Below are 144,179 nucleotides of genomic sequence, written 5' to 3' on the forward strand. Positions count from 1 at the left end.
CTTGTTTCTGATATGTATTTATCAAATATAATTCTGTTTATTTTTCAGACCCAGATAATTTTAGTTATTAAATGTGCTTATGAGATAGAAAACTGTTGATTTCAATAGAGCATGCATTCTTCTATTTTGATTTTTTTACTTATGATTTATTGAATGACATTCTTGTATAGCTATATTTTAAAAACACAAACAGTTGCAAACATCCAATGATAATATCTGCAAGAAACTGGAAAAAATGTTAAGATACCATTTTATACACCGTGGTCTGTAATAATGATTTTTAGTTCAATTTTGTCCCCATGTCTTATGCCAAGAAAGACTGATTTATAAAGCATGTTCCCCTACCCAGAACCAGATAATACTGGAGATAATTACTATGCCTGGTTAGAGTTTAAGAGCAATTTCCTGAGGCACCACTTGTAAAAGTGAAAGAACATACGTTGGAATGAGTACTGGTTGGCTATATATTAAAAGGAAAATAAGGAATTGGTGCACAGAACCCATTTTTCAATATCAGTTTAAATAATACACCATCCTGAAGATCTCATAGAACCCTTCAATGTGTGATTTTATTATATGGATACATAAACTTTTAAAACTTTTGTTTGTTTTTGGCATATAGAAAAAACAAATCAATTATAGTCCAATTACATACAATTTATTTGCAAATATCAGTGCTTTATCAGCCCAAAGTAAGAGGTAATAAGATCTAAAGCACAATTTGGATTTCTCCTAGAAACCAAACTATATTTTTAACATCAAATAAAGAGAAAATTGTTACCTGTGTTAATAAACATCTTATTATATTTAACATTTTAAAAGAACACTGAAAATGGCAAGAACATCGTTTTATTTTACCTTTGAAAGAAATCCATTAAATTTTAAAAGAAAATTAATTTTGAAGATTTAACACATAATTCAACTTAAAAAAAAAAGAAAGAAAAAGATGCTCTTTTAGCTTAAGGTAGACCAGTAATAGGTTCATTTAATCTTGTTTTAGAAATCTACTGTGAACTATTCTTCACATATTTTTAGGGTCTCTAAATTTATCCATGCCTTAAGAATGATATTTTCTTCTTATGAAGTTGGAAAAACCAAATGAGGGATTGAGCAGACCTTTGGCAAATTAAAATAAAAAATCAATTAACTAGTTTAGGCCATTGTTTGGGTTTTTTAAAAACATCATTTTTTTAACTCATTTATATTTGAATAATTAACTTGGATAAATCTTTAGTTTCAATTACTTGATTTACCAAGGGAAAATTTTAAAAATATAGATATTCTTTAACAACCCTAGATGCTTAGTACAGAGAAGATGATGTTATAGTATGGGAGGATTTAAAAAAACAAAAGGTTTTCTCTCTTTCTAGATTAAAGAAACAAAAGGCAGATAGTTTTTAATCTAAAAATCTATTAGAAAACAAATATATTTAAAGCAATTAGTAACAACAAATCCCATTAAGTATTAAACATTTTAGTTATCAAATATGTTCAAATAAGGGTTCCTAACACTTCTGCACTGCAGAAGTACACTGATTATAGAGCTCAGACTGCTATGTTCTCATGTCAGTTTATTTTTGGCATAAACGTATCTAAAGTCACATCTAAATAAATGTGATAATAGATAAACCATTAGTAACTTACTGTTGATTGATTCCTAAATCTTTCACAAACTATCATTATCTGATTGACATATCCTTAGGGTGAATACTTTTATGAACCCTTGCTTTTACACCAAATACAACACTGAATTAATCTTCTTTAAAGTTAGTAGTACTAGTAAAGTTATTTAAAACTGAATTCAAAACTGTTTCTGTTTCTATTGGCACAATAAAAATTAACATTTTGTAAGTAAACTGTTTTGTATCAAAAGTTAGAAAATGAAATGGCACATATAAAACAGGTTTTGATGAGAATAAGCAATCATTTATAATGGAGTTTTTTCAGTACATGATGTCTGTAAGCACCCTTTCATGGGTAAAGTTTCCCTTTGTAATTGCTAGAAGTTTCCCTTTCCAATGTGTAGAGAACACAGAGAAATACAGTCTTATTGTATTTTCAAAGATATCCTATAGAAAACATTACAGTTTTAAACTTTTTTTTAAAAAAAAGCAAAAAACAAACCCAATATCATTTTTTTCCCCTTGTGTATAGTACACATTCATGAATGTCCATTAGGCACAAGGGAAATTGTTTACACCACACAAGGAACTCTCTAATAGTGAGATTATCAAACATGGTGAAATGACGGATGGGTTCCATTCAGTGAGCAAGAGGAAAACAAATGCAAGAAGATTTGTTTTAATCACTAAACATCGCAGATTTTAATTTTTAAAAACAATGTTTGTAAACTTGCCCACAAAAGCTGGGTAGTATTAGCCAGTAAGGCACTTTGTCAGCAGACGAAGTAGTAAAGGCTGGATGATTGGCAATTTGCTTAACAGGAAACATTCTATACTAAAGACAGCAAAGACTGGAGTGGGTGGTCCTTTTACTTGTTTACTGTCAAACAGGAGTGGGGAAAGCCCTAAAAATGTTTATTTCACTTTGTTTACCAATTTTCCCTGCAGAAGAAGTCTTTTAGTTGTCATCTTAAAAATATATTAGGAGCTATCAATTTAATAGTGTACCCTTTTTTCAATCTAATATCTAAAAGAATATTAACACAGTAGATGTATTTTCAAAACATCCAAGCCACTCTTATTTAAAAATGAATTACAAAACAAAAGATCTTAGTATAAAAATGTTCCATGTTATTAACAATTCCCTTGCAACTTCTGATGGCTTCACATTATTACAATATAAGCTTTGGTATAAAACATGCAAATGCAAGCCAACAAGGTTGTGAATACAGTGTTGCCAAACACAAAGCACTTATGAAACAAGTGTTGCGCAGACAGCAGATTCGGGAAGATAACACGCAGCAGGATGACCAGTTCGTTCTTCTACTGGTTCTTATTTATCGCTCTCCATCAAAATCTTCATCAGAGATTGACTCACGAAATAGGGTCTTATTTTAGAACCTTCATTTCGTTCTAAGTCGTCCACTAGGAGGAAGAATGGCACAGAGTTAAGTATCAGAGAAAAACTGTAAGAGAAGTAACATCGCCATCTGCTGCATACTTGTTTTATAGCAATTCACAATATCACTTTTTTTTAAAACAGTTAATCAACGTTTTTGTAAACATAGGTATGAAAAAACAATCAGCCCTTGTTATCATGATAGCAAAATATTAGCTCATTCTGTCTAACAGGTCAGATTTTGCCAATATGGAATGTCTGTCAGTTGCACGGTCAAGGAAATAACTTTTACTTTCTTTTTCTCCATTTACTTCCTAAATTACCATATTGGTTCAAGATATTGTTGTTTTGACACCAACAACATAGACAGTACAGCTTTGAAAGATAACATTTGTACAATTTTAGTGAACGGTATTTTCAGATCCCTCAAATGAAAGTTTTGAGAAATATTGCTCTGTTTTTACAGTTATTAGTTTACTTGTTCTGTAAGACAATGGCTTCTAAATTTCTTTTCAAAAAAATGCTCATTTTTACTCTAAGCATTTCAGTTACACAAAGAACTAATAGATAATATCTTTCTGACTAGGAATAAGCCAATAATACAGTTAAACAGGCAACTGTTTCTTACAGGTTGACTTAAATTTATTCAAGTGATTTTCCAACTTTTATGTGTGTTGGGATCAACTAGAGAAGTTCATATATTTGAAGGTCCTTGTTCAAGCACAACATATCATAATCACTTGGATAGGGCAAGGGCATCTATCTGTATTTATAACAAGTTCACTGATAGAGGTTACTGTTTTACTAGCTCTTTGTTGTGGCCCTTGTATTATTGAACAACAAAGTAATAGTAAAAATCTAGAAAGATAAGCAATCTTTTTTTGCATTATGCTTCAAGAAGAATGAAAATTAAGATTTTTTTTTTTTTTTTTTTTTTTTTTTTTTGCCAAGAAGTGAGGCCAGGTGACTTTTGACTACAATAAACTTAAGAAAGAAAGCTAAGAACAAGTTGCTGGTCCATAGGATGGATATTTTGAAAATCTTTTCTATTCATTGGCTACATACTATTAAGCTGCCATAATAAGTCTAAATCTAGCTTCCTACACTTCAGTGTAATTAAGTAAGTTAGTATTTATAGTAATGTGTAACACAATAATACATTTATGACTCTCTTCTTGGATATGCAGATCATGTTCCAATCAATATGTCAGGTCAACATGTTCCATTCAGCCAATACTTAGATAATCCTTGTAGGAAAGCTTAGTGTAAAAGCCAAAAGGATGCCAACTGGTTCAGTGATTCTCTTGGGTTACATTTTTACACTGTTAGCCGCATCATATGCATTTGCACAAGGAGGGGCAGGCAGGTATATGAGCATCTGAATCATACTTTGCTCTGTTGTGCAAGATGTAGGCATGGCTTACCAGAAACCTGCTTTTTGCTCTGACCAGCAGCAGTGGAGGGTGACAATAACACTTCTCTTAAGCCCTGGAGAAAGAGATTTCCTAACCTGGAGCATGTCCATTGTAAAGGTACCAGATGAGGTACCTAATGGAGGACCAGTATCATATTTCCTTAGGGTAAATACTGAAGTGTCTTATTTATCTTTTCTCTTTCCTCACTGAAGGTTGAGCTAAATTTTAACCTTTTGTAGAACAAAGCCACATAATCCTTATAATCTAGAAATATAGGTATTATCATGACAAGAAAAATCACTTGTCTAAAGCAAATCCATATTAATTTTATACATGGTTGGAGTAGGAAATTCTGGCTGGAGACGAAAGGCCTGAGTTACGTGGCAATTTCAGTTCAGAATATTCTCCTGGTTATTGGAGGCTCATATTATTGGAAACGACATTCTAGAACTCAGATTTGACTTCAGTATAAATATAATTTCACTAAAACAGAATGGACTGTGAAGGTTCTTCACTACCTTCACCCAGTAATGTTCTGTAGAACTTGTGTGACAATAACATCTAGATGATTGTTATGGACTTGACTCACATACCGAAATATACTTTTTAAGGAACCATTAATACACACTTAATCACAGTTTGGAGAGTTGTCCACCAGCTAGAACAATATAAATAAAAACCTTAGCACCGTATTTACAAATTTAGTACCTTATTCTGGTTAACTATAAACAATATTTTTATGGCTAACTAATTACACATTTATAGTGCTTTCAAAAGTTGCATGAATATCCTTTACAAATATACACTTATAAAAAGAAAGGCTATCAAAGTGCTGTAATGGAAATAGCACACCATTATAAAAGTTATTAAAACACTTTCTGCTATAGATTTTTAAAAATGATTGACATTAACACTTTGCTCTTCGGCTAGGACCACAGTCTATAAAGTAGACTACTTCACAGAGGTCATTGTCCTCAAGAGTCTGACACTTCAGATGGTGCCAAGTGCTGACTTTTTAGAAAGAGCACAGAAATTTCACATTACCCCAAAGCAACATTTGCAAATTACACTTGGCCTAGTTTACAAAACTTCAACTTAAGTGTGGGTGGCACTGCTGGGAGAGTTTCTACTCTGCCTCTGGGGAGCTGGATGCTTCTTGATCAGAATCCCATGCAGGTTAGGGGATATGAAGTAGGGTTTTTCTGCAGATCCATCATTTCTTTCCAGATCTTCACCTGTGAATGCAGCAGCCAAAGCAGGGCAAAAGCAGCAAGCAGCAGAACAATCATACACATTTTTATAAATTGGAGAATCGAACAGGGAAAAATCAGAGAAATCAGAATTAGTCAAATATAAGAGAGATTAACACAGTTAAGTTGCTGATGCTGGACAAGGCGAGAGGCCCCCACTTCTGCCCAGAAGCATTGGCCCTTCACACTAGTCCTCTCCACTCCCCAAAGAAATTTATTCAGATAGTTTCAAAGTTAACAAGGCTATCCATGTCAATGGTTATCTTTAAATGCTATGACTGTTCCTTTTAGAAACTTACAAAGTGCCACATTCCTGGGGATGAAGTTGAATAAGAACTATATTAATTGTGTGATAAATGTAGAATAATAGTTGGATATCGGAATTTAAAGTCACTTTTAATAGCAGTCCATATACTGATGTTGCAGCTTCTTCAAGCTGAGGCCCAGGGGTGTAAAATAGCTGAATGTGATCTGGGAGGCAGTGAGGAAGAGAGGGCAAGGTTCTGGATGTCTAGGCCAACTCTCATCCTACTGAACTATAAAGCTCCCTCCCCTAAGTCCTTGTGGTCTACCTCAGATTACATTTCAAGGCGAATGCCAGGGTTCACTGACTTCTCTCCTATGTGAATTTACCTTCCTCTTCGCTTGCTTAAGCGAATAGGAAAACGATGGCACTGTCACTGACCCACCCACTGGGTGGCTGGGGGGAGCCTCAGAACTATGATCAGCAGCTAGGAGAAATTTGCATGGGACCAAGTTTCCAGTGAATATATATGATTCACAGCACAGATTATCTAGATTCTTTGGGGAACAGCTGGATTATTGACTTAGTAGGTTTTTATATTAGAACTCGAAGTGACCTTCCTGACACACAAAATGAAAAAGCTAGGAAGGAACATGATAGACAATGCACATTTTTGTTGTTGTTGTTTTTCTTGTCCTTAACCTTATTTCTATATAATATCACATGTTATATATCTGTATCATTTTTACCCTTGAGGTAGCAAGCCTGATCTGGATCATGAATAATGATCTACCACTATTATTTTTTCCCAACACTATTATCAGTGCTTTGTAATATTACAAAGATGCTATGTTTCCATTAGTAAAGGGTTTACAAGTGATTGGCATTTTTTTAAAAGCATCAGTTTTCTGGAAACCAGCATAATGGATATGAAAAGATATATAAAAAACAAAAAGTATTCAACACAACCAGAATTTGGCTGAGGGTATCACTTAAGAAGAAACTCTCCAGAGTATGATGCTGCCTCTCATAATAACTGGGAGGGAAGAGGAATGCCACCCGGTTTCCCTTGTTCTCTATTATCAGAGACAATAGTCTTTGAAAAAGAAACTGTGTCAACACACACTGTATTGAATAAAACTGACATTACACTCATCTTCAAGAAGTTGGAAATCTATTAATAAATATAGATGGAAAATACGTTGTTTTAATTTCCTAAGTTAAAAGTACACTGACAAATTTTAAATCAACATTATTAGCCTAAGCTTTCAAAGACTGAGTACTGGTAGGTTCTAGACATTTCCTAAGATAAATTTTAAGAAATATTTTAAGTTACAAGAATAAAGAAGATGATAGATAGATCTCCAAATAGTGCCTATGATGAGCATCTGAGATGACAGAGCCCCTTCTGTATGATGGCTGAGGCACAGCCTAAGGACCTTATGCCTTCTTCCATCCCATGACAAAGCTGGAATTTTCTCATGTTTTCTAAATATGACTTTTCTTTTTTTTAAAAAAAAATACAAACAACAGAGATACTAGTAAAGGATTAAACTTTTCTGTTCCATTTACAGCCAGAGGAAAGGCTAAGTGGTACACAAAGATTCTCTGATTTCTTTGTCCAGTTATTTAAATTATTTCTTAATATGTTCAGAAAGAAAAAAAAGGTCATTATTTTCTAGGAGATTTTTCTTCACATATTTTACCTTATAATCATTAAATCCTCTCATGACCCCAGTGTGAAACTGATGCTGTAGGTTATTCTATAAAAATACTGATAGTTTTATACACATGGATTGCTCAGTAATGCCCTGTACAAAAATAAGTTTTCTCTGCTCTTTTAAGAGCAACATGTCAGAGACATCATCTCTCCAGATATATAACTGTATGCCTAATGGGTTCTGCTATCTCACTGGCTGACCCTGCCTTCTCTAGGTTTGCCACAGAGATGTCACTGAAGGTGAAAGCCAGATCAAAATCCTGATGGGCACCAGGTTTTCTGGGTTATTATTTTACATGAGGTGCTAATATAAAGCATTTGAGGTGCTAATATAAAGCATTTGTTCTGTGTATGTGAATTGCACATGCCACCCAGGGGCTCAGTGGTGAAAGAGGCATTGAAATTCTTAAGGTTCTAAATGGATCCAACCACTTCCCCTATATCTATGTGTTATGCTGTTACATTGTATGAGTTGACAGTATGGATTTTTGAAACTGTTGCCATCTTGGCTTTACAAGTGATCTCCTCAAAGAATTCCCAAAACCCAGTGCACAAAATTCAGTTACATCCTCAGTTCTGTTCACAAAGCATATCAGAAGTCCATCACTGTTGTGAATTTGAAAATATATTAAGAACTGAAAAAATAATTTCATGCTAGTACCCAGCCATGACCCAAAACATTCATTTTAGTAGATGACTTTCTTGTGCTTGGTAAACTGTTCTCTCTACTGTTGAAGTTCTGTTTTGTTTCTCTCTCTTTCTCTCTCTCTTTAATTTTTATTTTTGTGAGTGTGGGTGATTTTGTATTTTCCCCACAGTTTACTAAGGTATAGTTTCCCCAGCTTTATTGAGGTTTGATTGACAAATAACAAATTGTATATATTTAAGGCATGGAGTGTTCTGATACACATACATATTGTGGTGTGGTTATGGAAATCAAGCTAATTAACATATCCATCATCTCACATAGTTATCTTTTTTGTGTGTGTTTGGTGAGGTTGCTTAAGATTTCTCCTAGCCAATTCCAAGTATATAATATAGTTTTCTTAATTATGATGACCATGGTGTACATGAGATTTCCAAACTTGTTATCCTGCAACTGCAATTTTGTTCTCATTGAAAAAAAATTTCCTTGGGTTCCTCACCCCTTGGTTCCTGCTCTGCATTCTTCTCCTTTCTTGAGTTTGCATTCTTAGATTCTATATATAAATGAGATTAAGTAGTATTTGTTTCTCTGTCTCTGGGTTATCTCCCAGCTGTTAAGGTTTAAAGAGTATATACTAAGAAATGTCTCCTTCCAAATAAATACTGCTTTGTGCTTGTAGCTGGGTAATAACAAACCCACAAATCAGCTAGAAATGTGGGTCCTCACCTTCTCACCTGTCAGTTATCCAGGAAGGGGGGAAATACACATACTGAATACTTACAGAAGCAGAGGAAAATTGTTTCAACACACATTGAATAGACACTGAAGCACCCCTTAGCAATTAGATAAGATCCAAAAATGACAGTCTGAAATGGATAGAGAAGAAAATCATTGACTTTGTACAGAACAACAATGCAGGTGAAAATGAAAGTCATGGCAATGAAGCTTTGAAGTAACTCTGTTAGATTTCAAAGTAGAGACCAAAAATATTAATAATGCTTTTGTGTGCTCTGTCCTGAGACTTAAAGAAAATGTACTAGATTGCCTATCTGTCTTTTCTCTGCTGTCCGAATGCCTATCCCAAATATCCCAGTTTTAGGATACAGCATCCCAAGTCAGTAAAGCAAAGGGATTAAAAGCACATACTCCCTGGGTTTGAATCACTGCTCAGGGGCTCAACATAAGGGCCCCTTATATTAAACTGGCAGTAGAGAAGACAAGAATGTGGGTAACAACAGCATTTATTCCACAGGGATGAGTGAGGTAATACATTATAACAGAGACTCCAAACTTCACCCAGATATCCTCCAGTTGCCTCATCATCTATCCAGATGTTGGGATAATTCAGAAGATTTCCTGACCAGGAACTGCTCTGCCCACAGGGAACCACTTCACTGGAGGGCAATACCCCTAAGGGCAGTTCATGGCTGCCAGGTGCCTAGTGAGATTGATGAAGGCCCAGATCCTTTGCCAGAATTTAATTGTAATTATGTCTGTGGTCTCAGCTATGACTGCAGCAGAGGTCAGCTTTTTCTGTTGCCCAGACTTGCCCTCCTGGCTTTCTTATAAATGTACCTTAGCAGAGAACTAATAAAAAACTTTCTACATGAATTTCTTTGTCTCAACAGTTGTTTTCATCTCTAAAGCAGAATGGAGGTTAGCACAAAGTTAGATCAATAATGTTAGCTGTCATTTTGACTGCTCTTTTTTTTTTTTAATTTCCCTATCTCTGATAAATCAGATTCAACAATACTCAGCTGCTATCAGCTGCTATGGACTGAATTGTGCTCCCCTCAACCCCAATTCTCATGTTGAAACCCTAATCCCTGATGTGATGGAATTGGAAGATGAGTCTTGTGGGTAATTAGCTCAGAAGAGTGGTACCCTTATAGAGGGATTAATGCCCTTATAAGAAGTGACATGAAAGACATCTCTCTCTCTCTCTCTCTCTTCCTCTCTCTCTTTCCCCACCACATAAACCAACAGTAAGGTATCCATCTGTGTACTAGGAAGAGGGCCTCCAGAAATGGAATCAAGTAAGAATAAATTTCTATTGTTTAAGTCATCCAGTTTATGGTACCTATAGCAACCTCAGCTGACTAAGACACCAGTTCTTACCAGCAATGGTACCCAGTAGTAATTTAAAGATGTTGGTCCTTGTATAATCGTTGGTATTTTTTGTGTGAAGATCAAGAAGGCCAGGATACCTACATTTAAAAGGCAGAACACATATATTATGCACTTACAAAAGCGGTAGCTTTTTGCAGCAGAGCATTTTCCAAAGCATCTTTTCAACTTTTTATTATTTTTTAGTAGTAGTACTTACCTATAAACCCAGAAATTAGAATTTTTCCCAGGAACAATATAAAGTGTGTAACTTCATCTGTAACTGCAACTCTGAGTATCAGAAAAAAAGAAAGTATAACTTTACGTTTAAAACGCACTTGTTACTTGAAATTTATGAGAGTAAATAATTCATGAGTTCTTTTTAATGTGTCTTTGCTAAAATTTCATTCAACAATCATTAAATAAAGGAAATAAAAGTAGAACCCAGAGACAAAATTCTGACTTATTTTTAAATGAAATAAACAGAAGATGGCATTGTAGGTCTGTCGGGTATCATGCAATCCGAGGTGTCAGCCTCTCCTCTCTCTCTCTCTCTCTCTCTCTCTCCCCCCCCACCCCCTCGTTGAGGTTATAGACACCCTGAATCCTGAAGATGCTGTATTTGTTCTCCAATTTTGTTCACTCAGTCTCCATCAATTTTGGGAGAGGATATGGTCAGTGATAAGATGACAATGTGGTTCATCTGGGGAATTTCTTAAGCAAAAGAGATAATAAAAATGAACAAATGGGGGCTGGGATTGTGACTCAGTGGTAGAGTGCTTGCCTAGCACAAGTGAGGCACTGGGTTTAATCCTCAGCACCACATAAAAATAAATAAATAAAACAAAGATATTGTGTTCACCTACAACTAAATTTAAAAAAAAAAAAACAACAAATGCCAGTGTATATAAAAATCTAGGTGGATGATGAAAAACAATTCTAGGATAGGAAAAGAAATTAGTGATGTGAGAGAGAAGATTTAAATCTATCAAATTAAAGTAACATTCTTGCCTAACAAGGCTACCAATACTTCAAATAACATATGAAGGATATAAATAACATATGAAGAATATAATGCTCAGGTTCATCAAACTGTTGCAAGTTTCAACCTGATTACTTACTTTATAATGTTTCTCATCAGCAGATTGAAAGCATCTCTTGTTGATATGCAGAAGTTTTTTCCGTATATTGCAATCTGAGGAAGACAATTGATACTATTCTTGAGTCAGTAGCATACTCTGACACCACCAACAGACAATCCAATGATAGGAAAACAATTGGATATTTTTTCTGTCATCCATACTGATGCCTCCTCCTTCCAACATATGGGTTTGTGGGAGGCATGAGAACTGTGTGTTCCTCAACTCTGCAGAGCCCTCAGGGTCCCTGACATGATAATGTCCTTCACTTGCCCTAGACCCTGAACTCCAGGGGTTAGACTGCCTCCTACAGATGCACGTCTTTTTATCAAGTTTCAGATAAGGACCACTGTCCTTGGAATGTTTTGGATGGACTCAATATTATAGTCTTTACATCAAATATTGCTCAAATCCAATGCCTTTCCCTGTATTTGATTTGCTGATTAAAAGACTCAACAGAATACACTCACTGGAGGTAAATGAACAATTATTTGAATCTCCATGACTATTTGAATCCCTTCTCCAGACCCCTTTGTCACTGTGATAATAAGCAAGTGTTATATGGTAGTAACTTCTAAAATTTAAGAGGATTAAATTTCTGAATCCCCTCTTAAAAAATATCTTTAGAAGTCGTCATATTCCCATGAGAAATACATAACAAATTCAGTCAAATACTGTAAATATCTACACATTTTAACACAAGATTCACAAAAAATCATGAGGCCCTCCTTTCTTCAAATTATGTAAGTCCCATAATTAGAAACATATTTTCTTCTCAGAGTGAAACATCAACAAAGTTCTCCACCTACTCCTTCAAAGACCACAAAATGGTTTTCAATCTAGCACCATTTTAAGTTCCAGTACTTACACTCTCAAAAAAGATATTGAAGTTAACTGTATCCCTAATAGTACTATATAATTAAGATCCTGTCTCAACTACAGAAGCACAGCCCTGCATCTCAGGTTGGATTCACAAACCCTTTTATCAACATGGAGATTAGTTCAACTGCATTATGTAAAAGTGCTTTAAAGGGAGCAGCATAGATCTGGGGTTGGGTTTGTAAGCAGTAGCTTAGTAATTTTTTTTTAAATATTTATTTATTTACTTATTTTTAGTTCTCGGCGGACACAACATCTTTGTTGGTATGTGGTGCTGAGGATCGAACCCGGGCCACACGCATGCCAGGCGAGCGCGCTACCGCTTGAGCCACATCCCCAGCCCCTAGCTTAGTAAATTTTAAAAAAGAAACCTACTTACCATAATATAGGCATTTCTGTTTAAAAACTTTACCATTTTTTCCAAACACCAGAAACAGCATGTCAGGCAGCATTGTAGAAATTTGGAAATGCTGTTTTGGGCTTCTGTGAGAAGGAGATATTTTAATCTATTAATGATTTGTTTCTGAATCCTATGATTCAAAATAAATAATAATATTTAAATAAATAAATAATATGGTAAATAAAAAAATGTTAAAAATGGGCCTTACATTTTTTATTGTGGCAAAATAGACATAAAATTTGCCATTTTAATTATTCTTACATTTACAATTCAGTGGCCTTGAGCACATTTACAATGCTGTGCAACCATCACACAACCCATTTTCAAAACTCTTTATCATCTCAGACAGGAATTCTATAAGCATTCAACAATTACTCCTTGATGCCCACCTCCCACAGCTTCTTGTAATCTCTATTAGACTTTCTGTCCATAAGAATTTGCCTCTTTTGGGTCCTTCATAAGTGGGATCATAAAAAATGTGTCATTTTTGTATCTTACATATTTCACTTAACATCATGTCTTCAAGCTTCATCATTTCATTAGCTTTTAAGGCTGACTACTATTCCATTGAATGTATTCAACAAATTTAACTTTTGCGACATCTGTTAAAGGAAATTTGTATCGTTTCCATCTTTTGACTATTGTTAATAATGCAGCTATGAACACTGTTGTGCAAATATCTTTTGAAGTCCTCATTTTCAATTTTTTGGAAATATATCTAGAAGAGGAACTTCTGGATGAATTGTAAATTCCATTTTTAACTTTTGAAGGAACTGCCATACTGTTTTCAACAGTGGTTGCTCCATTCTCACCAGTGATATACAAAGGTTCAATTTCTCTACATTCTCATCAACACTTTAATTTTCTGTTTTTGTTGTTGTTTTGATAGTCATTCTAAGGAGTGTGAAAATAATTTAATTGTGGTTTTAACTTTGCATTTTACAAATAGTGATATTGAGCATCTTTTCATGTCCCTATTGGCTATTTATGTATCATTTTTGGAGTAATGTCCATTTAAGCTCTTTGCCCATTTGGAACTATTCTTTTCTTTTTTGCTGTTGATTTGTAGTTGCTCTTCATATACTCTGGAGATTAATCCTTTATCTGGCATATTATTTGCAAATATCTTCCATGGTGAGTTGTTGCTTCATTTTCCTATAGTATTTTTTGATGCCCAAATATTTTTAATTCTTTTTATTGATTCATGGTAATTATACATAATAGTGAGATTCATTATGCCACATTCATAGGATTTGATCAATCATTCTCCGGTACCTTCCTTTTCCCTCTCCTTCTTCCCCTCCTGGATCTACCTACACTCTATACTAATCTCCCTTTTATTGTTTTTATTATTATTTTATTTACAGCATTATAATTATATATATTGATATATAAGTGGGATTTATTTATTATGGTATACTTATATATATATATAAACATAGCATAATTTGCTAGATTTTGTTCCAAAACTTTTTGTTTTCCAAATCTTGGTACTTTCCCAGGTCCTTCCTGCCTCCCCACCCCCCCACCCTTTGTACTCGACTATTGCTTGTCCTTAATTTTGAAGTCGTATTTATTTATTTATTTATTTATTTACTTGGCCCATGCTTTTGGCGTGATAGCTAAGAAATCATCACCAAATCTAATGTCATGAAGATTTCTTCCTATGTTTGCTTTCAAGAGTTTTATAGTATTAGCTGTTATGTTTAGCTCTTTGATCCATGTTGAATTAATTGGTGCATGGTGAGGGTCCAACTTCATACTTTCACATGTGGATATCCAGGTTTTCCAGCACTAGTCTAATTTTCACAGCAAATGGTTTTATATGTGAGGGTTTATTTCTGAAATCTCTAGTCTATTGCAGGCCTTCATATCTATCCTTATGCTAATTCTACACTGCTTGAATTACTAGAGCTTTGTATTAAGTTTTGAACTAATTTTGAATAGTCATTCCTTTTCAAGGTTGTTTCAGTTATCGTTTAAGGCAGATTCTAAACACAGTTCCTGTGTTTGAACTCTGTGTATCATATTAAAGGCTCTGTCAGTGATATTCACATTCATATTTTCAATCTAACCTGACCTGATCCCTAGGTTTGGAACTGCGTACCTGACATCACTACGCTTCACATCAGTGACAAGATTAAAATAGATTTCTTAATCTTGCACTCTTTTTAATTTGCTTCTCACGTCTTTATAAATAGGACCACACACTTTCCCCCCTCTTTTCTTCACCAGTGCCCCTCCCTTTCCTGGCATTCGATCCTCTGGTGGCAAGTCCTATTGGGTTGTTCTTCAAAATGTTTTCCAAACGTGACCATTTCCATCTTTACTACCCCAGTCCAAGTTAGTCATCAAGCCTCTCCCTACCCCCTAGCTATTCTTTTCACAACAGTCAGGAAGTCTGAAATAAATTCTGAAATCTTACTTTTAAGTTGGCTGTCCATGTATTCTAGGACCATTTTAAATATTTGAATTAATGAAAGAATTAAAGCTCCAAATGCTAGTGATCCTGTGTGATATCTAGACAAATAAAACAAGAATAAAAGTTTAAAATAAGCTTAAACTCTTAACTATCTGGTTACTATTCAAACAATTTTCACAGGAAAAAGGGATCTGCAGAAGAAAGAGATTTTATTCACATGGAGGGACATCTCCACAGAAGGTTTTAAACCATATACATCTGTCTTGTCCTTCATCTATCAACAGTCTATTCTCAAAAAAATAGACAGTTTAACCTGATCAGTGAAGATACAGAGCCAAGTTAATCTTTAATCTTTCATTCGGTGTTCTCTTTTATCTCTTCCCATCTTTAGGAATTTATGGGATTTAGAAGAATATTGGCCTGGGTAGAGATTGTAAAACCATGGCTATGAAAACAGACAAGCCAATGGCTGTCCATAAATATTAAACCCCACTCTTAACCTCATTTTTACTTTGCCACTTGAAGCAACTAGCCAAGACTGAAATATGAGCATACTAAATATAACTGAGGATATGGGTAAAGGAGCTTAACATTGGAGCTTACCGTAAAGCGTATCCAAATGCAGTAAAAAGTGGAAATGGTGGAATATCATCGGGTTTTTTCATGGCCCAGTAATAAGCAGCAAAGGCACCAGCAAGGGAACACTGACCCAATGCAATGACAAAGTTTACAAGCCAGATAAAGACAAATAGATTGTATATATGGAAGGTATTGATGTACTGATGGTACAGACTCTTTCCACCACCATAGAAAGCAAAGTTACAATGAGCTCCCGGGCAAACTCTGGAAATTTCAGTTGTATTAAAACTCTGTACTCAGGAAAAAACAAAACAAAAGAAAACAAAGCACAAGAATAAATTCCACTTCAAAATAACATCTCCCTGCCTTTTTGTCTTTTGTAGCTCCCAAATAGCATGTCTTGTTTTTTTTTTTTTTTTCTATATTAGTTTTTGCTGTTACTCCACCATTTTCTATTAGATCACTTCATATAATTATTTAATGAGCCCTGGAAAGTTCCTAATTTTCAATCATATGCTCATCACTTTGCAGCTACTATAATTTCACATTTATTAGTGTTTTGTTGGCCATAACAGCCTCTTGAATTTATGATAGAACAAGAAAACTCAGGAAAAAAAAGTGATAGTGCTTTCTCTCCAGTATTCCTACGGTTTTCAGTGCTCTCTTCCTTAACAGCTGACCCACCCTCCAAATAGTTATTGTTGCATTTGTGCATTGAAAACTCCATTTCAGGATGAATACAACTGCAAGATGAAATGCAGTAGAACTCTGTAATGAAGTAAGTACTGAGGAGAGTTTCTTCTACTTACCTCTGGTTCACAGATTTTATTTGAATAGATACATGGCTCATCTGTGGCTGTAACTGTGTACATGGGTATTCCTGATGTAGCCAAAAAACTGAATGGACTCTATTAAGGAAAAAAAAACTTTGCTGGGACATTGAAAATAGACAAGAAAATAACGCAGATAACTCTAAAGTTTATGGGGAGATGAACTTCAATATCTTCTAATATTTTAATAATTCATTACTTATCACACCTAAGTTAATATAACCTGCCCCCCCCCCCCCCCCCCGCCCTGAGTGGCTCCTAAAAACAGTGAAATATAAAGGACTTCTCTTTGGTTATGTGAGGCCAAAAGAAAACAAGTCTACCACATGATTTTTTTTTTAAGGAGAAATTAAAACAATAGACAAAACATTTTAGAGCTTGGAAAAAATATCCAGGTATTTCTTTAGGATGTTCCTTGTTTTCCCAGAGAAAGAAAACACTGAAAATAAATTCCTCTCCCTGAACAGTAAATATGGACCTTTGGATTAAAGAGATCACTCATCAAAGGATACACTGCAGTCACAACCCAGTAGGAAATGCAGATTAAGAGCAGAAAGAAAGTTAAAACTGGATATAGTAATGTACTAGGAATGCATCCAATGGCTCTGAAATAAAACAAATATTTGAAATTCAATCAGAACTGTAATTTCTCAGTGAAATTTTTGTCTGATAGAAATAGAAATAAGCCTTAGACTGAATTAATTCTAAGAACCTGATTCTTTTTTACTGATCATTCTGTTTGATTCTTATTTGGTTTTTATTTGTATTTAATACCTTTTTAAAGTAAGTTGGGATATTCTTCCAAGAACACTGTTATTGTATCTGGTGTATAATGTATGGCTAGGAAAAACCCTGTAAGAATTTGAATAATGAAGTATAATGAGCATGCTTGATTGCTGCCTAAAGTCCCCCAAACTTTCTTCTTTGTAGTTATTTGTGTCTGGACCATAAAGTTCTGATACATTATAATCACGAGACCTATTCCTTTGTTCAGATTGTTAAACTTTTAAAGTTGGAGACCTTGAAGATTTTCTGTTAAACCTTGAAGATCTCCTTCTGAGTTCTTCCCTAATTCAAAAATACCTAGCTGGGTGCAGAGATGAATACCCGTAATCCCAGCAGCTCAGGAGGCTGAGGCAGAAGGGCTGTGGGTTCAAAGCCAGTCTCATCAATTTAGCAAGACCCTGTCTCAAAACAAACAAACAAACAAAGAAAAAAAAAAAACCAACCAAACAACAACAACAACAAAAAACCCAAAACAGGCTGGGGGTGTGAGTCAGTAGGCAAGTGCCCCTGGGTTCAATTCCTGGAACCAAAACCAAAAACAAAAACAAAAACAGTAATAATAACAACAAAAAACCCCTTCTGTTATATTCAAATGAATTCATTTGCAAACATTGAGTGTTGGGAACTTACTTTTACATGATACCATTCATTCCATTTTCCTGACAAAGTATTAGGAAATTCTGCATTTTCTAACTATTTGCAACTTATTTCCAGGAAGAAATGTTCATGGTCAATTACCACCATTTTTTGCCATAGCAACCCTTCAAGTAACTCCATATCCATTTTTTTCTCCTGGATATTCATTTCTTTGATTTCCTCATAGGATATGGTTTGTAAAATGTTCATCATTCTAGCTGTGCTGTTTCTAACTACTATTTACAAATGACCATTTTAGAATATGACAGAATACAGTTTGATGTACCATTTAAAAATATGATGGGAATCTTACTGCTGCAGATGCTTTGACCTGTCTCAGTTCTTTGGCATTTGTTACCTTTCCTTCACTATTTAAGCTATGTTGTTCTCTCTTTTCTTGATACACTGATTTCAAGTGAACTACTATGTATCCTTAATTTTACTTTGAATTTGCATATGCATTCATTCCAGTCTTTATTTTCCCTTGAGCAAGCTATCAACTTGTTACAGTAGTATTATCCCTCTAATATACACACACACACACACACATACACACACACACACACTTAGGGTCATAACAAGTGGGGCATGTTACCATGAACTGCACAGTAACATACTATTTAAGAAATAAACCCAGCAAATCAGTGGTGTTCAGTGGATAATGATAGGGCAACAGTTATTGTGGGAAAAAGAGAGTTTAACAAACTGCTTGTTGACTATTTAAACCACTGGTTTCAGGTGGCACTATTATTATTATAATAATGTGGCAGTTTGGTTACAATAGTCCTTAAAGATGATTAAAAATAATTTTGGTTCTTGGTCCTTAACAACTTAGTTTCCATCGTCCTAAGTAAAGAGTGTGCTATTGGCTTTATAGGAATGTTCTCCTTGTTTCTTCCATGCATTATTCAAAAGTTTAGAGTAAATGTTATCCTCAAGTGACCTTTTGGAATAGTTTATAAACTATAGGTGTTATTACCTCCCAGCATGAATTTTATGAAAGATTTAGTGTTTATTTTATAATATTTAAAAATAAAAATGGCTCTGTGTTCCTGAATCATGAGCCTTACAGAATGAGTAGTCTGGTGCTGCTAGAATTGTTCCATTAGAAAATGTTGTCAATCATATATAAATGATAATAGCATATAATTGAATTATAGAATCATGGTGATTTAAGTTCTATAAAACATCTCAACTATTAATGTTAATATATGACACAGTAAGGATATAATATAACCTGTAATATAGCTCTTATATAGAACTTTGTTGCTCATTTTAACCTTTTATTCTTCTAATATACACTTGGTGCTCAAAAAATATTGATACATGGACAAGACAGATTGTATCCTATTTACCCTGTAATAACTGAGGATTTGTTAGCTGGGTGTGGTGGTGCACACCTATAATCTCAGCTACTAGGAAAACTGAACCAGGAGGATCTTTAGTTTGAGATCAGCCTTGGCAATTTAGAGAAACCCTCACTCAAAATTAAAAAAAAAAAATAACAATGAGCTAGGGGTGTGACTCAGGGGTAAGTGCCCCTCGAGTCAATCTTCAGCACCACAAAAAAATAAAAATAAAAAACAAAAAGGGATTGTTAGTGGTGAATTTTCTAGTAAGAGTCCTCCTGGATGGAAAATAGTTTTCTTTAAGGAGTCTTCTTAGTGGAAAAACTGTGTGGGGAGTGCAACTAGCAGTGGCTGACTTCACTGACTGACTGAGTTTCTATAGTAAGAGCCTTACTTGCTCCCTTCCTTCAGCAGAACAATGGCGACACGGATTCGTCTCCTGAAGGCGATCAGCAAGATGATGACAATCACTTCAACGATGATGAGTATTATCACTTAGAACAGGGGAAAAAAAATCAATACAAAAACAAACTTCCTCCGCAAAAGTTAGACCTGTGCTTTAAGATTATTTCTGTCATTTCTGACACTTTATAATTTAAACGTGCTGCCTTTCCAAAATACCAACCTTCTGAGTCAGTTTTAACACCTGCATGATATACTAAGAAATTCAGACTAACACCTTTAGCTAGAGTTTAAACATATCAATTGAAAAGGCTTCATTTTATCCATGAAAACATTTCACACCTCTTGTAGAAATTGAGAAATAGGCAATTAAGAAGGAAGGGTTTCCTTCCATGGTAAGAAACTATGACAGAAGAATTTTTTAGGCTGTTCACCTTGCTCCAATGTCTCTCAACTATCCTTGCTGTCAGGGCAGTCTCTTGGCTACCACATTTTTATTTTGTGACTCCACCCACCAGAGCTACCACTATTGATGGAACTGGAGTGAAATACAAGCAAACTTGGCCAATAAACATCTTAGAATCAAAACTAAGGGAACTTAGTTTAGTCCTGAAGTTTATAAGCCTCTTGAACTGAGGGTAATACAAATTTAATGAACTGTGTCAAATCTATCTTTATGTGAAGAAAGTGAATCATCAAAGAAAGAATAACATGTATGTGTGTAAAGAAAAAGAATAAAGGGAGGGAAATTTGAGTTCTTTGGGACTTTTTCTTTTCTTGATGCGGTTAAATTTGAACATCCAGCTCCTTTTTTGAGTTTGATGAGCTACTTCTGTATTTTTATAATAAATAGCCTCCTCCTCCACCCCTAGAGCTTGTTTCATTTTTTTCTCTTTAGCTAGCTAAATTAGGTTTGTTAAAACTTAATTCTACATAATCTCAATTATCATGTCCTCAATTCTGAGATGAATATTTAGCAACAAAATTTTAGGGAAAGTAATAATTTTAACATGCATTCTGATTTCAGAAATGTTAAAAGTAGAAAGGTATGGATCATAAAATCAAGAAAATATAGTACTACTAATAATAGACCCGAAAAGTATAAAAAAAACTTTATAGAAACTTAAAATCCTACCCAGGAAGGAATCCCTACTATAATCTCCTTGCTAGGTGTTCTATTCATGCTTGAGCACATTCAGTGATGGACAGCTCATTATTCATTCTATTATGATAACACATTCTGATATCATATCACACATCAGTTAAGATCTCCAAGTAAGTAAAAATGAATTAACTTGGAGCTGCAGGAGTAGCTTATGTAAGTATCATCTTGCTTCAACATCTTTTTTTAGTGAAGCTATGTATTTATACTTTCATGCACATTTTATTCTCTTAAAACACTAATTTCATTCTTAAATTGTGGAATATAGCTACTTTATGCTAAAACTGTTATCTTCTGATAAACCTAAGAAAATGACATATTGAAACTGCATTAAGGAACATTGTATATTAAACTTATAATAAGAAAGTGAATTATCAAAATGGTTACCTTAGAGAAATTTAAATGTCTTTTGAATTTATGTACTATGTTGCCCTCTTATGTCTGAATAAGAGTAAGTAATATAAACATATTTGATATCCTATAGAACTCTGTAATTTAACAGAGGAGAAGATTAGAACCTGGGGCATAAGAAAGCTACCCAGGGTCATGAAGTTAATAGCAGAGAGGAATAGAACTATCTTCCAACATGATCAAGGACTCATAAAATTATAATTTTGTATTTGTAAATGCTTATTTTTAGTGTTTTTCTTAATAATTTCACATGTATGCTTTTTTCTCTGGTACCTAGAATTTTGCCAAACACAGAGAAAGTAATCAATTAATATCTGATCAATTATGAAGCCACAGGCTCATTTAAAAAGAGATTCATATTGTTACACTTGCAAATTTAAGAAAAAGAGAAGCTCTGTATTTTCCTAAAAATATCGCTCTTAATTTTTCCAAATTTGTGACTGAGACCTATCGAAGAGAAGAGCTAAAGGTTTCAATACATAACGAGTGAAATATGTTCCCTTTAGAAAGGACAGATAACAGTAAGGGGGCGGGGAATCAATGAGAAGATATGGAATCACTCAAATTCCAGATAAGGAATGAGGATGCAGTTCATAAGTTGCATGTTTTTCGTAGTGAAAAATAAAATCTGTAAATGAAGCTCTTCTTCTGCAACATATCTGAAAAACAATGAAAGTGAAGGGAAATAGTCTTCATGAGAGTTAGAAATGGGAAGTCGACAAGTAAGAATTTGACATTTTGATAAAATCCTGTCTAAGAAAAATTGAATTTGGAAGACAAAAAGAACCTGGTGGGGACTTGTGTGCTACAGAGCTAGGTCATCAAGGTTGGCATCCTCATGAAGAAACCATCTCCCAAGCCCATCTGAACCCCTGTGCTTCAAAAGCTTTTCTTTGATAATCTTGCTGCCCTTTGCTTTGACACCAGGAGAGTGCTGTTCTAGATGAGATGTGTCTGTTTTCTGGTTGCAGGGAGAGTAGCCTAATGGTATAAACAAATAAAATTCTGGTGATGTGATTTGAACCTGTGTGAATAGACTGTGTATACAAACAGAGATATGAAAAATTGTGTTCTATATGTGTAATAACAATTGTAATGCATTCTGCTGACATATATAAATAAAAAGGCTAAATATTCTTAAATAAAGAGACAAAATCAAATTTTCAAATTTGGGGGAAAGGGACCTATGCCTGGAATCATGGTGTGTCACTGTATGTTTCCCCTTCTGAGGTTCTTTCTGGACTCCTTATCAGACCTCCCTGAACATGGTAAAGAGCAAAATGAGCAATATAAAAAGGAAATTTTTTTGGAGCAACATGTAATTAGAGATAATTAAAATCTTGATTAAAGAACATGAATCTCTGAAGTGCAAGGAATATTATAATAAAACCATTCTATGAATATAAGACTAAAGTCATCTTGGAAATTTTGCTTTAAAAATTAATATTACCCTTAACTAATTCAATAATCTGAACAAACATTTTAAAATGTACATTTGTTTTCAGTTACTTATTGCTCAAATTCCTACAGTAGTTCAAATGTCTTGTTATGAGAAAAAGTTTCTTATTTTTTCTTTTTACTTAAACAAGTTTGAAAGATCAACCTTTTATTTCTTTATGAAATCTTTCTTAGATATCAGGTTACTGTCCATAAACACCCAAAACCCAACCACTTTAAGTTGAAGGCAAATGACTTGAGATCCTTGTAAAGTAATATTTTCTTAGATAATACAATAAATTCTCCTCAATGACTTTTCCATTTGCTATAGCTTGCAGACATTTACCTGTAATTCCATCGGTGGGAAATGTATTTAACAGTTTACACCAACCCACGCTTTCCTTACATGAAGAGATATCTTTTCATTATTATGTTAACAAAATTAGTTTTTAAAATCCACTCACAAAATGAGAACCATGTCTGTTTCAATTTAAAGTACATGCTTATGTTTGTCTCAATCCCGATGTCATATATAGTCAGTGTAGAATTTGGATGGTGCTGAAGATTGTTGTATTCCTCGTAACAGTACCATATTCCTTGAAAAGAAAGAAAAACATATTAATGTAAAATGTTATTTTCTGAATTAGAAGCCATATGCTTATCACACATAACTATGTGAAACTAGTCAGTATGGTCATTTCTACAAAGGTAAGATTCATATTTACATGGTAAATATTTTATTTGGATCTAAAAGTCTAAATTGCTTCTGTATTTCACAGGTTTTCAGTATTTATGTGGATAACTCTGACTTTAAATGTATTTTTGGTTACTAACAACCTTAATGTCTATCAATAGGAACTGGTTATGACATATTTGTTCAGTAAGGAAATGTGCTGAAATCTCTCTGGGAGAGAGATTCAACCCAATTCAACACTCAGTATCAATTTATTATTTATTAACTTATTTATCCTTATAAATTAGGAATTTCAAGACTTTTTTTTATACTGGAGATTGAACCCAGGGGTGCTTAACCACTGAGTCATATCCCAGCCTTGAGGCTATCTTAAGACAAGAATAAAAGTTTAGAATTGATATTATTTTAGTTAATTTAATTCTTTTTCTCCTTAATAAGGTATTTCATTTAAAAGTATCATCTGATACTATTATAGTTTCTAAAGTTTTCTTCTGTTTAATGATTGCTAGTATTTTTTTTTACCCATCTTTACATTTTCAAATATTGTACTTTCTTTTGTGTAACTTTGTAAATAACATAGAGTTCCATCTTATATATCTGTCTTTTCCTCATATTTTTATTGGTGCATGATAATTATACACAATGGTGGCATTTATCATTACATATTCATACATGCACACAGTATAACAATTTGGCCAATATGATTCCCAGGTAATTTCCACTTTCTTTCTCTTCCTTCCATTGCCTGATTGCTTTCCTCTACTGATTTCCTTTCAATTTTCATGAGATTCTCCTGCCTACCTTTCTTTTCCTTTTTCCCAACTTCCACACATAAGAGAAAACATATGACCCTTGTCTTTCTGAACTTGGCTTATTTTGCTTAACATAATGTTCTCAAGTTCTATCCATCTTCCTGCAAAGGCTGAAACTCTATTGTGTCTATATACCACATTTTCTTTATCTAATCATCCGCTGATGGACATCTAGGTTGGTTCCATAATTTGGCTACTGTGAACTGTGCTGCTATAAACATAGGTGCATGCTATAGTATACTGACTTTAATTCTTTAGGATAAATACTGAGGAGTATTTATCCTTAGATAGAGCTAAGTTACATGGAGGTTCCATTCCTAGTCTTTCCAAGAACCTCCATACTGATTTCTGTGGTGGTACTAATTCACAATCCTACTAATAGTATAAAAGTTTTTCTTTTTCTCTTCAGCCTCTCCAGCATCTGTTATTGTTTGTATTCTTGTTGGCTGCCATTCTGACTAGAGTGAGATGAAATCTCAGTGTAGTTTTGACTTGCATTTCTCTAATTGCTAACGATGTTGAACACCTTTACATTTATTTGTTGTCCACCCTCTGGTGGAGGGTTTGGATTTACTCAATATAGGATCATATCATCAGCAATGACCTCTCATTTGACTTTTCCTTTTCCTAGTCATATCCCTTTGATTTCCTTTCCTTGCCTGATCACTCTGATTAATGTTTCAAGGACTATATTGAATAGGAGTGGTGAGAGTGCACAGTCTTGTCTTTTTCCTGATTTTAAAGGAAATGCTTTTCGTTTTTCTCTATTTAGTATGATTTTGGCTTTGGGTTTGTCATGAATAGCCTTTACTATATTTAGGTAAGTTTCTTCAATCCCTGGCTTCTCCATTTTTTTGTAACATGAATGGGTGTTGAATTTTATCAAAGGTCTTTTCTACATCTATTGAAATGATCATATAATTTTTATCCTTCATTTTATTTAAGTAGTGAATTACATCTATTGATTTGGATACGTTGAATGAAACTTGCATCCCTGGAATTAAACCCATTTGATTATGCAGTATTATCTTCTTGATGTTTTTGAATAGTTTACTAACATCTTATTGAGAATTTTTTTATCCATGTTCATTAGGGATATTGGTCTACAGTTTTCTTTCCTTGAGGTGTCTTTGTCTGGTTTTGGTATTAGGTTTATACTGGTTTTATAAAATGTATTTGGGTATATTTCCCCCCTTTTCAATTTCATGGAATGATTTAAGAAAGACTGGTATTAGTTCTTTTAGTTCTTCTGTAAAGGTCTGGTAGAACTCAGCTGAGAATCCAATAGGTCCTGGGCTTTTTTTTTTTTTTTAAAAAAAGACTTTCAATTTCAATCTTTCTATTTGTAACTTGATATTGCTCTGTTTAGGTTTCCTATATCTTCTAAATTCAATTTGGGCAGGTCATATGTTTCTAGAATTTTGTCAACGTCTTCCAGATTTTCTAGTTTATTGGACTATGAATTTTCAAAATAGATTCTGATAATCCTCTGGATTTCAGAAGGGTCTGTGTGATATTTCCTTTTTCATCTTGTTGATATGAGTCTTCTTTTTCTCTTTGTTAGTTTGGCTAAAGATTTTTCAATCTTATTTACCTTTTCAAATACAAAGATCTTTGTTGCATTGATCCTGTGTATTGTTTGCTTATTCTCAATTTCACTGATTTTGGCTCTGATCTTAATTATTTTGGGTTTTTAGTCAATAAACACTTCCTGGTTATTGCTCAATATTTTAGTTCTGTACATTTTAAATTGGACATTACTATTATCTTAAATAGGTAAGGTCTTTGCTGCTTGACCTATATGTTTATCAATTTATTTTCTTTGCTCACTATCCTTTCTTGTATCTCATATCTTTTTGTGGATTCATTTTTCTTCTTCCACTCACTTTTTAAAAATCACAACTGTATTTCAATCAGTCAGGAAAAAGCTTGGTTAACCATTAAGACTACCTCCATTGCTAGCATCTTGGTCTGAGCTTCCCACATAGTACATGGATTGCTGCAAATGCCACCTTACTGGTCTCACTGATCTACTTTTGTCTCACTGTAGTCTATACTGAAACCAAAAGTAGATTTTTAAAAAAGTTATGATCTCTGGACTTCAAGTACTCTTCCCTCAATAACATTTCTGCCTTACAATAACAACAGTGACAACAAGAACAGATAGTCTTTACCGAACAAATTTGCTATATGCTACCAGATTTCTAAGTACTGTATATATATTATTGTATTTTATGTTCACAGTTATTTCTTATATTATTGAAGAAACTATGAATTAGAGAGACTATGTACTAGCAGAGGATCGCACTGTTAATATGACATGCATCTGGGGTTTCTTTCTTCTTCTTCTTCTTCTTCTTTTTTTTTCCCCAAACTCTAAATTAATGTTCATGATACCAGAGTTATGGAGACTCTCCTGTGTTTCCCTTAACTTGTTCTCAGTGAGAATTGTCCCCTTGCTGCACATGGGCCCTGGAACACAAGTTGTCTGCTTTTTTTTCCCCCCTTGCTTGTATGACACATCCACATTGTTTTATGTCCTTGTAAACTGGTTGTTCAGTAGGAAATGGTTGCCCATTATATGTAGAAATCCAGTAGCAGAGGTCACCTGCATTCAGTCTTATTTACTTATAATTTCCAATCTAATTGGACATTTCCTCACCATAAGTAGCTTTAAGCTTAATTGCTACATGATTATTTGCTGTGTAAGCACTATCTAAGGAATCAGTAGAGAATTGAAATTGATTGCTTCATTGGCACTTTGTATATATTGACTGCCTTTCTCTCTTTTTCCATTGTCAAAGTTGTAGCATAGCCAATCTCAGATTTCTTTTGCTGCTTAAGACAAGTCAGTGAAGTCAATAGCAGGCTTTATTGCCCTTTCATTCTTGGTGACAATAACAGAATGCTTGAATCACATGCCTAGATTCTCCTCCAGCAAAGAGCAGGGGTTATTTAGAGCTCCAAGTATCAACAACAACAACAAAAAAACCCAAGACTTTTAAATAGAAGTTACAAAGACAATATATTAAAGGTTAATAATTATTTTAAATGTCACTATTTGTGGGGAGGAAATAATCAAATCAAAAGCAAGTAAATGCTTTCTGGTGATTGACAATGGCAAATGAAAAAAGAAAACATTATTCTGATGTTTGGTAATTTTAAGAGGTTTGATACATACCATATCCTACAATTCCAAGTACACCAAATGCAAATATCCAGAAGAGGAATCCAGCTATGAATTTGAGGAGTATCAGAAATGTCCAACTAAGGATCATGGCAGTACATAGGCCTCTAGAGGGAAAAACCCACAACAAACATGGCAGTCAACGTGCTGCAAATAACATAATAAAAATATCAAGACAAGACCCATTTCTATTCAAAATAATGCTTAGAATATTTTATTTTACCTGACTAAAGAGAAACATTTATAATGATAAAAAGTATAAGCAACCTCGGTTTACCTAGGCACAAAGATGCTCATATAGGAAAATTAGGGACTTTATATATGAGCATCTTTGTATGTCAAGATAAACCAAAGCACTGTATCAATCATCAGTCTAGGAAAAATACAATTCCTCCAACCTACAATTTGACCTGTCCGCCACAGTTGTTATGTCCTATTTTTTTTTGCTTCACAGCTACTTTCCTAGGTGGTAAATTACAAAATATATGCATGGTGGATTGTGCTACTCTCTCTACCTGGTGATTAATGGAAAACTTCTACAACATGGATGTCTAGAATAGACTTGAACTAGAAAGACAAGAAAGATAACTGACTACCTAGTTCCTGAGCTCATAATTTTGTGGTTGTTATCACTATAACATAATTATCTTGAGTAATTTGTTGTGCCTGACATCACCAGACAGCTATCCCAAGTCCCCTGTGAACTGTGGGCCACTGGTAAGTCTTCAGCATCTCCTAGGCCATGTAGCCTTATCATGAAGGACTATTTTCTATTTTAATTTCTTCCTTGAGTTTGACTGAGCTGTTGGAGAAGCTTCTATTAGAATCTGGGTTCAGATTCTAAAGGAGTCCCTGGGGTAATTCCTCAAAGGGAATTCATTAAGATTGTAAGCTGGCTGGCTCTTTCATTTAGAACTGACATCTCTGGTGCTATCTGCAAGTTTTCAATCATAGCAACAGAAAAACCCTGGTACATGGGTCCAATTCATGGTCTCAAATGTTAAATTTAAAAAAATCTTAATAATTACTGTTGCTGAATAGAGCACAGCACAGCATCAAGATTGCCTTTTCAGATAAACACACTGCAGTCTGTGTTTAATTTCAAAAGACATTCCCTCTTAGAATCATAGGTACTTAAATATTCAATACAATTGAAGGATTATTCTATAGCATAGTCCAAGGGGAACAATCAAAAAAAGACCAGGGGGTGGGGAGAAAGCTACTTTTTATGTGTTTTAAATTCTTTCATAAAAATTCTAACAAAATAAACTAAGTCTCAGCCTATTACTACTTTGGCTGTTTATTATTTAAACAGATGAGAGCAGCAGAAAAACTGAAAGTAAAGGCAGGTGCTGATTTCATAGTGGTTAAGAGCGGTACCCAGGTACACAGAGTTTCAGTGTGTGTCTAGGTTAGGTGGACTGAGAGTCTATGGTAATGTACACTTGTTTAGATGAGAGTAGAAAAGCCAAATGAATAAAAAACACAGAAAGTGACAGTAGAGTCTGACAATAGGGAAACCAGTTCAAGTATTGATAGCATAAACTACAACGTCTGCTATGGAGATGTATTGTAACATACTGAAAATTATTATTGGAATTGTTGAAGACAAAGCATTGAAATGAGCAAATCTCACAAAATACTGTAGTTTTATAGCTCTAAAATTACTCAGCAATATTTAATACAATTTTAACTTTATCAAGCCCAATGCACTTAAATATATTGTACCTATCTTGTCCTCCCTCCCCCAAGTACTTTTATAACTGTTTGGCAAACTCACATATTTTGTGAGTCTACCGCATTCCAAGAACTGTTGTCAGGAGATAGAAAACTAAACATAAGTTGGGTATGATTACCATTATAAAGAGTAGACAGTTCATCAGAGGAAAAAAGCCAGGTAGATAAAATACCTAGTGGTAGGTGCTTTGTAGAAGAAAAGTGGATACTTGTATGTCAAGGAATGCATGTGTGCCTGCATGTGCACTCAAAATGGGTGTGAGGAAAATAGAGGGGAACAATTAAAACAATTAATTGACCTAGGGAAGATAAGAAAGGTTTCACAAGTGACACTATAACTGATTTTAAAGAATGACGTGGAGCTATTCAGGACTCAGACAAGAATATGGCAGGAAAGAAACAAAAGGGGAAAAATGTGTTGAATGGTCTGGGGATAGGCACATTATTTTACATATTAAAAATATGTGGTTAATTAAGGAACAAGGATGGAGATGACACTGAGAAACTAAGTGAACCAAATCATAAAGGCCCTTGGAAGTACCTAAAGAAGTTTTAATTTCATTCCTTGATCAGTAGGGAAGCACAGAAGCAACTTTTAACCTCTGGTAACTGACAAAGAGCCCGACAGTCATGACAGTCTTAGAATGTCAATCACATTTACCTACTTCGGGACAGTGGCTACATTTCTTTAATGTTTCTGGAATATAAATCTTAAACTTGAAAATTAAAAATCCCCTCTTCCATATGTTTTTTTCAGCTTCTCATAAATTACAATGCCTCTGATGATGAGGATGATAATTATTATGTGGAAAGGAAATATTAGAAAAAATAAGAATAATACTTTGGAGGTCAAGGTAGGGACAAATGAGAAAAAAAGAACCAGAGAAATAACACCATACACACTATACCATGATGAGAAGCACACAAGTATCATAGACGCAGAAGTCCTACAGGTACTGCTGCAGCTGAGTGCTTGAATGAGCAGTGTAGAATGTAAAATTTATATTTTTATAACTTCCTGCTAAGAGTGGGGATATTTCTTTGCCCCATTTCACCCTACTGGAAAAAACTGGTACTAAAAGATCTGAGTCAACCTTGTAGAATAAGGAATTTGAAGAATCAGTCTATAAAAGAAATCAGAAAGGGGCTGGAGAAGAAGCACCTATGTGTCTACACTTACAGGAGGATCCAATACCACGTCACTGCGTAGTCCTCAAACACTTTTGATCCAATTGACCTTGCATCAAGGATTTTATTGACAGCACTGAATTCAAAGAAGGAAAAATTAATAATTTTTTGGTCAATGTTAAACAGAAATGTTTTTATGATAAAAGGGATTTTTCAAGTTGCTGTTCAAAACATGTTTTTAGAAACCACATATCAGCAGTGACTCTTTTTCTAGCCACATGAAATACCTTTTTAGTAAACCTGCAAAGTTGGGAAAACTTCAAAGGTGGATAAGCTTGCCAAAGAGGCCACAGCTGCACACACAGAGAACATGGCTTTTGAGAACAATGCACAGATTCTTCTCTAGCGTATCCAATATATATATTGAGTATATATGCCCTCAATACTACAGAAACCTCACTGTAAGAAATACATTTAAATAAGGTCAGTTTGTAATTTATAAAATTCATAAAGTCAAGAATGAATATCATCTTTAGTTCTCCTTCGTATCGTCTGACAGCACTGTAGCAGTAAGGCATGATGGGGCACACCCCTAAAAGTACACAAATCCTTAGAGTCCAATCTGGTTAATAATCAAGGTGAATACACTCCTATAATACAACACTGTCGGCCCTTTCCATGTGACCCAATTGTAATACCTCCCTCTTTCCCCAAAGTCACCACTACTCTGACTCTTGTGATAATAATTTTCCAGTTGTTTTTTCATTTAACGCTTTTATTATCAATTAATGGGGGAAATTTAATTTAGTTCTGCTTCTTTTTTCATTTAATATCAATGAAATCATACTTCTATTATTATTTTATGAGTTATTTCACATAACTCTTTCTGAATTCACCTATGTTGCTATTCTAAAAATTCAAGAGCTGTACTATCATGCCTTTATACTACTTGCTAATGTCTTTCAAGAAAGAGAAATAACAATTTTAGAATACCTCAAGTTTTCAGTATTAATTTTACAACTGAGTTATGCAATGATACTCTGTACATGTTATGTTTTACACACATTGAAGTGTGTGAATATGTGCATCTAGGGAAATGTAATTATGTGTGTAGTAAAAAGAAACAGTTAATTTACTGCATTATAGTTAGTGCATAGAAACTTGATATATAGTGCCAATACATTTCCTTATGTCACATTTCTACCCCTATTCACAATGAAAGATTTGACCATTTTGAAAAACATCGTTGTTCTAATTCGTTCTGTTTTCTCCTTTTATCTACATGGTTTTCTTAATGAACACATATCAAGTTCTCCAATCTAAAGTGACATGTATATGTATATTTCATAATAACACATAATTCTTTTCCTAAAACCCCTAACCTTACAGGAGCTTTAATATTGGATACAACAACAGGATGCATCAACATTGAAAATGAAAATGTAATAAACATACTTTGAAGCCTCCCTGAGTTCTAGTACATTTCTTGTTTTTCCACTTCCATCTTCAAACAGCATCTTATTTCCTACAGTTAAAGAGCCATTTTTGGTTGAGAAGTCAGGCAAACACCTCTGGAGAACTGTAAAAGTAAATTAAAATTATGGTAATCATTTTTCTATTTCTGTCATGATGTCCTTCTTTCTTAAACTTTATTATTTATAATCAAATTCTTACTAGGTATTTAAATGGCTCAATATAGATAGCTAATTGCTTTTTACTTGATAATTTGAAGATTTTCTGGTAGTTCTAAAGCTGAAATAGAAAGCAAATATGATCACAATCTGAAGCTATGTTCTAAATCTTTTGGCAATTTTATACATGGTAAATATTATTTTTTACTTAGTATATTCACCAAATTGCCACAAATAAGATACATAACACTGGTACATATCACTTTAATAGAAAAGTTGCATTCATTTGTATGAATAAATGAGAATAGGCTTGCTATTAAAAAAATCTTGGATATTCCTTGAATGAAGTTATGAAAACTGGAGATTAGTGAATAATTCCTTGGGAAATAAGAATTGAATTATAATTATTGTAAAAGAACAGAAATTTTGTTTGTGAATTCTTAATAATATTCCTCCCTTCCAGATTTTTTATTTACACAGTATTTGGAGGGTGTAGAAATGGAAATTCTGAAGCTATCCAAAGAAGTTCACATTTTGTAGACTAGTATAACTTCTGAGTATTAAATTGCTGTTTGATCTCCTATATTCTTAATTTGATTAAATAGAATCCTTTCTTCTTTACATTATCTATTAAACTATTTTAAGACCAGTTTTAAATGAAGAGTTAAGAGGAATCAGAAATGGATTGTTTTCACAATTTTTAAGAAGCATTGCCAATTTGCATACATGGCTTAAAATAAAATATTAAAGCACTCAGTTCAGAGAAAGAAATATGTTACCATAAAGCCTTTCCTGACTTTCCTGGCTCTCTTTTTTCACCCACCTCCAACTTCTTTAGCTCTTATAATATGGCTGATTCTTCCAGTACCATTCCTAATTTTTCTCTTGCTCTTCACTCCCCTTCTGTGGCAAATCTAATGTAGTATTGTCCATCAGCTGCTTCACTTGCTCTCAGTCCAAGCAGATTTCTGCCCTGCCATGGAACTTGTTCTCCCAGAGACCCCCATGACCTCATCCCACTAGACTTGTTACCCAGAGTAGTGCCTGGCACTAGTAGAACTTGGCCAATATTTGAATGAGCTAACTTTTCTGAGCCTTTGACATGGTAGACACCACCACCTTTGTGAAGCTCTTTTCTTGTTTACATGGAGACATCTCTCCTACACTATCCTTCTTTTGGTACATTCTTTCCTTTTCTACTCCCTACGTATGAGTGTTCCCATCCTTGTTTCTTTCTCCTTTAAAAAAATTTTTTAGATGTTGAGGAACCTTTATTTTATTCATTTATTTATATGCAGTGCTGAGAAGCAAACCCAGTGCCTCACACATGCCAGGCAGGTGCTCTGTCACTGAGCCACAACCCCAGCCCTGTTTCTTTCTCTTAATATTATTTATTTCCTTTTATAAAGTCTTTAATGGGTAAACTTTATTAGTAGCATAGTATCCCATTGAGTCCTGTAATGGTTAATTTGAATCATCAACTTCATTGGATTAAGATATTGCAAGGATTAAGAGGCTTATGGGTGTGACAGTGAGGGTGTGTTTAGGAATGATTGGCATGTGGGTCAGCCAACCGAAATGGAGACCCTCTCTAAGCATGGGAAGCACTGTCCAATAGGATGATGGCTTGTATGGAATAAAAATTGGAAGAACAAGGAAGCAGTCCCAAGGGGTTGTTGGATCCTCTTAGGTTACCAGACTCTGGTTTCTTCACTCCTCATATAGAATTCTGCCAGGGATTCTCCAGACTATGGAGAGTCTCAGACTAGGTTAGCACCGGTGATCCCTCTTGTTCTGGGGCTTCAGCATCTTGGACCGTGCAGCTACTGGTTCTTTCAGCTCTCCAGCCTGCAGATGGCCATTGTGGACTATCCAGCTCCTGGTAGAGTTAGCCAATCTAATAAGTTCCCTTTCTATAATTATACTTTCTGTTGATCCTGTTCCTCTAGAGAACCCTAATACAAGTCCTACGATTGATCTGCGGTTAAGAGGAGTTCAAGTTGATTGCAATGTTTCTTTAATCTCTCCCTCACTAGGCTGTGAGAGGCTGTGCCTTATTCATTTTGTATCCCCGATGTACATTTTATATTCTGCAATGTAATCTAATACTACTTGTAAGGGCAGGGATGTGTCTCATATACTGTATCTTACATGACCAATGATTTATTTTCATAACATTTTTAACACTGTTCTTGGCTACAGACAGCTGTTGCTTAGGGCATCTTGGTGAGGCAGGTTGCTTGCAGGACCTTCATCTTTGCTTCAGGGTCTTTAGTGACCCAGAGAAAAGTCACAGAACAATAAAGACATGTGCTTGGTGGAAGCTTCTTCAGAGTACTTGACTTTCTGCATAAGCTGATGACTATTACCTTTTCTTCTGTATTTTATGTTATGTATATTGGATGATTAAATTATAAAAAGAGATATGAAAATTATTTACATGATGAAAGATCTCAGAACTTTAGTGGAATGGGCAGCTTCACATGATACTATTTTGACAGTGATTTAATTCAGTTTACCTGAATTAAATATCTTTCCAGGAATGTCACCATCTCAAATAAGAAATAAACCTCACCATTTAGAAGGACTGCAGTGTATCCCTATTCTAAGAGAAACACTCTATCTCCAACTTTCATGCTAACTGGCTGAATCTCTCCACTTTTCTTTTAGAGCCTGATCCCACAGCTACCACTGTTGCTTGCTTTACAACACCCTTGAGATTCTTCTGGAAGCATCTGCCTCCTTAGGTTAGAGTTTTTGACTGCACTCTTTTCAACCCATGCTTGGTAGAAGAGTGGAAGAAGCTTTGTCCTACTGGACTCCCACCACCACTGTTCTGACTGCTAGTGCACTACCCCTGCAAGGAAATTTTCAGTGTGGTTCTCTGGGTACATGAAAAGTTTCACCTATTTTAAAAGCTATATATACTAATTGTGGAGAAGTGCATAAATCAAAAAAAAAAAAGAAAGAAAAAGAGAAAAATGCCACCCCAAACAACCCTTTAATATTTGGTGTATTTCTTTCTGATCTTTTTCTTTGAACATATTTTTTTTCATTTTTGTTCATGCTTGTCACTAAAGTGTATATAATAATTTGCATTTTCACATCATAACATATATGTTAATGTTATTGTAATATTTATATTTAATAATTTTAACATTTCTTTTAATGAATGCATCATGATTTATTTAAATGTTCTCTTGCACTTGGATATTTTAATGTTTGTGCCCCACTTCTCTCTAATTACTTTGAATAAACACTGTAATAGATATCTGTAAATTCTTTTTTTTTTTTGGTAGCTAGGATTATATCTTTAAGAAAGGAAAATAAGTGGTTCTTTTCCCTAAACAAAGTATCACTTTAAGTAAAGTTTAAAACTTTAAAGAAATAAAATGTAGACTCATTCAGGAGACATAAATATTTCCAATATAAGATCATAAAGACAAGTATCTGCCTTGCTCTCTAGACCCCAAGGCAATTCTGAACAAACTTTCTGGTTGAATCCAGGTATGTGTGTGTATGGGTATACATGCTTGTAGAATTCCAAATAATCAGTCAGACTGGCTTTTAAAATCAACTTTCAATCTTTTCCATGTGTTTATGTAGCAACACCCCACAGCCCAGAGTGCCAATGAAATGTCTCTGGCTAGAGTCAGGAGGATGGGCTTTACCTCAGACTTCTTAATGAACTCTGGGACCTTGGGCCAGACATAGAAACATTCCTGATCTTAATTTCATCAACTGTGAAACATGGAAATTTAATTAAATTACTTCTTGGTAGAATCTGTGTTTCCAAGGTAAAATTATTGATACTTACAAGGTTTGCTTGGAAAAATTGCTGCAGGGCAGTCATCATCCAATAAGACTTCTGAGATGGGCTGAAACAAAGGAAGAGTGAATTAAATTGTCAGAAGTCATGTGAGGACTACTTTTATTCTCCATATAAAAGTTTTATTCCTTCCAAATGTAACTCCATAAATCTCATTGTTCCAAATTACTTCCTCCCAATAATAATAACTATAAGATCATCACACACAAATTATTGTTTGACAAGCTCTTTTAAATGCCCTAACCATGGTTCAATCAAATCAACAGTAATACAACCAGACCCTCTAAAACCAAAGCACACCTGTGAAGGTGTGTGTCTTTGTTTTAGCTATATTCTGGTGTCTAATACATCACACCACCACTCCCACACGCCAGAAAAGAACATCTTCTCTACTGTAAAAATCACTAATATTATTTAACATAATTAGGCTTTAGAAATCCCTTATAAATCTCAAACCTAGATAGGTTTCTTTTGTTGTTGTTTAATGAGTATTTATCAAACTAGTCTTGGAAGTAAAATTTGTATTGTTAAGTTACTATGGGGCTCCATCACACATAATGAAATGGTGATTGCAAATTACATTAAATCCTAACTCTTCACAGCAAAAATTTCCATCCAGGTAGAGAATTTGCTGGTGCCAGAAAAAAGTTGAAGATAACTTACCAGACTTAACAGCCTGTCTTAACACTCCAAGTCTGCACAATAATACTCTATAAATGGGGTGTGTGTTCATGAGAGCACATATGCTTTGTGTTTTAATGGAATGGTGCCTTTAGTAATCATTTCTTAGATGTAGGGGCTTGTCCAGTAACAAATGATCATATTACACTTGAGACTGAGACAAAAGTTAAATGCTTCTCTAGTTGTAACCTTAAACACACATACCTTTTCAGGTTCAGCAGTAGGCTGGCAGAATTGACTGTAGTATAACCAATCACTATTATTTCCTTTGTACGAAATTTGTATTTCCACGTAGGTTAAAAATTTTTCTGGGCACTTGGAGACACAGATCTATGAAGAATAGGAAAATAATGATGGCAACTGAAATGAGAACAAATCAGGAAGTATCCATAAGGTGAGACTTGTGAATTGTCCACCAGAATAAAGAGCAAAGCACTGTTTTCTATCAGAAGGATGTAAACCAATTTCTAGTCTTATTGTAAAAAAATTAAATTCCAAATACAGAGTTATCAAGCTCTACTCCTTCCTTTCCAATGTTGATGCTATGTTAAAACAATCAGGTGCTATACAGTGATGAGCTTATTGTTAGCTTTTGATTTTAAGATAAATATAGATTCATAGGTAGTTTTAATAAATAGATTCCACATCTCTTGTTTCCCCCCCAATGGTAAGAGTTTACATACTTATAACAAAATATTACAATGAAGAAATTTATATTGTTACAGTCCACTAAACTTATTTAGATTGCACTAGTTTTATATTCACTCATTTGTGTGTGTCTGCATGGGGATGTAGTTCTGTAAAATTTATCACATGTGTATATTTATGTGACCATTACCATAGGATGATGATGGCCTTTTTTTTTTTCAATACTAGGATACAACTCAGGGGTGCTCTCCCATGGAGCTACATTCCCAAGCCTTTAAAGAATTTTTTTGAGATAGGATTTTGCTAAATTTCAGAGGTTGGCCTCAAACTTGCAATCCTCCAACTTTAGACTTTTAAATTGCTGGGATTACAGGAATGCACCACTTTATGCCTAGAAATGATGGATTTTTAAATAAAACTTTAAAAATGATTTTATGAATTAGAGCTAAGAGTATAAATCAAGATTAATTTTGCCTGTATACTTTATTCATATGCAGAGTTAGAATCTTGTGTCCTTTTCTAAATATGAATAAGATGGTAGTTTAAAATGTTCTGAATGTTGATAACTTATGCCATTACAATAATTAGTGACAGTGAATTCTCAAAATATGATCAGAGTTTTATCCCATAAGAAATGAACAATTATTTAGGGCTACTTGCCACAATCAATCATTATTATAGTCTTTTCCCAACACCATGTAGACATGGGCAGAGAGGCCGTTCGTGTTATCATTTTATATTAATGAACTTGGGGTACTATCAGTGCCAAACCAAATCACTCATTCATGGAGCCACCAGGAAGTGACTGCAATTCAATTAGTAATTCCACAAAAAGAAAGAATTACTGTTGGTTTTGCTTTTATTTATAATTAAAAAAGAAAGAAAGATCATCGTAAGCCATCTGAGCTACAGTTAACCATTAAACATCTCTACTAATTCAGTTTCTCCTTGTGAACTCCTCCTTTGCCCTGACTTGCACCATCTCCACATTGTACTTGGTAATTATTCTCACGGGCTGACCCCTATAGGCAGTTAGGCAAAAAAAAAAAAAAAAAAAAAAAAGGCAAAAATACTTCTGCTGAGCTGACATCTTTTTTCCTTCTTTTGGGTCGTGTTTCTTCTATACACAAGGGTATTTAGTGCTGACCTCACAGCTGTTACTAGGCTAACTAAGTGGTCTCCTCAAATCTCAAGTGAACATCGTCTTGTTACAGCAGCAATCTAATACCTTGTGGAAGTTTTGACAAGGTAAACAGCCCATTCCTTAACACTCACACCTCCGTATGTATTTTCTCTTTCATAGTCTCTCTCCCCCTCCCCCCCACCTCTGTCACTCACACACACACACACTTATATACCTCTTCTTATAGTTTGGATGTAGAATGTCCTCCAAAGGCTCATGTGTTGGCTTGGTCCCCAGTGCAGTGATATTCAGAGGTGGGGCTTTTGAGAAATAATTGGATCATCAGCACTCTAGTGTCACCAATAGATTAATCCATTGATGGATTCATAACTGAATGGGTTATGGGATGTTGTAGAAATTATAGGAGGTAGAATTCTACTTGAAGGGAGTGGATCATTGGGGGTATGTTCTGGGGGACTCTATCTCTTCCTGACCCCTCACCCACTTTTCTCTCTCTCACCCTTCCTGGCTGCCCTGAGGTGAGCAACTTTGCTATGCTATGCCCTCCCTGCCATGATGGTCTGCCTCACCACAGGCCCAGAATCAACAGAGCCAAGTGTCTATGAACTGAAACCTGTGAAACCATAAGTCAAAATAAACCTCTCCTCCTTTAATTTGTTTTTCTTTTTTTTTTTTTTTTCATAGCAATGGAAAACTGACTAACACACTTCTGGAGAAAATATTAGAGGTGTCACAGGTACCCTTCTAAAAAAGCTGAAGAACTATATAGGGTGTGTTCACACCATCCAACCTGTCCACATTTTTGGAAGATGATTAAGGTTATCATCAATGCAAATATCAAAAGTTCACTCTGATTGCAGTTAATCTGAATAAATTAACATATTAGGAGATATTTCCCAGGCTTGATTATTTACTCAAAAGAGGTTGAAAGATAACTGAACTAGTTCCCCTGTTGGATGCATTTCAGTGGATTTATAAAAGTGAGCATTTAAAAAGCGAATGCTTTCATAGGCTTTAAATGATGGTAGGAACTACTGAGTTGGGATCATGACAATTTCTGCTCTTACAAATACACACACCATGTGTACCACACATAAAAGTGCTGTGAATGCAACACATAAAAGAAAGTAATTAAAATGGTAAAATGTGGTTTGTTAAAGAGAATCACATCAAATTTCATTCCAGACACAAATGAGCTCTTAAAATGAAAACCAACACAGCAACTGCTCTTTACTCTTTCTTCTATCAGACCAATTTGTTCACTTCAAATAGGGTGCTGATTAGTAGCAATCAACATATAATTAGCCAAAAATGAAGGTCACATTGAGGTTGGGTATCCTAATTGATCTCAGTCTGTCCTTTAAATGCCTGTGGCACATGTCTGGACCATGCTGGCAGTTATCAAAAACTTAATGCATAAAAATATGGCTCAGATCAGTACCATGGCCTGGCAAACTAAGTGCAGGGCTGCATTATCAGCATCTAAAACACATCCTGACTCAACTCTGATTCTCTGTATACCACAAAGGGCACTTCAAATGTAGTTCTTTGCCCCTATTTTTATAGCTCTAATTCATATATGCTAAGCACTCTAAATAAATTAGAATGTGGTCATTGGGAGGGTGCATTGCATTGGAGATTCAAACACTATATTTGTTATGAAGAAAAGATGATTTAGTAAATAGTTTATGAAAAATAATAAATAAGCATAATGTGTACTATTGTTTTGTTTTGTCATATTAATGACAGATTTGTATAATATGGTAGAAAAATCTTTAACTGAAGTAGGAAGATATTAATTCACTCATTTATTAATTTATTCATTCCATAAATATTGACTTGTCCCTTATGTTGAGACTGTTCCAGGTATTGGGGAGTCAGAAGTGAACAAAACAAATGAGAACTTTGCTCTCAAGCAGTTTGCCTTCTAGTAGGGAGAGATGTATAACAAATAAAAAATAAGCAAATGTTTGTTATAAGATAGGACTAAATGCTATGGGAAAAAGGATAGAAAAGAGGTTAGATGGGAAGGGATGGCTGGGTGAGATTCCAATCTTAAATAGGTAGGTCTTTCTAAGAAAGTAACATTTGCTTTGCATTTGTAACATTTGACATGAATCAAGCCTTACAGTCTGGAGGAAGAGGATGGGAGGGAATGGAAATGATAAAATCAAAGGCTCAGAGGCAGAAGCTTTCCTGGGTCCTTTAAAGAACAACAGATGTCAGTGTGACCTGAGTGTGGCGAGCAAAAGGAGTATCAGAGATGTGTGCTCAGAGAGTTGGTCAGACCAAAAAGGATACATAGAAGTTATTGGAGCATTTAGGCGAAGAAGAGAAATCATCTTACTTACATTTGAACAGTCCACATTGGCTGCTGGTTTGGAAAGAGACTATAGAAGAGCAGGTCCACACAAGGACAGAGTCAGAAAGACCACTCGGGAGATCACTCAACTGATTTAGAAAAGAGATGATGGTTCCCTGAGAAAGGGAAGCGGTGGTGGCAAGTAGTTTTGTCCAGAGTAGATTCAGAAGGATGACCAAAGGAATTAACAGACAGTTCAAGCATGGGTATGTGAGAGAGGTATCAAGGATGATTCCATGGAATTCGGTACTAATGTTAACTGAAAGAGAAAAGACTTTTGGGGGTAGGGAAGAAATTTAGGGATGAAGTCAGAGATTAGTAATTCAGTTTTAGACACTTAAAATTCTGTCAACTAACTATACCTGTAAAGACACTACACAGGTGGTTGAATATAATTTTTCAGATACAAATTAGAAAGGGAAGCGTAGGTGGTGTTAATTCCATGATACTAGATGAGATCACCAAGAGTAAATGCAAAATTAGAAGAGGAAGTTTGGTAAGGAAAGAAACTCCAATGTTTAGGAGATGTCAGAAAGATGAAGAGAAAACAGTAAAGGAGACTGATAGGAAGCAACCACAGAGCTGAGAGAAAATACAGAAGAATCTGTGCCCCCAAATAAAATGAAGACAGTATTGTACTGAAGAGAGATTAAACACTGCTGCCAGATCAAGTAAATGTGGATTGAGAAATGACTCTTGGTCTAATAATAGGTACATCAGTGGGTATAATTTGCAAATTAGGAATTGAAGTAGGGATAGAACCCTGGATGAGACTGAAAGAAAAGGATTTAGATCCCCGAATATAGATCATCTTTTGGAAAAAAAAAAAAAAGAGGCACAGAGATGTGGAGCAGTAGCTAAGGAGGTATATGTGATCAAAAAGATTCTTTTAAGATGTAAGGAAGAGCAACATGGTTGGATATTGATGGGGAATGATTTAGTGGAGAAGGGAAAATGATAATGAATAAAAACAGGATATTTCTGAAGTGAGATGATCCAGGATGCGAGACAGGATGAGATCTCATGCACAAAAGGAGGGGCTGTCACAAGAAGCACAGGCAGTTCTCCCACAGAGAAGAAAAGGAAGGATGAGTATATGATATGAATGAAGGCACATAGGCAAGTGGAGGTCAGAGCAGAACTCTTTCAAACTGTCTCCTGAATGTTTGTACTTTCTCATCAAAGCAGGAAGCAAAATCAGGCATGGAGGCTGGGAAGGTTTTGAGGTTTGAGGTAAGAGAGAAAGGTATGAAATTGTTTTCTAAGGAAGTAAGCTAATGAACAGACAGGGGTCTAGAGCATGGTTGTGGAACAGCAGTAAGGACCCACTTGAGGTTAGGCCCTAAATTTAAAGGATTGTTGTGATCTTTTCCAAGATCGTGCATAGGAATAGGCAGAAAATCACATTTAACCAGAAATGAGATTTACTACATTGAAGTGAGAGAGGGCAAAGGAATTGAGAGTATGTATAAAGTTGCAACTTTTAATAAGGGGTGGAGGAATCTAAGTCAGGTAGAGAGGGAGATGAAAAATCAGGGAAATGAGGCACACTTTGAAGGGGGGGGTAAGGATCAGTGGTTTGTACTTCCCAGTGAGGAAGAAGAATCACTAAAGTGGGAATATTATAAATTGAGAGGACCAGACAGTAGGATGCTTGAAATTGAGATTGTAAAGAGTGGTGATTATTGTTACTGACAAGGTCAAATATTTGACCTTGACCTTGGGGGCTTAAATAGAGGTGGTCACAGAACTAAGATACCAAAATCCTAAGTGACAGAAATAAAATTTCAAAAATTTTTAAGGGAGATGAGTAAGCAAAGAAAGTGGATCTATAAACTAGCTCTAGTAAAGATCTTTGGGTACTATTACTGGCACATGAAAGCAAGAAAAAGCATGTCTGTCAGAAGTCTACTAAGCTTTGAGATTGATGAAATGCCAAATAAATTAGAGGCTAGCTTAGAAAAGCCTGCATCTGTCGAAATATTTTTTGAGGCACTAAACATACACAACAGAAGTTGAGCTTCAAAGCTATATGACTGTCTGGAGGGCTTTGTCTCCGGTGCTGAGCAATGGTGGGGCATGGAGCTAATGGACAGGAAATAGCCTCCGAGGTGGCTCAGCAAGAGACCATATAAGGAATGGATGAGGAGGAGCCTCTCATGGAGCATAATTCAGGTCAGAGAAAGGACTGCTTTCCATCATCTTGCACCAGAGACTATTGTGTGTTTATCACTTCTCCCTTTCTGAATGGGAGTTTATATTCTGATTTTCCTACACATCCCCCATTGTACATTTAGTGTCAAGATCTGATGGAGAGAACCATCCATCACCCCTAGAACCTGGAATGCCAGGACTTTAAGTAAAGAAAGCACTTGGGACTTCTGATTCTTCTTTCAGAAGAAGAAGGGTATTCTGGGAGCCAGAGGAGTAGACTATAGAAGACACAATCAATTGTCCATTGAGGTTTGTGACTCTTGTTCCATGGAATAGGAGAGGCCATTCATTTCTGAACTACCATTGCTTGATTCCTTCCCTCTTGCATCTAGGGATGACCATACCTAATTTATCTCTATGGCATATGAGTAAAATTGCAATGTGTAACTCTTCTGATCCATGGCTTCTTAAAATGGGGTCGTTAGCGGGGGCATGGTGGCACACATCTGTAATCCCCGCTGCTCAGGAGGCTGAGTCAGGAGGATTGCAAGTTCAAAGCCAGCCTCAACAACTTACAAGGTCCTATGCAACTTACTAGACGTTGTCTCAAAATAATAATAAAAAAAATGGGCTGGGTGTGTGGCTCAGTGTTTAAGCCCCTCTAGGTTTAATCCCTGTTAAAAAAGAAAAAATGAAAAACAAGAGCAGGGGTGCTTTATTCATTCTTACTGTCTCCTTCTGGAAGCTGGATACAGGTGATGAAGAGGACTTAAAGGATGGCAAAGTCATGGGACAGCAGGAGCTTGGAGGAGAGTAGTCCACTGACCACAGACACCTGCCTTGTGCTCTTATGTGGTCAAAGGAGAACATTATGGTGTTAAGTCACTGAAAATCTAGTTAGTTATAGAAGCTAGCTCACTCTTCCTAATATGATAATGGTCATGAGAAAAATACATCCACTTGATTTGTAAAAGTAGGTGGTTGGATAAGATAATCATTAGGATTCCTTAGTGATTCTAAATTTTAAATTTCTGTTTAGTTTTGGTTTTCTATGAACAAACATGAGATCTTACTTATGTTTTCCCACCACACATACACAGAACTCAAATGCAATCTCTGAATTATCTCATCCAAAAATGCTCAGAATTTCTAACACCTCCAGTGAGTCATCTTTTCCCTTACCTGTGTGGTAGGGCACTGTAGGCCGAACAGAATGGAAGGCTTGGCACATTTTAACAGGTTAAAGTAAAACAAAATGGTCTTGTTCCTGTTAAAAAAAGAAAGCAGCGTAATATAATCTTTTTAGTAACCATGGGAATGTTCCATAACATTTCAGATCCCAATACTTTTAACATGTGACCTTTTAAAATTGACTTCATTTTCTCTAGACAATTGAAATGTATATTCAAACTCCCCTTTAAGTTACCTAATAATTGAAGCATTTTTTTGTAATTGTAAAACATTGAAATGATTAAATTGTCCATCAGCAAAGGATTGGTTAGATCTAAAACTGTACCTTCATTAAGAGGAATATTACAATGCCATTGAAATTAATGTTGAAGGACATAATGAATGAAAAAATTCACAATACATTAATTTTAAGAAGCAGCTTACTAAAGAGTATTAAAATATGATTTGATTTCAATTTTGTAAAAAGAGACTTGACAAATTATATTCGGGGAAAAATTATTTTATCTAAATATTGGAACCATATTTCTTGAGTTATTTTTGTGCCTTTATGTGTTTCTTAGTTAAAAGAAACACATATTACTTTGGTAATCCCAACAAAGATAGAGTGCTATTTTTCTCTCTGTTTAAAATTATAGTCAGTGGCAGCTAATTAATCACTATCTTTGTGTGGACTATTACTCTGCCATTCAACAAATCATGGTTCTCTTCTGAATCTCAATTTCCTCATTAGTCAAATGAAGACAATACCAAGCACTACCTACTTCACAGTGGTGTTAGGAGGACTAAGATAATGTGTAGTGGGCAAGACAAGTAGTTATCTAACTTCAGTAAACATAAGTAAAGCTTGGGGTATTTATTGAAAATCCTGATTCCTATTCTCCTTTACAAACTTGAGAGCCCAATGGCTGAACATGAGACCCAGGAAAAAGCAACAGTGCCCTTAAGCTCCCCAGTGGATTCAGATATAGGAGGCTTATAAATCACATCTTAAGAAACATAGCCCTAGGTATGAATGTTAACAACAAATCCCACCATTGTATTCAACTATAATGCAACAATAAAAACATGGCGGGAGGGAAAGGAAATACATTCCTAACTACTCAAGAAAAATATTTCCTAGCATTTTATCATATCCCCTGTGAATCCATGTGACTACATATATAGCATAAACATAATGGGCTGTGGAGCAATATTTTTCCTACTGGCTCAGAATTACTAAGAAGAATCCAAATCCATGGATAAAGAAAGTCCTCCACAAGGAACTGGGGCTAGATTCTTCTATCACTCTATCCTCTTCTTGCCCCTACATAAACAAAAGATGGAGTCAGGCAGGCAGATTGGAGCAAACAGAGTTGGCAAAATGCAATGATCAGAGTTAAGAGGACTTTCCCTCCCCTCCTCACTGAGGAGAGGGTGGGTTGTCTCTTCTCACATCCAAATTACAGAAGGATCTGAGAGAACCTCCCACAGAGACTGAAGGAACCTGAGAGAAGGGCAGACCAGGACCTCATTTTCCAGTTGAACACCTCCTTCTGTGGCAGATCTGCCTCTGTACCTATTTGAGAATGAAGAAATGAGACCCAAAGAGTTGAAAAAAAGTTAATGGAGAAGAAAGAAGGTAAGAGTGAAGCAGCTTGTCATGGTAGATAGGATGTGGAAGTCAAGTAAATGGATCTGAGCCCTCGTGGTGGTACCTTGCTTGACAGTAAAAGAATGTGGATACGAAACACCAGGAATGGAAGAACTAAAGGCATTTGGGGGGCAGCAAAACAGAGCTGATATTTCACATCAGACAACTATACAGCCACCCTGTTCCCATGAATGAGCCATTATTTGGATGCTTGCTATAAAGAGAGTATTGATGACCAATCAGTTATGTCTCAGTTGTAATAACAACCATGTGGGAGTGTGTCGGGGAGTGGTCATCAACGTAACAGACACTCATCTCCTTCCTTATCCTACCATCCCTCACTACACAGCAAAAGAGTTAGAACAAGAAAGAGAAAAATGAAGTGAAAGAGTAGACCAGGCCCCTTCTCCCATTCCAAGTTTCTTTGCAGGGTCAAACTTGCAAACCAGCTGGAGAGGATTGGAAGAAATAAAATTTAAATTTAGCTACCCTAAGATTTTAATGATGTATCTGGAAACTATGCAACAGGCAGGGAGATATGAAAGAGCATGGTTAAAATCAATGATAGAATAAAAATAAACCTATTTTGTGCTTGTAACCCACTGACGTCAAATGGTTAATGCAGCTGGTTACTAATTCATACACAATATGCACAGGGAAACCTTAGAGATCCACAAGTGTCAGCTTGGCTCTCTCATCACTCAAGCAACTATACCATCCACACAACCTCTCCATGCATATGACTCAAATTTGTACCTAAATAAATAAACTACATGTCATGGATCTTGGGATCCCTAAGGAGAAGTTAAAACTGTGAATGGTAAATCAGTAAGTGTCAGGAGTCCACCATAGTTAAATTTAATTTATAAACTGCAAAATGCAACATACATTCAAGTTATTCACCAGATTATGTTATCCTCAAGGGTGCAAGCGATACTTTATTCATCTTTATGTCCCTACCTTGCCAAAATGTAGTCTAGTACTTGGCCCATTATAGCCACTCACAAATGTGGAATGAATGAAACCAATTCCAACATAAGACTTTTCAAAGTCTTAGTTAAAATTCTCTTTAAATTTTCAGTACAAATCTTCTGCCACTTTCTCTCATATATTCAAATTTCAGTGGATCTCACATTCCTTAGAGTACCAATTAGATGATGATGGTTGCAGCTGATCAATTCTGAGGGAGCAATTGAAAAAGTAACTCACTCTTTAGTGGAAATCATGTTCTCATCAAGAAATAAAAAAGAGAAACAATAGCAAACTGTAAGTTCAAGATGATGTACAATCTCTTCCTGAGCCATATTAAAATAAAATAATAAAAGTACAAAAAAAGAATAATCATCACTCTAGCTAAGGTTATGGAGGGTGAATCTGCTCACAAGTAACAAGAGTTCAACAATACTTATGGAAGTGCAGTGAATGATGAATACATCCTACAGGACCATGGAGAGGGGGAGGCATGAATTGCCTGTAAAAAATCATGAAAAATGCCGGACACAGAGTTGACAGTGAGAAATGTAGCCAAAAGCAGGAAGATCAATTGAGAGTTTACATATAGACCTGCACAGTAAATCACCGCCTCTATACTTCTCCTATACTCCTATACTCCTGAAAGTCCTGCATCTAGGAAAAACAAGCAAAAACAGAGATTTCATATTAAATGAACCGTCTGAGGATAACAAAGACTTGTGGATTGGATATTCTGGCCCACGTCCCTTTATATTATAGAATTTTGAAAGTCACTGACTGACATCTACCTGGCTTCCCATCAGCTCATGCTGTAGTAGAATTTGACAGCCAACGGAGACCCAACCCCAGACATAGTGCAGAGAGCTCCTTGGAAACCTGACCTGCAAACACAGCAGCCAAGAAAACCCACACACTCATCCTCAGCCTTTCTTTAGTAAGAATGAATGATCACTAACAAGTGGATGCTAATCCATGGCGGGGGTGGGGGAGGGGTGCATAGGAAAGGAGGAATTTTGAATGGGGCAAAAGGGTAGGAAAGACAGTGGAATGAGATGGACATCGTTACCCTAGGTACATGTATGATTGCACAAATGGTGTGACTCTACTTCATGCACAACCAGAGAAGTGAAAAATTCTGTTCCATTTGTATACAATGAATTGAAGAGCTTTCTACTGTCATGCATCACTGATTAGAACTAATAAATAATAATAAAAAAGAATGAATGATCAACCAGGAATATGAGGCAAATCAGAAAACAAAAGGAAAAGACTAAGGTAAGCAGACAGAATCTGATGCTGATGAAATTAATAAAATAATTTAAGGCACGCAGAGTTCTTTAACACACTTCTACTAGGTGTAATGGCACAAACCTGTAATTCCTGGCTGAAGGGATTCAATTCTCAAAACAATCCAGAGTATGACTAATAATTTTTAAAAAGAGGGCTAATAAAATGCAAGGAAAGGGCTGGGGCTGGGGCTCAGCCATAGAGGGCTTGCCTAGCATGTATGAGGCACTGGGTTCAATTCTCAGCACTGCATTAAATAAATAAGTCCATTGACAGCTAAAAATTATTTTAAAAAAAATGCAAGGAAAAAAGGCAGCAAAGAAATAACAAAAGAAAGTATTCCAGAGCTGACAAGGGTCATAGTTCCAGAGGAAAAAGCCACCAAGTATGTGAATGAAAAGCGTTAGAATTACTGAATGCCAAGAACAGCAGAACAGGCTTCAAATTTCTCAGGGGAATTTGTGTCTCAAGCTACAATTTTAAAGCTAGACTTTCAACTAAATATAAAGAGAAAAAGGACAATAAAATGAGAGAAAAGGGGACATTTCAAGGGACTCATAAAATTTTCCTCCCATTTTTTCTTAGGAAGGTAACAGAATGTTCTTCAAAACAAAGGGTCAGCAAAGAAAGGAACAGCCTTGGGACACAGGAAACTGAATGCAACATAACTTGTACTGAAAGAATTGTTGCTTATTTGAAATTAAAATTTAACTAGGTATTCTATATTTTTATTTGCTTAATCTGACAACTCTAGAGATAGGATCCAATCTTCTGAGGTAGGAAAGCTCCAGAATGAATGCCATGCAACAGGCCTTCCATTTACCAGGTCCTGAGTGGAGCTAAGGGACAGAGCTCTATAGATAGGTCTTCAAAGAAGAGGAAGCCTCTGCAAAGTAACGTGCATTAGCAGTAAACATGTTCCTGACGACCTCTGTTCAGGATAATATTTGGGAACAAGCAAACAAAAAATTATTCAAGAATGTTATTGCTCTATATTGAAGCAAAGTAAAATGTGAAATGATCTTACGATGCTATTACACTTGAAGGTTTTCAAAATTCTAGGAATGGGACCACCAGAGGAACCAGCTATCCCACTCCTCAGTGTATCCAAAAGATCTAAAATCAGCATACTATTGTGATGCGGTCACATCAATGTTTATAGCACAATTCACAATAGCCAAGTTTTGGAAACAGCCTAGATGCCCTTCAATAGATGAATAGATAAAGAAAATGTGGTATATATACACACCATGGAGTTTTACTCAGAAAGAAGAATTAAATTATTCTTTATATTCTGAGTAAAATTATATTCTGCTGGTAAACAGAGAATATTGTACTAAGGGATATAAGCCAGACCCCGCCCCCACACCAAATCCAGGGCCAAATGTTTTTTTCTCATAGTTGGAAATTAAATCAAAATAAGGAAACAATGAAGGAGAAAGAGAAAGAAGGAGAAAAAAGAGGGAGGGAATTCCATGAAACTAGAGTTGAGGAAGGGGATTGAGGAGGGATGGGGAAAGGGAGGAATATGGAATGCATCTGACCAAATTTTCTTACATACATATATGAAGATACTACCGTAAATTTCATCTTTAGGTGTATTCACAATGTAATTAATTTTAAAAATATATAAATAAATAGAAAAAAAGATCAGTCGAGTAGAAATATATAATAGGCAGGAGGGGGAAGAAAGGTGATGTACTAGGAACTGAAATGGAGCAAATTATATTCCATCATTGTGTAATCATGTCAGAATAAACCCCAATATTATGTATAACTATAACTAACTAATAAAATTTGTTTGAGATTTGATTTTTAGATTAGAGACATGATAGAAATGAAAATATAATAGCCTGGCAGTGAATAAAGATTGTACAATTAAGACCAAATCAAAGTCCTTTATCATTGCTCCCAACTTCTGAAATTGACCTACCAACAGAACATGCTGGATTCTGTTGAACTGCAGGACTGACCATAAATGGTGACAAATTCAAGCCTGTAAAAGAGTAAATACAGAAAGGTAGAAGGGCAAAGGAAAAGGGGCAGGAGGGAAATAAAAAGTGCGGACCTAAAGAGGTGTCAAGATGCTGTCAAAATTTAGCAGAAAAGGAAGACGGCATCTGGCATGCTGTTGACCATGGTGCCTTGGTAGCCCACAGCATGTGGACTGCTCTAAAACTCTTGAGAGCTACTGCAGCAAAAACGTCAACAGAGCTGGCCATGGTTTCCAGGCCCTCCCTGGAGGCCAGCATTAGCAGTCCTGGGTCCAGCCATATTTAAAGCACGGGCAAATGATACCAGTGGAAGTAAGGAGAATTCCAGCCTTTTGGATGACATCTTTTGGATAGCAGCTCCTCCAAACAGACACAGCATTGAAGTTAAACAGCATAGGACAAGAAACCCTCAGAAACTTTATTAAATGTGAGAATATAGACATTTGTTCTGAACATGGACATCTGAAACAGAAGTATGTCCTTTGTGGCTATTACAATGAGAAGGTGAGCAAGGAGACCACAGAAATCAGACAGCAGTTAGGGAAACAAGAAGGGGGTCCTTTTAAGGCTTCTACAGTAGGAGCTGTCATGCTGTACAAAGGAGAGACACTACATGAACACAATCAGGGCAAGAGGATCATCAAACAAGGCAGGAAATGGCCACCCTCATTTCCCCAGAATTGACATCAAAGATATTAAAAGGATAACTTTACAGTAAACCATTTTTCCTGGAAACAGAGGAAGAGTCTTGATTTTTATGTTGTGATTGTTTTCTAAAATCATCAATAGAGTTTAAAATATACTTTATAAGAAGTTTGATTTACGTGAAATAATTTAAATAATATACTGTGAGTCAACTCTTAAAACGTTTATGCAAAGGCTCAATGGATAAATATATCTTTTCCTATTACGTTCTGGGTTTTAAGCGAACATTAAATTTTCGGAACAAAAATAAAACAATTTATAGTTCAAAAAATGTTAGAGGGCTGGGGTTGTGGCTCAGTGGTAGAGCACTTGCCTAGCACATGTGAGGCACTGGGTTGGATCCTTAGCACCATATAAAAACAAATAAATAAAATAAAGGTTAAATTCTTAAAAAAATGTTAGTAGAACAAGAAGTAGAGGTCTAGTATACCATCAAATGGGACCATCAGGAAATCTAAAGGTAGCAATTTAACTAACAAAAATGGGAGGAGAAGGAGGAGGAGAAGAAGAAGGAGGAAGAGGAAGTAAGGGAAAGACATAATATAAATGAGCTCAGTCTTTGTTTTCCTGAGCAGATTCAGTAGATATCATCTAAAATTAATAAAGCACAAAATAAAAGGGTAAGCATATCATCTAAAGTCATATACATTTTAAAAATTGCCAGAAGAACTAAAACCAGAGGAAAAGATTATCTCTGTGGAATAAAATCAGGGTGAAGAGTCTTAGGAGAGACGACTATTAGATGGATGATAAGCTCTCCATTACTATTTGATTTGTGTTCACAGGCATATATTATTTTGGCACAAATTTTAAAAATTAAACTAAGTTGGGGGTCTGGGCTTGTATTGGGTTCAAACAGATTTGTGGGACTCTCTTGCAGTTCTGTGAAAGGTCCCGCAGTGAATAAAGACAAAGTTGTTCCTGTTTCATGGAGATGCCAAATTGAACACAAAATCTCTTTATTTATTTATTTATTTATTTATTTATTACATGACAATAGTGGAATGCATTACACTCATTATTACCCATATATAGCACAATTTCTCGTAACTCTGTATATAAAGTATGTTCATGCCAATGTGGTATGTGGTATATATGTGTATTAGGAATTGTAATGCAAAAAAAAAGAGAGAGAGTACATCTACAATGGCATAATTTGAACACAAAATTTAAGTGGAAGAGCTCTCGCCCCTCCATCTTCCATTTTCCTTATCCGAGCCACATCCTGGGGGAAGGGTAGTTCAGTCTGTCTGATTGGGTGACTTCAGACAATGTTCCAAGTTGTTTTAACACAACCTTTATAAGCTGAAGTTTTTGTAGTAGCCAGAAGGTGGCATCAAAATCAATCAAGTTCTTTTTAGTGGAAATCTCAAAGAAAGGTCTGTAACCCCAGTGTCATGAACAACTTCCCTGAGACTGAAAAGGCAGAGAAAGTTACACAGAATAACAAAGCACCCTGTCTTGCTTTGAAGTCTCTCTTTCATGTATCTTGATATTTTAGAAAACTCCCAGAGTTTCACCTCGAGTTCTTTGGTTTGGTATAGATAAAGCACAAAAAGCCAAATTCTACATTTCAAATATGATCACACCCCTCTCTAAACAGTGAATTGAAGTTTGGTTCTAAGGAATGTCTTTCAGAGGTCAGAATCAACGGATTGCTGTAAGGTCATCATGACACTAAAGAGAACAAATATTGTAATGGTTACAGTCTAACAAGCATGTCCCTCTGGTTTGGGGCTCCATCAATTGCTTATCCATTAATACACATGTTTTTCACTGTGGCACAAACACACAAGCTTATGTATTTGTGTACTTATTTTTATTAAATGATAACTTTTACCAGCTTTGTTCAAGATTTTTAGGCCTAGGTTGAACATGTTATAATGGAAAACCAAATTCACTGCAATCTTTATCAATGTGTGGCCTAAGGAGCGCAGAATCTGGAGTTGGAACATGCTATTTAGTAGTCTGTGGGACCTTAACTTTTCTGAATTTCCATTTCCAAATTTTCCAAATGAAAGTAATAATGATAGTCGCTAAGCAGTGTTGTTAGGACTTCCATGGTAGGAGCAAATCACTAATCTGTGTGGCCCCTTTGTTTTCATTCGTTTAGTAATGAATTTTGTGAGTACCTACTACAATGCCAGGGAGTCTCTTCGGTGCTGAAGACACAGCAATGAGAAAGACAGAGAATGTCCCTCACCTCAAAGAACCATGGGCCCAGTAGAGAGAGTTTGGCAAAGTCCGCAAGTTAATAATCACATAAATTCAGGGAGCAAAAAGTACCCATGGTAATAAGTCAGGATCATGTGCCCAAGACCAACTGGTGTGTGTGTGTGTGTGTGTGTGTGTGTGTGTGTGTGGCTGCTTCACAGGGGACAATAGCATCATGCTTCATTTTAAAATTATGTGCTGTGCTGAACACACTGCATTGGAATCTGTGGCTTCACTGACTATCTCTGAAAACCTAGAGGTTCTCGAAGATTAACAATATAAAAGGATCTTATTTACTGGATATCGAAAGCCTAGAATATCGAAATCGGACGACATTAACAAATGATGTGGTATGGAATATAGAAGTGCTTTGCAAACAGGTAAGATGGTGCCAGTTTCTTCTAAATTACTGTCCTCGTTTAACTTTTGCATCATTATAGGGAAATTAAAGCCTGGTAGCATGTGTCCCAGGCCCAAATGTCAATGCTCAAAGGCAAAGTCAGGATTTGACTGCAGGGTATGTATTCTGACAACATTTTCTTTTTGTACTTTATTTTTTACAGAAAGGACTTTAATAGCTAAGTTATTCATTGTCTCAGCTTATATACTTTTTAAAAAAGTCTTGATGTTTAGAAAATTTGAGAGGGGATATAAAAGTAATATATATATTTTTGGTAGAAAATGACAATGCATATAAGCACATAAATAAGGAAATAAAACTTACTCATACCTTTATTTCATAATTATAGAATTATACCTATAATTATATTTCATTAATACATCTCATTTCATTAATTTTTTTTCAAAAAAGAAAAAATGGAAAGCTTATATTTTTCTGCATGCATGCTTATTGTGAACAATTGAAACAGTTCACCATGGGGAAAAAAAAATCAAGAAGAATAGTCTTTTAACAACGTAAAATGGATTCCATTACTCTTGTGCTGAACATTTGTCCATGTCCTTCCCCACATTTATAAATAATCTAAATACTTTGGAGTATTTAGAGTGTGTCAGAACCACAAATCTGGTCCCTCCTGTTTCTCATGTGTCTGCTTAAGTCCTGCCTCTTTGTTTGCTATATTCCAGCTTTCTTGCACTTCTTTCTACTCCTAGAGAATCACATGCCTCAGGACTTTTGCACCTCTTGCCTCTGGCTTGAAAGCTCTTCCCTTTCTAGTCTTCCTATCTCAGTTGAAAAGTACAACCCTCATCAAAGCCCTCCCCCAACCGGGCAGCCATGAGGGACCTCCCTTTCAGGGAACACCAGTCACTCTCCATCAGGCTTCCGGTTTTGTTTCCTTATCACTATTTGAAATTATCTTGTTTGTTTACATCTCTATCTCCAATTATTCTTTCACTGAAATGTAAGTTTCACGAGAACAGATGGTTTGTCCACTGTGTGCAATCTAACCTCCTTTAGAAGACCGTCTGGGACAAAACAGGGGCTCAATGAATATGTGAATAAAAATAAAAAAATAACACCTTTTGCTTAGAAATAATTACTGTAAAGCATATGTGTATCCTTTCAAACTTTTTTCCTTGCACATATAGGTGTTTTTATATCTGTGACTATAAGATGTACCAGTACACAAACATGCCCACAAAACAAAATTATACTTGTACTCTATTTTTTTAATTTAACTTTTAAAAGTTTTTTATTTTGAGGTAGGGTCTCACCGAGTTGCTAAGTACCTCCTTAAGTTGCTGAGGCTGGCCTTTTATTTACGATCCTCCTGCCTCAGCCTCCCAACGCTGGGATTACAGGTATGTATCATTATGCCCTGCTCATGCTCCATTTTAAATAACTTAATTTTTTGAATTAACAATATATCATAGGCACATTTCCATGCCAAAAATATATTTCTATGTGACATTTTCTTAAAGATTAAATGGTATGTTATTATATGACTATATCATAATTTGTTTACTCAATCTCCTATTGGTGAACATTTAAGCTCTTTCCGTTTTCTTTGGTTTCGAGTGCTTCCCCAAGTCTTGTGTTAAAGCGTAGGTCCCTAGTCTGTGGGGCTAATGGGAGCTAGTGGAACCTTTAAGAGGTGGGTTCTAGTTGGAGGAAGGTAGGTCATTGAGGGAGCGCCCTTGAAGGGCATATTGGAACCCTGGCCCTCTTCTTGTCTCTCTCTCTTTCTGCTTCCCTGTTGCCTTGAGGTGAAGACGCCTCCTCTGCCAAGTGTCCCACCATGATGTACTGTGCTACCTCAGGTCCACAGCAACTGGACCAAGTGACTATCAAGTGAAACTTCTGAAAATATCAGCTCAAATAAACCTTTCCATTGTGAGAGCAATGGAAAGCTGAGTAACACAGCACCTATTATAGTAGGAAATGTATTCAAATTTCCATGAGATAAGTTTCTAGGAGAATCAACAACAGCATATATGTTTGATAATATTTGAAAAAAATTGATATCATATCAAATGAGGTGCTTATTTCTCCTCACTCTAGCCAACCCTGGAAATTTTAATCTTTTAAATATCTGGCATTCTAATACTCAAAAAATATTATATCCATTAGTTTGTTTTCTTTTTTAAACTGTACTTCAACAGTTTCTACTGTTATTGTTCGTTACGTTACTTCCCATTTATGGTTTTTGCCTCTTTTTATATTAGATGATCAATCATCTTTTCCTTTTTGATCTTCTAGTAGCAGCTCATATTGTTGTTATTGATTGATTTTTAGTCAGGAATATTTGCTTGAAATATTTAATTTTCTTGGATTGCCTCTTATCTAGATTGTAACTTTGTTTGGCAGTGACTTAAGGTAACTTACTTTGTGTGGTAATATTCCTTAAAATTGCTCATTTGGGGGGGATTTTAGCATTATGTTTAAGAAAGGTTGTTTTACTGCATAATTCTATAAATATACCCTACATTTTCTGTTGTTGCTTTTCTGAATTACATTGTATATACAAAATCTTTAGTGCTTCAGTGTTTGTTTTGAAGGAAATTTAAATATATAAAAGAAAATTATAAAAATATTAGTGAAATATAGGAGAATGTTATTTTGAGGGAGGAGGAAAGCAATTAATACAATCATGATAAACTTCAGGAACTATAAGGAAACATCAATAGAATTGACTATTGAAAATAGAAATATAATCTCCACTGGCTTGATTACATTTTATTAAATAGATGAGCTATCATTTAGTATCCACATGTGGTTGAAGATATGTTCAGTTTTCAGTGTATTATTATAAATAATACTTCAATGAGAATGTCTGTGTATTAAGCAAGGATGGTCTTTGAATAATCTGTATGTCCTGAAATTTGTGATGTCACATTTTCATTCAAACTAAGTGGGTCATTGCTCAGGTCTAGAAAACTTATTGTTACAAAAACCCTTTCAAAAATAGTGTTTTAGAGAACTAAAGATTTAGAGATTTGTTTGTTTTTTTTTCTTTTTACCACCTGGTGCTTTCTTTGTCCTTCATAGTATGAAGGTTTTGTTGGCAAAGTCTAAGATTTTCTAAGTTACTGAGGTTAAAATAAGAATTGCCACCCTGAATCAGAATTTACTCCAGTTGTCCCTAATAAGGAGAAATTCTTTCCTGGGAGTAAACTTGTCCCTGTAAACTCAACCTGACATAATTAAAGATTTGTCTCTGACTCCTCCAAATTTCTGAGTTTTCTTATTGCTCAATAAGAATTTTACTCATAAATTATGCTAATTTCTTAAAAATATGTGTATCTCCTGAAATATTAAGCTCATGGTTAGGGGTGGGCAGCAAGAGAACAAACTCAAGTCTTCTGAAACATGTATTTTGGTGGTGGAAGTGTTGGGGAACCTATTTCTCCCTCTCCCTCTCCCTCTCCCTCTCCCTCTCCTTCTCTTTCTCCATCTCCCTCTCTTTCTCCATCTCCCTCTCTTTCCCCATCTCCTTCTCCTTCTCCTCCACCTCAAATCAGCTTTTATAAGCATGCAATGGAGGAAGGATAGCATCTTCAACAAATGGTGCTGGGAAAACTGGAAATCCATTTGCATCAAAAAGAAGCTGAATCCCTATCTCTCGCCATGCACAAAAGTTAACTCAAAATGGATCAAGGAGCTTGATATTAAATCAGAGACACGGCATCTGATAGAAAAAAAAGTTGGTTATGATCTACATACTGTGGGATCGGCTCCAAATTCCTCAATAGAACACCCATAGCGCAGGAGTTAACAACTAGAATCAACAAATGGGACTTACTCAAACTAAAAAGTTTTTTCTCAGCAAAAGAAACAATAAGAGAGATAAACAGGGAGCCTACATCCTGGGAACAAATCTTTACTCCACACACTTCAGATAGAGCCCTAATAACCAGAATATACAAAGAACTCAAAAAATTAGACAATAAGATAACAAATAACCCAATCAATAAATGGGCCAAGGACCTGAACAGACACTTCTCAGAGGAGGACATGCAATCAATCAATAAGTACATGAAAAAATGCTCACCATCGCTAGCAGTCAGAGAAATGCAAATCAAAACTACCCTAAGATACCATCTCACTCCAGTAAGATTGGCAGCCATTAGGAAGTCAAACAACAATAAGTGCTGGCGAGGTTGTGGGGAAAAGGGCTCTCTTGTTCATTGCTGGTGGGACTGCAAATTGGTGCAGCCAATTTGGAAAGCAGTATGGAGATTTCTTGGAAAGCTGGGAATGGAACCACCATTTGACCCAGCTATTCCCCTTCTCGGTCTATTCCCTAAAGACCTAATAAGAGCATGCTACAGGGACACTGCTACATCGATGTTCATAGCAGCACAATTCACGATAGCAAGATTGTGGAATCAGCCTAGATGCCCTTCAATAGATGAATGGATAAAAAAAATGTGGCATTTATACACAATGGAGTATTACTCTGCATTAAAAAATGACAAAATCATAGAATTTGGAGGGAAATGGATGGCATTAGAGCAGATTATGCTAAGTGAAGCTAGTCAATCTTTAAAAAACAAATACCAAATGACCCCTTTGATATAAGGGGAGTAAACAAGGACAGGGTAGGGACGAAGAGCTTGAGAAGAAGATTTACATTAAACAGGGATGAGAGGTGGGAGGGTAAGGGAGTGAGATGGGAAATCACATGGAAATGGAAGGCGATCCTCAGGGTTATACATAATGACATATAAGAGGAAAGGAGGGGTAAGACAAGATAATACAAATCGAAGAAATGATTTACAGTAGAAGGGGTAGAGAGAGAAAACGGGAGGGGAGGGGAGGGGAGGGGGGATAGTAGAGAATAGGACAGACAGCAGAATACATCAGACACTAGAAAGGCAATTTGTCAATCAATGGAAGGGTAACTGATGTGATTCAGCAATCTGTATACGGGGTAAAATTGGGAGTTCATAACCCACTTGAATCAAATTGTGAAATATGATGTATTAAGAACTATGTAATGTTTTGAACGACCAACAATAAAAAAAAATCAGCTTTTATAGGAACTGAATTGGTTATGAAGACCCAGGAGATTTAGCAACAACCTCAGGCAGTGAAAGCAAAGAAATGGACGCATGATAAATGAGGGAATGTTTTCTAAAAATGTGAAATTTATGGGGTTTTATTTGTTTTTTTTTAGGTGAAGAAATATAAAACTTGTTTTCAGAAGTGAAAATATCTGTTCTGAATCACAATCTAAAGGCAATGTTTTGCTCAGCTACTCTGGGGCAATGTCCACAGAAGCCAAGTTCTCATGAAAAGACCACCAAGCATCCAAGACCTTCTGTGCCCTTACCTTTGAAAGGCAGAATGATTGATTCATCTGTGGGTGTGTGACAAAACTAAACTATGGTAACTTCTAACTTTTAGGCAGTTACTCAGGACTAGGTCTTCCAATAGCCCATCTCATAAAGCATTTAAAATATGGCTACTGAAAAAAATTACTGGTCTTATCCATCTTTAAGAATTGTATTTTCACAAAGCAGAGCCTTCATGCATTCTACTAAAATGCTACATGACAATGACATGGCATCTTAAGTCATTTAGTATTGAACTTCCCAACTGCTTATAGCTGTCTGTAGGAAAAGGGGTGGGAAAAGCCTCCTACATGAATTTCAATCTCCCTAAGCAGTCTAGGAGGATTGGTATAAAAGCAATTTCTAGGTTCCAGCTTAGACAGTGATACCACACAAAGCAAAAGTGACCATACTCACTCATTGGGGGTGCCCTTCTGGCCACAAAAGTGGCCCTTGCTGTCTGTAGGATAGGCCACTCTCCTGGGGTCGCCGTGTACCCAGGCTGCAGGAATAAGAAAGAACAGAAATTCTATCAGCAATAGCTGGGCAACGGCAGTCTGCTTTGAGATATTAGAATGCACCACCGCAACACGCTAACCTTGCCCCTCAGTCACAGAAGATTATTGATTTTCTTCAAAGAGTAATTTCTTAATGAAAAGTAAAATAAAATATGGATGAATCAGTCAGAAAGCACATTTCTCTTATTCTCTCAGGATTTATCTGGGCTGGAGCCAAAACATGAGGTAATGCACTTAGAAAATGACATTTATTAAAATGTGAACTAGAGGGCACAGTACAAAAGCTTACTTGGCTAGAAGACACTTTTTCCAGGGTTCAAAAACTACATGACTTCATCGCAGAGCTAATAATCTAAAGTAAATAATATGATGTAATGCATTTGGGTTGAACATAAGTGAAAACCATTTTAAAATTTAAAGGAATGAAACTACAATGCCCGGTTCAAATTGACTGGTTCCCTGTGATTTTAAGTGACATTTCAAGGCAAACAGAATCAACAACAGAGGCAACACAGAATAAAGATTTACCATGCATTTTTGTCTAATGACTTCAAAGCTTGATATAAATATGAAGTCTTCTCAAACTTCAAAATTGAGGATTTGATTCTAGTTTTTATGTTACTGAATTCTACCCTCATAAAAACTCATCAACATTTTTTTAAAAGAATGATTGACTTGATTTAGCTCTAAAATTTTATCACCACAGAAAGTAATATCCATCAGCTAAATGGGGTAATAGTCCCTAGTTCTAACTAAAATTTTCTAACTTCTCCAGTTTGATTAATACCCTTTTTAATATTCTAGGAAATCCATTGGTCATATAATGCTTGCTTCTGCATTGGAAAACACATCTTTGTCCTTTGCTTCCTTTAACATTTGCCCAGCTATCTCTTTACCCACATTTATTGGATTTGACAGTTCACGTTATAATTCAATCATGCTTTTGTATGTGGCCTGTGTGACTTGGGAAGATAAAAAAAATCAATTCTGAATTTTAATATGGAAGAGGAATTTTTCTCCCTATTTTTTTCTCATCAGTCCAAGGCTTTCTGTTCAGTATCTAAATACTCAAAAAAGTCTCCTTTGTCTAATTCTTTCTCCAATGTCATAGAAGCCAAATCAGTTTCATCTTCTAATACCTTCTTATGAAATCTGACTCATTCGGGTGGCTCTCTGCTGTCATATCTTCCCATCATTATTTCCCAGAATAAAGAAACTGGACTATAAATATGGCATTTAAATGACATCTATGTGTTCAAAGCACAATGTCTCCAGACACTATAGTCTGTTTCTATATTTTACTTTGTCACATTTGGCTAAACCTAAGACAGTGATGTAATTTTAGCTCTCCTTTTTATAATGTGTTTCTTTTAGTTTTATCCTAAAATGTTCTATTCATTCTGAAATAGGCACCTAAAGCAGCATTTAGATGGCTAAGTTTGCGACTTATTATCTATAACCCTGAACAAATCACTTATTTGGAGTCTTGGCTTTCAAATTTATTTGAAAAATGGATATAAAATACCCAAAGCATAAGAATGTTGAGAATATGAAAGAAGAAAATGGAAGTAGAATACCTAACATGGAGCTCAGCATCCCACATAGACTCAGTTAATATCAGTTCTTGTCTTTTGGATTTCCTCATAAGCAAAATCATAAAGAAAAACTTTGATACAGATAGTTTATTTGGGAGGTAATTCCAAGAAGCTTAAAAAGTCACAAAGGAAGGCATTCAGAGAAGGTATTAAGGCCAATAAAGAGCATGCTAATGGGTCACTATAGTGGCCAGCTGTGGCTCTGTGCCTCTGGAAACCGTGGCACTGTATGGAAACTACCTGTGAAGGGACATAGTAAAGCTGTCCACCATAATTGAAGACAAACCTCTAGGTCAAGAGGAAGAGGGTTCTGATATTTGCATCCTCTGCCATAGTTTTCTTTCACTTTTCCATGATCAATCAATTCAAGAATTTTCTAAATGATCATCATGTATACTCTATCAGAAGTCAGTATCTGCATAAGTTTATGTCAGAGTTCATAAGAAAGGCATGGAAAGAGGAGAATAAAGTTTGTAGGTTTCCAGAAGAAGTGGAGCTTGAGAAAGAATGAAAGATGGTTAGGATTTGGACATGTAGCTGGGAGTGGGAAAAAAAGTGAGGAAATCATGGAATAGTGAGAGCTTGAACTTATTCATTATGCATGGTGTGCCAGGGCTATGCCCTGTTTGTTACACTGTCTCCTTGGACTCACATTATGAGTCTCACAACCACCCTAGAGGTGGATATTGTTTTTACCTAAATTTTACAGATAATTGTGATTCAGTTTATTTATCAAAATTCCATGGTTTTTAAGGGATATAAACATGGCATAAACTTTGGTGTTTTATTTTCTAAGGCTCAGAGTTTTAACCATGAGACTACAGTGGTAACTATGCTACCTACTAAAGGACAGTTTGGGTATAAGCTTGTTGATGTAAACCACCAGGATGCCAGCAAAATGCTGGATACATAACATAGGAAAGGAGAGGACACAGGCAGTTTGGGAAACTTTGTCCTTGTGGGAGGAGAGCTTTGTACTTGTAAGGGAGAGAATGATGTTTCAGTAGAGATCTGGGGACAGAGGAGGAGAGGAGATAGAAATGTCAAGGGAAAAATTCTCCTTGACTTTCCGGTTTTGAATTGTGACAGGTGGTCATATTTACTGAGCTGCTTCTACCCCCTCTCCACACAGCCTCTGGCATGGAAGCTGTGCTACAGATGGTGTGTGTTTGATCTGGTACATCAAGACTTTGAGCTGAGAGCTGCAAAAAAGATGAGGAAAAAGAGATGAACCAGCAGCAATTATTTTGCCCTTGTTCACGAAGTAAGGGGCTCCTCGCAGTTTATTCCCTTTCTTGGAATTTCTTTATTCATGGGACATTTAGAATGGTGCTATCCAAGATGGTAGCTACTAGCCCCTAGTCTAAGGAGCAAAATATATTCCATATTTTAAAAGATAGTATGAACAACAACAAAAAGAATATCTAGATATTTTTTATATTGATTTAATTTGAAGTCATATTTATCAAAACATTATTAAATTATTAATAAAATTAATTTCACCTATTTCTTTTATACCCTTCCTTCCTTCTTATTTATTTTCCTTTCTTATGGTGCTGGGATGATTCAATCGAAAACCTTGCACATGCTAGGCAAGGGCTCTACTACTAAATTATAGCCCCAGCTCCCCCCCCCACTTTTTTTTTGTATTGGGGATTGAACTCAGAGACACTCAACCACTGAGCCACATCCCCAGCCCTATTTGGATTTTATTTAGAGACAGGGTCTCACTGATTTGTTTAGCTCCTTGCTGTTGCTGAGGCTAGTTTTGAATCCATGATTCTACTGTCTCAGCCTCCTGAGCCGCTGGGATTATAGGTGTGCATCAGTGCCCGGCAATCCCAGCCCTTTTTATAGTTTATTTTGAGATAGGGTCTAAATTGCCAAGGCTGGTCTTGAACTTGAAACCCTCTTGGCTCAGACTCCTAAGTAGTTGGAATTAAGCATGTATCACCTGGTTTGTCTCACCTGTTTTTTACACCCTTAAATGTGGCCAGTAGAAAATTTAACATTACACATAGTAATCACAGATCTATCCTGTATAGATCTGTTCTAGAACATTCCCCTCAAATGTCAAGAACTTCTTATGTGAGGTGCCATAATATCACTGATCTGTGTAGCTGTCATACTCAAGACCATAATGCCCAACACATCATTTTCATGGCATATTTTACAATGCCCCTTTTACAATATTGAAATAATAGTCCCTGATAATATAATATGCACAGATAATTTTTAAAAATTCAATACAATTCCCTTATTGTAATATAAATGAGAAATAAGAACCAATTTTTTTTATAATTAAACAGTATGCACATCAGTATGTAAAAGCTCCAGTGTGACCAAACTAGAAGACAGTGAAGGTGTCACGTGTTTACACCTACAGGTAGAATCAATGTAAATATAACGGCTACAGTTGCAGGAGGAGGCAGACATATTATAATGAAAAATCAAATAGTACAAATGGTTCTGTAAATGATATGATTTTCCTCAATGTAGTAAATTCTAACAAAAAAGCAGAATCTTCTTTCACATTTCCTTGGTATCTATTAAGATCCTGCAAAAATCTTTTTTAATTTTAAAACAGAAGTTCTATGTTCAAATATTTAAAAACAAATCCTACATCTGTGGGACACAGGAAAGTCAGGCAGGAATTACAGTCAGTCTTGCTTTACAAAACTGTCCCAAATATTGCAAGACATCTATCTTCCCTTGGTGCACCCAATGTCCTGAAAATCAAAGAATCAACTCCAATTTTTCAAGACTCCCTGGGCAGTGCTGAGAGAGCCACTGGATAGATGTATATTCCCACTCTTCAAAATGTCAACAAATACAGATTCCACATTGTCTTTCTTTTCTCCCAGAAAAAAAAAAAGTGATATTATCACGGAGTTCTCTCTTACCATCAATCCTATTTACTTTGATTCAGCTGATCATGTTATGCTTATATATTATTTGACATTTCTCCTACAAAAGGTGATACTTAATTACGCACGCTTTGAATGTGAACCAGATTTGACAACTTTTTTTTCTAGTAAACCGAATGTGGCAGAAGTGATATTGTATGGCTTCTAAGAGTAGGTAATAAAAGACATTGCAGCTTCCTCTCTGCTCTCTCCCTGTCCCACTTCCTCTCTTCTCAGATCACCAGCTCTAGGGGAAGCCCCATGTCATAAGGACACTCAGAGGCAGTAGTACAGAAAAGACCACATGATTGTCAGCCATCAGCAAGAACTGAAGCCTTCTGCCAACATCCGCTCTGAAGACAGACCCTCCACCTTAGCCATGCCTTCAGTCAGTTGCACCTGGGCTGGCAACTTGACTGCTACTTCATGACAAACCACCTCACTAAGCTCTTCAGAATTCCTGACCACAGACACTGTGAGATTGGAAATGTTTGTTAGAGTGCCAAGTTTGAAGGTAATTTACTACATAGCAATAGATAAGTCATTATCATGTTACATTTTAAAATGTCCTCTATTCTTGAAGGATGTAGTTATACCATCTTTTTCTATCCCAAATTATAAATTAGAGCACAAATCCCTTTCCTTTTATTTGTTTTGCTAATTTTACACTTACAGCTACAATTTCTAAGTTTCAGTATTTTCTGGTCCTTTACTATATGAAAATTTCAACTGATTTAAGCTATTTCTTAGAACCTAACAAATTTTATAGTATCTATTTGCCTTCATTCTTAAAAGAAAGTAAACATGAAAAGCATTATCTTAAAATACCAGTCTAGAATATGGTCAAACTCCCATTCTTTTATGCTGAATTGTTATTCATATTCATTTAGTCATTTATTCACAGGGATGTACTTGTGATGGGCACATGTAGACCCAGTATATGGAGATAAACATCTCATATTTAGTATGATGCTACTTATTAACACATTCTTCTTAAGGAAAACAAATCATTCTAACTGGCCAGTGCAGAGCATAGTTTTACTAATAATTCTGTTAATAACATTGCACCAAGTGAATCCAAGTGAACCCATACCAGTCTCTGAGGGACAAGACTGCAGATGTCCAACTGTTCGTGATCTTTCCTTCCATTTATCCCTCTAAACTGTGCCCTTTATTTATTTCCTTAAACTGTTACTAGAACTTGCTGTTTTAAGCTCAACTCAGTGTGGAATGACAGGAGACGGTGAGGGAAAGGAGGGAGAGACAGTATTTAGAGTCTCTGGTCCCTTTCTGTTCCCTTCAGCTTAAGGAATCCTCTTTCTTCCTCTTCATTAAATAAAAGGCTATTGGGGTTAGTGGCCAAGAGCAGATTCTAAAATTAAACTGCCTGAGTTAGGATGTTGAATAAAACCAATCGACAAAGTCACTCAGCAGTTAATGCAAACCTGAGCAATTATCCTATTCTCTTCATTATCCTACTGTTTTAGAAGTACCTTTAAAGACTGCTTTAAGTGAAACTGATGCATACAAGTGTGAACATGCATGAGTGTGTTTGTGTGTGTGTGTGTGTGTGTGTGTGTGTGTGTGAGAGAGAGAGAGAGAGAGAGAGAGAGAGAGAGAGAATAAGAGAGGGGAAAAATTATTGTTAAGTGTAAATTCCGTTGGGCTAATTCCTACAGATAACCAAAGATTGGTAAGAGGTGGGTGAGAACTTTATTCAGGCAAACTTGCTTTCACTTGTGTGAAGGAAATGTATGCTACTGAAGTACCAGGAGCAAGTATGATTATATCTAACATCATCTCCCATTTTCAAACATTTGCAAAGCATGTTCCTGTTGTGCTCTAGGGTTGAGTCAAGAAGTTGCAGCCATTAAAAAGCCCTCTGTCAAGGAGAAAATGTGATTAGACCAACCGCTTGCACTGACACTTAAAAATTAACTGCAAATCTGTTTGGGGCAACTAAGGCATTCCCTAAACACTTGCTGGTTGGGAATGTTGGCTTTCAAATCATTATTTTGTATCCCTTAAAGGTACATTTTAACTGTTTTAATATGTGAGGAACAGGCCTGCCAAATTGTGCTTATGGCTTTTTAACACAAGCAATTTACAAATGCAATGAAGCAGATAATAGGACACATGATACCGAATTTGAAAATCTGTGTTGATGATTCTGCTGCTATAGAAACATTTTGGAAGAGCCCTGTATGTAGTTGCCTGGATAAGGAAAAACATTTTTTATCATTTCACAGGTGGCTTCTTCTACCCAACGATAAGTTAAGGGCCATGTCTTTGAACACAAATCAGTCCTTCTTATACTAACAATGTTCCACTTAAAATAATCTAGAATGCATACATTCAGCAAAATACAACAAACAGTAAAAATTCTCACTCAATACTAAAAAATCTGTTCAAGCTATATTCAAAACTGTGTTTTCTTTTTAAAACACTTTCAAAACAAAAGGAAGTATAAGAATGTGATTCAATTTTTAAATGTTTATTAGTAAGGAATGCAAAAGGACATTTAATATTGACTTAGTTATGTATGTAGAATATATTTTTCATTAAGAAAGTTTACTAGAACAATTTTCAAATAATGAAACTAAATTTTTAAAAAATTTCTCACCTTTGATTGAATTTGCTAAAACAATGTTTTAAACTTTGCTAGTACAATGTTTCTAAATTGTGATCTGACGAGTAAGTTTATTTTAGTTCCAAAATAGACAAAAAGCCCAAGATTTCCTGTTACATATAGTCACTTTCCATCACCGGATTCCCCTTACAATAAATATTGGATTGCACTGCCAAACTCCTAAACTAGAAGAGCAGGAAGCCTGGTGAGGTAGGAATGGCTATTATAACAAAGACAAGGGAGAACATGCGTTGAGGAGGTACTAGAGCAACCTTGTACACTGAAGGTTAGAAGTAAATTGGTCCAGACATCATGCAGAACCATGGGGAGGCTCCCCAAGAAACTACAATTAGAACTGCCAGCAATTCCACTTCTGGGTATACATTTGAAGGAAATGAAACAGTATCTTGAGATATCTGTACTCCCACATTCATTGCACTTTAAAATATCAAAGATATGTAAGAAACTTAAGTGTCAACGGATGAATGGATAAAGAAATTATGATATGTATATACATACTACACATCCACAAAAACACAATGGAATATTACTTGGTCTTTAAAAAGAAGGAAATTATATCATCTGTGACAATAGGGATGAACTTAAGAGACTTTTATTAAATGAATTAGGCCAGACACAAAAAGACAAAGACAAATTACAAAATGATCTTACTTACATACAAAATCTTTAAAAAAAAAAAGAAAAAGAAAGAAAGCCAAACTCATAGAAGCAGAAAATAGAATGATGGTTTCTGAGGTGGGAAAAATTAGATGATATTGGTCAAAGGGTAAAAACTTTCAGGTACTAGATGAATAAATTCTAAAGATCTAATAATTCACGTGGTAAAAAACAGTAATGTACTATATACTTGAAATGCACTAAAAGTAAATCTTAAGTGTTCTTAACCGCCCCGTCCCCCCCAAACACAAAGGTAACTATGTTGGGATGAATATGCTAATTCATGAATGTATGTATAAATATGTATAATTATGCTGATAATTATACAAGATATGCTTTTATCAAATGCCATGCTGTACATCTTAAATACGTACAATATTTTGTCAACAAAGCTAGAAAAAACAAACTGAATAAAATAAAATTTAAAATTATATATATATATATATATATATATATATATATATATATATATATTAGTAAGAGAAATGTGTCACTGCCTTCTCTACAGAGATAATAAAAAAGTCCTCACATTGTCTTTGTTCCAGTTACCGACTTGTGGTTTCTCCCTTCCTCATATTCCTTGGAATGGGGAAAGACCAATTTGCTTTCATGGAGGCAAGGGATAAGACATCAACCCTTTGTCCTTGAAATTACAATTTAGAGAGATTGATCCTTAGTTAGGTTTGTTGACCAAAAAGAATAAAAATGTCTCCCGAAGGAACTTGCCACAAAGGGAGAGACCGTGCTGGCAATCTGGCTCAAGAGAAGGCCTAAGAACGTGGTTCTGATAAAGCAAGATACCAGGAATGTAGCAGCTGTTCTGCAAATGGGGAGCAGTGGACAAGGCTATTCGAAGACTCACAAGTCACAGTCTTGGATCCTAGTGTAGGAAGCCACTGGAGTAGTGGAAAGATTCAGATGAGCAGTGGACTATTTAGTGGTACCAAGAGGCACAACTGAAATGTCAGAGTGGCAGCACTGAGAATCTCTCTCCTCACTAGAAACTGGAAAAAAGACAGTTCTCTCCTGGGTGGTTGGGAACAGTTCAGGTCAGGGAAGAGAATGCTATGTTGGATTTTCTTAAGGAGTGCTGGAAAAATAGACAAGTGACTGCAGGGCTGCTTCATGATAATAAGCATGCACTTCTGCGCCAGAACTGAGAAGGTCAAGTGTGACCACACTTCATTGTGAAGTCCTTTGTTCATTCTCTGTTCCATTCTCTGAAGAATTTAGGCTGGATTACCTGGACCGCTTTCCTTCTCTACTTGGTTCTTTCAGACCTATTGTCTCCAAGTGAGCCGTAATGACATTCTCAGAATCCTTTGTACTGATCTATAAATTACCTGCACATCAAGGCTGTTTACTGGTCTGCTTTGGCTTGCTTCATTTCTCTAAGAGGGCAATAATCAAAAAGCCTGACCAGATTAAAAGGGAGAGCAACACAAATCATACCTCGAGATGGGAGGAATGGCAAAGAATTTACAGCATTGTGTTAAAATATACTCTATCCTCTGGCTGCAATATTTTTTTTTTTTTACATTTTTTTTTCCAAACTAAATATCCTCTTCCAAGATCCCCAGAAGCCTCCTCCAATTACAGCATCAGGCTTGGGCTCAAGATGTGGATCTTATTACTTACGTCTGTCCTAGTGTGGGTGAGGCTCTTCTGGGGTTGGATCCTCTTGTAAGGATGGCCCAGTTAGCTAGATTGCTGAAGAAATTAGGTACTTTTCCTTCTGCCTATATCGCCACTGGCAAGAATCCTGCCAAACATTTCACCATCTCAAAGAAAAGTGCTCTTTCCCCTGCCTCCACTCACATTTTCTTCACTTTCCTTCAAACTTTCACTAACAACCTCCTCAAAATCCAATGGGCTTATGAAGACCTCTGGTCTCTAAATAATGCCTATGTTCTAGGTTTTACTAAGCCAGCACCCACTTCCAGATACCAAGTTTTGTTCTGCTTATCTATTGTTGCACCCACAAACTAACGGGCTTAATATGCTTATATTTTGCTCATATTTTGGAATTTGGGGAAACTTAGCTGTCCCTTGGGGTCTCTTGTGCAGTCAGATGTTGACTGGGATTTCAATCATTTTCCAACTGGGCTGATTACCCCAAGGAACCCAGCTGAGTCTGTTGCCCAGGACCCCTACACGTGGCTTTTCCATGGGCTTGTGCTTGTCACAGCATGATAACCGAGTTCTGGGCTTGTCTGCATTAACACTGTTGTTAACTTCCTATCTTCTCAACTAAGAGGGCTAATTACTCCTGGGAAATAGTGAAAAACAAAATCAGAACAAACTTTCAACTCCAACTTCAAGCAGCTCCTAAGTAAATTTAACAATGAACTAACCTGCTCAACTGGAAATCCATTTGGAAAGAAAATGAAATAAAAACTTATTGAATGTTAAAATCGGGCTATTATAGTACATAACATTGTACATACATAATGTTAGCACAAGGATAGCAAAAGAATAATTTGCATAATAAATATTCCTATTCTCTTTTCCTAGCTAGTACAGTAATTGAATAGCAACCATCAGTGAAGTAGGACAAAAGAGGACTATTATCATAAATGTTAGCTTGATCTTTCAAGGAAATTTGATTACCTTCTACCCAGACTCCATCCACTGAGCAGAGGTTCTGCTTTTCATCAGTTTAATGCTAAGTGCCTTTTCTGTATTCAAATATTACCCTAGCTGACCATATTCCAAAGTACAAAGAACAGTTTCTTCTCACCAGATTTTGTGAGCCACATGGCTCTTCCATGGTAACATTTCTTATGGGGGGGGGGGAAAGATCATGGATAAAAGATAAGTCTATGAAAGTTCTGATCTAATAAAGATGGTAAAAGATGCCAAAATATTTGTGTCAGTGACACTAGCTCAGTATCATCTTTCCTTAAGCGAAGGTATGTATTCTTTGATGTTAAAAATTCTCAGCACTTCTAGTAACATTTGCTAATGGTTTTCCTTCAAGTTTCTTTTAGATCAACATTGAACATAACTGAAGCTCACTTTTGGAATTAAGCCAATAAGGCTATTAGTAGCACACTATGAAGAACTTCCCTTGTGTGGTATGCTAGGAGGAATGAGGAATGGACATTTATTTAGTGACTTTTTTCAGTCACTTGTTTCAAGTAAAGGTATCAGGATTAATTTGGGGAGAGAATCATTAAATCATTATAGTATTAAATATAGATTTTCCTTGAGGGACATTTATCCTCTCATATCCTTATGTGAATTAAGATATTTACAAATTTGATCTAGAGATCTTTAACAAAAAGGTAAATATTTTGTGTTGCTCCAGAGTGAATGATGGCACACCCTCCCCTCTTTGTGTCTGTAGGAGAGTGGCAGTGGCTATTCCAGTTCCATATAAGGACAAAAGGCATTCCTTTGTGAATTACATCCAGCTGGCTTTGAGATACGTAGGAGATACTTATCTGATTATGGAATAAGGTCTCCTAATGGAAAGATTCTGGTCACAGGATGAGGTCTCTGTGAAGTTCTTACGTGCATTCAAACTTAATAACCAAAATTATGGGTTTCAAGAGAAACAATATAGTAAATTATATTTAAAATAAATTTATTAAAATTCAGAATATATTACTTACACATTGGTAGCAAACAAATTACTACCTACTACTATAATACAGCCTTATTAGTGTAGATGGATATTATTTCAGTTTGCTCCTCACAAATTTGCTTTGAAAGGCAGTCAGTGTTTTTATATTCCCAGTGAGAAAACTTAGGTTAGAATAATCAGCCCAAAGCCACCAAATAATATGGGGAAACTCTAGGTCTGCCTGATGCCAAATCTTCCTTCTTCTACAATAAATTTCAACTTTTTTACAAAAAAATAAAAACCTAACAAAGTCATAGACAAGAAAGATGTGCCCCAAAATTAGAGGAGCTAAAATTCTACTTGCTGTAGAAAGGAAATTCACTTTATTACAATATGCAACTTATAGATTACACATTGTTCTATATGTACATTAAAATTTAGATGTTAAAATACTTAAGAAAGAACAAAGGGATGTTCTGAAGGTTATACAGGAGTATATTCTACTCCCTTATCCTATTTTCCTGCCTTAATTGTTTGAATTTTCCAATTCTGTATAGTTTTTTTCTTCATGATAATATGGAGACTATCTTTTATAAGTTATTTTTAATGGCTGTTCTCAAAGTGCTTCTCTTTTTATAATAAAAAAATTGAAGATCAGGGAAAAGAATTTTGACTTGTTCTTGAGGTAGCACACAACTTTCTGCTAATATATTCTATCCATATTAACTTCATGCCATTAATTATTTGTGCTACAATATCTGACTTTCACAGCTCTCATCCTAACAGCCTATTACATTTTCCTAAGTTGACATCTAAATGATAAGACATGTCTCAGAGGAAAAATGTATATATCACACTTACATACAATGGTGAAGCCTTTTTACAGAATATATCCACACTAGTTCACTCGATAGATTTAAAAACAAATCCATGAAAAAAAAACCCTCTGTATTTATCCTCTATATTTTCACTTCCTAGAAAAATATTTAACCTAATAGTAACTAACAAGACATCTCTTTCTGGAGATGAGAACGGACCTCATTCAATGTCAATGAGTTATATGGTGAAATAGTTAATAATTGTACTTCTTTATAATTTTCTCATAAAAAGAGAGGGTTTATATATTAAATAAACTGATCGAGGCCCTGGTTTTTATTAGTAAACAGCAACACTAATATAATCAATTGTTTGATAGAATTTCAAAAGTACAAATATTAAAAAGAAGAATTAGTAGTTTCCTTTTTTCTTTACAACTGTATTTACTAGAGTAACTTTGGTTTGCATTTGACTAGACTGCTTTGTTCATTTTGTACTATGTCTCCTGCTCTGTGAGTCCTGATCAATAACAGAGTTTCTTCCAGAAAACAAAACAGAAGAAAACAAAAGAAGGCTTTTGGGAGAAAAATAACTTAATTTTAAAATGTGAAATTGACTTAGCTTTTCCATTATCAAATGTTAAACATCATCTAAACCTGTATTTACTCACCCACAAGTCCTACAACAATGTAGCCCGTAATAAACAGTAGGAAGATTATGCAGCACAGAACATCTGTAAAATTCCTAAAGACAAAAAAGGAATAAAGAATTAAAAGAAGTCCCAAATGATTTGTTTACTGCACAAAAATATAGATAAAAGGTATAATAATAGTGATATGCCATTTTACATGCAAAAATTCTGTCAGTTAGACAAGATGCATTTTTGTAATCAAAAATATTAGTAACATGGTTCCACAGTTGAAGAAGCTCCCTCAGACTTCTTAGCACTCCTTCTCTTTTAGTTCCTTATTTGTAAAATATTTTTAGAGTTCGAAACACACCAACATCAAGTAGTTCTTCTTCTTAAATTTGAAAACGTAATTTAAGCTTCTTGATTGGATGGTTTTCCTCTTCGTGTCTTTCCAACATGTAGTGTAAATTTATTAGCCATTTTTTTATCCCTACCTTCTTTATCTTCTTTCTATATACAAATTTTAATGGTACTCTTGTTAAAGAAAGTATTGACTGTATTACTAGCTTTAAGGAATAGAGTTATAACTATTCTAACAAAAATGTATATAAAGTATTAAAAATGTTTCCAAACTTTCCATTTTCCAGATCTTCTATAAGCTAGATATTGTGTCAAATTAGGTTCAGAGCAAATTCAACTTAGAGAGACTAAGTGATTTGGTAAAGGTCACATGCCATGCCAGCATCCAGCAGATACTCAAGGTTTTCAACTGAAGTATTTCCTGTCCCAATATTGCACTTCATTTAGAGTTAAGTGTTTTGGAAGGTCAAAGCTATGTCAAAGCTGTGAATGTGAACAATATTGTCATTCTTTATTTGAAACTTAATGACAAACCTGTTAGTAAAGAAAAAGATTGCCCCTTTTGACAGGATTAAAGGTTGCACAAGAAAAATTTCATAGCAAAACACTCTAGTTATCGAGGGCATATGGATACTCTGATCTTTCAGCAAAAGCAGGTGAAGTTCACACCATTTCTAGTGGCAGCAATAGTATAGCATCAGGCAGACCTAGAGTTTTCCCATATTATTTGGTGGCTTTGGCTGATTATCTAACCTAAGTTTTCTCACTGGGAATATAAAAACACTGCCTGCCTTTCAAAGCAAATTTATGAGGAGCAAACTGAAATAATATCCAGCTACACTAATAATGCTGTATTATAGCAATAGTAATGAATGTTAATTGTACAGTAATAGACATGGTACTACTTACACTGATAAAGTCCTGTTATAACTTTTTGCTTTAATATACATAACTTTGTGAGTTTCCTAAGAATGATTTTGGTTACCAGAAGTAATAATTATGAGTTAACATTCTTAAGAAGCATAAGAGGTAGTTATGAAGGCAGGTAAATATATAGGTCTTTAATGCCTAAACTTTTAAATCTACTAGTTATGTCAATATGATTAAAATTTTCTGTTAAGATTCAAAATAGCTATGTCCGAAAATAATTGCACCCATTCCCATAATGCCTTATAGGAAATGGATCTTTCATAAAGTTAACTGTGTCCAGTCCAGAAAACAATTGTCATTTATTTAAATTCAATTTTAACCTAGAGATTTTAAAATTTCATTTGTATTTCAGAATTATGAGAATGATAAAAAGAGAAGAAAACAGGCACTCTATTTTCCTTTAACAACCCTTGAAAGCAAAATCCTGCTTAGGTGTGAGGAGAGATCTGTTTCATGTGCATTCTGACACATCCTTTTCAAGATCAGGGTCTCATCCTACCAGCACCATTGTTAAGTAGCCAACACCTAATAGGAAATACCTGTAGGCAACAGCACAAAGAAGGAGCTGGAGTGCTTTAATTAGAAATCTTGAAGCTGTCAAAGCCCTGGTGTGTGATCATAATTATCAAGAAGAGGAAGATAGGGATGTGATTGGCCACAAAGCCAGATCTACCCACCAACTGGCATTAGGTATCTATAGTGTTTACATCTATATATTTATATCATACATAATACACACTATAATGTATATTTAAATGGCTTAATGTTACTTATTATTGTAATGTGGTATATCGATAATGTTATGCAGTGAGCACAAGGTCAGGTAAACATACTAGAAAAATAAATGAAGAGCTTAGCAATGTCAAAGTATAGGTCAGGATGCAAAGGGAGGAGTTCAAATAGAAATTTTACAACAAGTAAAACCCACATGCCTTCACCACTCGCACTGACAAAAAGGCATCAGTTTAGATTTTGGCTGCAGATGGGGTTTTTTACACATGATTCCTCTTTGTGTGTGTGTGTGTGTGTGTGTGTGTGTGTGTGTGTGTGTGTGTGTGCTGGGGATACACTAGAGCATGGGGGACTAGTCCATGCCCACATAACGTTCCTCTAGCCCGCTCTTCCACAGTAGGATAGCATTTTTAGAGCTTTCTTACTGTAATTTAGGGTAGCTCTATTCCACAGAGAGTAAGGACAACGCCTTCAAGTTAGTTTCTGGCAAACTACTTTAGGAGAAGTAGCAAACCATACCCCATGACCAGACTGTTTAATTTTATTGTTTTTAAACACAGGAGAAGGTTGAACAAACTGGACATCATGAATACAAAATTTAAGAGTCACAAAGAGTAGGAACTCTGATAATTTCTAAACTTTCTCTGGTAGTGATTTGGTTTCTTTCATTGTTTTAGAATTTCTCTTTTTTAAAAAATTGGTGTTTTGCATGTGTGTATGTAATACTTTTAGGTAATTACAATTATCTGGTCCCCCCCCCAATTATTTGCCTGTCTCCCTTTCTTCAGATATATTCTCTTGAGAAGAAAGGCGGCTGGTGTTTAGAGAGTTACTGGAAAATTGTAATTGAACAAAATATAAATATAGATTGAGCATCCCTTTGTAAGTAAAGGAATATATCAGATGCCCAATTGAACTTCTAGAAGTTGTAGCTTCTTATCATTTTTTTTTCTTTCGACTCCAGGACATCTATCATATTCCCAAATGTTCTATAGAAAATGAGTTTGTTTGTTTGTTTTTTTAACCAAGGATTTAATTTGGATAATTCTAAAAACTCTCAGAACAGCTAGTGAGATAACTATATGATGTGAGCTATGGGTAAAAGTCATTCTGAATCATATTCTAGCTAGAGGGCTGTCACAGCTGTATCTTTTCCTCAGGTGGGCTCATTTTTACTTTCACAGCAAGCACTAAGAACCGTTGTACTAAGCTAAAAATGGGCTGCATCCCACTGGGTCCCAGAAAGATGAAAGGAAGAATAGTTACAGAGAAATATCCCAACTGTCTTCCTCACTCTTCCTCCAAGTCAAAACCCCACGTTTACAAAGCGCCCTCATTTATCAAAAAGCCACCCAAAACTTTATCCAGATTGAGCTGCCCCAGCATGAAAGTATTTTCAAAAGTTAAGTTACAGAAGCACTATTACTGCATTATATCTGTTTTCTAAATTCAGGAAGAATTGGAGCCCAGTTATAATATGCATTTGCAGATTTTCTTTTGCCTCCTATCTCTAACCCACAAATATAGTTCAATTACACTCACCTAGACTGAAAATGTTGGGACCTTCCTTTCATTTCCCTTTTTCTTAGTGTATCTTTTATATTCAATTGACAAGTTATCTTCACTCCTTCTCTCTGATGTGTCTTTCATCCACTGCTCCCTTTGTATTCTTGTTGCCTGGACTCAGTCCAAATTCTCTTATTCTGTCTTCAAACTATTGCCATTGTCTCTTAATTGGGCTCCTGCAAGTAGTTTCTGTCTGGTCCAAGTCTCTCTGTACATCAGATATCAATGATATGTGGTACCATCATTTTATTGTTTAAGAACTTTTGGTGCCTCTCCACCACCTACTTAATAATTTCCAAATGTCTTAGCTTCATGTTAAAGATTATAGAAATCCAGTTCTAGTTCAAGCCCCAGGCTATTTTTCTAGTTTACTTCCCATGCCTCTTTTTCCACATGCTTTAACCAACTTGGACTCTATCATTCATTGATAAGCAGTTCATTGTTTCTTGACCATACGAGGGGTCAAGCACTACTCTGCTCGTAGCATCTCTAGACTCTCCTCCTGGGGCAACCATATGTCCCCATTAGCATGGGAAAGCCAGGATTTACACCTGTTGTCCTGGAATACCCATAAAGAATGCTCTCTTTACTCTCACAAGTGCCTAGGTGTGGTCTTTCACTCCATCTGTGAAAATCACATCTTTTAAATCAACTCAAATGTCACCACCTTCATGAGATTTTCAACTAGAAGAGACCAAATCTCATCTTTGTAGACCTGAAGAAATTCTGTTTTTATATCTTCAAGCAATTATATTTTCTTTATTGTAACTTAGACCAGGGGTGGCAAAATTATGGTCCATGGGCCATATCTAGTCTGCTACTTGTTTTTTTTTTTTTTTTATTGTTGGTCGTTCAAAACATTACATAGTTCTTAATACATCATATTTCACAGTTTGATTCAGTGGAAGGGTAACTGATGTGATACAGAAATCTGTATACGGGGTAAAATTGGGAGTTCATAACCCAATTGCTACTTGTTTTTGTATGGCCTATAAACTGGGAATGGTTTTTTTGCATTTTCAAATGGTCTAAAAAACAAAAATAACAATATTTTATGACTCACAAATTTTATACAAAATTCAAATTTTAGTGTCTACAAATAAAAATTTTTGTAAAACAGTAATATTCTTTCATTTGTGTACTATCTGAGGCTACTTTTGTCTTATAATAGCTGTTTAAGATTTGTGTTAGAAATCATCTTGCCTGCAAAGGTCAAAATAATTACTACCTGAAACTTTATTAAAGAAGCTTGCTGACCTCTGGCCTCAGCCATAAAGTCCTATACAGCCCACTTAGCAGAGATACTGGCATACTACGGACATACAGGGGTCTCTGTCCCACCAATGATTAGTGAGACACACCTCTGACAGTCTAATGCACCATAAGCAGGCGCTGGTGAAAATCAAAGTGCTGTGCTTCAAAGTTCAGATCTTTTTTTCCTGACCTAACATAGTAAATGTATTATCTCTAGATTTAATTTTTTAGTCAAGCTTCAGCATGCCATCTGGAAATTGCTATCTCCAATAAAATCAAAATCACTAAAAAACAAAACAACAACAACAAAAACATTATATTTAATTCAGAGATCATTAGAGTTCTGTTTGATCAGTACATATTTCAACCCCACACCAGCTCTTACTCTCTAACAACTGTCATTTAGCTTCCTTTTCAGGGATAGCTTTCTACCCTCGTCCTGAAACAGATTCATTTACTGGTTTTCTTTATTTTTTTGGAGCAGGTGAGATTCCAAAAGATATCAACTATCCTGAAAGGTCATTAATATCAAGCATTAGAGCAAGAATGAAAATCCTAAAAAGTCATTATTCTTTGACAGATCATCATTTGTGCCTAATGAGTTAGTTTAGGGACTGTCCTCTGCCTGTGATTCCAGTTGGAAGCTACCTCTCATCTGAAAGTTCCCGTGTCACCTGGGAACATATGTCTACAACAGACTGCCTTTAAAGCCCAAAGTGTCCTCTGTGGTTCTGCTGGGCTCTGAACAATACCACCAAGTCATCTTTTACCCCTCATATTCTTTACACAGCAGTGTGCTCCAAGAAATAGAATGAATGCTTCACTTCCCAGAGACTTTGATAGAAGACAGTGCACTTTGAGGCCACCTTTCAAGTGTCACCAAGATACGCTTTGCATATACAGAACGTGGCTTGAATTAAACAGGTTATCCACATTGATGTTAATAAGTTACATGACTCAAAATATTTTGGGTTTTTTAGGGGTAGAGGTCTAGGCAGCTTAAAACATAATTCACCTCTATTTTCTTGCCCTTTACTATTAAAAGAAAACATGATAATTTCGTGAGAGGAGTATCCTCTAAGAACTCATGTTTGAAGAAGTTTACAACTTCTCTTCTGCTTCTCAGACACATTGTTTAAAAGTTCTCTATTACTCTGTTCCCAAAAGCACAGCTTTAGGACATGCCTTCCATCACTGTGTGTGTACATGCATGTGTGTGTATATACATGTGCTGAGGTTTTAGTAAGAAGCACATTACACTGGTCATTTCTATAAGTATAATTAGGGGCTTAAGATTATCTTGAAGAATTTCAGTGATGAAAATAAGAAACTTATTGAGAAGGCACTTAATTACATGAACCTGTATTTTCAGATGTTTGATGATAATACAAGTTTCTCAAGTCTTCTAAAAATTTGTAAAAATATCTTTTAGGTAATTCAGGTATCCAACCATTGAGAAAAGAGTTTACTTTGGAGGATTATTATTTAGCACATTTTAAACTATTCATGAGAATTAAAAGATGCCAAATAACTTGATATTCTAAAAAAGTATATAGGATGACATTGATAATACCTTTCAAATTTATTAGATCATATTAATTGATTTAGTTAGTTTCTCTGAACAACCAAGTCTAAAAAATGTCCAAAGCCCATTGTTAAATCTTTTATACTATTCTGCTTGATTTGGGATTCCAGTGCATTGAGAGAATAGCTTTAACTGGTTATGATTTATATTTTTTATTGGTAAAAGGAAAATAAAACATTTTTTTTATTTAAGGGGTTTAAATGATACCTGTATAAATCTGTCTTTTGTCTAAAATGAAGCAAGATTAGACAAAATTGTTGTTACTATTCATTATCTTTGTAAAACTGCATAATATCCAGGAATCTGTCAGTGGGTGGAATCCGTTCTATGAATTGCTCATAAAGTGAAATCCAGATTGTAGTTATTGCTCATGTTATATCTGCCTTTGTAGACCAAAGGTACTCCGAAGGGAAGGTGCACAGAGAGCCAGCTCTGGAACAGCCATGGGACATTAGTTCAAAGTTACCAACAAGGTGGACATCCACCCCAGCTTAGAACAAATACTCTTTAATCTTTTTGGAATAGGATAGAACCTATATAGACACGGAGGATAGGAGCTCAAAAATATTTGTTAAAACAGTAACTAAACTTCTGAAATTTTTCATACTTGCAACAGCTGACATGGATATTGAAATCCAACCATTAAAAAAAAACCTTCATGCCTCCTAATAATTGTATGATAGTTAATTGTTTTTTAATAACCAGAGGCAAGCATACTAAAATAATATCACTATTTATCATCTAAGCTTTTAATAAGGAAATAAAAAATGTTGCCTGGTAATGATGGAAGACTTAGAAAATTGCATGCCCTTTGACCCAGTAATTTCCTTTCTAGTAATCTATATCATGGAAAAAATTATAGATGTAGTCAGGATTTTTAAATAAAGATGCAAAGCACTGAACTGTTTATAGAAAAGATGATATAAAAACATGTTTATAATATTTTACTGAGTAAAAATTGTATGAAACATGCAGTATATGAATAAAATGTACAGCAATAAAATAAAACGTAGTTTATAAGTGTTTATATGTACAATGATGTGTATATGTATAGGATGACAGAAAGTATATAAATATATAAGTGGTCATTTTCTCTGGGTAGTAAGATTTCATGTGATTTTGGTTTTTTTCTTTTTCTTTTTCTGTTATGTTTAAACTTTAACATTGGACATAAATTACTTTTAGACTAAGAGTATTAATCTAAGACACAGATATTTGACAACTATAAATAGATTGATGAATTATCTCATTACACTGATTTCTTTATGAACCTCTCAAATAAAATGTTTACAAATTTTTCTCTTTTTTTGACTTTTTAATTGATCATTGAATAAAATTCAAAACACAGTTTTTATAGTCTTAAGAGAGGGTAAAAGATTGTCTTTAGATTAGTCTTTTTTTTTTTTTTGCCTAGACATTTGTAAATGGGAACTAAATAGAAAAGATGTGTCTATAATTTTGTCATCACAATATCTTATAAATCACACTTTCATCTAGTGATATAAAAATCTCACTATTTTTACAAATATATATCCCTAGTTGTTGTTCCAAGCAAGAAATGACAAACAAGAAAAGAAAAAAAATGAAAAAAAAATTGGCACCTAATCTTTGATTAATTAAATCTTTATGACAAGATATTATATCTCTCTTTTATAGGTCATTTCCTTTATGAGTGTTTAGAGAGTCTAAGTAATAAAACACCTGTTATTTTCCATAAAGTAATATTTATTCATGGTGGCCTCAGAACTTTGTCTCTGCTTTGAATGTTTATTATCTCCATCCTAAGCTTAACATTTTCTTCATATAGCCATCATAGTGCTTTCAAAATGTTAGACAAAAATGTAGTTTTGAACATTTAGTCTTTATATCACTTCAATCTTAAAACATTTTATATGTGTTAATTGTTTCAGTGTCCATTAAATGAAATAAATTTTAAGTAATTTTGGGTAAGATTACATTAAGTATCCAGAATTAGAAGTTGTCTCAGGAAGAGAAACTATGACTTGGGAGCCAAGGGAGACTTTCTGTATATTCTTTGCCACTCTTAAGTTGTGTGCCAATCAAATGCATTACTTAATCAAAATCAATAATTATTTTTTTAAGTCACGTATTGATTTGGCATCTCTTAAACATAATCTAAAAAGCTATGTCAGCTATTAAGTGGAATACAGTGGAGAAAATTTAACTTAATTTTAGAAAAGCTAAACTACAAGCTACAGATATAAAATCATTAAGAATATATTCCAAGTAAAATGCCTTACTTTATTAATCAAGAAGAGCATATATATATATGCTCTTCTTGATTAATAAAGCTGAACTATGACCATTATAATATAATTCACACATATAGAAAACAATGTTTCTGTACAATAAACACTTTTATTTATTTGGTTAGACAATTAGATGATTTTTCAAAGAAAATATGAAAATATGCCATATTTGGCATGAAGAGTATCAAGCGTTGGACCAGTGCGTGCTGTTGGCAAGCCTTCCTTTGGATTGGAGGAGTTTACTAATTAGGGGGAGAAAATGAACAGATTTTGTGAATTGGTATAATAAGGAACAGTGAGCTTTCAGGGTTTGACTATAGCAAAGAAGCTCAAGCATTCAACATGAAATTGTTGAATGAATGAATAAAAGTGTTACCTGAATATTAGACATTGACACCTTTTCAAAAAATCTATAAAAGTGATGTGTCCCTTTGTTCTCAAATTGTTCAGCAAACTGGGAAATTCCAACCATTGCAATGGGAAATTCTAATCACTTGGTTAGAACCCAGCATGGTACATACATTATTTACTTACTTACCAATCTATTTTACCTGCAAGCTGGTTCTACAACAACACAACATTCTTTATAGCAATAGGGTCATTGTTACTTAAATAAAAAAAAAAAAAACCAAGTGAGACAAATTTTGTAGGGGTTTAAAAACTCTTTAGATGCCTATTGATTTGAAATTATTAAATATAGTCTTTATGTGATCTATGTTGAATTTAAACTTACATCTGATAAGAATGTGCTTCACTGAAAAACCCAGAAAATTTAAAAATAGAAATAACAGCTTAAATTCCAAAGAATTTATTTGTTTCCAGCAAGAAGTCCTGCAGTTATCAGTTCTGAGCAGGTGTGGTGCATCATTCAGTGATCCCATTAGGGGCTCAACTCATGTCACCTTTCTGCCACCTCATCCTTAGAAGACAGACACTTTTCTTCAAGCTTAAATCTCATGTCACAAGTTGACAGTCCCACTCAGGACACTTGAATCTCTTCAATAAGGCTTTTTAAAAATTTATTTACAGAAGAAAAGTCTCTCTTTCAGCTCCTTAAAACTGTGTCTCATAATTTTTTAAACTATCTTCCAGGTTTAAAAAAATTAAGTGTTTCTTAACTTTTTAGCTTGTGCAGGAGAGATTGTTTGTAATGAATGTTGAGACAAATTCCCAAATATATAGGCTACTGAGAGTTATTTTGAACAATCATAAAAAATAAGATTGCCCGAATCTAATTAAAGTTCCAGTCAACCCAAGTGGATTATGCAAGATGTGTGATTTTCTCTATTATTATTAAATACTAAAAATCTTACAAGATTAGCATAGGAAAACTGAATATTGCCTATGCACAGAATTAAAGTAAATCAAACTGAGGATTCAGTTTCCAGCAAAAGGTATTCTAGAGCTAATATCAACAACAGCAAAACAGTAACTTGTTAGAGCTTATCACTGAAAATTTTTACATTTCATATTCAATTGTTTATATAATTCCTTGACATTCATGTTCAGTGGAATGGAATTTGAAATTTAAATTCAGCCTTAGTAAATAGCTACAACTGAAATTGTCAAAAGCTGCATATTGAGATAAAAAATATTCATATATTTAAAAATTATTAGACATGAAATGTCTCACAAACTGTACTAGTAAGTCTTTTTCATTTCAACATAAAATACTCAGAATAGCATCTTAATAGTAAGTCTGGGAGTCATTATGCAATTTTATACTTAATTTTGTCCAAGAATGGTCCCGAGTGCTCTTGCCACAAAGCACTATAATTCAGCATGCATAAGGGGTCTCAGTTCCTATTACTGTTCTCTTTCCTGCCATTCTGAGCTATGCTTATGGAGGAACCATATTTTCCAGGGCTTCTGCAGATGTAAGTCCTTCCTCCTCAGGGCTTCATAAAGCCTCCCTAGCAAATTTTTCCAATGGTATTTTGGAAAACATCCAGAGTCTGGAAAGTATCCATGCTACTCTGGTGAGAAGTGTGAATGCATATGTGTGTGCATGGCACATGTGTGTATGTGTACAAAGCAGGATGAGAAGGGAAGTAAGCCTGGACTGCCATGGAGAGAAGCTATAGAGTGGGAGAAGAACACAGTCCAAACCCACAAAGACTCTAATTTCATGATTTTAAAAACAGAAATAATCTCACCAAAAAGATTAACATTAAAAATAAGTAAATTTTAAAAACCAGAGGTAATCTAGATGGTTAGAGTGCAAAAGACAACTTGAATTAGAGCTTTGAGACTCTTTAATTTTATACTTAAGGAAATTGGTTAAAGTCTAGAATTATAGATAAGATTTTGACTGGAGGAGAATAGAGGTTCATTCTAGGCAAAAGAACGTATAAGAATATAGGTGCAAAATTAAGCACAGATGATGGAAATAAAAAAGATGCCCAGTTAGCTAAAAGTCTTATCGGGTAGAAATGATAAAATTGATGACTACTGTAAAACACACACACACACACACACACACACACACACACACATACACACAAATTAATTTGTTCGTTTATCTGCCTAATATGAATTGGGTAACTACCCTGAATCAGGTACTGTGGTAGTCGCTATGAATAGACTGGTGAAGCAGACAGGCAACATGTGCTCAGGGAGTTCACAGTTTAGTGTAAGAAATAGATAATAAATAAAGGTCAATTTTCAGAAAATAACAACAGATTGTGTATTAAAAGTGAGGAAGAAAACAAATCTGATAATATGAACAGGAATATTGAGGATGGCGTGCCTACACAGGGGTTGTAAGAAAGGCCTTCTGAAGGTTGGGATGTAGCTCAGCGGTAGCGCATTTGCCTAGTATTCACCAGGCCCTGTGTTCCATCACCAGTACTGAACAAAGAAAGAAAGGGTCCTCTGAAGAGATGGTGAATCTTGTGTTTCTGAGGGAAGAAATAGCAGGTACAAAGACCCTATGTCTACGCAGGACTAGGGTATTTCCTGGGAGATGACAGAGAGCCAGGGAGAGCAAAACACAGGGAGTGAGGGGCACAAGAGGAAGGCAGTACAAGTGGAGATTGAGTAGCTTCAGTATGGAGGAGCATGACTTGTCTACCACAGAATCCACAGTGAGCCATTTTAGATGTTAAAGAACCTAATGTTCATGACTAGCTTTGACATTCATCTCATTTGGTCAATTACAAGAACCCTGTAAAGTTGATACAAGAATATTATGGTGTAGATATTAGTCGTCCCTCCAAAACTCATGTTAAGATTATGAGAGCCTTAACCCCCTCAGTGAATTAATCCCCTGACAGGGATTCACTGAGTGGGAACTGTGAGCTAGTGGGGTGTGCTGGAGGCTGAGGGTCATTGCGAGTATGTCTTTGGGGTATATATTTGTTGAGCTGAGCTCTTTCTCTGCTTCCTGGTGTGATGTCTTGAGCTGCTTCCTTTCACCACACTCTTGTGTCAGGATGTTCTGCCTCACTTCAACCCCTGAGGAATGGAGCCGGTTGTCTATGGACTGAGACCTCTGAAACCCTGAGTGCCAAGTCAACTTTTTCTTCTCTAAATTTTTCTTGGCAGGTTTTTTAGTCACAGCAGTGAAAGAGCTAAAATAACACACCGTTTCATACATTAAGTCATTCCTATCTACAGTTTCAGTTCATTTTCAACTAGAAGTTCTCGAATAGGGCAATGATAGAATATACACCATGGTTTAGTTAGATCCATTTGGAACCAGGATGCAGAAAGAATTGTGAAGAAGCATGTGGTGGGTACAGAAGGTGAGGATTGGGGGAATGAGGACCGAGTTAGGATGGTGGCAACACAGGAGCGCAGGGACCCTGGGCTAGCTCTGCTTCGCCAGCATCACCAGTCTCCTGATTTCCTGGACCACTGGGACAGTGTGGAGATACATTCCATGGCACAGGGACAGTTTACAGCTCCACAAATATCCCTCACAGACTGAACTAGATGTGAATAGATTTCTCTCCAGTGGTTTTTAACTCAAAGGGAAAAAAGGGATGCTATGTATCATTTGAGCACCAAATCTAATATTTATCTCTCCTATAGTGTTCAAAGCACTCTGTTCTTTCTTTTTATTACATCAACTTGATAAAAGTTTGTTTTCTCTGAGCTTTTGGAGACCAAAGACTTTGTTTTTTAGTTTTCTTCTCTAAATGCAGTTAGCGGGCATGTGTCTTTTCTGCAGTGGACATAAGGGATTGCTCTATTGTTGGTTTTAGTCCCAAAGGGCCACATCAAAAGAGAGCTGGCCCTGAGTGCTCCTGGCTGTAGACTGTCCATTATTAACAAGGCATGTGACAAGTCATTGAATTGTGCTGTTTCTAGCTCTTGTCAACTGTATATAACTTGACAAAGACAGGGTAAAGGACAAAGAGGGAAAGAGAAAAGTGACAACTGAAAGCAAGACAAACACAAGAGAGAAATAAATTGAAAAGGGTTTTAAAGAAGAAAAAAAGAAAGGAGAGTATAGGAAAATCCAATGTATTAAAAATTGAGAAGGAAAAAGGTAAAAGAAAATAAAATCAGAAAAATAAAATCAGGAAAAATACAGAACTATTTATGGTATAAGAAAAGGAAAATAGAGGATATACAATTAAGGAAATTTATCAAAATCAATTTGGATTTGGAAAAATCCAAAAGCAGATACATATCTAATTTATAAAATTATTATTTTATGTGTGAGAAAAGGAGAGAATCAGGTGGGTGATAGTATTAACTTACCTTAAATTTATTTAATTCTTCTATTTTTGCCTTAGATTTTAAAAGGTTCTAACAGTCCAATAATAAAGAATGACCACTAGAGCAGAGTTTTCAGGAATCTGGCCTTTGTATCTATTGTTTCTCTCCCTGAATCATTTAAATAGTTAATTCCTTTCTACTAGAACAATTATTTGTCAGCTACCAAAAACCTGCTCCACAGACCATGTGTCTTTCCATCTCTCCTGTTACTACAATTGGAGAATCCATCTGAACTTTGCATCTATGGTCCCAGAAGCACCATAGTTAGAACAATTTTCAGTCCAGTGCTATTTATCATGGTTAATAGGAAACATTACAGCATCATCTTTTGTATTTTGATGCAAAAATTGTGTGAGTTCAATAGTGGTTTATTATTAAAAGCTTGAAGACTTGTAGAATCTTGCTTCATCTTCCAGTTATTGGATAAATGTGTCCCAAGGATGTGGAATAGCAGCCCATCTTTCAATATTTTAATGAGTCTAGGGTTGCAGTAGTAACAATGATGATGGCTGAGATACCCCTAATGATTTAAGAAGGCATATCGAGATAGGCCAGGCACATTAAGGACTTGAATTTTCCTTAACAAATGCAAGTTTAAGAAAGGTAACTGTGACTCTTAAGGTTCTCAGGGAATCAGCATCAAATAACTCCAAACCATCCCTGACTCTGGAGCATCACTTCTACTGGGCTTAGTGGTAGCTCTCTGGAATTTAAATCTATCATATTTGTTTTTCTTTTTAAATTTTGTTTTAATTAGTTACATATGACAGTACAATGATCTTGACATATCATACATTTGAATCAGATGGGATATAATTTCTCATTTTTCTGAGTGTACAGGTTGCAGAATTACATTGGTCATGCAGTCCTTCCATTTCCCCCTTTCATATTTGTTTTTAAATTTGGATGTCAAATTAATGCAATTGCTTTAGTTTGTGTTCACTAAGAGAACTCTCAGTGGAATAAAATTTTCATTGTAAGTGGTTGAACTGCAGCTTTCAATCATTCTCATCTCATAGTGGTGCAAACAGGAAGATACTCATAATACAGAGTCTGTCTGTCTGTCTCTCTCTCTGTCTCTCTCTCTCTCTCTCTGTCTCTCTCTCTCTCTCTCTCTCTCTCTCTCTCTCTCTCGGTACTGGGGATTGAACTTATACGTGCTTAACCACTGAGCCACATCCTTAGACCTATTTTGTATTTTACTTAGAGGCAGGGTCTCACTGAGTTGCTTAGTGCCTCGCTTTTGCAGAGGCTGGCTTTGTCTCCCCAGCAGCTGGGATTGTAGGCATACACCACCGAGTGCAGCATAATACAGTTTCTTTCTAATTTGGGTTTTATCCTTAAGGTACAGATTCGTTTTGAGAATTATTGTGTAGGGATTTTGTTCTCTCTATAGTCAATTTTCTGGCAATTTTCTTAATACCTCTTTACCTTAGTTTCCAACACAAAGTTATTTTTTCTTTCCACAACAGAGTTGGGAAGAAGATAATTATGCAATATTTCTAAAGCACTTAGAACTCCTCATAGAAAAATGTGGGTGAGGAGTATATGTCCATGTGTGAATGTTTAGAAAAAAGCACACAAAGAAGGGAACTGGAACTTTGACATGGATTGCACTCTAAATTATTAACATAAATTATATATGCATGCATATGCAAAAACTTTAAAGAAGAGAAGCTTTAGGGGCCCAAAGAGTTTAAATCAAATCTATAAAATATTCAGTTTTTCTAACATGTAACAAGGCCTGAAATATCTGAATATTACTTAATATTGGTTTTCATTTTACCAAATGGAGCAATATCTGATCTATTTTCCATTTATTCCAAACATGAATTTTCCAAGAAACCATAATTATTATGCATTTCAACCTTATAACATCTCCTATTTGATCTTCCAAAACAAAACAAAACAACAACAACAAAAAAAATCTATCTCATACACACACACATACCTCTTCTTATCTCTTTGTTCTTACTCAATCTTCTTCATGAGCTGTTCTTTCTCTGTCTGTGTCATGTTGGCCTAATCTCAGGGCTCTATCATGATCTCTCTTATCTCCCAACACTATTGGCTAACCTAAGGTGATCTCATTTATACTATAGTTTTCAAGGCTTCAGCCAGGAACAGCTCTCACTCTCTCCTGAGTTCCAGTTTCTTATTCCTTTTTTTTTTTTTTTTTTATACTAGGGACAAACCCAGTGGTGCTCAACCACTGAACCACATCCCTAGACCTCTTTATTTTTTGTTTTGAGACAGCTTCTCACTAAGTTGCTGAGGTTGACCTCAAACTTCTAATCCTCCTGCTTCAGCCTCCTGAGTCCCTGGGATTACAGGCATGTGCTACCATGCCCAGCTTTCATTCTTAATTCAAATGTCCAAAATTGAATCAACTCTCTATTGTTTCCAGAAGGTCCCCAATCTTTTTCTCTTCTCCTTGTCTATTTCTATCCACACCAATCATTCATTCACACTAAATATTCTGCCATTTTTGACTCTCTGCTCTAGTTAATTGATAAGTCCTACTGATTCCCCATGCTACCATGTTCTGTTTCTTCCTGCCCAGTCTCTCTGCCATTGTGCAGTTGGAAACCTCATCATCTCTTATCTGGACCAATAGTTACCACAGCCTCCAAACAGCTCTTGCTCTCTGATCCATCATCCACATTTTGTCAAATACAGAACTTGATCATATGAACCCATTGGTAAACTCTTTTAAGGCTTTTGATTGCTTACAAAATAAAACCCAAATTTCTCCTTCTAAGTGGCTCAAAATTACTTTCTATTCTCTATCCACTCACACACATAACCTACACATTCTTAAATCTGAGTAGCATTTTATGTTGCTGAACCAAATGAAATTGTTGATATTTAACAGTTTTGATCTAAAAAAATGTCAATTTTATGACTCAAACTGTTATACTTTTCTCTGTGCCTTGAATGATCTATCACCCTTAATCTCTGTTAAAACATAGAGACCCAGGTTAAAGGTTAAAAATAAGTTCCCCCCTCTGGGCTTCCTTTCATCTGCCAGAACACTATCTCTTAACTATTTGTACTTATTTGTCTGTATTACTAGCATGTGAAAAATTTGAAGGTAGAAATACTAAGACTTAATCATCTCTGTATCTTTACTTCTAGTTTTATGTCTAATTAGAAGTTAATAAATATTTGTTGAATGAATAAATGTATGAGTGAGTGTACCACTGTTGGAACTTGTTATACAAAGTAACTAGTAAATATTTTGGTTCAAAGTGGGAGTGGGCTAGTATTCTGAGTTAATATGGTATAGAATGCCTCTTTCCTCTTTTTATATCACCTTCCCCTTTTGGCCCCTTACTCGATGGTGTATCTGTTCTTACCAGAGGGATTTAATGTGGCTCTGAAAGAAATGATGACGCACTATCAAAGCACATTGTCCCAAGGCAATGCCTATATACCCCATATTAAAGCGGATGTAGAAGATTCACCATAAAACTCCAGGAGGCAGCAAGCAGATGCAGGCAGGAGCCAAAAGACAACTAAGTGATCTTAAGACTGTGGCAACATTCAAACCAAACTTGTTTTCATACCCATCATATGCCATGGTGTCACCGACCTGCTCTCTCCAATGCCAAAAACACGCCAGGCACTGCAGAATGTACAGGAGGCCCTTTATTTGCAGACATTTTTACAGAGTCTGTTTTTATTGAAACATCTCCAGCTTTTTACCAATTTACAGAATTAGTGTGTAAGGAAATCTCAGGAGCTAAAGAAATAGAAAAGATGAAATCTGTACTTTAAGGAATAGACTTCTCAGAAAACAAGAATAATAGGTTTTACAAGTTAGAATTTAGAACATTACATATTTTAAAAATATGATTTGAGACCAAGAGACTATTCATCCTTCAACTTTTAATCTCTAATACCAGGAAGATATCTACTTAGTTTGGACTTATGCAGGTACAGACAGGATATGCAGGAACACAGCAGATCTGGCAAGATCCAGGACCAGGGCCACAGCAGGTCTTGGACTTGTAAGTAATCGAAAGTCTTAAAAAAGTTTACCAATGGGTAATATGGGGAACAGAGTATACAATGATTACATACCATGAGAACTTCAATGTAAGACTTCTAATATGTAACAGGCAAAACAAAACTGTATCCCAGAAAGGAAAGAAGATATAGCAGGTCTTGGACTTAGGAAGGCCTTAAACCCGAACTAGGACAGAAATATTGCCAGTTTTCCTACACATTAGTGGGATTGGGTGTCATAATGTTTCGATGCCTATATAATACTGGTTGCTGAAATTCATAACATTGGTTTAAAAATCAAGTGTAACAAATTCCTTGTTGGGTAAGTCACTTATTTTCAATGTTTTTGTGATTTCATAAAAGTCCCTATCCACACACAGTTGAGGAGAGACTATTAAGCAAAGGAAATTTTATTCTTCATTTTAAAATGCAATCATGGTGGGAAGATACATCTATGTGTCTTATTAGTCAATTTGAGTTGCTATTAAAAAATACCATAGGGGCTGGGGTTGTGGCTCAGGGGTAGAGCACTCACCTAGCATGCTTGGGGCACTGAGTTTGATCTTCAGTATCACATAAATGCAAAATAAAGATATTGTGTCTACTTAAAAAAACTAAAAAAATAAATATTAAAAAAATACCATAGACTGGGTGACTTAAAAAAATATATTGCTCACAGTTTTGGAGGCTGGAAAGTTGATGTGTCAGCATGGTCAGCATGGCCAGGCTCTGGTAGGGCCCTGATTCTACATTATAGCTGTCTGTCTTCTTGTCATATCTTCACATGGCAGAGGGAGGGCTAGGTCTCTGGTTTCCTGTAAGGGTGCTAATTCCATCATGAGGATTACACGCTGATGACCTTCTCTAAACATATTTATCACCAAAAGCTCCATATCCCAAATACCACCACATTGGAGTTGAGACTGCAACATTTGAATTTTGGGGTACCCAAACATTCAGTTCTTAATGCCAGGAAAGTAGCATTTCTCATAGTGTAGCACTGGAACAGACCTATTCCTGTTGGAGTATATAAATCCTCTTTCAAAAGTTACTGTGAAGGTCATTTATATCTATCTAAAATAAATGTTTACACATTTCACTTCCATGAGCATATTTAATTTTAAGCAAAATAACTTGGTTAATTTTATCCCAAAGTACAGATCAATAAGTTATGTGAAAAATGCAATTCTATGACATGCACATAAACATTTCTTGTAGTGACTTGAGGTTTTATGTCCTTGAATCTAAGAATAAATAAAATCCAGGAGGGGAAGAAGAATAACACATTGTCTCCTGACTTTCAATGCAGAAGCACCACCCTTGGATCTCTCTTAAATATTCTACACTAAGATTCATTTTCAGTATAGAGCTTGTGGCCAGCATCAGTCTTTATAGCTCCCCTGTTGCGTGGTTTCCTTGGTATTCTTGGCAACAGTTTTAAATGGGAGAAGAGCCCTGGAATAAAGTGGAGAACAAAGCCCTGCTTCCTTTTGTTCAGCAACAACATATAAAGTTAACCTAGCATTCTTCAGCCTAAATATCCAGTTCAAATCTCACTCCCACTGCCACCACGTATCTCCCCATCCCGTATTTTCAAGACCTTTCTGGATCTGCAAATCTTCAGGGGTGTGTGTTTAGTTACCAAAAGCATATCAAGACTATCAAATAAGAAAGCCCCAGCAAAGACCTAGCCAAGCTGACATTTACATGCTAGGCTGATAAACAGTGCATTCTGTTGATTTTTATTTAGCTCCATGTTACTCCGTAGAGACTTCTGTGTGCTTTGAGATACATTAATATTTGTTCAAAAGAGAAATACAATCTTTCCTTTTCCTCCCTACCCACAATCCTTTGGCAAATACGTTCTCTCTGAATATATAAGTAGCAAACAGGAATGATATTCGTCCCAGCAGCCGTATCAATTCAGATGGCAGAAAATTTTATAAACATCCCAGGCTGATAAGGTTCTCAAATTTTGCTACAAAACTTTTTTAGTTTGATTTTATTTACAGTATGGGCCTCAATAATAGCTCTCAATCAACTCCTTAGAGGTGATAATAAAAGGTGGAGAAAATTCTTACTTTCATTAAAATATCTTTATTATAAATGCATTTAAATCATTACCAATTCTTCTAAAATTAGCAAAAAAAAAAAAAAGGCTTATAGACCCTCGACCCAAGCTCTGCCCTTTACTCTCCTGAAATATACTCTCTAGAAGCCCAAAGGAGTAAGCCTACATCAGCATTCTGCCTTCCTGCTATCATTCTCCTAGACTGAGGTGCATGCATAATTCCAAAGGTGGGCTATGAGTTGGGTTGTCTTTGTAGAGAATATAGGGAACAGAGTATACAATGATTACATATCGTGAGAACCTCAGTGTAAGACTTCTAAAATAGAACAGACAAAACAAAACTGTATCCTAGAAAAGAAAGAAGATATACTTGAGTAAAGAAAACAGGATAAGCCCGACTTGGTGGCACGTGGCTGTAATCCCGGCATCTTGGGAGGCTGGGGCAGGAGGATGGCAAGTTCAAAGCCAACCTCAGCAATTTAGTGAGACCCTGTCTAAAAATAAAAATATAAAAAAGGCTTAGTGGTTAAGAGCCCCTGGGTTTAGTCTCTGGTACAAACAAACAAAAAACGACCAAACAAACAACAACAACAACAAAAAAAAAACTGGATAAAATACTTAAATGTCAAAAAACACTTCAAATTTTTTCAGTTTATCATTGTTCTGGTTTGGATGTGAGATATCCCCCCAAAAGCTTATGTGTGAGAAAATGCAGGAATGTTCAGAGGTGGGACAATTAGATTATGAGAACTGTAATCTAGTCAGTGATTTAATTCATTTGATAGGCAAATAATGTGAATGGATTAATGGTAACTGTAGGCAGGTAGGGGACTGCTAGAGGAAGGAGGTCACTAGGTATGTGTGTGCCTTTTTGGGTCGATTTTTTGTCCCCAGCGAGAGGATCTCTGTAGATCTCTGTCTCCGCTCCCTGGCTGTCACACTCTGAGCAGCTTTCCCACCACACCCTTCTGCCATGACGTTCAGCCTCGTCTAGGACCCAGAGTCATGGAGTTGGCTGATCAAGGATTGAATCTCTGAAACCATGAGACAAAAGTAACTTTTCCTCCTCTAAGTTTGTTAATGTTGGGTATATCGTTGACAGTGACACAGAACTGATTAAAACAATCATCCTAGCAAGTTTATTAAATGGTTAGCTTTTGCACCTGAATTGGGAAACTTATTCTCCTCTACTTCCCAAATCCCCTCTGTGCACTATTTCACTCTGCTCCTTTTCTAATGTTATGACCCTTTCTACCCTAAAGAAGAGCTAATTAGTCACAGGCAAAAACAAAACAAAACAAAACAACAAAAAAAGGTTCTTTATATATATATAATCCAAATATACTTTCCAGAATAGATGGCATGGAAGTCTCAGGTGGGATAGAGCTTACAAAGAAGTGTATATTTAAATTTGGTAAGACTACCACTACTCAGCCTCAAAGAGATAGAGATCTTTCAAAAAAATAATAGAAAAAGCTATCAAACTATATCTGACTAGGAAAAAAAATTCATGATCAAAAAACTTCTTAGAAGGAAAAATGAACAATAAAAAGGACAAGGGAATTCCTCATAGAAACCCTAGAAATGAAAGATACTTTAAAAGTGAGATTTTATAATTAATTTGCCCTGTAGCAAATATCAGAATTATGTGATAGGCCTTTAGAGACCAAATACAACATGCCATTAATTTGTATGGAAGAAAACACCACATATTGTGTTCCAAAAGAATTAACCAAAGAACAAATCAAAGATGTGCAAATATTTTTTTTCTTGTAAGTTGAGGGAGGTCAGATCCATTCTGTATGCCTAAGGATATGTTTGTTTTTAAGTTATAATTCAAAGGGTTGAATATTAATAGTTGCTAACTTTCCCTAATGGGAGCAATATTTGAAATGACGGTTACTCATGAAACACTAAGGATCATTAATTATACTTGTGTCTTCCTGACTACTTAACATTAAAGTGGTATGTGACCTAAATAACAGTTTTAGTTAGGTGACCTCATACTTAAGGGTCTCTTTCTGTCCAATTACCAAGCAAGCTTTTCAGATGCACTGAAAGACTTAATTCACAAATCCCTTAAGAACCTTCTAGTAAAAGATTGGAGCAGCATAAATAAGCTAGTGATACATGACCTTGTTTCAGAAAATCACGCTGGGATTCTAAGTAAGTATTCTTATTTATCATTGTTAAATTGCTTTGGTAGAGAAAAAACAGAAATCTATGTATTCTACATATATCTATATATTATCTATATAATATATAGGATAAATATAAATCAGAATTTAGTACCATAATAGTAAGACAATGATAACATTAAGATGCTTATTTATATTTTTCAACACTTGGAAAACATGTATTTCTCGGGAATCATGACTTCCTCTACAAGAGTCCTAAAACACAAGAAGTAAAATCAAGAATCAACAAATGAGACAGTATCAAACTTAAAAGCTTCTTCGGAGCAACGGAAACAATCAAGAAGAGAGGACTACAGGAAGGGCGAAAATTTTTGCCACCTGCACCTCAGATAGCACATTAATCTCCAGGATATATGAAGAACTCAAAAATTAACACCAAAAACAAATAACCCAGTCAATAAATGAACAAAGGAACTGAACAGGCCCTTCACAGAAGAAGAAATATGAACAGCCAACAAATATATGAAAACATGTTTAACATCTCTAGCAATTAGAGATGCAAATCAAAAATACACCAAGATTTCATCTCACTCCAGTCAGATTAGCGACAATCAAGAATACAAGAAACAATAAAGGTTGGCAAGTATGTGGAGAAAAGGTACATTCATACATTGCTTGTGGGACTGCAAATTGGTGCAACCACTCTAGAAAGCCATATAAAGATTCCTCAAAAAACTAGTTATGGAACCACTGAGCCAGGCATACCACTCCTCGGTATATATCTAAAAGCATTAAAATCTGGAATCTGTATCTATATATAATCACAGGTATTGCAATGATTTTGTTTTGTTTTGTTTGGGCTACTGGAGATTGAACCTGGGGTACGCTACCACTGATCTACAATCCCAGTGCCTCTTTTTATTTTTATTATTTTAGAGAAAAGTTTTCATTAATTTCTGAGGTTGTCCTCAAACTTGAGAATCCCTTGCCTCAGTCTCTAGAGCAGTTGAGATTACTGGGTCTCTGCCACCATACCCTGCCTGATAACTTCTTAATGAAGAAAGATTATTGCCTGCCTTTATGTGCATTCTGTCAGTCCCCAAACTTCTTCTATATGTTTAGGTATTTGTCATGGCAGTACTCTACTTCTCAATACCAACTTTGCTTAGCTGCTATACCACATTCCATAGACGGAGTGGCTTAAACAACTGATATATATTTTTTCACAGTTCTAGAGATAGAACTGTGAAAAAATATATATCTCCAGATGCCAGACAACTCCTCAGGAAGGCCCTTTTCATAGCTTTTGAGATGAATGCCTTGTTTTTTCCTCCCGTGGCAGGGAAAGATGGTATCCCTTGCATTTCAGACACAAAACGGTGAACACTAATCTCATCCCTGAATTCTCCCCTTGTGCCCTCCTTAACTTCCAGAAGGCTCTACCCCTAAATGCTGTACCATCACACTGGAAATCAGGACTTCAACATAGGAATTTGGGGGGAGAGAGGCAGAAACACTCGGTCCATAGCAGAGCTACATCAAAATATAATTAAGTGGATGAAATACTCAAAAATCCATTTATAATATCTCATTTATAAGTTTATTTATACATGTACTTTAAAATCATATTATTTTAAAAATTTAGAATTATTGATTTTTTTTTCTTTCAAATATCACCAAAAATTATTTGAATCATCTTGGGTTTTTTGGTTCTGTTTTTTTGTGGTGCTGGTGATTGAATCCCAGGCCTTGCTCATACTAGGCAAGTACCCTCCCACCAAGCTTACATTCTCCGCCCTTTGACTGAATTTAACAACCATGTCTTGGACAGTACTGGATTTCTTAGTTACGTAGTCCAATGTTCCATACTACATCACCTTCACATGTATTTTTTTAAATTCACTGATGATACTTCCACAGGAAATTTAATTTTAAGTTTCCCATTTGCAATGTGCTGCATTGCTTTTATAATTGATACTTTAAAAACATTTAAAAATATTTTAAAAAACAATTTGATATTTCATACAGTCAGGAATAATAAATAAATCTGTATTTTCTTGTCCTCTTACTAAATCCCATTTCATCAGGTGGATTCTATCATGATACCAAATTAGCACTGGAATTGTTACAGGCATGCTGGCATGACTTCCCCCAAATATTACTTAAGTTTTCTAAATAATTGGGAGAACACTTGGTAATTTTGGAGACATTTCAGAAGTACTCAGTAACCAGGGAAAATTAGAAATTTGGAATATTTTTGAGACAAATCTCAATTTAGAATCAGTCTCCATTCTCTTTTTCCTCTTTCTCCATCCAGTGCATAAATATGGATTTACTCTCACCCTGGGCTTGCTACCCTTCTCAGCAAAATCAGAAACAAACAAAATGCTGCACTGAAATAAAAAGTGTCATATTTCAGGAAATGGGTTTGGAGAAATACAGAAGTAAGAACTCCAGATTCATGACATAGAGATCTGGACTCAAAGCCCAATTTTACCTGATTTGACCATACTTCTTCACCTCTCTAGGCCTCTATTTCTGCCCTCTCCAGGAAGAAAAAAAAAAAAAAAAACAGGGGGCTGAGTAAAATAAACTGTTTCTTTGTAAAAAAAATCAGATGATTATTTTGAATCTGTTTCACAAAAAGTATTATGATGATATTAGTTCTTATAAATCATAAGGTTGAATGCAATGAATAATTTATGGGTTCTCTAATCCTTTCTACTCTGCTTCTTTAGATTTGGCTACATGACTCAGGTGTTAATATGTTAACATTTAATTGTACTATAAAGTTTAGTCTAAAATCAACTAAGCTTATTTTGAGTAAAAAAATTAAATAAATAAATAAAAGCATCTATTGAAGTCATTCAGCAAGCTAGTATTTGAGAGCCTCCAGCAGCTGACATTTCCATTACCTATTTTTCATGTTAGGGTAAGAAGAATGAAATTTACTGATATTTTCCTAACTCAAGCTTCCCTACTGTGCAAAATGAATAGTTAAGCAGAACATTAGCAGAACATTTTCATTTCTAACTCTAGCATGAAGATTTCCCACCACCGTGACACAGAAGGATGCACACTCAAAGACAATACATTTATTTAGTGGATATGAACGTCTTTTGACTAGAAAAAGAAATAACAATCATCTGCAGTACTTTAAATAGCAAACATCTGTTTTTCCCAACATATTTCAAACACTTTGAATTTCCTGATTAGTTGTTATATGAGAACTATATTTTTGAAAGACATAATGAGGCAGTTAAAGGATGAGTTTAAATGATCTTCAAAGCAAAGTGAAGAAAAATGCTCATGCTTTGGGTAAGGATGATTAAACTAGATCCACAAGCTCCATAATATGAAGAAATAATAATTCTTTCAACATTTTCATTTACATCAAAAGTTCTATTAAATATTGCAAGCAAAGGAGAATGCTATAAATGAGCAGGCACAAATAAATGAAAATATATCACCGTAGTCTTACATAATGGCAACAAGATCCATGATGCTAGTAAAGAAGTCTTTGCTTGAATAAGCCAAACATGAAAATTTTCAAAGTAATTGACATGAAGCATTTTTGTGAACATCATACAAACACATGCATACATCATAAAATATATCAAGAAGTGTGTATGTATAGGCAAACACATCTATGGGCAATTGCTCCAATTTGGAAGCTGTAGATTTATTTTGCCCATACCAGTCTTTTCTCAGGAATCTGTGACACAAAATGGAAAGAATCATCTTTCCTTCTTATAAAATTTTATAAAGAGAGTATTGCATTAAATATTTCTATATGACTTGTTTTATTTTTCACCCATAATTCTTTTCCTGTTTCATGGTTTAAAATGTTACCATTGAGAAGATAAAATATTTCAGGTCAGATAACAATCACAAGGAAAGAAAATATGAACCTTATGAACAATTAAGGTTAAAGGCCTCTCACTTTTTCAGTTGAGCAAATATTTATTAAACACCAATCATATACCAGACTTACAAAAGCAGATTAGGATTCAGAGAGAAATAAAAGCATTAAGGAAATCACAATCTATCTATGGATAAAAAGAAGCAACCAAAAATACTCAATATGGTCAGAATCAAAAATGGAGTATGTACAATGAGTAAAGTATTTATAAAACTTAGACAAGAAAGCAATTGGTTCTGCTAAGGAGTAAATGGGGTAGACAGAGTAAAAGTGGGCTTTTATATATGAGAAGACAACAAGGTGGCTATTAAAGACACCATTTTTAAAATTGTATGGATAACAGTATTTTTTTTTAAAGAGAGAGAGAGAATTTTTTAATACTTATTTTTTAGTTCTCGGCGGACACAACATCTTTGTTGGTATGTGGTGCTGAGGATCCAACCGGGCCACACGAACGCCAGGCGAGCGCGCTACGGCTTGAGCCACGTCCCCAGCCCCATAACAGTATATTTTTAAGAATAAAAACAATCCTTCAAGGCCTCTCTTCAAACTCCTATGGATATTTTATATGTACTGATGAACTGATTTTCCAGATAGAGTTAGGTTAATAACATGCTATTATTTAAATAAATAAAGAAAAATATTTATGTATACACATATACAAATATATACTCCTAAATGCATATATTTATTTGAATACAGAAGGCATTGAAAAGGTTTACTGTCTCTGAAGTGGGATTCTGAGGAACTAGGGCGTCTATGCCCTTTCTGTACTGTTTGAATGATCTATTCCCATATATTGCCTAATTAAATACATAAATTGATTCCGTAAAATACAATGCCACTTTCTATGGCTATTCCAACTACTGAATAGCATATTTTACCCAAAACATTTCCAGAGATGTAAAAACCATTCAGCATATATCCTATGAACTTCTCATTTTTGAAGGAATTAAGGACTCCTCACATTTTGGCACCCTCAGGCAACAAAAGTTAATTAAGGATATTGACAGAAAATACTGTGTTTCTCCTATAGCATAGTGATACCAGGTGTACTCAATATCAAGACAATTAGTCAATATGATTGATCCAATAAAAAAAACTGGGCCAGTTGTGCTCAGAACAGTATTCTACATTAAGACTTCTTTCTTTTCTTCTTGGTGGTTTCTTTCTTCATTTGGAATAATTTGTCCTTTTCTTGCAAAATAATCATCTTACCCATCTTTCAAATCTCATTTCAAAAACTCTTTCCTATGTTAAATGTGATGTTCAAGCACCCAACTGAGCTCTCTTCTACAACTGAAAAATCCCATTACTCTTACAATCACCACCAAAGCATATTACTTTACCACTTGTATAACCACTTTTATTTGTGTTAATTTAAACTCTCAAGTTGATTTGTAACTGATACAGACGTCATTTAATTTAGGAAAATAGATGTGGTCTGTAAACACAAAATAGATCAGAGAGTCAACAAATAGCACAGTGATATAATAATCTAGCTGGGAAATTAAAAGTGTTAATTAAATAAATTCATGAATTCAGCATTCATATCAGAGCTAGGATTTGGGGGAGGAAGATGATGGAAATGAAAATCAAACATCTAGGAAAAAAGATGGAGTTTCATGTTCAGTTTCATTGAATAAGATAAAATTAAGTGATTGACAAGGCATATGGAGAAAATATTTTTGTGGTTGTAACTTTAGTTACCAAATATGAAAAAAGAGAGAACAGGTTGTGGTATCAAATTCACAACTATAAAAGAAAGAAATCTTCTCCCCTTACTGCAGTAAGAGTTCCTACCACAGTAACTTGCTCTTCTATGCAAGGGCAACCTAAAAAAAATGTTAACACACATTACAATAAAGTGTTTTCAGAAAAGAAACATTAAAACACATCGTATTTTGTAGGACACACTCAGATCTGATGTGGATTGTTTTACTTTGCATTTTAATCACATCTTTATTTTTCTTTGTTTTTCAGCATTGATTCTAAGCTTTGCTTATTTTTACTGTCAGATAGAAAGCATTCTATGAAGATAAAATTAATAAATTACTAAAATCATAAATAATTCTTAGAGGTACATGTTTGCCAATATGGAAGCATTATTTCCTGAAGACACTTATCAAATAAATAAGAGGGAGACTTCCAATTTAAAATAAAGTCCCAGTGATTTTTAATTCAAAAGTCTAGTGCATGTAAGATGGTGCCTATGCTTATAAATCATGAAATACAATGAAATCTTGGATACATTTTTAAAAAATAACTGAAATAAAAATGACAATATAGTATGTGTTGGGAGGTTTCAGTCTAATTTTATCATATCCAGACTTTAAAAATGTACATCTGTGAGGTTTACCCTCACTTTATATATATGGGTTAGGCTGGCCATAGAAGGTTGTATCTTTTCTTCTGGACATGCTATATGGAAATTGGGCAAGCTCATATCAAGTGAAAGGTTATTCTTGAGTGGCGACTTCCTATCCCAAAAAGAAAGGCATCTGAAGTAATACTTAACTGACTAGTGCACACACTAATTACTTATTAAATCAACCAAGCAAGATAATCATTTTAAAAACCAATATCTCACTGCATTTCAGCCTTTGGGCTAAAATTGTGCATAAAAATCTAATACATGAGTTGGAAAAGATTTAAATACCAATACCTAGGTAAAATTTGACATATTTTCCCACTATTTTTCCTCACAGGTCTAGTTAGAAAATAACCTTGGCATCAAAACCCCGCAAAGCCTTTACATTAAGAAAACCAATTTGGTTGAGTGTGGTGGCACATGGCTGTAATCTCAGTGACTTGGGAGGTTGAGACAAGAGGATCATAAAATTAAGGTCATCCTTGTAACTTAATAAGACTCTGTCTCCAAAAAAAAAAAAAAAAAAGTGGAGGTAGAGATGGGAATGTAACTCAGCTCAGAGGTAGAGGGCTTCTGGGTTCAATTCCCAGTACCACAAAAAGGAGATGGAGAACAAGGATGAAGAAAGAAAAAGAAAAAAGAAGGAAGAAAAGAAAAAAAGGAAAAAGAAGGAAGGAAGGAAGGAAGGAAGGAAGGAAGGAAGGAAGGAAGGAAGGAAGGGAGGGAGGAAGAAAATTCAAGTGAGAGGAGAGTTCTTCCAGGTCTTGCCACCTGCCTCCTGATATGCTCTATCTATTCTCAGGTTCTCTTATGCTTCTATTTAGTCTTGGTAGCCTGGTTCCACACTGCTAATTTTTGAATGACTTGAAATCACATTGTGGGATGCTGTTTCTGGGATTGTCACTAGAGTCTTCATTTCATATACTACAGCCCAGTCACAGAGAGACCCTGCCCTGGGGTCTAAGCCCTCACAAACTGCTTGTTGCCTTCCACTTCTGCTCTGCTCATTTCCCAACTGAGCCCACTGTACACAAATGGTCTTTAATTGTTTAATAGAAAACAAGTCTTTGGTCAGGAGTCCCAACACTGCTGCCAGCAACAGGTAAGTGGGAAAGTGCCAGCAAGCCCAATCATAGCAGCAAATCAGCAGTCCTAACTGCAGGGTTATTCCATAGTACTTACAAGCTTTAAAATCAGTTTGCAGAGCTGGTTGGTTTTAAAGCAACTCCCCTGTTCCAAAGAAGGTACTCATGATGGATCTCCCCCTTCCCCCCGGAACTCAAACTACCACAAAAACCAGTGCCAGATGCCATCTTGACTTGAGGAATGACAAATGCATGACCCTGCTAGAAGCCTTGGTCCTGTGCATACCCCTCTGGGTTGAAGGCAGCCCACTTAGCATACTGCAGCTTCAGGACCAGCATTTTCCACAGCCACCAGCCTGAATTCCACTCACACATGTCCCATAGGAATTAGGGAAGGTCTCTGTCTCAGCCCACAATCTTGGGATTGTAGCCACTGTTGCAGAGTCCCAGCTTCATCTGCACCTGTGCACCAGAAGGTGGTAAAACTCCAAGCTGAGCCCTGCAGCTCCAGTAATGAGGCTACCAGTGGTCCCAACTCCCATAATTACCTTCGCTCAGCTAGCAGGATCTAGTTAAGGTCTCCTACCCAGCCCATGGCCTTGGGACCACAGTTGCTGGTCAAAGAAGACTCAGCATCACTCAAGCTTATCCCTGGAAACCACTGAAAGGGCTCATTTGTGTTTTTCCAACAAAAGCTACTTTATAAAAATTGGAAGAATGACATTACACCAGTTTTGCAGACATCAGTGTAAGGATACAAGAAACATGAAAGGAAACTTGACACTCCCAATGGAGAATGATAACTCTCCAGAAATAGATTTGAATTTAACCCAGTCAGGCAGAAAAAAAAATATGAAGAAGGAAGGAACAGAAAATATACAAATAAGCAACATGCATTTAATACAATGACAGAAAGAAATTCTATCTATCAATAATAACCTTGAATGTAATTATATTACATTTATCAATCCAAAGACATAGATTGACTGAACGGATAAAAAAACAAGACCCAAATATATGATGCTTAAAAGAAATTCACTTCACTGGTAAAGATACACGTAGACTAAAAGTGAAGGAATAGAAAAAGGTATGTCATTCAAATGGAAGCCAAAAACACGTATGAGTACATATGTCATATCAGATAAAGCAGACTTTAAATAAAAAACAATGGAAAGAGACAAAAAGTCCTATATATTGGTAAAAGAATTAATTTAGCAAGAAGATACAGCAATTATAAATATATAGGCACCCAACCTGGGACCCCTTAAATACATAAATGAATATTGTTAGATCCAAAGGGGGAGATAGACTGTAATAAAATAATAGTGAAGGACTTTAACACCCCACTTTCACCAATGGATTGATGATTCAGACTTAAAATCAACAAAGAAACATTTGACCTTAAACACACTAGACAACAAATGGACCTAATGGATAATTATTAAACATTTCATCCAATAGTAGCAGAATACACGTTTTTCTCATCAGCACATGGAAAATTTTTCAGAATACTTTATATGCTAGGCCACAAAACAAGTCTCAAGAAATTCTAAAAAATTGAAATTATATCATATATCTTCTCAGACCATAATTGAGTAAATACACACATCAACAAGAAGAATAAAAAGTATACAAATACATGGAAATTAAGTAACATGTTCCCAAATAACAAATGGATAACTGAAGAAATTAAAAAGGAAATAAAAAATTTTCTAAAAGATAATAAAAACTACAGAACAACATACCAAAATCTTTAATAAACCAAAAGTATGTCAAGAGGGAAATTATAGCAATAAATGAAAACAACAAAAATACAGAAACATATGAAATAAACTACATAACAATGCACCTCAAGACTTAGAAAAGTGAGAACAAATCAAGCCCAAACTCAGTGGGAGGAAAGAAAATATAAACATCTGAGCATAAATAAATAAATCAAAACAAAAAAATGCAGAAAAAAATCAATGAAAGAAAGAGTTGGTTTTTTAAAAGGTAAACAAAATGGACAAGCCTTTAGCCAAGATCCAAATAAATAGAATTGGAAAAGAAAAAGGAGACATTACAACTGATATCACAGAAACACAAATGATCATAAGAAACTATTACAAGCAACTATATGCTAAAAAATTGCAAAATCTAGAAGTGAATAAATTTCTGAACACATATGACCTACCAAAGTTGAATCAAGAAGTAAAAGAGAATTTAAACAGGCCAATAATGAGTTATGAGATTGAAGCAGTAATTTAAAATTCCCTCTATAAAAAGTCCAGTATCTGATGGCTTTACTGCTGAATTCTATAAAACATTTAAAGAACTAATTCCAATTCTTCCTGAACTGTTCAAAAAAATTTTAACTAAGAGGAACCCTAATTTTTTTAATGAGACCAGCATTACCCTAATATCAAGATTGAAGATAAAACAATAGCAATAAATAAATAAATAAATAACCATAGACCCATATCCCTAATGAACACAGATGTAAATGTTTCAATAAAATACCAGCAAACTGAATTCAACAGTGCATCAAAAGATCATACACCATGATCAGGTGTTATTTATCTAGGAATGCAAGGATGATTCAACATATGCAAATCAACAAACAAGTACAACATATTCACAGAATGAAGGACAAGTATCATATGAGCATTTGAATAAATGCAGAAAACGCATTTGATAAGATTCAATATCACTTTTTGATAAAAGCTATCAACAATTAGGTACTGAAGGAATATATTTCAAAATACTAGAGGCTATATTTGAAAAACCTTTAGCCAATATCATGCTGAATGAGAAAGATCTAAAAGATCTTCTAAGATTAGGAATAAGACAAGTATGTTTATTTCACTTCGTTTTTAAATACAGTATTGGAATTCTTGGCAAGAGTAATTAGGCAAGAGAAAAAATAAACAGCATACAAATTGGAAAGGAAGAAGATAAATTATTGATATTTATAGATGACATGATTCTATACATGAAAAAAACTAAATACACCACCAAAAAAATTGCTAGCATTTATAAATAAGTTCAATAGAGTTGCAGGATACAAATCAAAATACAAAAAAGTAGTATTTTTATATACCAAAAATGAGCTTCCTGAAAAAGTGATTAAGAAAGTATCCCATTCATAAAAGCCACAAAATTAAATTATTTAGGAATAAACTTAACCAAGGAAGTGAATGATGTCTACAATGAAAATTATAAAACACTGATGAAGAAATTATAGAATACATAAAAAATGGACTAGAAGAATAAATATTGTTAAAATGACCTTAACACTCAAAGCAATTCTAATCAAAATACCAATGCCTTTCTTCTTCTTCATAGAAATAGAAAAAACAGTCCTGAAACTCATTTGGAACCATCAAGTACCCAGGAGAACTACCTCCAAAACAAACAAAATAAAACAAATTTTTTAAAAAAGCCCAAAAGAAACAATGCTGGAATTACCACAATACCTGACCTCAAATTATGCACCAAAGGTATAGTAACTAAAACATAGTAAGGGCATAAAATCAGACACGTAGAACAGTGAAAGAGAATAGAGAACCCAGAAGTTAACACAGCCAACAGATTTTGCAATAGTCATAAGAACAAATAGTGGAGAAGAGACAGTCTATTCAGTACATGTTGTTGTCAAATCTGAATATTCATATGCAGAAGAATGGGACTAGACCCTTTCTTCTTCCCATACACAAAAATCAACTCAAAATAGATTAGTGACCTAAATGTCAATCTGAACCAGGAAACTATTATAAGAAAATATAGGGAAAACACTTCAAGGCATTGGTATATGTGATGATTTTTTAGGTAGGACCCCAAAGGTGGAGGCAACAAAGGCACAGCAAAGGAAATAATCAGCAGAATCAAGAGACCAACTATAAAATGGGAAATTACTTACAAATTATTCATCCAACAAGGAATTGATTGATAGCCAGGATACAAAATAGCTGAAAACATACTCTTTCTTTTCTCCAATTAAAAAATGTGCAATACAACTAAACAGTTACCTCTCAAAAGACATACAAATGGCAAAAAAAAAAAAATTTAGAAGTGAATACATTTCAGAACACATATGACCTACCAAAATTGAATCAAGAAGTAAAAGAGAATTTAAACAGGTCAATAATGAGTTATGAGAAATGAAAAAATGCTCAATCTCACAAATATCACAGAAATACAAATCAAAACTTCAGTGAGATGTCATCTCCCCTTGTTAGAATGGCTATCATAAAAAAGACAATAAATAAATAAATACTGGTAGGGTGCAAAGAAAAGGGAATTCTTATATACCACTGATGGGAATATAAACTAGTATAGCCATTATGGATATGTCTCAAAAAACACTAAAAATAGAGCTATCATATGATCCAGCAATTCCACCACTGGGTATATACCCAAAATATATAAAATCATTGTAACAAAAAGATTCTTGCCCTCCCATGTTTACTGCAGCACTATTCATAGTATTCAAAATAAGAAACCAACCCAGATACCCTTCAATGGATCTATGTATAAAGAAACTATTGGATATTTACACAACAGAGTACTATTTAGTCTGCAAAAAAGTATGGAATCCTGTTGTTTGGAGCAGCAGGGAAGAAACTGAAAGTCATTATGTTAAGTGAAATAGACAGACACAAAAAGAAAATTTGACATGTTTTCACGCATTTGAAGAAATGTCAATCTTGTGGAAAACCAGAAGTCACCAGAGACTGTGAAGGGCCAGGGAGGAGGGTGAAAAGAAGTTGAATAAGAGGCAGCAAAACACAGACTGGAGCAATGACTTCTGGTTCTTCTTTAGCACAGTAGAGTAACTTCAAATTAAAAACATTTGTGATATATTTCAAAATAACTAGAAAAGCACAAAGTTCCCAAGAGAAAAAAATAATTATTGGTTGAAAAGGTGGAAAAACTTATTACCCTGATTTGACTACTACACACCTTTTTATACATGTATTAAATTACCATAATGTAATATAAAGATGTACAAATATGTCTTATTGAAAATTATAATAAATAAAAAGATAATAAAGAACACATAGAATAATTGAGAATGAATCAAACAAATCCATTCAATCACAAAAAACCCCTGGGACAACCAGACTTGAAAGATATATGGTAATACATTCCCCTGATGTTGTCATTTTTTCCTAACACACATATATGGTAATAAAGATGACAAGATCTAATCTAAAAACAGAGGATATGGGTCAGTTACATCTAATCTAAAAACAGAGGATATGGGTCAGTTACAAACACTGTAGTTTAATCATAGTAAAGGTGTCCAAGTGTGAATGAGCCATCAATAATACTGCTATCCAAAAGAAAATAGACACGAGGTATGGTCTACCTCCCCCCACCCCTACCCACCAATTCATTAGGTTGCTGGGTTTCATGGCTACTGTCGTTGCTAAGTGGTTCCGGTGCTGAACCTGGGGTTATCATCTCCCAAAAGCAGGATATGAAATGATCATCTATCTCTACTTTGGCTTCATTCCCAAATGTCTTTCATCCTAGTGTCTGTTCCAGCTCCTCTGGAGATCAACAGGATGTGCCAGGTACTCAGATTCTGGGAACTCATCACCCAGGATCTCCTTCCAGAAAGGACCTGCTCTCCAGCAGTGGGCAGTGCAGTCTGCAGATAGCACCTAGCTTCTAGCTTCTAGCTTCCTCAGTGTCTTGCCTCAGTCTCACCTAGCCTCTTGCCCCAGGCTCCTCAGTGTCTTGCCTTCACCCCAAGCCTTGCAGAATAGTAGACAAGCCACAGACTGAGCTGGAGGCTCATGAAGGTGAGGTGATTTCAGAGTTACTGGAAGGGCAGTCCCCTGGAAGGGCAGCACTCCAGCCCTCTGTGGGCAGGGCTAAGGCTTGGCTGGGCCTGCGGAGCAGTTTGATACCTCCTTCTGTGCAGTCCTGCTTCCTTCCCCTTCTTTTTAATGGTGTTGAGCCCTGATAAACTATCTGCAAACCAATCCCAAATTCAGCATCTCCTTCCAGGAAACCCAATCAATAACATGTACCCCTGTGAACCTGGTTCTCAATTTCATTCTCTCATCTAACCAAATCTTCTCCTTCGGGGTCCAGCTTGAATGATTCTTCTGAGAAACATTTCCTGATCTTTTCATTCAGGAATAATACCCATGTTTAGTAAATGATTCATTTTTTAATATTAAATTTGGGGTTTAAATTGAAAGCGTATTGAGAGCATAACCTGAGCCTTATTCAATGCTGTCTGCCCTACAGTGCACAATAGACAAGAGTTATGAATGAAGCAATAATCTAATGCATGATCTGGAATCCACCCAACCACTTTATTTTTCCTTCTTCCTAAAATGAAATCCAGCCAATATTTTATCTACAGGGTTTTGTACACATGGCTAGTCCCCTCCATTTTCCATTGTATGTCACATATAGCCTCTACTTTCTGATCTAGCCAAGTAAACCTCCTTTGCCTGATACCTGCCCACACCTGTCATTAAGCTACTATAATCTTGAACTCTCCCCAGTCGAAGTTTAGTATTCACTGCATCACTGAGACTCTTCCCAGTGAGGTTATTAGTGGCTTTTATGTTGCTAAATCCAATGGTCACTTCTGTTTTTAATCTTACTTGACCTCTCAAAGCAGTCAACATAATTGACCATTTCATCCATAAATAAACAAATAAGTAAATAAAAACCAAACTCTTTTTGTGACATTTTCCTTTAGCTTCTACAATACCACACTCTCCTGGATTTTTTTTGAGCTCATGGGGTGCTTCTTCTCTCTCCTTTACTGCTTCTTCTTATCTCTGCTTGACCTCCAAATATTTTTGGTTCCAGGATTTTGTTCTTGGGCCTCTTCCTCACCCTCCTAAGCGAGCTTATCCAGATATTGACTTTAAATGTCAATATTGTCTACAGCAATCCCACCTTCCCCACAGATTTGCTCTCCACAATTTCAGTTACCCACAGTAAATAAAAATCCAGAAATAGCAAATGAAAATACCAGAAATAAACAATTCATAAGTTTTAGATTACACACCACTCTGAGCAGCACGGTGAAATCTCACACCATCTTTCTTCATCACACCTAGGACACAAGTTGATGCCCTTTGTACGTCATATCCATTGCTGCACACACTACCCACCCATTAATCACCTGTAAGCTTGCTCCGTTATCAGATCAATTGTCACAATATCACAGTGCTTCTGTTTAAGTAATCTTTATTTTACTTAATCTTGGTTCCAAAGTGACAGAGTAGTGAGGCTGTCAATTCAGATTTGCTGAGTATGAAACACTGCACTCCCATGTTTATTCACAATAGCCATAAAGTGCTTTCTTGAAGTGAAAAGATGAAAGACAGTAAGGTATTTTGAGAAAAAGAGAGACCATGTTCACATAACTCCTATTACAGTATATTGTTACAATTGTTCTATTTTATTATTAGTTATTGCCTTTAATAGTTTACTGTGTCCAATTTACAACAAAACTTTATCATAGGTGTGTCTGTATAGGACAAAAGCAAGTATGTATTTGGATTGGTACTTTGTTGTTTCAGGCTCCCATGAGGGTCTTTGGGCATATGCCCTGAAAGTGAGGGGGTACTCACTCCTGTATATGCCAACAACTCAGCTCTTGATCCCCAGCTCTCCTCTCATTCTTCAATGAGCTCCAGACTTGTGCATAGGATACCTAGTTGGTATCTCAGGCTTAACACAACCAAAATAAAGTCTGTTCCTAAAACAGCAATCCTGATCCTGCCATGGTGTCCATTTATACTATAGGGGATCATCAACTGCCCAGTAGTTCAATTCACAAATCCAGAAGTTATCCTTGACTCCCTTTCATCTCTTATTTCTCACATCTAATCCCATCAATAGGCACTACCACCTCTAGCACCAAAACACATTTTCCTATCTCTCCATCTCCACTACCACTGGCTCCTTCACTCAGGTGGCTGCAAAGGCTTCCTGTGGATTTCTCCACCTGCTCTTCACTTCCCACCCCCATTCACCATGCTGCATGCACCTTAGCTTTCTTTCTGCCCTTTGACATGACATTCATCCCTGTCTTGGAGACTGGAGTTTTCTTTCTCTATATCAAATACTGTAGCCTAACCTCTGCATGGCTGGCTCCTCCTTATCATTTAAGTCTCATTTAAATTATCACCTCCAGAGAAAAGTCTTCTCTGACCATCAGATGTAAGCTATGCTCCACACCTTCCACCATTAGGCACTAGCAATCACCCTGTTATACTTTCTTCCTTGTACTCATGTTAATTTCTCAGATGTTGTCTGCCTGTCTGTCTGTCTGTCTTCTGTAACTTACTTATCACTGTATTTCTAATAATCAGAGGAGCCTGGTTGCATAATAGATGCTCAATAAATACTTACTGAATGAAAACAGATTAAGATTAATCTTTGGAATGGCAGCCACATGAGACACCAACCACCAAAAGCTAGACCCTTTGTTAACTTGACCCCAGTTGCCTTCTCACACTGAACCGCATTGTCTTTTCAGTGGTCTGTTTCTTCTGTTGTTTGCTAATTCCTGGAAGATGAGGACAACCTACCTTGGCATTATTACCAACTAGCATAATTCTTGTCCTACAGTAAGTACACTATAAATATTACTTTAAGGAGTTAAGAAAGGAAGATGTGGATGAGAAGGAAATCATGTTACATAGAAGCCACGGATAAACACAAGGAGGGCTTTGTAGGACCACAGCATGACCATACTCAAGACAAAACTGTCACCATATGTAAGTGAAGCTTCATGTCAGGGACTGAACTCCAGGACTGACTTTAAAGTCTTTATTTGGAGCTCCTGCTAAGACACTATCTAAATCCTATACCATCATTAGATATCATTGGTATGATACGAGAGGTCAAATTCCTAAATAAGAATCCCAGATAATAGAAAAATAATTCCAGAGTGCTCAGCTGTGTATTACTAGGGCTTATGGAACACACCTTGGACTAGTTTTTAATTCAATCAATTAAAATAGTAGGTGTTATGGATCAATGAGTGTGGTGTTAAGGCAGGTCAAAGATTTACAGATTCTGGTACAAAAACTTTAGCCTGTTCTGTTTATCTCCTTCTTTTATGTCATGGCAAAAACATTAAAATATTGTGACCATTTTCTTGATCTGTAAGCTAGGTCTGAAAAAAATAAGTCCAAATCATTATGGTTGGCACTCTGATAAAAGCCATATATTATCCACTGATGATGTGGAGATAGAGTTTGTTTGTTTTATTGTTTTGTTTTTAAATAGAAAACTCCCCCCAAAGAGGATGCAAACTAATAGAATCCCAATATTTTTAGGGCAAGAGACATGAATAGATGTTTGTTAAAAGAAGACATAAAATAGCCAAAATAGAAGTCCATATTGCTCATCATTTAATTCAAATTAAAACCACAATGAAATATCATCTCACACCTGTCAGATGGTTATTACCAAAAAGACAAAAGTTAACAAATGATGGCAAGGATGCGGAAAAAAAGGATCCCCTTGTCGTAGACTGGTGAAAATATAAATTGGAGGTTGCTCAAAAGTTAAAAAAAAGAATGATCATGTAACCCATGAGTCCCACTTCTGAGTATTTACCCAAAGGATTTGAAATCAGTTTGTGGAAGAGACATCTGCATTCCCATGTTTATTGTAGCACTATTCACAATATCCAAGTTATAGAATCAACCTAAGTGTCCATCAACAGATGAGTAGATAAAGAAAGTATGATATATTTACACAATGGAACACTATTTAGTCATAAAAGGAAAGAAATCCTGTTGTTCATACCAACAAGAATGAAATCAGAGAATAATGTACTAAGTGAAATAATCCAGACATAAAAAGATAAATACTGCATATTCTTATTTATACATAGAATCTAAAGCAATAAACCTCATAATAGAGAGAAGGATGGTGTTACCAAGTCAAATGGAAAGATAATCATTAAAGCGTACAAAATCTCAGACAGGGAGGAATATGTACGTTTCTTCTTTTTAGATCTACAGAGTGGGTGAATATAGTTAATAATAGAGTATTGTACATTTCAAAATTGCTAAGATAGCAAATTACAAGTGTTCTTACCACAAAAAAAAACAGTTAAAATTTGCAATGATGGATATGTTAAATAGTTTGATTTAGTTATTCTACATTGTAAATGTAAATCACAGCATCATTTTACACACCTTAAACAAATACAATTATAAGTTTATTTATAATAATATTTTTTAAAAGATGCCTGGTGTTCTTAAGAATAGCCATGGAAGAAATAACTCCATTTTTTTTTGCAAATAAGATGCCACCTAAAGAATAGGTGACCTATTCAATGGTCTATTGAGAAAATAATAGAAAAAAAAAAGCAAAGGAAAGGAAAGAAAAAAGCCAGCACTCATAATTAATTCTGCAGATATGTACTAATATGTAGACTTCTGTTGTCCAAGGGAAATTCATAACCCATGACAAGGTAGCACAAATGTATCAAAAGCTAAAGAGAAATCAAGGCAACATGTGCCAAGTAAGTACCAGATGTGTGGGCCACAGTACAAACCATGGGATTTCAGTGGAGGGAGGGGACACTGAAGCTGTGGTCAGAGGAGCTGGACCTGAGCAGGACCACGAAAACTATTACTCCCAACATACAGAAATACAGAAAAGAACATTACTTCCTGAGAGTTAAAGCATAAAAGCAGCACATAATTAAAGCAGTGATTAACACAGTCAACTTGGAGACTGTAAGTCTCCAAGTCTAGCCAACATTTATTATAAATGCATCAAAAGAGAATTTATTAACATAAAAATTTATTTACATATCAGAATTTATTAACATATCAAAAGAGAAATGCAAAGGGCCAGATAGCTCTGCCCATCCAAGCACTCTCAAGGACAGGGCACCAACTCAAATTGATGGGAGGAACCCATGTGAGGTCTTAATCTGTTGACCACAAGCTAGCAGAAGGCTATTATTCATTCCACTTATGCAAGCCTTCTTGTTCTGACTTTACACTCATCATGCAACTTTTTGGTAATTAGGTTTCTCATGTAGTTTGCCTAAAGGGAACAATGTGGCTGGTCAGGCCAACATGAACATCAGGTCTGCTCAGCAATTAAATTTCTCAATGTAAATGATTTCATTGACATTCTGATTTTATACATCGGTCTTTTGTGAGCTTGGTTAGTGCCAATCATCATCCCTGACTTGGAATAATTATAAGCCACTGACAAAATCAATTTCAAGACCCCGCAGAAATGTACACCATTGGTTTGGCACAGCAGCAAGCTCATTCAAGGGTTTAGAGACCACAGAGAGAGAGGAGTTTAGACAGATAAGTTCTGACACATTGTGTAGGGCTTTGTATATTGAGCTAAGACATTTGAAACTAATTCTTAAGAAGGGAAAAACATGGTGAAATTAGAACAGGTAAAATTAACATTACCCATTATTCACTATTATTCATGGATCCACATGCAGCCCTACTTAGTGGAGCTCATGGTTTAATTGAGGATTTAGCTCAGGAAACAACAAATTATGATTAATATATAAGAGCATAGATTATTCTGGGAGCACCAAGGAAGGATACCTGCAGTTTATTCTAGGATAACAGGAAATATAGCTCAGAACAAACTTAGTGTTTTCCTACTGGACTTTAATATTCTTTTTGAATTTTCCCCTTTATTTACATATTTATTTAGTTAAAAATATTTCAAAGAGGTTCAGAAACAGACTTATATGTCAACCTTTCCACCAGATATTTCTATCTAAATGGACCCCAGGCATCCCAAATTCAACATTTCAAAACCTAGGCCTTAAGTTTCTCTGCCCTTCGGACCCACTCCAGCTCCTCCTGGTGTGTTCTCTACCTTGATGAGCAAAACCACAATATTTAGTTGTTAAGGAGCAGTTATACCAGATTCCCTCTTCTGCTAACAAGTTACAATCAACATACAATCAATCAGTCCAAGAGCCTGACAGAGTCTGCCTTCTTATTCTCTTTTAACTCTCTTCTCTCCCAGCGGCACTCCCTTAGTCCAGGTTTTAATAATTTCTCCATTGGGTCACTGAAATAGTGTTCTGAATGGTGCTTCTCCTGCACTCTAACCAGCTTCTGCCCTTTCCAATCTATCCTCAAGTTTGAAGCTCGAATAATAGATTTAGTTATTCAGCATTATGTGTTGGGGAGGTTTCTAAACCCAGTGGATACTGTTTTGGTGAACAAAACAGACAAGGTTCTTGCTTCTCATAGACCTGATATTCTAGACAAGACATTAATGATGTAAGCAAAGAAATAAAGCAGTTTTCGATAGTGATAAATGCTGTCGAGTAAATACAATTAAATGATGTGGCAGAGTGAATAGGAAACGGGTTTGTCATGAAGAGCTCTTGGGCAGATAGCAGCTGAATTAAAAACTTGTTGATAAGAGAAAATTATCCATGCAAACGTCTGGGAGCAAAACATTTCAGGCAAATATTAAACAAATATAAAGTCCCTAAGACAAACACATGTTTAGAATGGCCAAGAAACAGAAAGAAGTATGGCTACAATCAAAGGGTAAAAGAAAAGGGTAAGTGATCAAATCAGTGAGTTAGAGAGAAGGGACCTATATAATACCTGGTAAGTTCAACTTTTAAGCCAAGTTTAATAGGAAGCTCTTGAAACTATGTAAGTAGGAGAAGGGTCCGATGTGGATGGAGAATGCAGACAAGAAAGGAAAGAAAGGAAACCAGGAGTGCAAGAAGACTCTGCTAGAATCTATTGCAGCAGTGTCATGATTAAGGGTGACGGGAGAAAAGACGGAGAAGCATGGAACTTGGAGATATATATATTGAAACCAGGCCAACAAGACTTTCCAATGAGATATGAGGAAAAAACAAGAGGAAATGAAAGGCCTGTGGCCTAAATGACACACAGTGAATATCAGAGTCATTTTCTAAAATTAAAAAGTCTGGGAGGAGCTGTTAGAACCTTGAGAGTAGAAATCAAAACTTCTGTTTGACCAAATTAAATTTGAATAAGTATTATTAATCTAAAAAGAGATGCCAAATATTTGGATACAAAAAAAAACACAAGATGAACTGAAAGGTCATTGAAGAACTGTAGGCTTTGGAGCTGCTGATGTATAGAAAATATTTAAAGTATTGGCCTAGATGAGATTAACTAAAAGTAGGCTATAACCTACATTTCAAGAAGACTCAACTGCATGCAGCAAAGTACACAGGCCTGAATTGCTTGTCCAGGAAATGATCTGGTATAAGCAGAGAACCCAGTAGGCCCAAGTGTGAGTGGTGGGAGGCATGAGGATCAGTGCTGAGACGGAGAGAGATGATGCCACCATGTGTTTGTGTAGCTTCGGTAATAATAATAGGATCCTAGTAGTTATGGTTTGGATGTGAGGTATCCCCCAAAAGCGCATGTGTGAGACAATGCAAGAAGATTTAGAGAAGAAATGATTGGGTTATGAGAACCTTAGCCCAATAATATGTAGGTAGTGATGGGGATTAACTGAGTGGTAACTGAGGTGGGTGGAGTATAGCTGGAGAAGTTGGATCGTTGGGGGTGTGCCTTTGGGGTATATATTTTGTATATGGTGAGTGGAGTCTCTCTCTACTTCCTGATCATTGCATAAGCCACTTCCCTCCACCATCCTCTTCTCCTGTGATGTCCTGCCTCACCTCCATCAGCCCCAAAGAATGGAGCCTGCTCTGTATGGATTGAGACCTCTGAAATTGTGAGCCCCCAAATAAATTTTTCCTCCTCTAAAATTGTTCTGGTCAGATCTTTTAGTCTCAGTAGTGAAAAAAAATCAACCAAAATACCACAGAATTATCTGCCTCTCCTGCTGGATGCAAGCACCATAAGCAGGAAATTAGCTTAGTTCATGTTTGTTCCCTAGTTCTTAGAAAAGTGTCTAGCACATAAGAAGCACACAGTTAGGAATATTTTCCTTCAAATACCTTGATTTAAAGGTGTTTGTGAAGTTCTGAGGTTGATTATCTTCACCATCAGGAATGATTTGTAGGTAGTGACATTTTAAAGTGCAAAAATGGAAAAAAATAACAATTTTCCACATGGGGAATAAAAGAGACAGGCTAGGAATATTAAGAAGTGTGTTAGTCAACATCTTCCTGGAGAAAAACATTTCACTGATAAATAATAGACTACATTAGGCCACGTGCTCCACTCTGAGTGAGGAGTATAAATGTCAGGATTAGAGCACTTCTTCAATTTACATTTACATTCTGAAGAATTAGCCATTCAGGGCATTTATTTATTTTTATTTCTGTTCATTTCCTTCTACATTTTGAGAATTTAAAAAAGTTTTCAAAGGAAGTTCTGTAGATACAGGTTTTATATTCCAATCTATTTTTCAAATCAAAATGGTTTACAACCTCTTTCAGACATTTTTACAACATGGGGCTATTTTAAAAATACTTCTTTTCCTGAATGTCATGTGATTTTTTTTTCCTATAACATTTTCCTCATATTTTTCTATAATAATGTAACCTGCCTTTATATATTGAAGTCCCCTTTACAGATATAGGCTTCATACCAATTATTTCAACAACAAGCAGATACAAGAACTGCATAATCTTAGGAGACAACACCGTGTTATCACAATAATTTGAGATGTCTCCTTGATGACAGCACTTTGAATTCCCAAGAGATGTGATGAGAGTCGACACAGTCTTTATGTGCTCATCATTGAGGCCTGAAGCTGAAGCCTTCCTTTTGTGAGTGGGCATTGAGAATTCAATCACAGAATCATGGAGACTCAGGATCAAAAAGGACCTAAAGATCATTCCGTCCATCTCCTTTATGTGAATGAATCCCCACTACAACATCCCTAGCAATGGCTCTTTACTCTCTCCTTGAACCTTTTCCTGTTAGTAAATTTTCAACCTCATCAATGCCTCAGGTAAAAATAAATGCATCTTATTAAATGTCAGATAGTTTTTCTACCTTGTATTATAATAGTTATTTTCAGTATTGTGAACCCTATCATTTGACAAGTGCAGCTCATGGGCTCTTCATCTGTCTTGTGGATAAAAGAAAAGAGGTACCAGGGTAACCTACAAGGCTTTCCTTTCTATATACCTATCTATATGTATGTTGCCTCTTCCCAAAAGGGGTATTAAATGAAATGATTTAGCACACCTGGATGCAATAGAATTATTAAAATAGAAATAGAAATTCAAAATCCTGAAAAGAGATTCTTGGCTCAAAGGCTAATACAGTTGCTGGCATTGAAATTAAATGTAACAGTGGGTTTTCTACAAGTCAGTGCAAAAAGAGAAACTGTGGATTACACATTTCTCCTTATCCAACAGAAGAAAGTACACCAAATTTCCACTAACTAAAAAATTTTCTTACTTTTAAATTACTAGAGAAATTTCTCATGTATCATTTTATAAAAGAGTTTTTATTTCTTAGTTTTCTCTGTGTATTCATTCCCACCCTCTAATGTACTACAAAGAATAGTGCTGAACTCCCCTTTCATTCTAACCACATCAATCCAACACTGATTCTGGTGAATACAGAAGATGAAGCATGGGGCCTAGAGACCTACTTTAACAAAAGGGGCTGGGAAAACTTTAAATTATCAACATCAGTTTTTTCTTTTTCATATCATGGGTCAAATGCTCCCACACACTCAATTCTTAGGGGATGGGAACAAATGAGACAACAGTGACCAGGAACAAAATGCTGTCTGTATGACCCAAAGAGGTGAATGGAGCATGGTAGACTGACAGGAGTGCAGGAAGAGTTTGCAGAACAGCCATAAGGCTCTGAATCTCTCATGAAAATAGAGATGATAGCACAAGATGATATTATGCCTGGCTCTGCTGGGAGAGACAATACAGAGACCTGGGGGTTTCTAATCTGTTTGTTTTCTTTTTACCTAGGTTTCTACCCAGGGCAAGCATACGATATATCACTGAGCAACCTCCCCCAACCCCTCTTATTTGTTCTTTTTTTTTTAAAACGTCAGAAATTTATTAGTTGCTCAAAACATTACATTGATCTTGACATATCATATATCATACATTAATGTCCCAATTATATTCTAACTGGAAATAAGCACTCTAGAGCCCTGCTACCTGAAAGAGTTACAAATGGGCCTGCTGTGTCTTCCTATCGTCATGGCCCTATGGCTTTGGGATACGGTTCCCCTGTTCTTTGATTAGAGGTGGGGGAGGTATGCCCACAGAATGACCATTTCACCTTTTCAGGTCTGGGTGGTCCTTGGGGCATCCAGAAAGGCCTGAGGTGAAAATAAATTACTTTCCTCACAGTGACCATCACAGTTGTATAGGATGTACCTGGACTACTGGTTCCATTATTAAATACCTAATATAGCAATGGATTGCTTAATAACAGGGATCTGTTATGAGAAATGTGTTTTAAGGCTATTTTAGCATTGTATGAATACCATAGTGCACTTTCACAAACCTGGATGGTATAGCCTTCTATACACATAAGCTATGTGGTAAACATGTCATGTATGTATCTGATCACTTCAACATGGTACTGTACTGAACTCCATAGACAACTGTAACATAATAGTGTTTGTGTGTTTAAATGTATCTAAAAATGTTTGCTCCAGCATCAGCACAAACATGTGAGCAATTGCACTGGGACATTATGACAACTATGACATCACTAGGTGATTGGAACTTTTTGGATATATTATAATCTTATAGGATCACTGTAGTGTGTGTCCCTTGTTGATTAAAATGTCATCATGTGGCACATGACAAGAGCAGAAGACAGTGAGATCTCAACTTTCCTACATAAGATCAGTGAGGCCTAACTCCACTGCTTTCTCTATGGTTAGAAAAGATACACCTGTGATCTGTGTTTCCTCTCTCTAAATGTGGCAGCTCATTTATTTAATTATTAGTGTTGAATCTCAATTACATCAGAAGTCCCTTGAGGACAATAGGCTACATTCAGTCCTCACAAATTAGTCATTGTAAAATAAATGCAACTACAGCAAAAGAAACCGCCACATTGAATGAAGCTGTATGGACGATAGACCAAATTAAAAAAAAAAAATGTACTCAGTATTACCAGAGAGAGAACAAAACAGATTTCAGACTCCTTCCAAAGAAGGCATCTATGTTCTAAGTGTACCTTTGAATGATTTGGCTTTTTACAGAATTAGAATAAACTGAATACACATCTGTTTAAAGCTGGCATATCACAGGCACATAATAGTCAATGCTCGTGTGCATGCTATTGACTGGCAAGTGCAAATGAGCATGCTGATCATTACTGCACATCACTGTTTATTGTGACATATGACTGCCAAAAATCAAAATCAAAGCTAAAACAGCTACCAACAGCATCCTATTCATTTCCTATTTAGCCATTCCATCCCAAAAATCCTCTTTTGATTAGCAAGAAGCCTGAGAGTAAAGGGTAAAAATAAATAAGAGGACTAGAATGGCTAATTTTAAAATGCTATAAACCTTGGAGGAGGGGGAGCACCAGCTGAGTTGAGTACATATTTCTCTTGAAGCATTTTAAAGTGTCCTAAAGTGTACATGCTATATTGGTAAATGATGGTCTCCAAGACAGCACTCTGCTTTTGGAAGCTGAGTGACACAAACCCACGGCATGGAAGAAGAAGTTGGCATAGCAACTTGGCATTTGCAACAATGAGTCACAGAGTACACAGGTGCATAAAACAACTACTTGAATATGTTCTCTTCACCACAAGATGGTTAAATCTCAGAAAGCATTTTTTTGTCTTTTTTTTTTTTTTTTGCTTCTTCTTTTGAGAAATACAAATTCTTGGTCTGATAACTTAAGGCAGATCTTTGCTGAAGAGGAGAAAAGTTATTCATGACCCATGGGAAGATTTATTGTCCGTATTTTCCCATATAAAATAAGTTGACATTTAGGCAGAAATAAGTCATTTCCATCTCACAACAGATATAATTCTCCATTGACTGGAAAATGGTATACCCAAAGTAAGCGTTCTGTGTTTGTTAAAAAGAAAAATACATTCACTGGAAAATAACTGCTTACCTCTCGACAACAGGCCTCCTGAATTCTGGCTCAGATGACTTTGATACACCTGCATTTAAAACAAAGAACTTTTTAAGCATATAAGCCAGTGATATGGCAAGTAAATAAACACAAAACATTAATAAACATGGTTCTACATCTTGGCTAATCCACTGCTCTGGGCAATGTGGAGCTCTTCTTTTGATCCAGTAAAATGTCAGGGGTACTTTGATTGAAGTTGTCAGTTTCTTTTTCTTTCTCCATCCAGAAGCAAAACTAGGAAAAGTGGGTAAGGACCATGTTCCACGCACCTGTGAAGACATCCTCTCACTGTATTGAATACCAACCCTGAAGAGTGGATCCAAGGTAGCAAAACTTGAAGCCCTTCTGACCTTCAAAGCATTTACTACTGCTTAGTGTTCCTGAGGACTTGCAAGGTGCACAGTGTAATGTGAGGAGTCTACTTATCCCAGCTTCCCCTGTGCTCTCAGCAATCAATAGATTAGGCTTTCCTCCAAGAAGGTCCAATGCTAGTTCCTGTTGGTTTCTACCATATTGGCTGAATAATACATAAAATTATTATTATATAAATGCTATTTTTAATCGATTTTTAAAAATCTACTGGAAGACTTCATGCTGTTTGGGAAGATACCCTAGTCATTTATTATTACATCAGGATTGTAACATAACATTCTCATCTTTAACAGTATAGGTTCTTTCAGAATACCTTTTTTTTTTTTTTTTCGTGGCACATATGCTAGAGCAAATAACAGAAACAAGCTCTCAAAAATCTCTCCTGGCCAAATGTCTACATTTGCAATCCCCAGCCCTGGCTTTTCCTTGCAAGCACTTGCACCATGTGTTGTAGGAGTTTGTCACTGTAAGAAAGGTTGGTCCAGAATTGAGGACAGGACTTTAAAAGGAATTGGGAAAAAGATCTCTGTTATCAGCAACCTGCCCTTGCCTGTGCTAAGTGGAGAAATTAAGCCAGAGAACTCAGAGGCCTCTTCAGAGTCATCACACTAAGAACAGAGCATCAGCAAACGAAGGACAGATTTGCAATGGAAATCAAGAGCCATGCAGTAAGTGAATATTGTATGAGGCGAGCTCTGAGGATATGGGGAATGTACATTAGGCATGATCCTATCTTAGAGACCTTATAATTAGTTAGCAAGACTGACATATTGATTCTTTGAATAAATATTTCTTGAGAATCTCTATATACCAGGCTATGTGTAGCAATACTTGAACCAAGAATATGCCATGTAAAACAATTAATAAAGTACTATATTTTGTGTTGCTATAGTTTGAATGTTTGTGCTCTTCCAAAATCTGTGTTCAGAATTCCCAATGACATTTTTAAGAAGTGGGTCCTATTAGGAAGTGATTAAGCCATGAGGGCTTCACTTTTCACTCTCGAGAATGGAAGTAACACTGTCATGAAAAGGGATCCAGAAAGCCTTCTGGTCATCTCTTCTGCAATGTTGACTCACAGTGTTCCTCCTCTTAACCACCTTCCGCTATGTGAAGACACAGCAAGAAAACATCATGTTGTAAGCAAAGCAATCAGATACAAAATCTGCCAGTGCCTTGATCTTAGACTTCCCAGCCTCCAGATCTAGAAGAAAATTTCTGTTGTGTATAAGTTACCCAGCCTAAGGTATTTTGTTATAGCCACAGGAATAGACCAAAATGTGATAACAAACCTCAGTATTATGAGACGTCTGAAAATGTACATTTCTCTTCAAAGACTAGAAAAGTAAAGAAAGCTTCGTCTGAGAGTTAGGTTTTTGTAAAAGACTGGAACAAAAAGAAAGGGAAAGGAGAAACATTCTGGATTGATAAAACAAGAATTCCATTATATTGATTATCACTATTTATTGACCACTTGCTATGAGCTCCATGTGAAAAAAAGGCACTGCTGAGCATCAGAAGATTAGCAAAATACACTTTTTGTCTTCAATGAGCCAACAAGGAGAGAAAAGAAAAAAATACACAACTATTTACAATAAAAGGCAGAATATGACATCACAGGAAGGGTTCTAAGTCAGTGTTAGGAGAGTCACAGGGAAGAAAAGGCCACATTCTGTCAAGGAGATCATCGAGGAAAGGTTCATAGAGCCACAATATTTTAAATGGACAAGTAAAGTTTAGACCTGGAGAAATGAATAAAGTCACAGAGGCGGAGTGTATATGTGTTTATGGGGTTGGTGAAAAGATCAACCCGACTGAGGGGATGGATAATAGGATAGGAAGATAGCAAAATAAAGCTGAGTAGAAGGTGTGGGACCAGATTACATACAGCCAAAAACAAACAAACAAACCAACAAGGATGAGGGGGCCGAGAGTGTAGCTCAGTGGGTAGAGCCTTTATCTAGCATGTGCAAGGCCCTGGGTTCAGTCCCTGGCACCAAAACAAACAAACCAGGAATGGAATTTATTTCATACATCACAGGCTACAGGGAGCCCAGAAAGATTTTTGAACAAAGTAATAACATAGTAGAAGCAGTGTTTAAAAGCAATCTCATAACAACCTGCATGTTGTATTATAAGGAGCACAACCTAAGGGCATAAGAAGCAATCTATTTATTACGGCTGTGAAGTCATGTGAGTCACTGCTCAAGTTGTGGTGAGGTAATGGAAAGAGATTCAAGGTTCTTCAAAAGCAACAATGTGACTTAGGGCCCAGGAGTAAGGGCTCTGTGGTTGAGGCTGCCTGCTCACTGCTGTCCACTAGCAGGTGCCCTTAGAAAGTCATTTCACTTCTAATGTCTTGGTTTCCATGTTTGTAAACAGGAATGATAATAGGATGTGTCCTGTTGTGCTGTTATAATGATTAAAGTAAATTAACACCTGTAAATGTGCCTAGAATCACTCTGGCACTTCCTAAGTCCCTATAAATGCTTATTATTTCTCCTGAAGTTACACAAAAAAAGATAAATAGAACCTGAAGAATGGTGAGACCAAGGGTTAAAAGCAGAGAAGTCAAAGATATCCCCAAATCAAGTGACTACAGATCCTCTGGAAACTAATTCTCCATCATTCCTGGTTTCTTATCCAGTTTTGAGGAAAAGTTTATGCTATTAAAACATCAAGTGGAAGAATTTGTAAAGTGATTTTAAGGAAAAAAATCATGGATCAGATTTTGATTCCCTTGAGTCTGAAGTGACATCCAATTGAATGTTCAATCAACTAGAGTTAAGAAATCAGAGCCTTGAAAAGAAATCAAATCTTGAGATATTTGGAAACCATAAAACTTTTGTCTTAAAAAGAGACAAACTCCACAAAGAGCCTCAGTATCTGTTAGTTTTAGGATCATATTAAAATGACAATAACAATAGTATTTAACATGGTTTTAGCAACAAGGATGAAACACTGTCCTGCTTGCTTTATATGTATTATTTTGTTTACTGCGTCAAAATAATCTTATTGTGTAAGTAGGTTAGAAATTATTATTAGACTCACAGATGTAAAAAATGAGGCATAGAAAGGGCAAGGAACATGTCCATAGTCACACAGCTGATAAATGAGCCACCTGAGATCCATATACTGCCCAGTCTATTGTAGGCAAGCTGATGCCAGTGTCGTGCCCTGCAATTCTGCCTCCAAGGGAAAGTATGTGAAAACAGCTATTTGAGACAGAGTCCCTACACCAGTGCTAACTTCTGACACATCATCAGCTTCTCTTGTTCAGATTACATGTCTGACTCTGCCACATGTGACAGGTAATTGTAGAGATGTCTAACTCCTCCTTTATCTGTGAGCTACCCCTCTGTGCTCCCAGCACACAGAGCTGGGTCTCTTGCAGTAATTCTTCTCACTTGTGCCTGAAGCCTGGTCATGGACACCTAGATCTGGTTTGGACACTGGACTCATGCTGGACCAGGATTGTAGAGTTAGGACAGGAAATTATACTCAGTAGGAGATGGGAGCTATAAAATATAAACCCTGAAGGCCAGAGGTGCAGAGAAATCTGGTTTGGGGAAAGAAATTACTGAAGAAAATGTACAAGAGCAGTAGAGATGGAATTCCTGGTGGACTTTAGCTTCTTGGTCTAGTTTCCACCTAAGGTCCACGGTTGAGTTTTGTAAGATACATGAACTATGCTATAGGCCTTATACTGAATTTTGTTTCTTTCTTTTCTTTTTTATTTTGGCTTCTTTTATGGTGCTACAGATCAAGCACAGGGTCTCATGCATGCTACACAAGTGCTATACCCCCAACCTCTCTCTCTTTTCTTATTTCTAATTCAGATTGAGTATGTGCAAACAAATAGCCTACTGATTATTCACTCTCTCTTTTCTTGATTTCCATTTAAATAATTCTGTGTGTGTGTGTGTGTGTGTGTGTGTGTGTGTATTGGTACCAGCAACCTAGGGGTGCTTACCCACTAAACCACATCCCCAGCTCTTTTTATTCTTTATTTTGAGACAGGGTCTTGTAAGTTGCTTAGGGTCTTGTTAAGTTGCTAAGGCTGGCTCTAACTTGTGATCCTCCTGCCTCAGCCTCTTGAGTTGCTGTGATTACAAACACGCACCACCACATGTGGGAACAATTTATTTTAACAACGTTTATTTTATCCTTGCCATGAACAGATAGTAGAGATATGAGGATGTAATCTGCAGTCTGAGTCTCCTTTATGAATCTCAAGGCTGAATAAGAAATATAAACTTAAGACATAATGTCAACACTGTGTGGGAAGAATTGTGATACAAACACACAGAGAGTACCATGGAGCACAGAGGGGTCACAGATGAACAGGATTCGCAAGCTCCTGACTGACACAAGCTGCAGCAGCACTTTCTGCCCTTCTTATGACTACACTTTTTGACTGAGCTCTTTCACTTTGACTTTGAACACCAGTATTATTCCCCATCCTAGGTCCCTGTTCTTAAATCGTGATATATATGAGCCTGAATAGTTAAAGTGCCTCAAAAACTTTTGGAGCATCATTTTCCAACATCCCCACCACACACACACACACACACACACACACACACACACACACACACATACATTGAATGCTCCCATTCTGTAGATCTGGGGTAAGCCTGGGAATCTGAAACTTTAAATGTCCTACCACATGATTCTGAGGCAGAGCAGTTTGGGGCTCCCCTAAGCTGAATTTCATAACCTCATAACCTATACGCAGTCACGAATTCTAGCTCTACACAGCAGACCAATCCTAAGGGAGCAAAGGAAGAGTAAGGCAGGCCAACATGATGTATATGATGGGAAACACTGTAATTGGGAATAAAAGGCAAAGTAAAAGTCGTGGGAAGACACATAGAACACTCAAGCTGGGTATGGTGGTGCATGCCTGTAAACCCAGCAGTTCAGGAGGCTAAAGTAGGAGTATTGTGAGTTCAAAGCCAGCCTCAGCAAAAGCGAGGTGCTAAGCAAGTGAAATCTTGTCTCTAAATAAAATACAAAATAGGGCTGGGGATGTGGCTCAGTGGTCAAGTGCCCCTGAATAGTGAATGTTTATTCCTACCAGGGTCTACTATCCTGCACAGGTTCACATGGAATGCCACGGAAACTTCCTTCGGCCGAGCTGTCCAACAGCCCTGGTTCCCAATAATTCTGTGAAGTATGCCATTATTATCATTCCATTTTACCACTGAGGGTTTGAGGCAGAGAATGGTGAGCTGATTTATACTCGTCGACTCACCTAACAAGAGGGGACGGTAGGATTGGAAGGCAGACAGGCTGACTCCAAAGCCCATGTTGAATCTCGTTGAGGATCTTAAAGTAATTCCACAGATGAGTGGGGAGACAGGACAAATTGAAATTTGTCATATCGATCCTGTAATTATCTGCTTTTTACATTAAAGATAGGTGAAACTAGTTTATAGGTACTTAGGCCAGCTTCCAGTTTTGGTGTGATATGTGCCTCACCAAGTGAAAAAGCAGATTGCAGTGTAAGTGGAATGCCACTGTCCAAGCTGCCTGAAAAGCGGGTACTTTCTGATTGGAAATGCTGGCTCCCTTATATTTTCTTTGAAAATACAAAGAAACCACAGTCAGACGATAAGATTTAGCTGATTCCATGCAGTAAGACAGCTGGAAAGTTATGACTTCACTCTGCCCCCATGTGCTGGCAGAATTTGTATTGTGATGCAAATTTTTTTATTTCCTGCAAATCAATATAGGGCAGTGCTTTTACAGGGTCCCTCACATGCTGTAATTGCATCTCTGGAATAAATAGCCTGAGAGGCTGACTAAAGAGCCACAATGCCTCACTGTCAGATGGCTTAGCTAGTTGAACATAATTCATATTTCTCATTTAAAGAAAATGAAAAAAACCCTAAAATTAGATAATATTTTATAAGCATCTTAATCTTATTTGGCTTTTTGAGCACCAAAATTATTAGGACAATAGAATTACTGAAAAGCATTTATTAGAGACAGCCACAGATTTGTTATTGTAGTTAACAGTTTGCATTGTGCTCATTCAATGCAATTTCCTTATACTAGAAATAATTCACAAAGATTAAGGAAATAGTCCAGGTAATTAATTCATTCTCCGGTGAAGATTTCACATGGCTCAACCGAAAACACATGGGAAGATAAAGCAGCCAGCCATGCTTATACAGATACTTTTTTTAAAAAAAGAAATTTGTTTCTCAAAGAAAATGACAACATAACTACCACTGATCAGTATAAAAATAAAAATTCTAAAACGTTTAGTTTTGTTTAGTTTTGTTCCTTCAGGAACATTTTCATTTGGCTAACCTAATATGATTCAGAAAGTGAAAGGATAACTAACTTAAGTAGGTGCTCTAGGACCAAAGAGACCCATTATGAGCAAGCAAGTCAGATAACCCCCTAAAAAGCATGTAAGAGTGGAATAGTGCAAAATTCAAATTTGCTTTAATATTCAACAATAGCCAGTGGAGAACTGTGGATAATTAAATACTTGTTTTACTTTATTTTCCAGATACGTCTATTGTGTTGTGTCTATAAAAGGGGTCAGTCATTCATCCAGAGAGGGATTCCCTTTCCTTCTAAGTCTCAACAAAGGATTAAAACCATATTTCTTGTCATTTCTTAGAGGATGAGGTTCCCTTTTTTCAACCCAAAACACCAAAGCACGTGGCTCTTCATGATGTGACCCATCTCTTATTCCACTCACTTCCAACCATTCTAGCAATTCCGAACTGCTCATTTCCTTCCCCACTTCAGGTGTTTGGTAGAGCCTGTTACTTCTGTTAATATGATTTCCCCTCTTCTTGTTCACCTGGCAATGGTTTAACAAAGTCTAGACTTCCCCTCACAATTTCTCCAGTCATCATCAAGAAGGATAAGGAGTGACATTCTACTGGCCACTATCCTAGTGGGTAGAACCCAACATGGTTGGAGACCAATGCTGAGACCCTTCAGTTCAGCCCATCTCAAGGCAGCAAATGATTCCTTTCATCTCTCAGACACACATACTTTTATTCTTTGCATTGTTGTATTTAACACACTGCATCAAAGGCATTGGTTTACAGGCTTTGGTGGACATAATGGTCTCCCAAAGAGGTCCACGTCTTAATCCCTAGAATCTAGGAATATGCTACTTTACACAGGGAAAGTGATTCAATTATGGAGCATTAGCTGCATGAACCCAATGCCATCACAAGGGTCCTTATAACGGGGAAGAGGGAAACAGGAAAAAAAAGGAAATGGGACAAGAAAAACAAGGTCGGAGTGATGTGATGTACAAAAACTGCACCGGACATTGCTGGCTTTGCGATGGAAGAAGCATAAGCAGTAGCCTCTAGAAGCTGGAAAAGAAAGCAAATGGATCCCCTGCCCCTACCCTGAGCCTCTAAAAGGGAACACACCCTGCCAATGCCAATGATCTTGGCTCATTGAAATAGATTTTGAGTTTTTGACCACCCTAATACTATAATAATTAATTTGTGTTATTTTAAGCCACAAGTTTATAGTAATTCATTATCACAAAACTAATGAGAATGACCATGTCTCTTAATGAATTAATAAATAGCTCCTTCAGGGCAGAAACTAGACTTTAGTTATTGTACTATTCCTATTGCCTACATTAATGCCTTGTGTATACATAATAGGCACTCCACAAATATTTATAAGATATATTTTCAAAGAATGTCAATATTAGTTTGAACTCTCATCTCTTTAATTTAGGTTATGAAAATACAAAGAGGGGCTCAATCTTGACAATCACCCGCTAATGATTTTAGATAGATTTCCATTTGGATTAGAGGCAAGATAATAGACTCCTAGAATTACACTGATGTGAAAAATTACTCCCCCATCACCAATACTAAATCAGCATCCAATTTGTAATGTCAAGATCAGTAGGAGTTAACACAGGAAATAAGGGATGGAAATAACCCATACTGGTGAATAAAAACTGGATATCAAATTACCTGGTATCAAATGCCATCTCTATCACCCACCAGCTATATGTTCTTGGGAGAATTACTTTTTTCCTCTCCAAACTTCTATTCTGTGATCCATAAAATGATAGTAGAGAGAAGAAAAAACCAATTCTGCCTTCAGGGGAGACTATCATACATGGGAATTATAAAATATATGTTACCTTAATAACCAAAGTAGATCAGAGTAGAATCAATACAACCCAACTTTGATTGAATTGACATGTTGGCTATTAGTGACAATAATTTTAGAAAAGTTTCAATGGCAAATCCAGGTATAATATTTATGGTATAACTTTTTTGGAAAAGAGGAATTTTAAGCATGTTTAGAGAAGAGAATATGTCATGCAGGAAAGCTGGACAAGAGTGCATGCTTAGGTGATTCACAGGAATCAGGTTTGTTATCAGGAGCTGGTGCAGGATTCACTATGCCCCTTCAAGTCTTCTAAAAAACAGTACAATTGTCATGTGTTTATATATCTGCAAGATGCAAAGGAAATAGGAAAGTTAAAGCAGATAAACCAACCAGGAGATTGCAGGGATATTTAAGACATCCCGATTATGGGTGGTGACTGAGGCTATAGCAGTGAAAGGGGATGAAGACATTCCAGAAGCATTACCGAAGAATATATTTGGTGGGGGTGAAAGACAGGGCATGGCACCATGCTTCATCACCTAACATTGACAATACCTCTTGCAGAAAATATGCACGTTCCAGGAACTCATCTCAGGCAGAAACATGACCCCACGGTGGACACGATAAGATTAATGGAAATGCAAATGAGAGGCCTTCAGCACTGACTTCAATCCAAATAATTCAGTGGCATAATAATCTTATGATGGTTGTTTTATCCCAATATGAATAACGTTCTAAATGTATAAGGATGGTAAATCACTCTGTATTATATCAAGAATGTCAAATCTCCTGTTTTAAGAAAGAGTTTTTAATTACAAGGGTGGTTCTTAAATGGTCTGTATCACTGTTTGAAATAATTTGCCCTATATGAACACAAATCACAAATCACAATTCATTTATAACCTTAGAAATGATACCTAAAAGGAACAGCTTCTGATTTCACAGAGCAGTTAAAATAAAGCACATATAAAGCACTCAGGCTTCTTCTTAATAAACTGATTTTATAGGCAGCACTGAAGGATGCACATTTGGGGGCATTGGAAATGCACTTTTGAAAAAATTATTTTTCTTGACTACTGTGACAAATCAGTGAATTTGTGCTATGGAAGAGCCATGAATTATTGGATAATCATACATCTTCTAAAAATAAATAAAATTCTGGATCAATATTGATTTAAAAAGAGAATCTGGAAGCAAACAAGAACATGAATTGAGTTTGAAGGTTATCCCCTTGGGTTTTTAAATATTTCTTTCTAGCCATATTTGTATTTTATTGCTCAACATGAGGCATTCAAAAAAATGACCTATGACATACTTTAATTACATTGGAGTAACTCCTTATTTTCATTGGGCATGTACTTCATTATTACACAAGGCCCTTTCTCCCTACCTCCTAAGAATTACAAGAACAATTTCACAACCAGTGATGGAAAATGAACAGCATATTTACTCATTCTAAATATAAAAATTAGTGACTTCACCTTGCCTTTCCATTTACCAAGTTCGGGAAATAGCACAGAAAATTGACTACAGGCTGAGGAAAATGATAGTTTTCACCATTACATAAATACAAAATTAACTTTGGCAGGGAAGGAGAAAATTGTCTTTACAGTTATAATTGAGAAAAAAACTTTCCATTAAACTCAAGAGTAAACACTACTGTAGAAAAATAGCAAGAATTTGACAATTTATCACAGTACATAAAGCAGTTTGGTAGCTAGAGAACCCTTTTCCCCTGCTTCCTCATATCATCCACAGGTTATTGATGAGAACAAAATTAAACTGCTTATCAACTCTGATTTTTGCCACAACTCAAGAAGATGGAAGATAATAATTGCTGGGAAAAAAAAAAAAACCCTGCAGTATAGGAAAGAAAACATGTATTTGCCCAAAATTTCTATGCACAGTGCACCGCGTTCCAATAAATAAAAATTATAGGTGGAGTACACTATTAGATTCTGTACCATGTGGATGCCTCTATCTATGGTATAATTGAGGAAAATTTGTGGTAAATAATAGTGTCTCACCAATGGCTCAGGACAGCCCTAGAATTATAAATAGGGAAAACAGCAGAGAAGATGGACAAACACAACCTATTGCATGACTCACTTTGAGTAGTTCTAAAAGAGAGAGAGGAAGAGAGACCCAAGGCTCAGGGTGGTGGTGATGTATGGGTTATAGAACAAGACAATCACTTGGAATGTCTGAGAGTTTAACCACTCCCTTCTAGAGTCCTATATTTCTTTGAATGAAGTCAATGTCCTGCCTGGACTTTATGCTGGTAATTCTATGGAGCATACGTGAGGCAGAAATGTTCATGTTTATTTTGATCACAGATTTTTCCATAGAGACTAAACATAATATGAGTTCATTGTTAAAAGAAAAACTTTGGATTCATTTTTTTTATATTCTCTATAAATTTTAAAGAGGGAAAAAAAGACTCAAGAAGGGAAATCTAGTACTCAAAACAAGGGATTTCTCTCATTCTGAAAAATATGGTAGAAACATTTCTTTCTCTTTCTCCCCCCAACCCCCCGGAAAAGCAAACAAAAAGTATAGATATAAAGCTTTAAGAATGTGTTCTTGAAAGCACCTGAAAGAAGCTGACAAAATAGAGGCAAAATATCAGCCCCAAATCTAATGAAAGTGAGAACCCAGAGAGAATACTACTAAAGCCAACATAGCCTAAGAGAGATCTATGGTCTTAACAGGCTGAAGGAGAAGGGAGCACCAAAGACAGAGCATGCGTGGTTCATGGAGCTTCCTACCTAGCTCTGCCAAAAGTTCAGCACTGCATCAGAGATGGGGTGACCCACTGGAGCCACACAGCACACAGCCTCTCAGAGATGGGTGTGGCTTGCCACGATGCCAATCAACTTGTTTGCTGCAAAACCCCTGCCACACTAGGAAGCAAGACTCCTCCCACAGAAACCTTAGCCCTGCCTTTGATGTACTTACTTCCTCTTAAATAGAGAACCAGAGCCTTTTTTTTTTTTTTTAAGTAGTTCAGTTCCAGCTCCTAACAGGACTGGAAGACTTCTCAGGAGCTTCCTTTTATATCTAATTTCTGGCTCTGTCTCTATTTCTTTCTAATTCTTTCAGACTTTCTATTTCTCGGGCAGCTCACACCTCCTGAGCAGGAATCTACCCTGGTGAAGTGCTGGCTGCCCCTATGATGGCGCTCTTGCTCTCTCTCTCTCTCTCTCTCTCTCTCTCTCTCTCACACACACACACACACACACACACACACACAAATTACATAAGGAAACAAAACAACTTGAAAGAACTAGATAATCATCAAAGGGAAACAAACCCATAAAGTCTTCAGACATTTAAAATACTAGTTCCGGATTACCAAATAACAATGTTTACAGTTTTTTAGAAATAAAATACGAACTTGAAAAAAAATATGAAACACTATAAAATTATCTAGCAGATTTAAAAATGAAGCCAGTTGAATCTGGAAGTGAAAACCACAATAAATGAAGTGTATAGCTCTGTGTATAAGTCTGACACCCAGTTACATAGAGCAGAAGACAATTGGCAAACTAGAATGTGATTCAAAATAGATTACTTAGAATTCAGCACAGAGAAACAGAGGAATGGAAAATATTAAATAGTTGCTACACTGAGGATGGAGTGAGAAGTTTCAACATACACCAAATCATATCATCAAAAGGAAAAATCAGAGATAATGGGGATAAGCAATGAAAAAGATAACAACAAAAATAAATAAATAAACTGCCAACATAGGATTCTATATGAGTGGCAATATGTCCAAGGGAAAGGGTGAAGTAAAGATAATTTCAAGAAAAACAAACAAACAAAAAAGAAGTTGTTTGCCATCAGCAGACCCTCACTAGAAAATTTTGATCAAATATTTCTGAGAGAAGAAAAAGTAGGCCAGATGGAAGATGTTTGATTAAGGAGGAAATATAGAATTATCGCTGACTATATAAACCAATAATAATAAAGGCTTGTAGGATTAAATAAAACAAGAGAAAATTATGTCAATAATAAAACGTAATCCAAGAATTGATGCAATATAGGCTTTTTATTTATTTATTTAGTATTGTGGCGAATAAGGCCATCAAAATCATCTAAAACACAGAACAGTAAGGGCATCTGGAAACACCACACAGGTGATGTTCACTGCATGGACTGAATGCTGTGTTTCTCCTAAACTGGTACATTGAAGCCTTCACCCCCACAGTGAAGATATTTGAAAGGGTTCTGAGATTGTATTGTACAGATGAGATCATCAAAGTGGAATCCCTTGATGGGATTATGGCCTTAAAAAAGAGAAAAGAAACCAGTTATCTTTGCCATATGAGGATACGGCTAGATGATCATTTTTAAGCCCCAAAGAGGACACTCAACAGAAACCCAATTTGCAAGCACCTTTATCTCAGATTTTTCAGCCACCCAGATCTTCTGTTGTTTAAGTCATATGGATTTTGTTGAGGCAGTCTGCTCAGACTTGGGCATATATAAACTCAATCTTATTGACTATTATATTAAATATAAGTGAACAAAAAGTGCCTGTAAAAGATAAAACTTGTCAAACTGGAAAAAAAAAAGCAAAATGCAAGTATATGCTATATGTGTCTCCAAAAATAAGAGCAGAAAAATAGAAGCAAAAGTATGAATATGAGAAAAGTACAAATAAACTACAAACATAAAAGCATTGTAGGGAACTTCTGAAAACAGAAATGATAGTAAAACATTGATAGTAAAACAATGATAGCAACAGAGAAATCATTGCAAGTTTCAATCAACCAGGAAGATGCAATAATTTTAATTATGAACTTAATAAAATGTAAAAGAGTATATATAGAAATATAAGGAGGAAAAAGACATTTTTATTCATAGTAGAGATTTTGATACACTTTCAGTATGTTTCAGTATAATTTTAGCAAATACTAGAATCAAATGGACAAAAAGATCCATAATTGTGCTTTCTATTTAATAAATGGTAATGGTACAATAGATACCTTTATGGAAAAATAATGTTAAACTTGAAGCCCCTATTTTTCATTAGACACAAAAACCAATTCCAGACAGAAAGGCTGAAAGTGAAAGGTAAAATTACAAAACCTCTATGGCCTCAGAAGGAGGATTTATTAAGGGGGAAAAAAGATAGCAGTTAAAACTGCATCTTTTTGTAGAGAGACAGGAGGACGGTGTTTCACATCAGGCATGGAAACATCAGGCTTTCTTCCTGCTATTCCACAATTTCTTCCTGCTATTACACAGTAGATGTTCTAAATTATGGGAAAGCAGCACCAAATATCCAGATGTTTCCCACTCCACAAGAAGCACCCTCTCTCGAGTGTGGGACTTGGCATGCAGCACGCCAGGAGTAGTGGTTCTGAGAGTCTCCCACTGCAGTCTGAAATTCTAACATTTTCCAAAAAAGATAATGAATAATGAACTTAATTACAATAAAAATGAGAAATTTTGTTCATGTAAAGATTCAATAAAGGAAGGGACAGGATAACCATAAAGGATGCTTGCAATATCTGTATTTTTGGATTGCTAATATACAAAATATATAAATAGCTCCTATTTTTAAAAAGAGCATAATTTAAAAGCAAAGGACTTCACAGGAGAAAGTCCAAATGTTCAATAAATAACTTAGTAGTATTGGGTCTCTATAATTAGGAAGATGTAACTTAAAACCACAAAGAAAAACCACTATATGCCAACAGTGATGTGCAAAAAATTTAAATCTTGATAATTATACATTGACAAATTTGTGAATTAAAGGGAACTCTTATTCACTACTAATAAGAACAAAAATTAGTGGAAATATTTTGAAAAAGTTCATCAAGATCTGATTCTATGACAGAACAATTTCACTCTTAAATATATGCCCCAAGCTTCTACACATGTGCACAAAGATACACATATAACTTTCATGGTAGCATCATTTGTAATAGCCAACAATTCAAAAAGATTAAACATCCATCAAAAAGTAGAGTTTCTCTCTCTCTCTCTCTCTCTCTCTCTCTCTCTCTCTCTCTCTCTCACACACACACACACACACACACACGTAGGAAAATAAAAGTCTACATTTTCCAAACAGAAAGCCAAATAAGTCCAAAATAGAATACCAATATGATTTCAGAAACTCTCATCATTTGGGTTTGTAGGCTTCATCCATTCAGCGAATCAACCATTTCAGGGAATCTGCTCTTGATTACAACTGCAGCCTTTGTAATTGTAACAAATTACTTCCCTAACAAAGATCTCATATACTGCTATACATGAGAACTGCTATACATGATGAACTATACTGTTCATCATATAGTTTTTGTTCATTGTCTGCCATCCCTACTACAATATTGGATCTACAAGGACAGGCTTTATCCATTTCATTCCCTACTGGAGGTCCCACCAGTCAGAATACTGTCTGGCTCAAAGTAGATGCTGATTAAATATTTGTTATGAGCAAATACAAGTGAGTACTCCAGGCATTCTGAACATAATTCAGGTTATAGCCAATTCCCAATCATTTTGAAAGCCTCCTGATGAATGAGATACCAGAGCTAAGATAGAAAGAAGAGCTTTCAAATTTAAATGATTGGCCAATGGCCCACCGACTTTTGAGCTCTTCACTAAAATCTTCTAGATCATCTCATTCTGCTAAGCATTCTCCAAACTCTGAGATATCATATCTGACTCAGGTTCATTGGACAAATTTTATGTTTCAAGTGAAAAGGAGCTCATTTTTCTGGTCTTCTTTCCTGTTTTGAGATGGTCCAATTTAAGGATAGTCTACCACATTGTCTGCTTCAGCAAACATTAAAACAAGTGAAAGGCTGAGAAATATGTCTCCATTTTGTCTGAATTTTATACCCATTTTTCGATGTCCACTTTTCCCAACCTTAAGTTATCAGAATCATGAATGAGAGGTTGATAAAGTGTCTTTTTTTTGTAGTGATAAATTTGGAGAAAACTTCTAAATTATTGTATTGTCTATGTTTACTTAACAAAGATTTTATATACATATTCTAATTCTGAAAATTTCATAACAAAATGAAACCAGGGTTGATACACAAGAAGAAATAAAGAGCTATTAACTAATGTCAAAGATAATTATATAAAATAATTATAAAACTGTATTGTTTGGCTTATAACATAAACAATGTAGTAGAAAGAAAGCTAAACAAGATGAAAAAATGTCATATTCTAGTCCTGTCTTTTACTTAAAAAATAGTCTTGAAAAAGTCGTTTTGCCTTCTTATATTTCAGGTTCTGTTAAAACCTGGATATAATCCATATACTAGTTACATTGCAGTTGGGAAAATCAAAGAGATCATGATGTAAAATCATTTATTAAAAGTATGAGACATTTCCACAAATGTGAGTGTTATGATTACTGTTTTACGATTATATAATAAACAATGCATGCAAGAGGCCTGAGTCATAATAGATCCTTAACAAAAATTATTTCCCTTCTCCTTCCCCACTTTGCTCCTAAGACTCCAGCTCTATTTTATTTCCATATCCATACATACCACTCGCTTTGTCTTCAGTTGTCTCACCTGTGAAAAGTTAGAGAAAGAGGATCATCTTTATGCCTTTCTTTCTTAACTGTAGCTTCTGGAGGTTTTCTTTCTCTTTTTAAAAATTATTTATTTTTGCATTATAATTCTTAATACACCATTACACCATAATTTTTCATATCTCTGATTATATAAAAGGTATGTTGAGACCAAATTCACATCTTCATTCATGTATATTGTATAATGATGAGGCTTTCATTCTCCAAAATAAAGTGTTTTCACATATCTCAGCTCTTGAACTTGAAGGATCAGGCAGCTTGCAATACACTTTATTGACAGAAAGCCCTTAACATATGAAGATGTCTTAACAAAAAACTTCCCTTTAAGTTCATTTCAACCACTAAAAGAGGTTTCTCTGAGTATTGAATAGAATTGATTTTATTTCTTTGAGCATTTGCTGTGCAAGGCACTGCCAGGGACATAAAGATATATAATAAACAGCTTCTCTTACAAAAAATAATTCCAGTAAAGAAGCAGAAATAAACAAATGTATAATTATTGCAATAGTAAAAAGAGTTCAGAGTGCTCCAAGAGGAGAATAACAAGGTCTCAGAAAATGCAATGGAAGGGTAGTTCCTATTCATTTGTGAAACCAGTAAAATCTTCACAAAAGACGTAACATGAAAGATAGCTGCTGAAAGAAGGTAGAGAGACTATTCCTAAAAGGTGGAGGGAGAAAAACCTGAGATGGTGAAATTCAGTGTGTCAGGGAAAGAGAGCATATACCATACAGCAGGGAAATGGATAAATATGGTCATCACTATTTTCAGCTGAAGACACATTCAAATAGCTAGACTTTACTTTCTTACTGATTTGAAACTTTATTTTTGCTCTCAAAATGCATTTCAAGAACTTACATGCCACATCTGTTTCTAGAAAAACTGTTCCAGAATTTAAGAAATTTTGAAAAATAACTCCTTTAAAATTGAATACAGCTTTTGCACTAATCTGTTTCTAGTTCTGTCCATCTTCAATGTCACTCACACACACATATGCACATATACGCACACAGAGAAAAACCTGTAATTTTATGCTATTGTTTAGGAAAGCTTGTTATCCTATAAACTACTTGATCTCATTCTAGAAACTACTTGATCTCATTCTATATTCATAGTTGACAAACTTAGTAAACATATAGAGAGAAAAGTAGAACAGAAAACAGGCAAGAGTTTGGGCAGCCAAGTTTCTCCAGCAGACAAGTACTTGAAAGTGATATAAACCAAGAATCAACAAAAGGGTTGGTATATCAAACTAAAAAGCTTCTTCACAGCAAGGAAACAATCAAAAGTGTGAAGAGAGAGCCAACAAAATGGGAGAAAATCTTTGCCACCTGCGCCTCAGATAGAGCATTAATCTCCATGAACTATAAAGAACTGAAAAACTTAACACCAAAAAAAGCACAAATAACCCAATTAATAAATGGGCAAAGGAACTGAACAGGCACTTCATAGAAGAAAAAATATGAATGGTCAAAAAATATATGAAAAATGCTCAACATCTCTAGCAATTAGAAAAATGCAAATTAAAATTACACTGAGATTTCATCTCACTCCAATCAGAATGGCAATTATGAAGAATACAAGCAACAATAAATGTTGACAAGGATGGTGGGAAAAAGGTACACTCATACAATGGTGGTACTGCAAATTGGTGCAAACACGTGGAAAGCAATATGCAGATTCCTAAGAAAACTTGGAATGGAACCACAATTTGACTCAGTTTTCCAACTCCTTGGCCACATCAATATTTATAGCAGCTCAATTCACAATAGCCAAGTTACAGAACCAACCTAGGGCCCTTCAACCAATGAATGGATAAAGAAAATATACTATATATACATAATGGACTATGACTCAGTCATAGAGAAGAATGAAATTATGGTATTTGCTATTAAAGGCATGGAATTGGAGAATAACACACTAAATGAAATAAGCCAATCCTCCCAAAATCAAAGGCCAAATGTTCTCTCTGATTTGTAGATGCTAACTCACAATAAGGGGGAGTTAGGGAAGAATAGAAATACTTTGTAGTAGACAAAGGGGAATGAAGGGAAAGGAGGGGGAATGGAATAGGAAAGATAGTAGAATGAATCCAACACTACTTTCTTATATGCACATATGAATACACCACCAATGTAATTCCATGTCATATACAACCAGAAGAATGAGAAGTTATACTCCATATATGTATAATATGACAAAATACATCCCACTGTCATGTAAAACTAATAAAAACAAATGAATAAAAAATACAGTGAACATGTGGATCTAAAAAAGTATTCATTCCATATTTGGTAGATAAATTACCCTTAGCTACTGTCATACGAAGGCTATACTTTACATATATAAGACTTCATTTAATATGATTATAGCATGAAAAAACAAGTTTTGTATTGTTAGTATTATTTGAATTTTTTTCCAGATTTATTACTGTTTACTGGCAAATAAAATTTTTAGATATTTAAGGTATAGAATGTAATGATTTAATATTCATATACATTGTGAAATGGTTGCTACAACCAAACCAACTATCTGTCACCTCACCCAGTTATCAGTTTTTGTGTGTGTTGAAAACACTTAATGATCTACTCCATTAATAAATTTAGAATACATAATATAGCATTTTAACTATAATTACCATGACATATTTTATATCCCCAGAACATATTCACTGATTTTTGAAATTGAACTAACTTTATTTTAAAATTAGTATTACTTTGACTAGTCATAGTTGTGTACATTTATGGGGTACATAGTGATGTTTTGAGGTATGTATACAATGTGGAATGACTGAATCAAACTAATTAACATATTCAGCTTGTTTATCATTTTTTGTGGTAAAACATTTGAGATTTACCTTGCTAAGCAATTTTAAAATATACAGTACATCATTATTGACTACAGTCACCTTGTTGTGTAGATCTGAAAAATTATCTCTTGTGTGTAACTAAAACCTTGTATCCTTTGACAGCAGCTTACCATTCCATCTCTTTCCTATCCTCCTCTATCCACCCTCTACTTTATAAATTTGTTTTTATAGAATGCAAATATAAGGAGATAATGTGGTAGTTGTCTTCCTATGTCCAACTTACTTCACTTTGCATAATGCCTTTAGGTTCATCCATGTTGTTGAAATTTACAGAATTTCCTTTTTTCTAAAACCAAGTAGTATTCTACTGTGAACACCATATTGTCTGCACCTCCTTATCTGTCAATGACACAGGTTAATCCTATACCATGGCAACTGTGAATAAGACTGCAATGGACATGGAAATGTGGATAATTCTTTGACTTATTGATTTTAATTTTTTTAGATATGTACCGAGATGAGGAATTGCTGGATCATATGATAATTATATTTTTAGGTTTTTTTGTAACATTCACAGCATTTTCTTTAGTGGATACACTAATTAGCATCCTCACCAACAATGTACAGGGTTCACTTTGTTACACATCCTTGCCAATATGTATCTTTCATCTTTTTGATAATAGCCAACAAGTGTGAGGTGACATCTCACTGCAATATTAGTTTGCATTCTCCTAATGAACATTTTTTTTCGTATACTTGGTGAAAATTTATGTTTTCTTTGAGAAATATTTGTACAAGTCCTTTGCCCATTTATTAGTTGGGTTGTTTTCTTGCTATTGAGATAAGTTTGAGTTCCTTTTCTCTTGCCTCTTCTTCAGCTATGTATTCCTGGAAATTTTTAGGAATTCCTAGTGATAGGAATTTGTTAGTTTCCTGATAATTTCATAGGACCACCATCATATATATGTGTCCATTGATGACCCAAATGTCATTATCAAGGAGGGTGATGCCTACCACTTTGAATTTTTTGCTCAAGAATTTTTTTTTAATTTTTCAAGGTATTTGTGGTTTTGACAAATTTAAGGATTATTTTTTTCTGTTCCTTTGAAAAATGACACTGGAATTTAGATAAGAACTACATTTAATCTGTAGATCACTTTTGGATGGTATGAAAAATTTAATATTTCTTATAATCTATAAACACATGATATATTTTTTTTTATTTGTGTTTTCTTTAATTACTTTTGTCAATGCTTTTAATATACAGATTGTTCATTTCTGAGGTTAAATTTATGCCTAAGTGGTTTTTGATTGTTGTTGCCATTGTAAATAGATTGTTTTGTTTTCTTTTCAGAAAGTTTGTTACTAGTGTGCAAGAATGTTAATTATTTTGTATGTTAATTTATTTTCTACAATGTTAGTGAATTCTGTTCAAATGTTCTAACATTTTTCTGGTGGAGTCTTCACAGTTTTCTATATGCAAGGTCATGTTACCAGCAAAGACAATTTCTTTTCTATTTTTCCCCCCTTGGGTATCAGGGATTGAACTCAGGGGCACGTGACCATAAGCCACATCCCAGCCCTATTTTGTATTTTATTTAGAGACAGGGTCTCACTGCGTTGCTTAACACGTCGATTTTGCTGAAGCTGGCGTTGAACTCACAATCCTCCCACCTCAGCCTCCTGAGCTGCTAGGATTATAAACTGCACCCCCATGCCCAGCTAGCAAAGACAATTTCAATTCTTCCTTTCCTATTAAAATGGCTCTTATCCCATTGCTCTGACTATATTTCCAACGCTATGTTGAAAATTAATGGGTGAGAGTGGGCATTCTTTATTATCTATAATTTTAAAGAAAACTCCAGCTTTTCATAGATGAGTATGATGTCAACCGTGGGTTTGTCATACATGGCCTTCATTGTGTCAAGGTACATTTTCTAAATATCTAATCTGTTGACAGTTTTTTTTTTAATCATGAAAGGGTAACAAATTATTTAAAAATTTTTTTTGCATTTATTGCACTTATTGGTGACTATATGGCATTTATCCTTCATCCTGTTCATGAGATTATCACAGTTTTTGATTTGCATATTTTGAACCATCCTTGTATTCAGGGATAAATGCTATTTGATCATAGTGGATGATTTTTTCAATGTGTTGTTGAATTCAGTTTGCAAATATTTTGTTGAGGATTTTTGCATTTATGTTCATCATAAGTACCAGTCTACAATTTTTTTTCTTGTACTTTATTTTTATGGTTTTGGTATCAGGATGATGCTGAGGTCATGACATGAGATTGGAAGTAGTCCTTCCACTTCATTATTTTTGGAAGAGTTTTAGAAAGATGGATATTCAAAATTTTGGTAGAAGTTAGCTATGAGACCATACAGCACTGAGTTTTTGTTTGATGGATTTTTTATTAATTATTCAATCTCATTACTCATTATCAGTCTCTTCAAGTTTGCTACTTCTTCTTGGCTCATCCATAGTAGGTTGCATATGTCTAGGAATTTATCCTTTTCTCCTATTAACCAATGTGTTAGCAGATGGTTGCTGGTAGTAGTAGTTCTTCTGATTCTTTGTATTTCTTATGATTTCTTTGAATTTTGTTGTATTGTAATTTCCCATCTTTCATGATGATTTTATTTATTTGTGTCTTCTCTCTTTTCTTCTTAGTCTAAGAGTTCACTGATTTTATCTTTTCAAAACAAGTGCCTAAAGACCTCCCATATTCTTGAATAGGCAGAATTAATATTGTCAAAATGGCCATGTTATCCAAAGCACTATACAGATCAAATGCAATTCCTATTAAGGTTTCAATGACATTCTTCATAGAAATAGAAAAAGCAGTTATGAAATTCATTTGGAAAAATAAGAAGTTGAGAACAGTCAAAACAATTCTTAGGGAGAAAAGTGACACAGAAGGCTTCACAATACCAGACCTTAAATTATACTATAGAGCTACAATAACAAAAACAGCATGGTGTTGGCACACAGACAGACATAATGACCAATGAAACAGGATAGAAGACACAGAGATATATCCACACAAATAGTTATCTCATACTATACAAAGGCACCATAAACATACATTGGAGAAAAGATGCCTCTCTTCAACAAATGGTGCTGGGAAAACTGGAAATTCTTATGCAGCAAAATGAAATTGAATATCTCTTACCTTGCACAAAACTCAACTCAAAGTGGATCAAGGACCTAGGCATTAAACCAGAAACTCTATGCCTATTAGAAGAAAAAGTAGGCCCAACTCTCAGCCATGTAGGCTTAGGAAACAACCTCTTCAAAAAGACCCCTAAAGCACACGAAGTAAATTCAAGAATCAATAAATGATATGGCATCAAACTAAAAAGCTTCTTTACAGTGAAGGAAACAACCAAGAACATGAAGAGAGAGCCTATAGAATGGGAGAAAATCTTTACCACCTGCACCTCACTTCAGATAGAATATTAATCTCCAGGACATATACAAAGAACTCAAGAAACTTAACACACACACACACACACACACACACACACACACACACACACACTAATGCAATCAATAAATGGGCTAAAGAACTGAACAGGCCCTTTACAGAAGAAAAAATATAAATGGTCAAAAAATACATATACAAAGAAACTTTCAACATCTCTAGCACCTAGACAGATGCAAATCAAAACTATACAAAGATTCCATCTCATCCCAGTCAGAATGGCAATTATCAAGAATACAAGTAACAATAAAATTGTTGGTGAGGATGTGGGGAAAAGTTACACTCATACCTTGCTTTTGGGACTGTAAATTGGTGCAACCACTATGGAAAGAAGTATAGGAGTTCCTTAGAACACTTGGAATGGAACCACCATTGGATCCAGTTATCTCACTCCTTGACATATACCCAAAGGATTAAAATCAGCACACTACAGTAATGCAGCCAACCTGGCCTGGGGAAGGCTTAGCAGAACATTGGAGGTTGGAGTTTTGTAGGCTAAGAACTGGAGCCTGGTGGACTTGTTAATGTTGTTTCCTACAGAGACATGCTGTAGGTTAGTTTTCTCTGGTGAATGTCTCTATTAGCTGAAATGCAGAGCCACTGACAAGATCTTTACATTAAAGATCTGGGAACCTCACCCCTTTTTTTGTTTCTAACTGACTGCAGGTGGTCTGGTCCTGCCAGTACCCCCCTATATTCCTTCTTTGGTGAGACAAAAGTGTTTCTTCTGCAAAGTGTCTCAGAATGTTGGGAAAGCTGAATGTCTGCCTCCAGATTTTCTCTCAGTGTAGAAAATGTGGGCCCAGGAGAATTTTTGTGTGGCTCTATGCTAGATCAGGGGAGGGGCAGTGTGGTCACAGTGAAATCATTTTTCTTACTCTTGTAATGCAGCTGTTAGTTCTGTGATACAGGGGTTATCTTAGCCACACTCCCAAGATCTGGGATATTCAGAAAAGTATTCTTGCCCATATTGGGGGTTGCTAGTTGGACTTCTAGGAGGGGCCTACAGCCAATGAATGCCTATATTCCTCCACCTTGCTGATGTACAGAACTTACTCATCTCACACTCATCTCGGATGTATCCTTTAATCCACATCTCTCCATCCCCTAGCTCCCACCCCCATTTCTGTGATCTACCCATTTTACTCTCTGCTCCTATTAGTCAACCTTTTTTAGATTCCACATTTATGTCCATTCAGTACTTGTCTTTTTGTGTCTTGTTTATTTCACCTAGTATAATATTCTCTGGATTTATCCCTATCATCACAAATGGCAGGATTTCTTTCTTTGTGAATTCTGAACAATATTCCATTGTGTGTTATCCATATAACATACACATGTATGTCACACTTGGATGTTTTCATATCTTTGCTATACTGAATAACACTGCAATGAACATGAGGGTGTAGAGATTTCTTTGAGATGTTGATCTGATCCTGGGCTTTTAATCATTTGGGAGATTTTTCCATTATGCTTTAATATCCCTATGCATTATTGGTCGAAAATTTTCTATTCTCCATTACTCAGTTTTAGTAGGGTGTGATGTTTCTATAAATATACCCATTGCTTCTGGGTTATCAAACATCAATATGTGGTTACTCACAGTACTCTTATGATTTATTATATTTCAGTGATATCGGTAATAATGTCTCCTCTTATTATTTTCTTTAAGTTCTTTTTGTTGAATAATCAGGGTTTCTCTAGAGAGAGAGAGAACCAATCAGATTGTAGATACACATATACAAATATAGGTTTAGATATATGAGAGGGGATTTGTTAGGGGAATTGGCTTATTTTATTATGGAAACTGAAAAATCCCATGATATTTGTAAGTTTTCTAATTTTCCTGTCATTCATTTTGTAATACTTATGTAATTTCGACCTTTTAAAATTCATTACTTTATTTTTTTCATCTACTTATTTTTATTTTAGTGCATTACAGTTATACCTAATAGTGAAGTTCATTTTGACATTAATAAATATAATTTTCTTCTTCATCCTTTTAGAATTGGATGAGACATGCTATGTGACCCAACATATGATCTGTCCTAAAGAATGTTCCATGTACTTTTGAGAAGAATATGTGTTCTGTTCTTGTTGAATGAAATGTTCCATATAGGGCCATTGGTCCATTTAGACAAGTGTTATTCAAATCCACTGTTTCTTCTTTGATTTTTCTGTCTAGATGATCTATTCATTGTTGAGAGTATTAATGTCCTCAACTATTGCTATAATGCTGTTTATTTCTACCTTTAGTTCTATTAATATTTGCCATATGTATTTAGGTGCTTAATGATGAGTGCATACATACTTACAATTGTTATGTCTTCCTCACAAATTGGTTACTTTATTATTATATAATGATCTTCTTCATCTCTTATGACAGATTTTGACTGAAAGAGTTTTTTGTTTGTTTAAAGTATAGATATACTTACAGTCATTTGGTTTCCATTAGTAGTTTGTTTTCTGTTCCTTCACTTTTAGTCTATGTATGTCCTTAAATTTACAGAGTCTTTTTTAGATTGCAGATTCTTTATTTTTATTTTGTTTAGCTATATGACTTTTTCTTTTCCTTTTCTTTTTTTTTGCACCAGGGATTTAACCCAGGGTGCTTTACCACTTGAGCCATAGCCCCAGCTATTTTTAATATTTTATTTTGAGACAGCTTCTCACTGAGTTGCTTAGGTCCTCACTAAGTTGCTGAGGCTGGCTTTGAACTTGCAATCTGCCTGCCTCAGCCTCTAGAGCCACTGGGATTACAGGTGTGTACCACTGCATCCAACAGCTCTATAACTTTTAATAAGAGAATGTAATCCATTTATATTTAAAGTAATTA

At 35.6% G+C, this 144,179-nt stretch overlaps 1 protein-coding gene and 1 pseudogene across 1 annotated transcript; one reads left to right on the forward strand and one right to left on the reverse strand.

Annotated features, from left to right (window-relative positions):
- Positions 1–2,955: 2,955 nt before the first annotated feature.
- On the reverse strand, positions 2,956–108,927 carry Slc44a5 (solute carrier family 44 member 5). The gene is made up of 20 exons (XM_026409553.2): positions 108,780–108,927; positions 58,991–59,075; positions 44,024–44,108; positions 36,738–36,863; positions 35,841–35,901; positions 31,848–31,971; positions 30,445–30,528; positions 27,522–27,634; positions 23,299–23,430; positions 19,817–19,916; positions 17,164–17,256; positions 16,631–16,718; positions 15,846–16,111; positions 15,246–15,340; positions 12,800–12,903; positions 11,524–11,597; positions 10,623–10,693; positions 10,415–10,503; positions 9,078–9,162; positions 2,956–3,047 (listed from the first exon to the last, which is right to left on the reverse strand). The coding sequence occupies exons 1-20, from the start codon at positions 108,925–108,927 to the stop codon at positions 2,956–2,958; spliced, it is 2,115 nt and encodes a 704-aa protein (XP_026265338.2).
- Positions 50,047–50,599, forward strand: LOC113197195 (large ribosomal subunit protein bL32m pseudogene; annotated as a pseudogene).
- Positions 108,928–144,179: the final 35,252 nt, after the last annotated feature.

This window comes from Urocitellus parryii, chromosome 11 (genome assembly GCF_045843805.1).
Source record: "Urocitellus parryii isolate mUroPar1 chromosome 11, mUroPar1.hap1, whole genome shotgun sequence".
NCBI lineage: Eukaryota > Metazoa > Chordata > Mammalia > Rodentia > Sciuridae > Urocitellus > Urocitellus parryii.

Coding starts and splice junctions, on each gene's coding strand:
- Slc44a5 (XM_026409553.2), bottom strand. CDS start 108,927: ATGGGGGTGGGAAGTGAAGAGCAGGTGGAGAAATCCACAGGAAGCCTT. Junction 30,529..31,847: donor GAACTCAGGGAGGCTTCAAA/GTATGTTTATTA, acceptor CTTTGAATTCAG/TGCTGTCAATAAAATCCTTG. Junction 3,048..9,077: donor AACAATTTTCCTCTGCTTCT/GTAAGTATTCAG, acceptor TCTTCCTCCTAG/TGGACGACTTAGAACGAAAT.